Below are 144,179 nucleotides of genomic sequence, written 5' to 3'. Positions count from 1 at the left end.
CACTGGGATAGGAAAAGTAGACCTAACAGAGGGCTCTATAGTGGAATATTTTGTCTAGGCACTTTTGGCTTCTTGGGGCTACCAGAAGAAGGGTATTGGACTACCCCTTGGGTTAGCTTCACTCACTATTTGACTTGGCTTAGCATAATCAGCAGAGAAATGTGTTAAAACTAAATCAAACTCTCTTATCTACCACACCATTCTATTGTTTATATGAGAAAATATGAGAATGCTTCTCCTTTATTCCCATGGAAAGTTGTGTTTACCTACAAGTCTTCCTGCTGAAGGAATAAACTACTACAATATGAGAATTTTGTTGTTTGCGACAATGGAAAAAAATTTAAATTGAAAATAAAAAATATAAGTATTCACTGAAATTATACATTTTAATTTTTTTGTAATGTACAAATTAGCCTCATTTTAGCCTCAAAATCTCATTACATGTTGTGGACCACAATGAGTTTGATCTAAGCAACTTAAATCCAGTGGAGCACAATTCCCCTAGTTTAGCCATTATACTTGGATTGATAGAACATGCAAATTAGGATGGTTTAGCCAAAATAGTCTTTGATAGTCTGTACATACAAGGTGGGTAATTTAAACAAGTGTTTCTATGTTATCTTTTTTTTCAGCATATTGTTTGAAATATGCAGACAACTAGAACAATCATTTTCTTAGAATTACACAGATAGCCATAGCTATTTAGGTTAAATAGGACAAAATCTAGCTTTTAAATTGTTATGTAAATGATGTTGGCATTTTCCTCTATTTAGATTTAAAGACATAACTTTTTTTTAGGAAATTTATGTTATCTATATCAGAAAAAGTCTTGCTATCACGCACATCCATGTGAAGAGAGTCCACCAACAGGCTTTGTGTGAGCAACAAGGATGTTTATTTCACTTGGGTACAAGTGGGCTGAGTCCAAAAAGACAGTCAGCAAAGGGAGATGGGGGTGGGGCAGTTTTATATAATTTGGGTAGGTAGTGAAAAATTACAGTTAAAGGTAGCTATGTCTTGTGGGCAGGGGCAGGGGTCACAAGACATAGGGTGGGGAGATCGTGAGACTCATTGTTGGTGGTGGGGGGGAATGTCACAAGGTCGATTGATTAGTTGGTGTGGGGTAGGAACAAATCATAATGGTGGAATATCATCTTTTGTGTTTCTTCAGTTGCTCCAGGCCCTCTGGATGTATATGTGCAGGTCACGGGGGTTATGATGACTTAGCTCGGGCTCAGAGGCCTGACACTTGCCACTACTAAAGCAGAGATTTATTATGAAATTGGATTTATTTTTCTATTCGTTCAATCACATTTTTTTCATTCTTTAATTCAGTAAATATTTACTACCAACTATATCACAGGCATTATTCCAACAGCTGGGCATATGGTAGCAAACAACAACAAAAATAGACAAACATTTCTGAACTTTTCCAGGCAGTAAAGAGATCTGTTTGGATCCAGTGAAGTGAGACAGGAGGCAACTGGCAGAGGTGAAATCAGAGAACCAACATAGAAAAGAGGAAGGCTAAGTTCTTGAAGAAATTTGCACTGAACTTAGGATTTATTATTATTATTTTTTCTTTGAGATGAGAAGCATTGGCGAGGTTTTTTGTTTGTTCGTTCGTTTGTTTTTTGACAAGCTTTTTAAAAGATCGCTCTGGCTATTCTCTGGGGACAAAAGTGAAAGCGAAAGACTGGGTCAGAAGCTGTTTCTCCACACCAAAGATGATAGTTGTGGTTGGACCAATTGGCATTTGCTAATGGGTGGGATGTAGGGTATCAAAGAATGGATGGTACTAAGAATGTTTTAGGGAATTTTTTGTATGTTTCTCAGGGTTTTTTCTTTATATATATACACTTATCTGAGCAACTGGGACAACATGCCATTTTCTAATATGGAGAGGAATAGGTTTGGGCAATGGTGAGGAAGATTAGAAGTTGTCCTTGCGATATCAATTTTGGAATGTCTTCAGACCTCTAATATAAGAGGCTGTTGACTAGGCAGTTGATTACATGAATTTGAGGTTCAGGGGAACATTCCAGACTGTATATATCTTTGGGAATTGTAATTATTTATATGACCATAAGATTGGATGAAGTCACCAAGGGAGAGGAGTTCCAAAAGGTAGATCCCTGAGTCCTCCAACACTTTTAGATTGGAAGATAAGGAATAATGAGCAAAGGAACAGAGGAAGAGTGATTTCAATAGGCAGACAACTCAGATGTAGAGGAAAGCCAAGAAGGAATGCAGATCAACTAAATGCTGCCAACAGAGAGGTGCTCAATAGAGCAATGTGGGTGAAAGCCTCTTTGTGATGCTTCAAGAGGCTGGGTGGAGAGAACACAGAGATAAAGTGTAGGGACAGCAACTTCAAGAAATTTTGTTATGAAGGGGAGCAGAAAAAAATGAACAGCCATTGGAAGAGGGAAGTGGTATAGAGGATGAGGGTTTTTGTTAATATCATGGAAATTACAGCATATTCACTATCTGATAAAAATAATTTTGCAGAAAGGATATTTTTCTTCTGCCTTTAGAAAGCTAAGCTAAAAGATATTCCAACTGTCGCAGTACTTTTCCCTCAGAGCACCTTGAAAGTTTAAAACTGAGCTGAAAAGCACTATGAAAACTATGTAACTCCAGCGTGCCAAATCAAGCTTCTTGAATTTGCAGCCTGAGTTATTGTATGATTTGTTCATCTATTATATATTTTATTCTTGTTTGGAGACTTAGATCTTTAGTCTGGTAGATATTATTTTAACCTGTTCACTGTGACTCAGGAAACCAAAGAGTGTCTAATAGCAAAGACAGCTGCTAACATAGAAAGCAATTAATCTAAACCTGTATTGACTCTTTTTCAGTGAGATATAATGCAGAAACTCATATGCATATTACTCGATGGAGCTATTTCAACACTTCTGTTCATTTAAAAAAGTGAATGTCACGTTTGGGAAAGTACTTAGACTGACAGCTCTCAAGGTGGATGTCCTTCTTTCTTCTTCAAGGTGGAGGTACAGTAATCTAAATTCCAAACTTTCCATTCTGCCATAAGTTAGAAAGTCTGCATTCCTCATATTTTTGATTCCTAAGTAAAAATTGTATAAAATTTCTGTCCTAAGCAATTTCTCCAGAAAGGTTTTTTTCTGAAATTGTTTTTGGATTTGGGGGAGCAAGATTGTTGTAGCAGATCATTAAAGGGAAAGAATGCATTTTTTACAAATGCAAATTTGGGCAAATTTAGCCCAAATTATATACCAGTTGAAATTCTAGAAATAGATTGACCAAAGTGGTATGCACAAAGCAGAGATTCAGGTTTTATTCTTTACAAGCAGATAAATTATGAGGGAGCAAGGTCCAAAAATGTACCTTTTATAAATTTTGAGTTACTAAGAAAATTGGTGTTTTATATAAGTCCCCAAAAAGCACATTCTGTGTTCTTGCATTTATCAAGAAAACTGATACTTTAAGTCCAAGGTTTAGTTAACTCTCTTATGAGGGCTTCAGAAAATCTTATCTCTAAAGTAGCAAGAACCTTAGATTATATGTCCGGTATACTATTTTGTCTATCAATTCCTCTTCAAGGGTTAAGCCTTTAGGTAATCATCACATATAAACAAACATATTTGAGAGTATGAATGATTATCACAAATTTGAAAGACAGACTAAACTCTGGTTATACATGGAATAAAATACAAAACTTTTTAATTTTATTTAAGAATCTTTTTATAACAAGGAAATAAAAAATAAGTGAAAAAGTTGCATCCTAATTTTATGGTGAAATTATAAAATTACTAATTACTTTGGTGGTAGGTATATACACATTTTTTCTTTTCTTTTTCTATATGCATCTATATTTTTCCATGTTTTACAGGGAGGATATATAATTTTTTAAGTTGAATGTACAAAAATGATGAAACAGTTTGAATATAGTTAAATAAGCATAACTCTAAAGTGGATATTGTGATTATGTGAGAATAAACTCACCAGATTTGATGGTAGTGAATTTGGAGTATTCATTTTCAAAATTTTCTTTTTTTTTTTAAATTTATTTATTATAGAAAACACTTTGTTATAATAAAACAAAACTATGGCCACCTAATAAAGCAATACGTAGCATAATAACTAAACACACGAACATCTAATATTGTGGACCTGCAATCCTTCCTTTCCTCCATGTTTTCCCATTCTCCCACTCTTTCTGTTTTCTTCCATCACTTACTGGGAACTTTGGTATGTCAAACTTGAGATGTGTGCCTGAGAGGGTAGACAAATTTGCATAACTAACTGGAGTGTAACGGTGTTTTGACTACAAGGTTCTTTTCTCTGAACTGGTTTTTGGAAATCGTTGGGATGAATTGGCACAGTGCTAATGGAGACAACAGGGAAGGACAAAAGTACTTTTCCTAGGAGTCATTCCTCATACTAGCAGCACAAAAAAGGAGGAAGAGGAGAGAAAGAAAAGTCAAATCCTGAATTCAGAACTGAGTTTACTTGAATGGCCAAGGAGGCCTATTCAGCCTGTGCTAGTGAAGTGGCAGACACTGGGGTGTGCTGAGCAGCAGTCTTTCTGATAGTATGCTTTTGTTCTGGGGAAGTATATGCAACCTAAAAGACAGAGGGACCTTCTGCTAATCTGGGCACATCGTATGTGAGTTCTAAACCTAGAAAAGGGGCTTGAGTTATACATACATTATACCCTAAAATAGGACATCACAACCGCAAATAAAGTAAGCCAAATTAAGAGATGTTAGGGTTGTAGAGTCCAGAGTTTTCTGTCTCAGTTCCTTGGAACCCCCAAATGCACTTGTGAGAAATCTTACTGTTATGTAGAATACAATTTTAAAAATACTGATTTATATCATTGACTCAATTACACTAATGTACATAAATATAGTGTGCTTGAATAGCTACAATTGCGTAGTATTTCAAGTGGGATTGAGAGAGCCAGTGAGGGAAAAAAAAAAAATGTGATATTATGAAAGCTACAAGAAGAGTGTTTGAAGGTATGACTGGACAACTGTTTACATGTTTCTTTTTATATTTTCATTAAACAAATATTCATTGAGTGCTTTATCATGCCTCCACAAGCTGTGCTTGGACTGGGAAAAAAAATAAACACCCATTTTTATGTAGAGTTTAGTCACTTATAAGAATTTTTAATTGGACAGAACTGTCTGCTCAATTAAGCTCATTAAAGAAAAGATTTTCTACTCAGATGGTGAAGGCTTTTCTGGGGATACCGAGATTTACTGGTGGCATAAACTTGTATGAATTTGATTGGAAAATAAAAATTATTTAAAATAAATTCCATAATTTAACAACTAGAATTATTTCAATTCTTAGCTGATGAGAATTGAACATGAAATGAAGTCTTGACTTACTCATTTGTAAGCCTAAAAGTCATTCAAGTCATTAAAACCAAAGATTAGATACAATTGTTACTGTTGTTTTGGATTGTTCAAAGAGTGCTATTTAAATTTTTCTACTTTTTATTTCTGCTTAAGACTTTACATTTAACGGAAAGGAATATATAAAAGTACTACAGCGACATCTGTTCTAGCTACATGTTATGTGTGATATCACATCAAACCCACATAATATAATTAGTATAAAACTTTTTCATGATCATTGATTCCTACTACATAAGAAACTACTACAAGTTTGAAAAAGCAGAAAATGTAACTTAAGATCATATTTCCAGAAATATAATTCTAAGCAGATTAAATTTAGAGCATATAATTAGTATTAACCATATTATTATAATATCATAAAATAAATGCTGTATTATATACTACTATTTTATGAAGACCCACCATATCAATGACTCTATAACGTTATTTGTTCTGGAAAGTATCAGGTCAGCCATGGATGAATACAATAGTTTCATGTGAATTAAATCAAACATCTTTCTTATTTTAAATATTATGTTAGTGTCTGTATGTCCTATAAATGGTAGCCTGTCTTTTAAGATTTTAGAAATCACTCACTCACGTGGGCCTGTATTTGACATGTCGTAAAGTTGTGTAATAGACTCTGTCTACTCAGTCTCCAATAGGGCCTGGTGCTTTCTCCATGGTCGTTTGCTTGTCTATTTGTTTTATATTAATAATTGAAACAGTATACAAATTTCTGTATGGTGGCATTAGTTGGTGAATTATGGAGAAGAGGAGGAAACTGTTGAAAAAAATAAAATATGGACTCATTTCTCTCAGTATTACCAAATGTATATTCTGAAATTAACCTCCAAAAAAAGTACAAAAAATGCTGGGTGATATTTTATATATATATATATATGTGTGTGTGTGTGTGTGTGTGTATGTACCTACAGGGATGTTTATATATATGCATGCTTATATAGAGAGAGATCATGTATGCACTATTTATGCCATAAATTAAGGGGAATTCTCTATAGTTCTGTCTCACAAATAGAGTTAAGTTAGCAATCTATCAAAACAACCTAATTAAGGGCATTTGCTGTGATAGAGACTATTAAATATGTATTTTAGTATGTTTAGTGGTAAAATAAGTTAATAAAACTTATGGATAAAGGACAAGATATTATAAAAAATTAACAGGCAGATTTGAAAAGAACCAAGATAGACATTAAAAAATATAAATTGAGATCTAAATTTCAGTACACATTAATCAGAAGCTTAGACACAGATAAATATATGCTTTTAATAATCTATCTTAGATTGCTCACATGGGTAACCTAAAGCAGATTGAGGAAGTCAAAATTAGTCATACTCAGGTTGGAAGAAAAGTAACAACCAAAAAACTCCTGGACTTATGTAACTTTTCCACTTAAAATTTATATACATATATATGTATGTGTTTGCAAGTGTGTGTGCATGTGTGTGTAAGGGCATAGAAAAAAATTAAATCATCCTTACACTTTATTTTATTCAGAAATAAATGGTAGCAAAAAGACTAAAAAACTGAACTCTTATGGCAAATCAGGTAGACTATTTTATTTCTTTTATTTTTTTTCCCTTTTATTTTACTTTAAGTTCTGGGATACATGTGCAGAATGTACAAATTTGTTACATAGGTATACATGTGCCGTGGTGGTTTGCTGTACCTATCAACCTGTCATCTAGGTTTTTAGCCTTGCATGCATTAGATATTTGTCCTAATGCTCTCCCTCCTTTTGCTACCCAACTCCACCCCCCACCCCTACCAACAGGCCCTAGTGTGTGATGTACCCCTGCCTATGTTCATGTGTTCTCATCAACTCCCACTTATGAGTGAGAACATGCAGTGTTTGTTTTTCTGTTCTGTGTTATTTTTTTTGAATGGTTTCCAGCTTCATCCATGTCCCTGCAAAGGACATAAAATCATTCTTTTTTATGGCTGCATAGTATTCCATGGTGTATATGTGCCACATTTTCTTTATCCAGTCCATCATTGATGGGCATTTATGTTGTTTCTATATCTTTTCTATTGTAAATAGTGCTGCAATAAACATACATATTCATGTATCTTTACAGTAGAATGATTTATAATCCTTTGGGTAAACACCCAGAGGATAATGGGATTATTGGGTCAAATGATATTTCTGGTTCTAGTTCCTTGAGGAATCGCCACACTGTCTTCCACAATGGCTGAACTAATTTACACTCCCACCAACAGCGTAGAAGTGTTCCATTTCTCTGCAGCCTCAGCAGCATCTGTTGTTTCCTGACTTTTTAATAGTCACTATTGTAACTGGCATTAGATGGTATCTCATTGTGGTTTTGATTTGCATTTCTCTAATGATCAATGATGATGAGCTTTTTTTCATATGTTCGTTGGCTGCATAAATGTCTTCGTTTGAAAAGTGTCTGTTCATATGCTTCACCCACTTTTTGATGAGGTCGTTTATTTTTGTTTTTCTTGTTAATTTGTTTAAGTTCTTTGTAGATTCTGGATATTAGCCCTTTGTAATATGGGTAGATTGCAAAATTTTTCTCCCATTCTGTAGGTTGCCTATTCAATCTGATGATAGTTTCTTTTGCTGTACAGAAGCTCTTAAGTTTAATTAGATCCCATTTGTCAACTTTGGCTTTTGTTATCATTGCTTTTGGTGTTTTAGTCATGAAGTCTTTGTCCATTCCTATGTCCTGAATGGTATTGCCTAGGTTTTCTTCTAGAAATTCTATGGTTTTGGGTTTTACATTTAAGTATTTAATCCATCTTGAGTTAATTGTTGTATAAGGTATAAGGAAGGGGTCCAGTTTCAGTTTTCCTCATATGACTAGACAGTTTTTCCAGCACCATTTTTTTAAACAGGGAATCGTTTCCCCATTGCTAGTTTTTGTCATGTTGTCAAAGGTCAGGTGGTTGTAGATGTGTGGTGTTATTTCTGAGGCCTCTGTTCTGTTCCATTGGTCTATATATCTGTTTTGGTACCAGTGCCATGCTGTTTTGGTTACTGTAGGATTGTTCTTTTTTGCTTAGGATTGTCTTGACTATATGGGCTCATTTTGACTCCATATGAAATTTAAAGTAGTTTTTTCCAATTCTGCAAATAAAGTCAATGGTAGCTTGATGGGAATAGCATTGAATCTATAAACTACTTTGGGCTGTATGGCCATTTTCACAATATTGATTATTCCTATCCATGAGCATGAAATGTTTTTCCATTTGTTTATGTCTTCTCTTATTTCCTTGAGTAGTGGATTGTAGTTCTTCTTAAAGAGGTCCTTCACATCCCTTGTAAGTTGTATTCCTAGGTATTTTATTCTTTTTGTAACAATTGTGAATGTGAGTTCACTCATGATTTGGTTCTCTACTGGTTTATTGTTGGTGTATAGGAATGCTTGTGATTTTTGTGCATTGATTTTGTATCCTGAGACTTTGCTGAAGTTGCTTATTAGCTTAAGGAGTTTTGGGACTGAGGCAATGAGTTTTTCTAAACATACTATCATGTTATCTGCAAACAGAGATAATTTGACTTCTTCTCTTCCTATTTGAATATGCTTTATTTCTTTCTGTTACCTGATTGCCTTGGCCAGAACTTCCAATACTATGTTGGATAGGAGTGGTGAGAGAGGGCATCCTTGTCTTGTGCCAGTTTTCAAAGGGAATGCTTCCAGTTTTTGCCCATTCAGTATGGTATTGGCTATGGGTTTGTCATAAATAGCTCTTATTATTTTGAGATATGTTCCATGAATACCTAGTTATTGAGAGTTTTTAGCACGAAGTGATGTTGAATTTTATCAAAGGCCTTTTCTGCATCTGTTGAGATAACCATGGTTTTTTCATTGGTTTTGTTTATGTGGTGGATTACATTTATTGATTTGTGTATGTTGAACCAGCCCTGCATCCCAGGCATGAAGCTGCCTTGATTGTGGTGGATAAGATTTTTGATTGCTGCTGGATTCACTTTGCCAGTATTTTATTGAGCATTTTTGCATTGATGTTCATCAGGGATATTGGCCTGAAATTTCCTTTTTTTGTTGAGTCTCTGCCAGGCTTTGGTATCAGGATGTTGCTGGCCTCAAAATGAGGTAAGGAGGAGGCCTTCTTTTTCTGTTGTTTGGAATAGTTTCAGAAGGTATGGTATCAGCTCTTCTTTGTACCTCTGGTAGAATTTAGCTGTGAATCCATCTGTTTCTGGGCATTTTTTTTTTTTTTGGTTGGTAGGCTATTACTCTCAATTTCAGAACTTGCTATTTATCTATACAGGGATTTGACTTCTTCCTGATTTAGTCTTGGGAGGATATATGTGTCCAGGAATTTATCAGTGTCTTCTAGATTTTCCAGTTTATTTGTATAGAAGTGTTTATATTATTCTCTAAAAGTAGTTTGTATTTCTGTAGGATCAGTGGTGATTTCCCCTTTTTCATCTTTTGTTGTCTATTTGATTCTTCTCTCTTCTTTTTTATGAGTCTAGCTATGAGGTCTACATATTTTGCTAATTTTTTTTAAAAAAACACCTTCTGGATTCATTGAATTTTTTTGAAGGAGACTGTTTTAAAACAAATGTAGTACAATATTAAAGCAATAACCCTAATTGTGATTTTATAAGGGGGCATCTGATATAAATATCAATGTGTTCTGACACAGGATGTGCTAGGAACTCAGTCATAGGCTTACTTGTGGGGAAGAGGAAAAAGGTAGAAGATGTTTGAGGTAAAGCAAAAAAGAATTTACTTGGCAATAGTCTTTTCCCCAAAGGTCAGTGTCCAGAAGCCTTGGAAAGCATAGACTTGACACATGCCCATTTCATGTCAGTCAGGGTATGTGTGCCAGTACTTTATAAAGTTTTGTGATTACTTGAAAAGCTTTATAAATCTGTTGCTATCTATAGGTGCCTCCTATGTAAAATGAACCTCTTTGAATATTGGTCTTAAAACCCCTTAAGATGAGCAGTGACATTGCTCAAGATTAAATACTTGACAGGATTGTGGATTTAGATAACTGCTACAGATGAGACTAAGGGAAACAGAGGGCCAGAATCTCTGGAACTCAGTCAATCAGGTTGCTCATAAGAAAAGCGCTCTAGATCCATATGAGACTAAAGAAAAAATAAGGAAATTAAGAACAGTTGTATGGCTTAGGCCAATGTATCTGTAGTTTGAGGAAGGGTTAGAGCTCAGAGAGCAAATCACCCTGGGCTGATCACACAACTGAGGTTTCTTGATGCCCATGAGAAAGTGTGTCCTGAGGTGTTCGTTTTCCTTTTTGCTAATCAAAAAGGCATAATTAAAAGTGACCAAAACATTAGAAATAAATTCTATAATTTTTATATTGAAAAGGCCTTAAAACACATTCATTTTTAATTTCCAAGATATACGTGTGCAGAGAATTTAAGTGACATACCTCAAGGTCATACAATTAGTTCATGACAGAAGTAAGCCCATGACAGAGAGCAATTTTCATATGTGTATTATTCATGTTATGCAGAAACATTTACCAGTTTCTACGCTTTCCTAGTCTTTTATGAGATTTCCCTATAGATAAATAGCTAAGTAAAAGCCATATTTTTATGTTAATAAAACTATATGACTCAGAAATTTGGCAGTTATAGTAGAGAGTCAAAGTTTCTTTTCACTCAAAAATTGATTTAATAACTGCTTTGACTATCAACTTCTTTTTGCTTGTCTCATATGCCTTGCAAGAAAAATAGTCCTTTAACTCTCCATTTTATTCTCACTCACTTTGATTTAGCAATGAGAATTACTTATAAATCATAAACTTTAAAAATTCAATGTGCATATTCCTCAGATAATTGATTAAAAGAAAGAGTGCAGTTTTATGCACCTATTAAGGTTATATTCTACTGTAAATGATTTAGAAATTAATAGAAACAGAATGCCAGCTAAGATGCAAACTACCTTCAGTAATCTGGCTAGGTGTCCAGTCAGGGATCACTCATCACTTACTCATCATATTGCTTGGTAAAGGGAGTCTGGTCCTCCTTACTCTTCAGTAAATCTCCAAACAGAATTATTTAAAAACTGCATTTGTTTTCATTAGACATAGGGGAAGAAATGTTAGGGAGAGAGGCTTACTACACCATGCACCTATTTCAAAACATCTTACCTCTACCTTGCTGGGCTTCCACAAAAGAAGTGTGTGTGTGTGTGTGTGTGTGTGTGTGTGTGTGTGTGTGTATCTACTGTCTCCCTTTTGAGTTTTTGAGGCATTGCTGATGTGTTTGGGGTGTATAAGTGTATATGCTATTGCTTTCTTTGGACCAACAGGTTTCATTTTAGATGTAGCACCACTTGAATGATAACAATTTCAGTTTGTTTTCACATTAAGGTGTAGGTAAAAGCACATTATTGCAGGAAACAGACCATTTGTCCCCCAATCTTGGATTTATTTTATCTTTTTAAACATTGATTACTTTGCATTGTTTCCCAAAATACTCAAAAGAGAAGTCTGTCTTCCTCAGAACTGAAGATCATGGGTAGAATTCTGTTTGCTAGATGCTGTTGTATGTTACAAAACAAAACAAAACAAAAAACAAAGTTTACATTGGTTACATATATACACAGACACACACATTGTGTGTGTGTGTATATATATATATGAGACTGAACAGTATACATGCATGTTAAAATATCAAAACTATATACAGCAAGTCCCCTGTTGACATCATAAAGTCTTGGAAACCAACTTTAAGCAAAATGATGCACAGCAGGTCCTCAAAGTTGTTTTGCTCAGTGTTGTTTTCATAGAACGCTGATGAGAAGGTAAGTTTCCTTATATGTTATTTTGCTGAAAGTCGCAGTTGCCAAGAACCTATTGATGACATTAAATGAGGATTTTTTGTATATCACTGATAGATTTTAAACACACCCTAGATACTGGCTATCACAGGAGGAGGCTAAACTGATCATTCAGAAGCACAGTAAATGCTTGAATTTAAGGTCTCTGATTTGATTGATCTGAGAATTCCAGAGTATATCATAAGCTATTTAATAATGAAAATCTAAATTACCAATTCCATGATCGATATAAACATTCAGTTACTTCTAGTTGTAGTGAAATATTAGGGTGATCAACAATCCTGATTTGCCTGAGACAATGGGTTTCCCAGGATGTAAAACTCTGAGTGCCAAACCCAGAACAGTTCTGGTCAAAATGAAGAGTTGTTCTATGTTAATTTACTTAACATAGAATATTTTACCTAATATAATTAAAATGAATCAAGTTATTGCCAAAATGCAAAAAGAAAACAGTGTATTATTAGTTTTATTTGTCAAACTATGGAGTATGAATTTATCAAATAAAACTAATAGATCTGGCTTTGTCTTTTAATACTCTAAATACTTTTGAAGCAATACGAGAAAACTGTTTAAGAAGCACTGCCATAATTGTGATTGACATTTGTACTCTGGCAGCTTCAAGCCACACATTTGGGTTTTAAAGGGCCTCATAATTATTCACCAAGCACATCTATTACAGAGATAAATATTCAATATCAATAATATGCCTTCATTTTATATAAGTGGAAAAGAAACTACCTCGGAATATCTCAAATATATACCTACACATAATAGGCCCTGAACCTGAACATAAATCTGAGTCCTACATCCAATCTCTGTGAAGTATATATACCAAATAATCCTGAACACAAGACGCACAATATCCTAACTATTGTCATTGCCCTCTATCATGTGTAATTTACCTCGTGTCTGGACTCTTTCAATCTCAACATGGAAACTAATCAAATCTAACTGTTCTTTCCCATGCCTAATGATTGTAAAACTCCTTTCAGATCAGCATACCTGCCTCAGTTCAAAATTTGGTAAAGCCAGATCAAACTCAGATCAGAAATTGAATTTCTTACTGCCTTCTAAAGTAAGTCTACTCCTTAATGTTTTGATTATGTAGTTTCATCTTGTTTTCATATAAGTTTCTATCTATTTATTTATCTTACAGTACTTTTACATGCCTCTCATTGTCTCATAAATTTTGATTCTAGTTGTAACAGTATTTTATTGGTTATGCTTTATAAGTTTTAGGCTTGTCTATGCTCTTCTCTCCAGTCTAAATGTCCTAACCTCTTTATCAGTCCATGCCAAATCCTAATCATCTTTCAAGAGAAAGTACTATCATCTTCATGAAGGATTTTCTGATCACTATTACCTTAATCCCCATGTCAGTTTGAACATTTCTGTATTCTCTTACTTCTTTCTTTAAAACTCCATCAACAGAATATTCATTGCTTATGTCACCTAAAATTTCTTTATAACCCTTTTTACTTCTTAGCAGTCTGTAAAATTCATCGTTTTTCTTCTTCACTTCCATGATATCCTCCAAATAATTTAATACTGGAGATTAGTCAAAGGTACATTGCTCATTGCTTAAAAGGTGACTTATTTAGCACTATGCTTAAGAAGGGGTACAAACCAAGTGTCAGATGATTTAGTGTCCACATTTAAGTTGGGTAATCAAAGCTCTATAATATTTGGCAAATTATTCATTAATCTCTGAGACACAGATTCTGTATATGTAAAATGACAGTTACATTAATGTATGCTTTTATTTTTTGTAAGAAAAAATACACATTATCACCTTATATGTTGTAGTGATGATATATAAATGATAGCGTGATTGAAGCATGACCTTGATTTTATAATTTTGATTATTTTTGTTCAGTAAAGACACAGTATTCAGAATATTGTAACAGAGAAGAAAGGAAGACTCCAGAGATGGAGATATATAATTTGTTATGTCTGTCAAATCACACTCCACAGCTGGCTTTTACTCTTTGAAAGTAGAACAGGCTGATAAGTCAGTAAAACTGTTTCTCATTGGGGAAAAATGTCAGAAGAGCAGGAAGTAGAATATCTGCTCTGAAGTTCCTCAACATGAAAATTTTTCCCTGATGAAGCAGCTGCCTTCAAAGAAGAGTCTGTACTGCCACTCAACTTTCAACTGGAAGAAATATTTCTCCCCTCAGTGATTACCCACAGGAATTTCCTCCAGCCATGTATAGCCTGTTCACCAGGCTAGAGTCCTCCATGAATCTGCTGCTTATTATCCATTCTACCGTTAATCCTTACCAAAATCTCAATCACAGTCAAGTTCTTTCTGCTTGTCTTTAAAAATGGCAATGAAGTACTAATAAATTTAAATACGGAACTGAGAATGTACATGGCTACTCTCAGGGAATATAAATTGACAAACTAAATCCCTGAGATACTTCAAATGTGTTTTTCTGTTAGTAACTGTTGTTCCTGAGATTCAGATTCCTAGTTGAAACTTTTGCTGTATCTTAAAAGGAAAGGTCTTTACTGAGAGAATATAAAATTCCTTATAGAGTTTGGATAACCATTTGTTATTCAGCTTAAGTTAACCCATAGTGCTTCCTCCGAGTTCTAACATACGAAGAGATGAACTGAACTCGGCTTATTAGTACAAAATTGAAACATCCACGGGAAGAGTATAAGCAAACTTTTTCATTTTATAATGCCCACTAATGGCCTGTAATCAGGGCACAAACAGCTAAGTAAGAAGCTATTAGCTTGTTCGCTTGAGGTCTAAACAAAGGATAGTGTAATTGCTAGGTTTCCTTCTCTATGTAGATATTAGCCAGGTCTCTCTCTCTCTCTCTCTCTTTTTTCTTTCATCAAAGCCAATCATTGTAGACAGTCAGTCTGACCAAAGAGCATTAAGAAGATTTCTTCTAAATAATAAGGGCTTTTAAAAAATTTGCCTGCATTATATTAAATACTCTTTAAGCTCTCTTATTCAATTTGTCTGAAATAGTTCTGTAGTACTAAATCACAAGAGGACATTTCTCAAGAAACTAGAAACTCACTGAGCAATGCAAAGCTATAGATAAAAAGTATAAGACATATTTTGGAATTACGGTTCCTCTAGGCCTTTACTTAAAGTGCTGAGTCGGGTGTGTTGATGTTTTTCCGGAATGTTTATCATGAGCATTTTGCGTTATTACAGGGTTTTTTCCCTCTCCTATTACTAGTTAGTAAAATTCCATTATCCAATGCTATAAATTTTGATTTAGCAATAACTTGCTTGTTTCCTCTGTCATCTGAGCTTTCTTATAAAGAAGCAAGTAAAGATGCAGGCTTCAGTCAAATTACAAGGATTAGAAAATGGAATTGAGTTTTTATTTCATGCAAAAAATATCTAAATAGCTGTCAAAATGGCAGAAAATTACAAGCTTCACAGAGCTTATTTGATTTACACTTTGCTTATAAACATTGTAAAGGATTGATTATCAACTAAAATACATTTAGATAGAATGTCTGTTTTGGGACTTCTAGAAACAAAACATGATTAGAACTTGAAAATCTTTTCTATTATAGTACTGTTTACAGTTCATATAATTACACAATTATAAGCAAGGGAACGTGAAATAACCCCACCCATTCCTCCTCTTACTTTGATGAAAAAACTGAAGTATAGAAAAGATAGACAACTTCCTGGTAACCATAGTTAGCAGGGCCAGAAATAGAACCCATATTCCCATTTTCTATATGGACACCTCCCAGCAGACAGTAAGTTTTATCTTGTAAAGGAGTGAAAACAAATTGACAAGAATAAATATTTTAAAAATTCAAAATTTTAATACTAATTAAGAAACTTCTTCTTTCCGAGCCAGAATGAGTTAGAATGCTTATTTTATTCACTTTAAAAATAAAGTATTTGATTAATGTTATCAGTATTTGAATCATTCCAACTGTCCATGAAACCTCCCTCATGTAAACATTCTGTGACTCATATTCAAAAACCAAAATTGAACATGTAATCAGTCTGTTTTCATTTGATCTGAAATACCCATTACTTGTGATTCTATTATAGATTCAATAATAAAATGTCAATTAGAGTGCATAGTGTTTGTAAATCCGTCTTCACAGATCTAGACTCAAAGTTTACACTGTGGAGAGGTGAGAGTAGCAACAGAAAGGGTAGATTTAAAAAGATAAATTTTGTTAGGCAACAATAAATGCTGTGATAGGAAGGAGTATATAGCAGGGAAAGAGGATAAGGAATGTTGAAAGGTTAGGTACTGAAATTTTACATGGGATGGGCTGAGATGGTCTCAATGAGAAGATGACATGTTCATGAACATCTAGCAGAAGTAAGAAAGCTAGCCATTGATATATCTGAAGGAAGAGTTTCCAAAAGGAAGAAAGAGCAAGTTCACATACTCTGAGGAAGAAGCATCTTTAAATCTATGAAATAGGAGTAAAAATGCTACTTTTCTTAGAGACTTGCTTGAAACAGCATGAGAAAGCGATAAATAAACTCTACATCACTATATCCATAAGGCAGAATTTTTTATTATAATTTGGATTAATATTATGATTAGAAGGCAAAGAAAACTAAAATATGAGCATTTTTTTAGACCCAGTAACTATGTTGTAAACAGTTATGATTATTTGAAGCTATTGTCACTTTGTTCATAACTGACAGTTTTATCTCAGGGCCTTTCTCTTTAAAGAATTTGATTCACTAAGTCTGAGAGACTCAAAGCTCACATTTCTCAAATTAAAACAGCAACTAATTAAGAGGTCAGATAAGACGACAGATCTACCTTCCTCCTGTTGTTGCAGTCACAGGACCTTTCTGTTCACATACACACAGATGACAAATTGCTATGACATGTAAGATGTTTTGCAGCTGTTTTAGCATTTACTTATGTTCCTTTAACACCTTTAAACAAAAATAAACACTAGTACCTCCCTGCCCCAAAAAACGCTGTGCCACACATCTCACTTCACAAACACAATAGCTTCAGCTCCTCTTTACTTTTTATTAGCATACATCTGATAAATCACATTACAAGGTTTTTATATTTTTGTTTTTACCTTTTTTTGAAATTTTCTACCTGATAGGAAAGAAGGAAGGCTAGCTGAACATTAACATAATTTTATTTTGTTGGCTTGTTATCTATTCTTGCAATCTCTCAATCCAATTCATAACCATCAGAAATATTTCCTCCATGTTACGTGATAATATTATCTTTAAAATTCCTATACAAATCAAAATGAAAAGATGATACTCCTTTTGGCTTGGTAAAAATTGAAATAGAAGCTTTCTCTCTGGTTTCTATAAGAAGTACTAGTGATATAAAAATGTAGTTAAATGCTGCCATTACTGATTTAGTGAGTCATTTTTCGGTACAACACAGTGTGGGATCAACTGTCAGGCTTGTGGTAAGACATATCATTCAAATTATGACCATTGTTACTAGGTTATTTTCCCTCTCTCCTTACCTCACTTTCTCTCCTCCTTACCTCACTTTCTCTCCTCCTTACCTCACTTTCTCTCCTCCTTACCTCCTTCTCACGTAAAGAACTCAGATTTCAATTGCACTGCTTACCGAACATAAACGTGGACTAGTCATTAATTCTCTCTAAGCCTCAGATTCCTCTTCTCTTAGAAAAAGAATAACATATACATTGGGGAAGTGGATGTTTAACTCTTTTTCTACTCTTTTGGTTATTTTTAGTTGGGTTGTTTGCTCTTATTATTAAAATGCTTCCGTCTTTTCTATATTTTGGATACAAGTCTATTATGCCTTTTTTTTTTCCCCAGTGTATGGTTTCTCTTCCCCTTTACTCCAAAGGAAAATTTGTGAGTAATGGAAATACATATCATGTTATACACAACTCTATATATTTGCCAAAAGTCCTCAAATTATATATTTATAATTGGTGAATTGTATTATATGAAATTAAACCTTAGAACTGATTTTTAAATATAGCCATGGTAGTTAAGAGTTTAAAAATGAGGAACTGTTGCCTATATAATTGTTAGTAAGATTCAATGACATTTTAAAATTATGAGCATATAGGTACAAATTATATATAACTAAGCACTGATAAAAAATGTCCATGGTCTTGAATGAATACATCAATCCAGCAATAAATATCAACTAATAAAATATATTGTAACTTTTACTTTCCCTGTTTGTAAGAATTTTTTTTTTGCAGGGATCTATCAGAAAGAAATTATTGTGTTCTCCTAAGCAGTTTTATCCAAAAATAAAAATGCAATTACTGGTGACATTGATATATGTAATAAAATGAAGTTTTAAACAATGATCAATAATACTTCAAACATACAGTGTGAAGACAGCTTTTTCTATATAGCCACTTCAGCTAAGTTTTGTCGCTATTTAAAGACCTCAGACTTTTCTCAATATTTCTGACAGCTTATCCTAATGATTACAAACACAAGTTGGATTTGAGTCCTGGATCTAATAGTTTCTCGTTGATAACCTGTAGATATGTGCTAAGCATCCCTGTTCCTCAGTTTCCATGTCTCCTCCCTTGAAAGGTTATTCCATTTTAGATATGTTAGTGTATGTCAGGGACTCTGTGAAAGTAATATTTTAAATGCTTAATGAACACAAATTGATTTTTTTCCAAGCAGATGTCTAGAATTTACACACTAATACTCCAAAATCATATGTTAATTTTGTCATTTGCCAGCCTTTCTCTGCTGTACCACTATCACCTTGCAAGGAGGATTTTGACACTTTTAGGATTTAGGCATTACTGCCTAAATCCTAAAATTACTGTTGAATAATGATCCTAAATTACTGTTGAATAATAATTCTGAACAGATTAACTCATGTTATTGTATAAACAACTGTGAGCAGGGATCAATCCTTTGAACAGAAAAGGAGGTTTAGACATAGACAGTTGAAGAGCATTACCCAAGGTCAGTGAAATCATAGCTGCATGAGCGTGGACTCAAACTCAGGTCTCTTTATGTCAAGATAACATTTCCATTAGTCAGCACTGTTCTCTGACTTGAAGGTCAGAAACCAATACTGTTTTTATTAGCTCACTATATTTGTCTGGACTCCTTAGGGCCAAAAAAAAAAAAAAAAAAGGATAAGTCTGTACACACATACACAAAAATTGTTTAGAAATAATCGAGTAGGAGATACAACAAATAGGAATAAGTATTTTCTTGCCTGGCCACAGCATACGATTGTAGTGTCTCTTGGGATGTCTTCCGAGAGACAATATGTTCTGCTACATCTCAGAACAAGGAGAATTTTTTTTTCTGCCTCCCTTCTCTCATTTCTCACTCCCATTGCTCTTTCAACCACATCTGTCTTATGGGCCATTTATTTTCCTGAACTTTCAGCTTGCCTTGCATCCCTAGGTAGCTAAATGAAAGATCAGAGAAACTGTGAATACTCTCTGACTAGTGAGTGGGCAAAGCAGTCTCCCTTGACCAGTTAACACTCCTCATGGTGTTTGCTGCACTATAGCAACCAGTGCTTTAGCAGTAGCAAGCTAGGCCCATGAAAGCAATAATAAGACAAGCTAGTATGAGGGCTATTGTGGTCAGAAATGAAGATAAGTGGGCCAATCCGGGATGATGCACAAACAAAGTCTGACACATCTGACATCAAACTTGGCATCATGGCTGGCTTACCACCTTTCTGATGCCAAAACTGCCTCCTTCAAAAAGCTTTCTATTTTTTATTTTACTATCATCATATAACTAGATCATCTTATGGTAAAGGAAATATTTTTGTTACCCACAAATTTTCCTTTGCAGTAAAGAGCAAGAGAAACCACCCACTGGGAAAGTAGATCTACTTATATCATCATATAAGTAGATCAAAATGGAGCACGCACTCATGACATTCCAATATCTCTCTAATTATTGCAATAGATAATTTAAACTGCTTGGTATGGCATGTAAGGCCAACCACAACCTAGCCTCAACTTACCACTTTAGTCATATCTTCTTATCAGACTTCTACACTACAAAAGGTACCTCAGTTCCATGTATGCCAAACATATCACCAAATAAACAACTGAGAATCTCAGTGTTTTGCAACATGAAACACTAATTTCTTATTCATACCAGTGTGGGTTATTTATGGCTCAGCTGAATGTAGCTGGGTTCAGCTAGTTTTAGGCAAGTTCAGCTGGGCTTGGCTGGACCAGAATTAAGTCTTCTCAATGTGTCATTTCATTTTCTGATCTTAGTCACGGAACAACCACTATCTGTGATTTTTCTCATGTACAGGCATAAAACTCAAGAAGAAATGTAAAAACATATGATGTCTTTTTAAAGCTCTTTCCACTAACAGGCCCACCATCACTTGGGTACTCATGCTTCTTCCAAAGCAAGTTACGTGGCCAAACCCAAAGTCAATGGCTCAGGGAATATTCTCTATTTACATTGATGCATAACAAGAACAAGGGGAGGCTGTGAGAAAGATTACAATCTAATCAGCTCCCAAATATACAGCCTTCTTTTATGTCTATGTTTCTTTTATGTCTGGAATGTCTTTGAATAATAAATTCTGCTATGAGGTAAAGAAGTTCTCATTTAAATTCTATTTTTTAAGCACATGGCCTACATACTTATTCAATCCTTAGTTGAATATAGCCCCTGCCACTTACTAACTTGTGCAAATATTTATTTTTCTGAGTCAAGTTTATCCATATAATATAATTGTACCTGATTTGGGTTATTTTAAGGATTATTCATAGGTATTAGAGTGAGCGAATTCCTTTAACAAAACAACAACAAAATCAGGGTTAAAGCAAATCTGAATAGCTTAGCAAGATGTAAATTTATTGCTCATTCACATCAAGTCCAATGTGGACATTCCTGATCTAAAGGTTCTTTCCCAAGCAGTAACTCAGGAATCTAGGTTGCTTTTATCTTGAGATATAGCCATTTTCGTTATATCACAGCCAGGTTTTCTATGAAAGAAGAAGAGAACAAGAAAATGAACACCAGATATATAAACACTTAGGCCCAGAACTGCTATACATAGATTCTGTTCACATTCCATTGCCAAAAGTTGTCACTTTAACTGCCAAGAGGATGCAAGGGGGCTGAGGAATGTCATGCCTGAGAAGTTCTTATGGAATGAAAGTGAGAATCTGTGGTGTTGAACCATCTCTGCCACAGAATATAAAGTACGTAGCCACTTTATATTATGGTCCATATCATAATATGGTCCATATTACTCTCTCAATACACACTATACAATAAAGGTAGCCAAGTATATCATTGGAAAAAAGCATGTAAAAAAATGAATTAAATGGGAATTAATAGGAAGATTGTAGAAATAATTCATAGTCAAAATGTTAACCTAGATATTTTTTAAATTTTTGACATGTCACTGTTTAGATAAATGATATATGTTCAATCTTTTTATTTTGTAATACCATTCTATTTTTCTAAAGGTGCTCTTAATTTTTTAATTAAAATGAGCTAAAATTAGTGTTCTAGGAAATTAGCAATACATTTTCATTCCCTTCTGATCCATCTAGCCAACTTCAAGATGAAATTAGAAGAATGCTAGTTTGCAGTTAAAAACCAAGCCTGGGCCGGGTGTGGTGGCTCAAGCCTGTAATCCCAGCACTTTGGGAGGCCAAGGCGGGCGGATCACAAGGTCAGGAGATTAAGACCACGGTGAAACCCCGTCTCTACTAAAAATACAAAAAATTAGCCGGGCGCGGTGGCAGGCGCCTGTAGTCCCAGCTACTCAGGAGGCTGAGGCAGGAGAATGGCATGAACCCGGGAGGCGGAGCTTGCAGTGAGCGGATATCGCGCCACTGCACTCCAGCCTGGGGGACAGAGCGAGACTCCGTCTCAAAAATAAAAAATAAAAAAAACCAAACCAAGCCTGAAAGCCACTTGTGCCCATCATGAATTCTGTTTTCAATAACTAGAAGTTAGGATTAATAGACCCATATCTGTTGGTCTCAGAAAAAAAAAATATCATTATTGTTCCCATTGCAAAGATACAGCAACATGTTTTCCCATCATGACCTTGTTTAGACAATTTTGAATGTTTTATTTCTTCTTAATCTCCCTTCTAAATGTTTCATTTCTTCTTACTCTCACTTGTCAGAAAGGATCATTGGTACTAATAACTCTTGTCCAAATATTCACTGGTGGGTACTAATAGGTCTTAATATTACTATTACAATTTATTAACCAATTTGGCAACTTCCCTCCATGTAACTGAAACATCAAACAACAATTGTTTGAAACCATTGCTTTAGAGAATGAAAGCTTTGTGTATTTTAAGCATAGTGCAACCAGCCATGATCTAGAAATTTTCCTTTACCAAGCCCTTTCTGCAGTGACTGTTAATGTTAGGAAATACTGTGTTATGGAATAAATTACTAGCTAGGAAATCAGGATGTCTGAATTCTAGTACACATTTTGCTACTGCAAACTCACCTGCAGGGCAGCACAAAGCACAAAATATTACCAATGAAATACTGCTGCACATGTAAATGAAGTACAGACATAAAAATGGCTGAGGGCCACCGTGCTAAGTAAGCTAACAGAAGGCAGTTATATTCCAAATTGATGATGACACTGAGCTACATTTTCAAGAGACCTGATGTATACTCCAACCTTGGAAAAATTGCAATAAAGACCAATCAAGTGTGTCTGTGAGAAAAAACTTTTTGCATTGCCTCATATTCTCCTGTCTCTTTGCTATAAACTGCCATTATTGAAAATATATGGAATATACATAAATATGAAGGATTTGACAAGCAGGGGAAGGATCAGGAACTAGAAACAATGGGATTTTCTGCAGCTTATATAAAAACAGATACCCGTTTTGTGCTCATCACTGTGTAGTTTTTGTTTTCCTATGGTCTACTGAACAACTTATTAACTTCTACACACGGAGACACTTACACAATGTGCGGCAAACAAAAGTTGAATTACATAAACTCAGCATTATTAAATGGCTTACATAATTTTTACAAAATACAAAACATATATACTAAATACAAAACTTATTTTTTCTTTGTGAGAATACTATGACTAAAGGTGTGAAGATAGTGTTTCACAGAATAGATATTTTCTTAGAGGATCCATACTTAACTGTTAAGAAAAAAACATTGTGTTTTACCCATTGATAGTTTACTTAGATAAATAAACTGTGTATTCTCTGCATTGAACTCAAATTTCAACCTCCAGGGGCTAAGTAATTTGTATTATCTTCAACAAGATTCAAGGCTGACTTTAGAGCATGTGTAAAGGCTGTAGTAAAATGTGTAATACCAAAAAGAGAATAAAAATGTTTTAGTTCAATGGAGAGTGTAGCATGTTTTCTCCTCATACCTCATGTTCCACCCCATTGCTCTGTTAGACTTCAGAACGCTAGTCACAGAGCCAGAAGAAAAGGCATGTTTGACCATAAGCAAGAGATGTATTTTTGGTGCCAATTTCAAGAGCAGTCACCAAACTGTACTTCTGTTGGATTCCCTGCATAAACTTGGACCCTGGTCTAGACGGAAGATTGGCCATTTTTCAGTTGCCCTTTTGAAAACAACATAGCAGGAAACTTTAAATACTGTTTAGAAGCATCTCAAACTTTTATCTCATATGAATTTTGTTGCTCTTTTCTCACTTATTCTCACATGAATGCCTTCCTGAGTTTCAAAGTAATGCACCACTGTGTGTAAATTGTGCTTTAAAAAAAAAAAAAAAAGGCTGGTTAAAAATAATCACTTGATCTCAATTTCCCCACCAATGTTTCATATTTATTAAATTGTTTTTGGAGTTGAAGATCTAGGTTTCTGTTCAATAGAAATTATAATCCCCAGTGGGAGCTTCACAGACACACTTATGTACAATCTCTCGAAATGTTGCACTTTTTCTTTCCTTTTCTTTTCTTTTTCTTTTTCTTTCTTTATTTCCTTCTTTCGTTTTTTTTTTTTGAGATAGAGTTTTGCTCTCGTTGCCCAGGCTAGAATGCAATGGTATAATCTCGGCTCACTGCAACCTCTGACTCCTGGGTTCAGGCGATTCTCCTGTATCAGCCTCCTGAGTAGCTGGTATTACAGGTGCATGCCACCATACCTGGCTATTTTTTGTATTTTTAGTAGAGATGGGGTTTTGCCATGTTGGCCAGGTTGGTCTCGACCTCCTGACCTCAGGTGATCTCCTGCCTCGGTCTTCCAAAGTGCTGGGATTACAGGCATGAGCCACCGCGCCTGGCATGTTGCACTTTTGTTGTCGTTGTTGTTGAAACAGGGTCTCCTGCATCACCCTGAGTGCAGTGGCACATTCGTGGCTCAATGCAGCCTCGACCTCTTGGGTTTAAGCAATCCTCCCACCTCAGCCTCCTGCGTAGCTGGGACTACAAGTGCACGCCACCATTCCTGACTAATTTTTGAATTTTAAGTAGAGACTGGTTTTGCCATGTTTCCCAGGCTGGTTTCAAACTCCTGGCATCAAGCAGTCCTCCTGCCTCAGCCTCCCAAAGTTCTGGGATTACAGGCGTGAGCCACTGTACCTGGCCTAAATGTTGCACGATTACTCTCAGATTTCCCAGATGTTTTGGTCAGCTCATTGAATTGGATTCCAATTTGGTATATCTTTTCTGTCATACTTGAAGATGTTAAACATATTTTGGTTCTTAGTTAAAACAATGATAGTCCAGAACATTTCTATGCATATTTCTTAAGATAATGTTATTGAAATTAAATTAATTACAAGCAATTTTATTTTTATTTTGAAAATATTTTATAGGCTCTACTTGCTTATTTTCTTTTTGTTGAAAAGCCTTTGGGAAAGCAAGAAAATAAATCTATTTGAAGTAAGAAAAAAAGTGTGAACTCTTCCCCTTGTCACTATATGCTATTTTTTATTCTTCTGACAGAGCAATTGTTCTGGGGAACAAATGGATTTTGTCACTCTGCTGATTAAAGCCAAATCAGTGGCTACTCATCACCCAGTAGAAAGGTGTCCAAATACTCTAACATGGCACAAAAGAGCTCCTGAGATCTGTAACTTACCTTCTCTGCAGGTTTCCACTGTCAGTGCATTTCTGAATAAGCCGATGCACAACTTGTAGTTTCCTACTTGTGCCATGCTGCTGTATGCCTCATTGCTTATAACCATGCTGAACATTTGGCTTGAGAACCTCCTGTTCTTTCTAGAGCCAACTCAGCCACCATTCCTAATATAAAGCCTTTTTGAAAGCACAAAATGCATCCTACAACAGTTCCTGAGAAGCAGCACAAGGATTGCTCTTGACCTTACTGTTCGAAGTTATCTGTTAGTGACTGCCTCCTCTATCCAGCTGTGATCTCCTTGAGATTTTAATGTGTTTTTAAATTCTGTCCTTTGCACACTTCAATTTACCTGGATGGATAGACAGACTGACAGATTAATAGATAGAATTAGTCTCTGTTCTCTAGTAAAACAGAAATAGGATTTTATAGAGCTATATAAACATATACATATATATACATATTAATATATATTATGTATCTTTAAATAAAGCGATTTGTTATATATAATTGGTTCCCTTGGGTCTCGTTGTTGTGGAGGCTAAGTCCCATGATTGAGAGTTGGCAAGCCGGAGAGGTAGGAGAGACACTGGTATAGGTCCAATCCTTGTCTAAAGGCTTGAGAACCAGGAGAATCGCTGATGTAGGGTTTAGTCTGAGTCCTACTCCCAAGTCATGAGACCAATGTCCCAGCTTAAAGTCCAACAGAGAGAGATAGTGAATTATCTCATAATTTGGTCTTTTTTAAATTACCTGTTTGTTATCTTATTTTTCTTCAGATTTTAAGTTCAAGGGTACATGTGCAGGAGGTGTAGGTTTGTTACATAGGTAAATGTGTGCCATGGTGGTTTGTTGCACACATCAACCCATCACCTAGGTTAAGTGTAGAAACCATTATCTATCCTTCCTGATGTTCTCCCTACCCCTGTACCACCCCCTACAACAGGCCCCAGTGTGCGTTGTTCCCTGCCATTTGTGCATGTGTTCTCATTGTTCACCTCCCACTTATATGTGGGAACATGCAGTGTCTGGTTTTCTGATCCTGCATTAGTTTGCTGAGGGTAATGGCTTCCAGATCCATTTGTGTCCCTGCAAAGGAAATAATCTTAATCGTTTTTATGGTTGCATAATATTCCAGGGTGTATATGTAACACATTTTCTTTATCTAGTCTATCATTGATCGGCATTTGGGTTGTTAGAGATAATTTTTTAATTAAAAAAGTACAAAAAATTATATCTATCACCCATATTTAATAATTGTCAAGATTTTATCTCATCTGGGATGTTTAATGTATTTTTTTCTTACCTGAAGCATTTTAAAACAAATCCCAAACATCCTGATAACTTATTCATACATGTTTTGGTATGTGTCACTAAAACACATTAATTTTATTATATAATTTTGATGCTGTTTTTACATCTAACAAAATTAATTTTAATTTCTTAATATAATCTATTACTTAGTCTAATACAATTTTCTTGATTGCTTCATTAAATTTTTTCCCACTTTCTGGTTTGCAGAAATAAGGATCTCAAAGGTCTTCATATTAAATTCTATTGTTTAGTCTCTGAGGTGTCCTTTTTTTTTTTTGGTAAACTTTTTATTTTGATGTAATTGAAAATTTAGAGAGCACTTATAGAAAAGTTTTAAAATAGTACAAGAAACTCCAATATATCCTTTAAACAGACTCACCACCTATTCATTGCAGTTTGTACATTTTTAAAAATATTATTATTCTATCTATCCATCTGTTACTGATCTCTGTGTGTGTGTGTATATGTGTACATCTGTCTATAGATTTGTGGAGACATCCTGCTTTCTTACACCTTAATATCTTGGTGTATACTTCTTAATGAGAACATGTTATAAAACCACAGTATAATTATCAATCTGAAGAAATTTTATTTTAACACAATACTGCTATATAATCCAAAATTCAAACTTGATATTTTTTATTTTATTTATTTTTCTAACTTTTATTTTAAGTTCAGGGGTACATGTGTTGATTTGTTACATAGGTAAACTTGTGTCAAGAGGTCGTTGTGCAGATTATTTTATCAATAAAGTATTAAGCCTAGTACCCGTTGGTTAGTTTTACTGATCCTCTCCCTTCTCCCACCCTCCACCCTCAAATCAGTCCCAGTATGTATTGTTCCCTCTATGTGTCCATTTTTTCTCATCACTGAGCTCCCACTTATAAATGACAACATGCTGGCCGGGCGCGGTGGCTCAAGCCTGTAATCCCAGCACTTTGGGAGGCCGAGTCGGGCGGATCACGAGGTCAGGAGATCGAGAACATCCTGGCTAACACGGTGAAACCCCGTCTCTACTAAAAATACAAAAAACTAGCCGGGCGAGGTGGCGGGCGCCTGTAGTCCCAGCTACTCGGGAGGCTGAGGCAGGAGAATGGCATAAACCCGGGAGGTGGAGCTTGCAGTGAGCTGAGATCCGGCCACTGCACTCCAGCCTGGGCGACAGAGTGAGACTCCGTCTCAAAAAAAAAAAAAAAAAAAAAAAAAAAAAATAAATAAATAAATAAATAAATGACAACATGCTGTATTTGGTTTTCTGTTGCTGTGTTAGTTTGCTAAGGATAATGGCCTCCAGCTCCATTCATGTTCTTACAATGGACATAATCTCGTCCTTCTTTTAATGGCTACATATGGTGCCACATTTTCTTTATTCAGTCTATCACTGATGGGCATTTAGGTTGATTCCATGTCTTTACTGTTGTGAATAGTGCTGCCGTGAACATATGTGTGCATGAGTCTTTATAATAGAATGATTTATATTCCTGTGGGTATATACCTAGTAATGGGATTTCTGGGTTGAATGGTATTTCTATTTTTGGTGTTTGAGAAATCGCCACACTGTCTTCCTCAGTGGCTGAATTTATTTACACACCCACCAACAGTATATAAACATTCCTTTTTCTCTGCAACCTTACTGGCATCTGTTACTTTTTAGTTGTTTAATGCCTTCTGATTTTTTTCTAGGATAAGATCCAATTACATATTTAGTGACCATGACTCTTTAGCCTCTTTATATCTGTGATAATTCTTCAGCTTTTTTGTTTATCTTTGTAAACAAAATTGACTGTTTTGATGAATACAGACCAGATGTTTTATAGAGTGGCTCTGTTTGGTTTTGTCTGGTATTTTCTGATTGTGAAACAGGATATGCACTGGTGGCAAAAATACTACATAAGTGATGTTGTATTCTTCTTGGTGTGTCATATCAGGAGGCACATGACATCAATTACTCCATCATTTTTACCTTAGATTACTTTAAGGTAGTATCCACCCATGTATTTACTACCAAATTATTCTTTTTACACATTAATGACTAGTATGTGATAAGACACTGAAGACAATGTAAGTTTGAGCATTTATGATGTCTCTCTAATACCTTTCTTAAGAAATCTATTGTAACATAAAGCAACCCCTCTTTCTCCCTTCCAGTCCTTTATTATGACACTGACTGGCAAATATTGATTCAGTGGTCTTTTAGAATGTCCTGTCTTCTGAATTGCCTGTTTCTTTCTTTTTGTAACTTGTTTGTTTAGCCTCTGTATTTCCATTAAATAGAAGATAACTCTAGAGGCTTGATTAGATTTTGAGTTAACATTTTTGAAAAAAAAAACATTTTCATACATGGTGCTCTGTGCTTTGTGTTCTACAGTATTGAAGCATGTGCATAGGACCTAATTTTTCACTTACATTGATAGCAAGTTAATCATGATTCAGATATCCTCAACCTAATCCATCTATTATAGAGTTCTCCATCAACTTTTTGCCTGATAATTTTATCATTCTCTAATGATTGTTGACTGTGTTTAACATATAGTCTGAATTCCATAGAATGCTTTTTAAATGTTATCTTTCCTTCTGTCTTAATTAACTACGATTATGTTTAAATTTTTTTTCCTCATAAATTATTTCCTTAAACTATATTATGGTAAAGAGAAGGTAAATGTTTGATTTACTTTCCTTCCCTAATTTTAAATGAGTTAGTACCTTGTTTATTGATGAACTGTGAGGATTTTTTTAAAGTGGTGGTATACACTTACAGAGTTTTATACATTTAATATGTTTCAATAAACTGAAATTATTCTTCAGTGAGCACATTGCCCCATCTTACACCATTGAAGTACTTTCAAGGTGACTTCTATTTATTTAATTCAGTGTTACATCCTTGATTTCTTACACAAGATTTCCCAGGCATATCTTGCAGCTTTTTGGTCCAAAACTTTGAAATAACCATTTTTTTCCCTTAAGCAATCCTGATTTCTTATACTAGGAAATTATGCTTAGATACTACAATCTGGGCAATAGAGATGCTTATCAGTGGTGAGTTGTCAATCACTTCTAGACTTTTCCACTGGACATAAGTAGGAATATACAGTTTTAATAAGAAATTATACATTAATGCCATATTTTCAATTTACATTTAGTATCACATGATTTTTAACACTCTTGATTTTGTACTTACATCTCTCTTCACTGGGGAGTCTTTCCAGATACCTAAATATGGTAAGCTATTATGCACAGATTTTTCTCTCAGTTCAAAGATAAGCTAATACGTTTCACCCTTCTCTTCCAGGTTCTATATTGAATATTGTACTTGTTTCTAAATTGTCCATTGAAGTGTGTCCTAGCACTCATCTTCTTCCAACCTGCTTGAAAGATAACTAGGTGTAAAACATAGATATATGAGAGATGGATTTCTTAGTTTGAAGGACATAATATTTAATCAGAATTGTACTATATGTCATCTACTGAGACATGATGCTTAGCACATTCAAGATCTAGGGTCTCCTTAGAAAATTTTATATTCTAATTAATAGCCGTTTTCCCAGATGATGAGTTTCATTGCATCATTCTGCTTTTAGCTAACCTTAACCATCCTTAGGCAATGTCCATTAGCTTAAAAATCTGAACTGGGTAAAAAAATTCAATGAAGGGCTAATTTATTCTCTATGAAAACGTTTTAGTCATTATATGTCCCTAGCCTACTCATGGAGGAGAAACTAAGCACTGAGAATAACCCAGGCTTTTATATGTGTGTGTGTGTGTGTGTGTGTGTGTGTGTATTTGCCCTACATATATTATATATATAAAATATGCCCTACATATATATACATATGTAATATGAGGCAAGCCCTACAAATACATGTTTTATATATACATATACATATATACATATATATGCATATGCACATATACATATATACATATATATTATATATAATATGCCCTACATATATACATATATAATATGAGGCCAGCCCTACAAATACATGTTATATATATATAAATTTTACATGTATTTGTATTTATATTATATATTTATATATTATAAATTATATATGTATTTGTATTTATATTATATATATATTTTTTCTTTTTTTCTTTTTTATTATTATACTTTAAGTTCTAGGGTACATGTGCATAACGTGCAGGTTTGTTACATATGTATACTTGTCCCATGTTGCTGTGCTGCAGCCATCAACTCGTCAGCACCCATCAACTCATCATTTACATCAGGTATAACTCCCAATGCAATCCCTCCCCCCTCCCCCCTCCCCATGATAGGCCCCGGTGTGTGATGTTCCCCTTCCCGAGTCCAAGTGATCTCATTGTTCAGTTCCCACCTATGAGTGAGAACATGCGGTGTTTGGTTTTCTGTTCTTGTGATAGTTTGCTAAGAACGATGGTTTCCAGCTGCATCCATGTCCCTACAAAGCACATAAACTCATCCTTTTTTATGGCTGCATAGTATTCCATGGTATATATGTGCCACATTTTCTTAATCCAGTCTGTCACTGATGGACATTTGGGTTGATTCCAAGTCTTTGCTATTGTGAATAGTGCCGCAATAAACATACGTGTGCATGTGTCTTTATGGCAGCATGATTTATAATCCTTTGGGTATATCCCCAGTAATGGGATGGCTGGGTCATATGGTACATCTAGTTCTAGATCCTTGAGGAATCACCATACTGTTTTCCATAATGGTTGAACTAGTTTACAGTCCCACCAACAGTATTTATATTATATATTTACATATTATAAATTATATATGTATTACATATATTTGTTGTGCATATGAAAAAAACTATATTGAAGTTTTAGCAAATCATGGTCCCCGTGTATGATTCTATTAAGTTCTGTTATGACAAAGTGTATATTGCATAAATGGCTGTTCCTAGACCATAGGATCATTCTTTAAATTTCTTTTTGAAGAGAGCAGAAATCCTCAGGAGTGGAATCATATAGGCTTCAGAGCATTATTCATAAAATAATCTTATAGAAGACAACTGCAGCTCTCCTAAGTCCATTGCTCAGTCTCTTAAAAAGAAAACAATTTATCATCTATTGACTCTAGTGATTAGTAGTTCACCTTATTCAAAGTTAATAAAATCTTTCCAACATAATCATAACAAAATAGACTTTAGTGAATATATAGTATAATATGGATGAGGGAAAGATATAGGCACAAAACAAGGGATACCTGAATAGCAACTACAACCCACTCTGCTTGTGGTAGTCTGAAACCCAAAGAAACCCAGATGACTTCAAGAAGACAATGGAAAAATTTCAGAGAATCAAAATTAATTAATATTAAAATTAAAGGAAATTACACTGGAACCAAAAATATACTACATCACTTATGCAAGTGCATCTCAGGAATTCTTTATCTTTACATAAGTAAGATATATTGGAATGTGCATAAAACACTGTTTTACTTGTAAGAAATGTGCTCACATTATTCCTGAGAACTGTAAGTTTACTGTTAGAGCAATCCTAAAAAAATAAAAAGATGTCTTTCTCAGCCATTACCAGGAAAGGTTCTGGAGCCACAGACCTCCTAGCTCATCTTATCACACTCCAGGAGTTAGTCCTATATGTTCTTCAATAGCAATCTGCCTTTTGAGTATCCCCAGAAGAACTTCTACCCCCTGCTCTATAAAATTGGTAACTTGTTTTCCAAGTTTACAACCCCTCCTTGCCTTGTGGGACAAGAAGGTGCAGCTTCTGTTAGCTTAATATGGTCATGATATATTCAGTGCTCACATTCTAACCCATTCCATTTCATCAAATTCAAGATCTGTGCACTGATTAGTAAAATGAGAAAGGAAAGCAAAAGAACACGTTCATACCCAGCCCTGTTTTACTGTGTCACTATGTCACATAACACACTGGTTTTATGACATCTATTTCTACAACACCTCTTGTGCTTCAATTTAATTTGACAGACACGATGTCTCTGGAAAAAAATCACAAAATAGTCTCAGAGCAAATAAAGTCATGCTGAAAGGACTTTGCAGCTAGAAAATACAGCATACGGTTGGGCCAGTGCCCCTGACTGGGGATTGCCAATCAGGGGCACTGGCTCAACCTTATGCTGCATTTTTCTGAGCTCACAGTTTGTGTATCCTCTGTATATGACTCACTACCTGAGCACTTATGGAGTCTTTTATTCTCTTCAATTCTTACGGATTTTCTACCAAAGATTGTATTAGGACTACATTATTCTCTCTCAAAACAGATAATTTTAGTATATTTTTGATTGGAAAGTATATTTGATATTTCCAAGAACTGAAAAGTTTAAAACACTGAAATCATTTCAAATGTCTTATTAAAGTTTATGTTGTATGACAATTTAACTTTTTAAGACTTTTTTTGGTTATTGTAAGACAAATGTGCTAAGAATGTCAAAGAACTTTGTACCGTAATTCAATTCAAAATTCTATTTTTAAAATTTTATAATTCTGATAAACATAGGTTGAAAAAGTTGTAAATGAGCCCGTTCACATTTAATTCATTTGGGGAAAAATGGGTTAGAATAAAAGAATCACTGCTTTCAATAATCTAGGGCAATGCTGTCCAACAGAATTTTTGGCCATGATAGAAATGTTCTATAGCAGTAATATTCTATATGGTATACAAGTTAGCCAGACATGTGTATTAAGCAATTGGAATGTGGCTAATTTGCATAAATAGAACAAAATTTTAAAATGACATAATTACCCCACTAGATGCAAGAAAAGGCTTTTAGTAAAATTCTGCATCTCTTAAAATATAAAAACCCTCCATAAAATTAGACATCAAAGGTGCATACCTCAAAATAATAGGCATTTGTGACAGACACATAGCCAGCATCATAATGGGCACAAACTGGAAACATTGCTCTGAAAATCGGAGCAAGACAAAGATGCCCACTCTAACCATTACTATTCAACATAGTCTTGGAAGTCCAAGCCAGGGCAATCAGGCAAGAGATGGAAATAAAAGGCCTCCAAATAAGAAGAGAGGACATCAAACGATCACTCTTTGTAGGCAATGGAATTCTATGCCTGAAAAAACTCACAGTATTTGCCCAAAGGTTCCTGGAACTGATAAACAACTTCAGTAAAGTTTCAGGATACAAAAATCAATGTAAAAAATCTGTAGCATTTCTATTAACCAACACATCACATCCAACCTGAGCCAAATCAAGAATGCAATTTTTTTCACAATAGCCACAAAAAGAATAAAATAACGAGGAATACAGCTAACCAGAAAGGGGGAAAATCTCTACAATGAGAATTACAAAACACTGCTCACAGAAAACAGATGAAATAAACAAGTGGAAAAATATTCCATGCTCATGAATAGGGTGAATCAATATTGTTAAAATGGCCATACTCCCCAAAGCAATGTAAAGATTCACTGTTATTCCTATCAAAGTACTAACTTCATTTTTATAGAATGGAAAAATATTCTAAAATTTATATGAAACTAAAAAGGAGTCCAAATCACCAAAGCAACCCCAAGCAAAAAAGGACAAAGCCAGAGGCATCATACTACTTGATGACTTTATACTACAAGATGACAGTCACCAAAAGAGCATGGTACTGATACAAAAACAGACATATAGATCAATGGAACAGAACAAAGAATCCAGAAATAAAGCCATGCACCTAGAATCATCTGATCTGTAATGAAGTTAACAAAAACAAGCCATGCGGAAAGAATTTCCTGTTTAATAAATGGTGCTGGAATAACTGGCTATTCATATGCAGAAGATTGAAACTGAACACCTTCTTTTACCATGTATAAAAATCAGCTCAGGATGAATTAAAGGCTTACATGTAAGACCTAAAGCTGTAAAAACTGGAAGAAACAGTAGGAAATGGCATTGTAGACATTGACATGGGCAAAGATTTCATGATAAAGTTTCTGAAGTCAATTGCAACAAAAACAAAAACACACAAGTGAAACCCACATAGCTTCTGCACTGCAAAACAAACTACCAACAGAGTAAACAGACAACCTACTGCATGGGAGAAAATATTTGCAATTTATGTATCAAAGGTCTATTATCTAGATCTGTAAACTTCATAAGCAAAACCCAAACAAACACATTTTTTAAAAATGGGCAATAGACACAAACACCTTTCAAAAGACATTCACGCAGCCAAAAAGCATATAAAAATGCTCAACATTACTAATCATTACCAAAAATGCAAATCAAAACCACAATGACATGCCATTTTACACAGTCAGAATGGCTGTTACGGAAAAAGTCAGAAAATAACAGATGCTGACAAGTTTGCAGAGAAAAGACAACACTTGTACACTGCTGGTGGGAATGTAAATGAGTTCAGCCTCTGTGGAAAGTAATTTGGAAATTTCTCGAAGAACTTAAAACAGAATTACCATTCAACCCAGCAATCCCATCACTAGTTATATACCCAAAAGAATATAAAGTGTTCTACAAAAAGAGACATGCACTTATATTTTTATTGCAGCACTATTCATAATAATAAACATGGTAAATCAAGGTAGATGCCCATCAATAGTGGAATGGATTAAAAACGTGTTAAATATACACCATGGAATACTATGCAGCCATTAAAAAAATGAAATCATATCCTTTGCAGCACCATGGATGCAGCTGGATATCATTGTCCTAAATGCATTAATGCAGGGACATAAAGTCAAATACATTTTGTCACTTATAAGTGGGATCTGAACACTGAGTACACGTGGACACAAAAAGAGGAACTCTAGACACAGGGGCCTACTTGAGGGCAAAGGGCGGAGGATAGTGAGGGTCAAAAAACTACCTGTCAGGTGTTATGCTTGCTACCTGGGTGACAAAAATCATTTGTACACCAAATCCCATAACCCCGAACCTAAATTAAAAACTGAAAAAGGGGGAAAAATGTGGCTAATTGATTGTAGAACTAAAGTTTTAAGTGTGTTAAATTTTGATGTAATCATGTATTGGGTAGCGCACATCTAGGAACTGAGAAAATCTCGACACTACTTGCTTAAACTTTTGTGGTGATTTAGGGTATTTTATTTATCAAGTAATAATACAAGATCCTTGTATTTATAATGTCTTCTTTTTGGAAAATAAATTATCTGGCATCTGGCCTTTAAATTTATCATATAAATTCTGATTCAGTTTTGTTATTAAAGAATGTGATGTGGAACTACTGAGAGGATTTTGTATGAATTCTGACTCTTTCATTTATGAGGTACTTTTTTCCACTGTAATTTTATTCCTCCATCATAAACTCCCCCTTCTTCTATGTTGTTCTGAATTAATAGCAATATAGTTCGCAGTTTTCTCAGGTTGTAAACATTTCTTAATTGTATGAAGAGGATGTGTCAAGAAAAGTAATGACTTTTGTTTATTTGCATTCACTGTATCAGAATTAGTGAAATAAGTTACTGAATGTTTTGCTGCAAATAGTTTAAAATTACTTATTCAAATGAGATGAGATTTAGAAAGAGGTGACTCATTTCAAATCACGCAACAAAATTGATCAAAATCAGATGCCATACCGTGTCTACCAAACGCTAATCTAGTTTTTTCTTTTCCACTATGTCAAATGGATGAAATACCCATCATTTAACTATCCTGGAGTTGAGAAGAAATTAAATAGGTTTCTGCCTCTTTTTAATTACCATGACTTTTTCCCAGATGAAGGAAAAGTTCTGAGTTCATAATGTCGGAGACAATTTTTCTACTTGTGCTACAGCACCTCTGCTGAAAACACACATACAGAATTGAGACTATGGGATACTTCTATATTTAATGTGTTGAGAGTGTTGATTATGAAAGAATGTTAAATACCGCCAAATGCTTTTTGTCATTTATTGAGATGCTCATATGTTTTTGTCCTTTATTCTGTTGATGTGGTGTATTGTACTTATAGATTTGTGTAGGTTGAGCTGTCTTTGCATCCCTGTGATAAATGATTCTTTGTGCTGTTGAATTTGGTTTGCTAGTATTTAGTTGAAGATTTTGCATCTATGTTCATAAAGAATATTGATCTTTATTTTCTTGTAGTGTCCTTATCTGGCTTTAATATTAGCATAATACTGGTTTTGTAAAATAAGTTTGGAAGTATCCCCTCGATTTTTAAATATTTTTGGGACAAAATTTGAGTAGCATTGGTATTAGTTCTTTAGACGACTGGGAGATTCAGTAGTAAAGTCATAAAGGGCTGGGCTTTTTTTGATGGGAGATATATTATCACCAATTCAATCTTTTTACTCATTATTGATTTGTTCATATATTCTATTCATTAATGATTCACTCTTTGTTTGTTTTGTTTATTCATAAATTCTAGATTATTCTGTTAGTTGGTATACAATTGTTCATGTTAGTCTTTTGTGAGACTTTACATTTCTAAGATGTCAGTTATAACATCTCATTCTTATTTTCAGTCATTGGAGTCTTTTTCTCTTCGTGAAGTAACATTTTGTCACTTTTGCTCATCTATTAAAAAGTCAACATTAACTTATATTTAATTTTTTTTCTGTTCATTTTATGTATTTCTGCTTGGATATTTATTATTTTCTTCCTTTTACTCACTTTGGTCTTATTTTATTTTTTTTTCTAGTCCCTTGAAGTGTAAAATTACGTTGTTTCTTTGAGATCATTCTTCTTTTTTGATACTTATTGTTTATGTTTATTGCTATAAACTTCCCTTTTATAATGGCTTTTGCTGCATCCTCTGTTTTGGTATGTCATATTTCAATTTTTATTTTTCTCAAGATACATTAAATTTTATTTTTAATTTCATTGACACACTAGTTCAGGAGCGTGTTTTTTAATTACTATGTATTTGTGAATTTTTAAAAATTTGATTTCTAGCTTAATACTCTTTTGTTTGGAAAAGATACTTTATGTGATTTCAATCTTCATAAATTTGCTAAAATTTGTTTAGTGGCCCAACACATCTATCCTAGGGAATCTTCTATGTGTACTTGAGAAAAATGTGTATCCTGCTTCTGTTGCTTGAAGTGTTCTGTACATGGCTTTTAGGCCCATTTGTCTAAAATGTAGTTTAAGTCCAATGTTTTATTAATGACTGTCAGAATGATCCGTACATTGCTGAAGGTGGAGTATTGAAGTTTCTTACTATTATGTTATAGTCTATATATTCTTTTAGCTCTATTAATATTGGCTTTACATATTGAGGTGCTCAAATTTGGGGTACATATATATTTACAATTGTTCTATCTTCTTGATTATTTGACCCTTTTATTATTATAATGATTTAAAGAGACATTCTTTCTTTCTTTTTATGGTTTATGACTTAAAGTCTATTTTATCTGATACAGGTGTAGCTACCCCGATTTCTTTTGGTTTTCATTTGCATGACACATCTTTTTCTATCCCTTTACTTTCCAATTTTGTGTGTCCTTAACATGAAATGAGTTTCTTGTAGGAAGTGTACAGTTGAGTCTTTTTGTTTGTTTGTTTTATCTATTCAACTATGCTATTTCTTTTGATTGGAACATTTAACCTATTTATATTCAGAGTAATTATTGATAGGTAAGGCCTTATTACTACCATTTTGTTAATTGCTGTTTGACTGTGTTATAGGTCCTTCATTCTTGTTTTACTCTCTTTCTGTCTTCCTTTGTAGTTGGATGATTTTCTACAGTGTTGTCTTTTGATTCCTTTTTATCTATTGGATATCTAATACTGAATTTTGCTTTGTGGTAACCATAAGGCATACATAAAACATCTCACAGCTGCAACAGGATATTTTTAAACTATAGCTTAACTTCGATCACCTAAAATAACTGTGCATCTACTCACCCACCACAAATATTTTGTTTTTTGATGTCACAATTTACATCTTTGTATATTGTATATTCCTTGACAAATTATTGTAACTATTATTTTAATAGTTTTGTCTTTTGACCATCTTTCTAAAGATATAACCGATTTATACACCACCATTACATTATTAGAGTATTTTAAACTTCACTATGTACTTACTCTCACAAGTGAGTTTTATGCTTTATTATATTTTTGTTTTATGATTAGCATCCTTTTCTTTCAGCTTGAAGAACCCCCTTTAGCATTTCTTGTAAAATAGGTCTGTTGGTAATGAAGTCCCTTAGCTTTCATTTGTCTGGGAGCCTTTAGTGTTCCTTCATTTATACAGAACAGCTTTGATGATTACAGTGTCATTGGTTGGAAGTGTTTCAGCTTTAGCACTTTGAATATATCATCTCGTTCTTCCCTTGCCTATAATGTTTCTGCTAAGAAACTTGCTTGTAGCCTGATTGAATCTTCCTTGTGATTTGCTTCTTTCCTCTTTCTACTTTCAGCATCTTCTTTTGTCTTTGAATTTTGGCAGTTTTATTGTGTCTTGGTGTAGTCTTGTTTAGATTAAATATAATTGGAGACCTTTGGCATTGCTGTACCTGGATATTTATATATTTTCCCAGATTTCAAAAGTCCTTTGCTATCATTTCTTTAAGCAAGCTTTCTACTGCTTTGTCTCTCTTAAACTCCTGTAACCCCAGTGTTTTCTCTTTAATGTTGTTTTATAAATCTCATAATATTTCTTCATTGTTTCTCCTCTGAATGTAAATTTTTAATAACTTGTCTTTGACTTCACATATTCTCTCATCTATTTGAACTGTCCTGTTGATATTTCTTTTGCATTTTTATATCATTCATTGTATTTTTCAGCTTCTGAATTTGTTTTTGTATAATTTTAATTTCTCATTAAATTTCTAGTTTTGTGTATTTTCTTGATTTCATTAAATTGTTTTTCTGTATTTTATTGAAGTTCACTGAGCTTCCTTAAAATAATTCCTTATAAACTTTGTCAGGAAGTTTATAAATCTTCATTTCTTTTCAGTGTCAGTTTCTGGTGATGTAATTAGTTCCTTTGGTAGTATCATGTCTTTCTCATTGTTATTGTTCCCAAATAAAGACTTATTCTAGTTGTTTCAGAATGACTTTTTCTGAAAAAGCCCATCACCAATCAGCTCTTCTAGTGATACTGGGCAGGTCACCTGTTGTGATTAATTACCATGCTTGTGGCTGGAGTACTCAGACAGGAGTCCTAGTACCTGGGTGGGTAAGCCTGGCACCTGGGTCATCAGGGTAGGACCAGAAACCTGAATCTACCAGAGTAGACCCTTTCTTTTTATCCACAGGTGTGGTCCTGGAGCCTAAGTCCCCAAGGGTGCGCCTCGAGAATGCATCTGTTGGATCTGGCTTTAAGCCTTGGTGCATAGGGGCTGACCTGGCACTGGGATGGAACTTGACCCTGATTCTGCAGGAATTGGCCATGTGCTGGGATAAGCTTGGTTTCTGGATCCACTGGGATAGTCCTAGAGTCTGAGTTTACAGTGGCTGTCCTGGAGCTGGTCTGCAGGGGATGGTCCTGGAACCTCAGTACAGGGGCTGGTTTGGTGCTAGGTCTTCTAGGTTGGGGCTAAATCCTGGCTCTGCTGAAGGAGGCCTTGACCTGGTTCTACTGGAGCCTTGTTTCATGGGGACCAACCTGGTGCTAGGGTAGTCATGGAACCCTGGGTGCACAGAATTCAATCTGTAGCCTAGGATTGTAGGAGCTAGTCTGGTGCCTGAAGACTAGGTCTGTGGAGACCAGCCTGTAATCTGTGTTCCAGAGGCTGCATGTACTGGTACTGGCCTGGAAGTTACATGGGGGCTGGCCTGGGACCTCAGTATTCAGGGGTGGTTCTGCAGCCTAGGTCTGCAGGGGTTCCCCCACCACACCACTGGAGTCTACTGGCATGGATCTGAACCATGGGTCTGCCGGAGATTGGGGCCACAGGGGCTGGTGTGGCATTGGGTAGGCCTGGAACCAGCCTGGTGTCTCAGGCAAGGGTTTCTGACCTTGTACTGGGACAGGTTTGAAGCCTGGGGCTTTGTGGACTGACCTTGCTCTGGGCTGGTCTGGAACCAGGGGTAGCCCTGAGGTCTCAGGAACTGTGCTGGTGTTGGGTGGACCTGGAAGCTCTATTTATAAGGGTTGGCTTGGAAGCTGAATCCACAGGTGCCAGTCTGTTATTGGGATGGGCCCAAAGCCTGGGGCTCTGTGGGCCAGCCTGGTGCTGGGGGTGGTCTAGAAACTAGGACCACCAGGACTAGCCTGACCTGGGTACTGGAGTAGGCCTGGAGGCTCAGTCTGCTGATATTAGATTTTACTGGGACAGGCCTAGTATTGGGGCCCAAGCAAAGTCTGGTGCTCCACTTTGCTCTCCACTCCCAAGTGGTGGTTATCTCCCTCTTTGCTGTGTGCCGCCTGAGACTGGGGGAGGGGTAACACAGGTGACATGGTTTGGCTGTGTCCCCACCCAAACCTCATCTTGAATTGTAGCTCTCATAATTCCCACATGTTGTGGGAGGGACCTAGTGGGAGATAATTGAATCTTTGGGGTGGTTTCCCTCATACTATTCTCATGATAGTAAATACGTCTCATGAGAACTGGTGGTTTTATAAGAAGAAAACCCTTTTGCTTGGTTCTCTCATTCTCTCTTGCCACTGCCCTGTAAGAAGTGCCTTTCACCTTTTCAATGATTGTGAGGCCTCTCCTGCCACATGGAACTATGAGTCCATTAAACTTATTTTTTTTTTAAATTATTCAATTTTGGGTATGTCTTTATGAGCAGCATGAAAATGGACTAATGGTAATGTAAAACTATGGTTTCTACCCATTTCAATGAATCTTGTTCAGACTCCACCCTTTTCTTGTTCCATCGTCATCTCCTTCCTGCAACCTGGGGTTTATTTCCTATGAAGTAGCAAGAGTGATTCAAACCCTGAAATGACTTCCCATCTCACTCAAAGTAAAAGCCAAGTTCTATATTATAACCTATAAGGTCCTAAATTATGACAACCAGTTTACTCATTGGTTTCATTTTCTTCTCTCTCCAATTCTACAACAGTGCCACAGAGGCATGGGTCAGTATCATGGGAATTTCAAAACTAAGATGACTCTTTAGCGTTCTTGCAAGTTGAAACAAAGGGGCTGGACTTTTACACCTACCTAAAATTTAAATGAGACTGTGTTGATAGTAGAATGGTTCCCTTCTCAAGAGCAGGATGTCTATAGATGCAGAGGCTATAGTGTTAGGAAGAGGGGTACCAATTCCCCATGTGCCTCACTTGAAGGATGATAAATGGGACATTCATATTTCACAGTCTTACTTCTAATCCCATGTATGTTATTTATGACAAAAACAACTACATAATGGTTATTGACTTCAGGGTATAATAAATCCTTGAGAATGATACTCTTATTGTAGAGCTGCTGCTGTAGCTGCATATTAAAAATTCCATTTCGTTATTATGATACCAGAAGAGTCCAAGTGGTGTCATATAGGATAGGAGTAGTGGATTATATCATAGCTTGACCAGTGATGCACTTCATTTTCTATAAAGTGATTGCATGAAGAGATGCCATTGTCTTCAGCCTGCTTCAAAACAGGATTTTTTTTTCCCCAGATGCTAGGAGTATTGTCCACAGGCAATGTTAAAATATCAGTCCCTTTTAGAGATAGCCTCCATTACAGAAAGCTTCATATTCAAGGTTGAACACTTGCTGGGACAGTATACACCTACAGTACGCAGTACTGATTGAGGCAGAAGAATAAAGGATTGTGTGTTGGGCTGAACAATTCCCCACACATATATCAGGTTATAATACCTGAAACCAGTAAATGCTACCTAATTTGGAAAAAGCTGAAGATGTTTTATGAAAAATATAGGTCTAATAAGCCACAGAAGACTACTTAAAAAGATGTTATTAGTTTGGTACACTATTCTATTTTTCTCTCTGGCTTGTCTTATGGTTGTTGTTGCAGTCGTGCTACTCACATTGCACAAGGAAGGTCATAAGAGGGAGGATATTTTTCAGACAGGGGTCATGCTATATCAGTTAGATGTGGTTTACAGATTAAAAGCTTTATTTGTGAACACTCAAGCTCTAGTCTAACTAGTTCTGGCATTTTAAGCAGAATATTTCCCTAATTTGCTAGTCTTCCTAAGACAATAACCTGTGTGGGTTGAAAGCAAATTATTTTTGCTCATTTTCCACAATTAGGTTTTTTTTTTTTTTTTTTTTGTCTTAGAAGAAACGTAAGGGCACATTATTAAAATTTTTATTCTACCACACAACAGATGTAACAATGGATGACACCACCCACAGAGGACAACACAATAATAATTAAAACAGAAAGTAATAAATATCTAATGGCTTTGTATTTGAAAGGATGAAAACATTTTCATGAACGTTCAGATTTTTCTCTTTTGAGAAAATATTTAAAAATATTTATATGTCCAGAGACTCATATATTTACATCTTCTAATGTGAGACAAAATATCTCCATTTTGAAGAAAAGAAACATCATTAAGCAGTCTTGTTTTAAAATGAATGTTTGTTCACTCTCCTGTCACCCAGATCCATGTATTCAATGACTGTTAGAAACGAACTTTATTAGGAAAGTGACAAGAACATTTTAAATGGCTATACACATTCACTTTGCTAGGAGTTCTCAGTGCCTACATCTATGGATATCTACTCTGATAACTATAACAGGGACCAGATGTCTGGCTAAAGCTTAGACTTACACCAATTTAACCCTTCATCTTCTAGAGAGTAAAGAGTAGTAAGTTGCTAAGAAAATTGTTTTTGAATCAGGACTGGCGGGCTAGTATCAAAATTGTGACCTTTAAGAACTAGGAATATTTGTTGTTGTTGTTGTTGTTGTTGTTGTTAACTTCTCCCTGTCAGGCTGCCAGGTGTCCAGGTAGTCAAACAGAATAAGGAATCAAACTGAACATAATCATCAAGCCTGTTCTTACTGTGGCCATGTAAGCAAGGTACAAAATATGATGTCACTTCCCTTGTGTTTCATTTCTCTGAAAGAGACACTACTTCCTTGGTCTGAGGGCAGGGAAAGGTGGAGAGTCTGAGTAGAGAGAGGTACTGAGTAAGAATGGAGAAAAGTGTTTAGATAATGGGGTCTTCACAGAGGCACCTGAAAAGTGCCTGAGCTGAAGCATCCCTTTCCCGATAAAGAATCCCTAAATTGAAGTGCCTGAGCTAGTAATGCAAACATGCCTATCTATGACTATGGATGGCTAAGAGGAACTGAGTCTTGAGTATAACTCTTCAGAAAACTGTAAGGCACCACCACATATGCTGTGGGGAGGGTAGCTTTCCCTCATGAGACTTGGGAGGCAAAATCTTTGCAACTGCCTATAGTCAATCAAATATTTTACATAAGATTTTGCCTGGAGCTGGACCCCTCACAGTCATAATAGATATTACACATATTCTCAAAAATTCCACAGCCTAACATTATTAACTTTTATTTCTCTTTCATGTTGATCAGGCAGCACTTTTTTAAATGATAGCATAAGAATCCAGGGTTTTTTTCACATAATAACATTGCCAGGACAGTAATGTGACCTTTGAGGTCACTGTGGAAGGAGAAGAGGAAAAATACAAAATAGCACCCTCTCAAGAACTAATGGCCTGACTTAAAAATGGCATCTATCATCCTTGGGGGAACCGTGTTGACAGAACCCAGTCATATGCCTACAAAGACATTTTGGGTGATATAGTTTATTTTTTCCTGTATTAGAAATAAAAGAAAAAGAAAAGAAAAAAATAGTATTGTCTCTACAATATACTCTGAGATTGTTTTCTCATCTTTAAAGAAAGATCTATGGTAATACTTCGTCATATTGTGCAATGATTTAGTAAAAAATTGCTATGAAAGTGTTGGCATAAATCAGGTATATAATAAGCTGTCAATAAATACTAGGGACAATTATTATTACCTAAGGACATTTTAGATGTCCTTAGCAAATACCTATTCTTTGACAAACAAGAGGAAAAAGAAGCTCTGATTATTAAAAATGTCGTCAGTTGCTCTGAAACTCCACTGAGTTGGGGGAACGGTAAGTGGGAAAAAAATGAGAGAACAAAGCAGAGTAATAAAAGTACAAGCACAACTGTTTAAAAAAGAAATTAATAAACATCCAATGAATGGAAAATTAGACATAGTGGCACAAGAAAAAAGTGAGGAAAAAAACATGCAAGTGTAATAGATGGAAATTAAAAAAAAAAATTGAAAAAATAAACCACCTCATGTTTAGTAACAGGCTTCATGAGAGCCCCTGCTTGCAAAAAAAAGAAAAAGAAAAGAAAATGAAAGATTAGCATGAGTATTATTAAGAATTGATTTTGACAACCCACAGAATGGAAAAAAAAATTGCAAACCATGCATTTGACAAAGGGGATCTATGAGGAACTTAAATTAACAAGCAAAAATCAAACCCACTAAAAAGTGGGCAAGGACATGAACAAACACTTCACTAAAGAAGATATACATGCAGCCAACAAGTATATGAAAAAAATTGTTCAACATCAGTAATCATTAGAGAAATACAAATTGAAAACACAGTGAAATACCATCTCACACGAGTCAGAATAGCTATTTTATTATGAAGTCAAAAAATTACAGATGCTGATGAGGTTGCAGAGAAAGGAAAATGCTTATACACTTCTAGTGGGAATGTAAATTAGTTAATCACTACAAAAAGTAGTTTGGAGATTTCTCAAATAACTTAGAACTACCATTCAACCCATTAATCTCATTATTGGATATATACCCAAAGGAATATAAATAATTCTACCATAATGATAAGTGGACTTTTATGTTCATCACAGCATTATTCACAATAACAAAGACATGGAATCAACCTAAATGCCCATCAATGGTAGAATGAATAAAGAAAATGTGCTGCATATACACCATGGAATATTATACGTCCATAAAAAAGCATGAGATCATGTCCTTGGCAGCAACATGGATGGAGCTGGAGGTTATTATCCTAAGCAAATTAATGCAAGAACAGAACACTAAATACCTCATGTCCTCACATGCAAGCGTGGGTTAACCATTGAGTACATACACACAGAAGGGAACAATAGATACTGGATCTGGAGCAGTGTGGGAAGAGGGTGAGGATTGAAAAGCTACCAATCAGGTACTATGCTTATTACCTGAATGACAAAATAATCTGTACACCAAATCCCCTCGACATGCAAGTTACCTATATAACAAACTTGCATATGTACCCCTGGAATTAAAAGAAAACAACAAGAATAGAGTTAGGGTTGAGTCCAAATATTAATCCAGCTGGAGAGTAAAGGCAAAGTATCACATTCCTGTCTTTTTTTAGGATAAAGACATTTTTCAGCATGATGGATCAGAGGTTTCATTTATGACTAGCATGTGGATCACAGGTTTTGACAAAAATGCCCAAATACAAAGGGTAATGTTTGGGTAAATTAAGATGAAGATGAAGGCCGGGCATGGTGGCTCACGCCTGTAATCCCAGCACTTTGGGAGGCCAAGGTGGGCAGATCACGAGGTCAGGAGTTCGAGACCAGCCTGGGCAACACAGTGAAACCCCATCTCTATTAAAAATATAAAAAAATAGCCAGGTGTGGTAGCATGTGCCTGTAGTCTCAGCTACTCAGGAGGCTGAGGCAAGAGAGTTGCTTGTACCCGGGAGGCGGAGGTTGCAGTTAGTCAAAATTCTGCCACTGCACTCCAGCCTGGGCGACAGAGCAAGACAAAAAATAAAACAAAAAATAAAAATAAAAAAATTAAAAAATGAAGATTAAAATTAGTAGAAAAATGAAAATAGGTGAGATATTGAAACTATAGAAAACTGCCTGTCTTAAAAAATGTATTTTTGAAGAGTTATGTATCATTGTAATTAGTAAATATTTTTCCATATTTATGAGCCATGGTAGAGCTACATTACTTGGCAATCATTATAGAACACAGTTTCATAATATCAATTAACTATATTCATCTACAAGATAAATTATAACTTACTTTATTAAATATCAACATATGAAGTATTTTTTTTTTCTTTTTTTTTTTTTTTTTTTTTTTGAGACGGAGTCTTGCTCTGTTGCCCAGGCTGTGGTGCTGCAGTGGCTGGATCTCGGTTCACTGCAAGCTCCACCTCCCGGGTTTACACCATTCTCCTGCCTCAGCCTCCCGAGTAGCTGGGACTACACATATGAAGTATTTTACTATATTTAAAAATGCTATAAGGACTGGTGTGGTAGCTCATGCCTGTAATCTCAACACTTTGAGAGGCTGGGGTGGGTACATCACCGAGCCTAGGAGTTTGAGACCAGCCCGGGCAACATGGCAAAACCCCGTCTTTACAAAAAATAGGCATGGTGGTGTGCGTCTATAGTCCCTGCTATTCCAGAGGCTGAGGTGTGAGGATTGTTTGAACCCTGAAAGTTGAGGCCACAGTCAGCATGCTACTGCACTCCAGTCTGGGCACAGAGCAAGACCATGTCTCAAAAATGAAAAAAAAAAATAGCCTATCAAGTGTACATATTTTTAAAGTAAAGATTGATGAAAGTAATTATGGTGTTGATGTTGACAATAATGACAATGAACAGTAGAATATGCCCACCTTTACTTCAGTAACTATCTGATGATTTCCATTCTGTTTAAATAATAATGAAAACAGGTGATAGTGATCATACCGAATAGCAAAGAAGTGTTTGCTGGAGCAGATTTTTTTCTGTGTTTTCTCCGTCTTTCCAATTTCCAGGAACTCTGTCTGAAGGCACAGACATCCATGACAAACTTCTAAATTACCTCTAAAACATGAAGTTCTCATCTTAACTTTTGATCTCTTCCTTTTCCTTGAGAATTTTTGGATATTATTACCTCTTTATGTCTGAGATAAAATGAAGGTAACATATTTCATTATGGGTCAATTAAATAAGGAGAGGTGTTTGAACCAGTATCACTTAGAGGGGACTATTGCCTGCATCAGTTGTACACTGCCGCCCATTGGTGTATAAAGCAGTCTTTGTGCATATCCTCTCTTCTCTTGCAGCTGCATGTCAAGTAGTCTCTAAGAACTGGCCTCTTCAAAACAGTGCTGTAGTGAGTTTTTGGACCAACATGTATTTTAATTTGAGTTATATTTTCACCATCTATTCTCACAGGAAACATGACGACCACTGATAATAAAAGAAAACACATGAATAAGGCATATGAACATGAAGATAATTCACTAAGATCAGTTTTGCCAGGTCTGACAAGTATATTTACCTAATCAAAAATTTTATGTAGAACATGAAGATGTCTGTAGCACTTTAAAAATCCAATACGAAGTAGAAAATATAGTAATTACTGCAAGTTAGACTTTTGATTTACTAAGTTATATTTTCATCCACGGTTTATAAGAAATAGAAATAGCAAATGGAAACATTTTCTCTTATTAACTGAAAGTAAAGCATGAAAATTATAAAAACAAACCAGGCCAGGCATGGTGGATGACAACTGTAATCCCAGCACATTGGAAGGCAGAGGTGGATGGATCACTTGAGCTTAAGAGTTTGAGACCAGCCAGGGTATCATGGCATAATCCCATCTCTACAAAAATTACCAAAATTAGCTGGGCATGGTGACATGCCTTGTGGTCCCAGCTACTCGGGAAGCCTAGGTGGGAGGATCACTTGATCCCAGGAGGCAGAGGTTGCAGTGAGGTGAGATTACACCACTGCACTCCAGCCTGGACAACAGAGCCAGATCCTGTCTCAAAACATAACAAAAAAAACTTTTTAGGAGTACAGTATATCATGTTATGAAAACCATGCTTAAATCTGTTTTTGGTATAGTACCATATAAAGTTGCATCTTTGTTTGAGTGTTTGATCACCAAACTGAACATGATATATTCTTTCTGATTCCAACATTATAATCTTTGCCGATGTAGTACTTAAAATGATATAATAGGTTAAAAGTAACATACAAATGTATACATTTGCTTTAACATTATTATAGGTCGGAAGTTTTCATGTGGGGTTGAAGTGCTTTACATTTGAAATTACTAAGCACTAAGAATTTTTATATTTTTCAACATTTATTAATTCTGTTGTTTTCATTCCTGCCAGTATACTGGAGTTTCCATTTGGTATCAAATACCTTTTATTATGTTCTGTAGCATACACCTTCTGACAACAAAAACTCTCAGATTTATGCTTCTGAAAATATCTATCCTTTAGCCTCCTTTTTGAAGTCTACCTTCACTGGAAATAGAAATCAGGAATTTTTTTTTTTAATTTAACACTATAAAGATATCATTTATTTTGTGCTGTCATTGTTTTTGATGATAAATCAGTATAATTAATATCTATGTCTCCTGTTCATAATATGTCTTTTAACTCTGGGTCTTTCTGAAGTTTTTCTTTAACTTTACTGTTTAGGAATTGTACTATGACATGTTTGGGTTTAACTCTCATTGTATTTATTCAGATAAGTGTTGACTGCAGTTCTTTCATCTGTAATTTGAAATGTTAATCAAAAGCCAAAAGTTTTTGGCCGACCCTCCATCCCTTTTTCTTCCTCCATTTTCCTTCCTTCTTTTCCTCTTCCGCCTTCTCCTTCTCCTTCTCCTCCTCCTTTCTTTTTTTCGTCTCATTCTGGGATTCTTATTGTTAAATAAGGATCATTAAGTCTTCCAGAGGGGAAAAAAAAATAGAGCTTGATTTTCTTAAAACAATAACAAAAACCAATTTGTGGATTAGGTGGGTGCAGCCCCTGGTGTAAACAAAAGTGTGTTCTGGAGAACAAATAGGGGGTCTGGCTTAAATAGGGAAAGTTCCCACATCAGTCCTCAGTGACGTCTGTATATGCAAATAAATAATTCAAACTCATTCAATCCATTTAGCTTAAAACAGCTGAGTCCCAATTGGGTAATTTCCAAACCCCAAACCATAAGTCTCTATTGAAGTCCCTTTGAAGCAGATGGTGGAAAGAATTTTCCAGCCAGAGAATCTCAGCTCCACTTCATTTACAGAAACTATCTTAGCTCAGAGGTGCAAACGGGATATTTGTCCGGAGCATCCTGCTCCAAGAACCAAGTGGGCGGGACCAACTTTCTTTCATTCATCATGACCACTGGGTTAGTTTCACTTCATAGCATAATTAAGTATATCACACACTTTTAAAAATACCCCAAAGATCTCTGAGACTCTATATATTTTTCCTATTTTTTTTCATTTTTCCAGGTTGGATATTTTGTTTTAAACTGTCTTCAAATTTCCTGACTTCCTATCTGCTGTTAAACCCCTTAAATTGTTATTAAATTGTTAAAGATAACTATATGGGAAAACATAAAATCCAGTGTTTTTGATTTTTTATTTGTAGCTCTACTTTTTAATTTCCTACACAGATTTAAACAAAAATACACAAAGTAATAATTCTAAATTTATTGAGCAAACAATGTGAAAAGGTCATTTGTGACAAAAACAATATAAAAGGGAAGATGTGGCTTTACTGGATGAAGTTTTATATGCTATGGAATCAAATTTGATACCAAACTACACTGTAATATAAATGTACATATAAGAAAATGAGAAGGGAACCAATATGGGTCATTATAAAAAAATACACCAAATACAAAGGAAAGCAGTAACAACAGGGAAAATGGCTAAAAAGCTATAAAATATAGATAAAACAAATAGCAAAATGGCAGAAGTAATTTTTTCCTCATTAGTAATCACTTGAAATAATAGTAGATTAAACTCTTTAATCAAAAGGCAAAGCTTAGAACAGAGAACATCATCCAGTGGTATACTGTAAGAGACTCACCTTAGATCAAAAGACAAATATTGGTTACAAGTGAAAGTACAGAAAAAGATAACCTATGCAAATAGTAACCAAGAGAGGTAGGGTGACTATACTATTACCACAAACACAGATGTTTAGTCAAAAAGTGTCATAAGAGACAAAGGATATTTCATATTAAATGGATCAAATCAAGAAGCTATAACAGTTATGGTCATACATACACCAAACATAGCCACAAAATACATGACGCAAACACTGACAGAATTGAAGACAGAAAAGTCAGCTCTATGATAATAGAGACTTCAACACTTTGCATGATGGACAGATCATCTGGACAGAAAATCAGTAAGGAAAGAGAGGACTTAAACAATACTATAAATCAAGTAGGCCTAACAGACATAAAACACTCCAGCCAACAACAGCAGAATACACTTTCTCCTCAAGGCACGTGGAACATTCCCTAGGAAAGATAATATGCTATAAATATGAGCCAGCAATTCAACTCCTAGCCTATATATATAACCAAAATAACAGAAAGCAGAGATTCAAACATTTACCTGTGTGCTGGTGTTCACTACAGCATTACTCATAACAGCCCAAAGGTGGAAGCAACTTGTGTCCATCAACAGATGAATGGATAAACAAAATGAGATATATATACACAATGGAATAATATTCAATCACACAGATAAATGAAATTCTGATGCATACTATAACATGGATGCATCTTGAAAACATTCTGCATAAAATAAGGCAGACACAAAAGAATATTGTATGATAATACTTTTGTGAAATATCTAGAATAGACAAATTCATACTAAGAGTAGATTAGAGTTTATCAGCAGCTAGGGGAAGAAGAGTGGGGAGTTATTGTTTAATTGATACAGAGTTTCTGTTTGGGGTATTGATAAATATTTAATAAGATAGTGGTGGTCATTGCAAAATATCGTGAGTATAACTGATGCTATAGACTTGTACACTAAAAATGGTTAAAATGGCAATTTTAAATGTGTAAATACATAAAAACATAATAAGATAAAATAATGGATACTTAAAATATTACAATACCTACTACTAAGAAATGGACACATTTTTAGTGAGATTCTAGATTATAGAGGGAACATGTAATTCCTATGTATGTGCTGCTTTGATTGATTAAATAGTAGGGTTGCAAGTTTTAAATGATGCCATGAGCCAGATAAAGATCTACAGCTGTTCTAGTTTGTAGGAGCAAGCTGTTTCGCTACTTGGTATTTATGACCCAACTGATTAAATAGTGTCCTAAATATTTGGGGCATATCAGATGCTCTAGGGACTTTTAGGCAAGCCCCTGTCAGATTCACAATGCTTGCTCTTTGCCCAGTGTGAAGCAAAGCCATGCCTTCTTCTAAAAACATGTATTTTTTTGTGTGTAGATAAATGATAGTTTTATTCAACCATCTTCACACTAGGATGGGACTGACAAACCATGAAAGTAGAATCTGCAGAAGGAAATAAGTTTACTACATAAGAAATGGCCTATACAAATATAAGCTTATGCTATTTAAGGAGTATAGAATTAGCTGTGCTTTCTTTTGTTTGCATTTGTAAACATGTGCAGACCAAAGACTAGCTAGGATTAGAAAGGTTGTTTCTAGAGCCTTGACTTTGTAAGAGAAAAGGCTCCGGGTCATTGTCCTACCTTTTTATTCATGTTTAAGATCTTTTTAAAAATCTCGTAAATTACAATTCTAAAGAACTTAAGTAATTCATGAAAGAATGTCACTTGGTAGAACTGTATTATCTATATACAGTTTTAAAATGTGTTATCTAAAATAGCTTAAAGAACAGAACATTCTGAGTGAACATTCTGGTTAAAATGGAGTTGCGATGCAAGTCTATATAGACTGAATTTTCAAAGGATTAGACTATAAAAAGTAACATTTATATTAACCATGGTCGGTTATTGAAATCACATAGACAATATATCGACATTCTGGATTTATATACCACTTTTATACATTATGAGCCTGGACAAAGTTAAGTTCATTTGTGAATGGCTTCATTCTCTAAGTTGACAAAATTTGAGACTAAATAGCTCAAGTTCAGACACTGATGACTTCTTCAATTTTCTATTTGTGAAACGTGTCCTGCTTTGCTACTGGGGCATAACAGGGAATGAAAGTTGACCATAAAATGCAAGTGACCATGTAACTTGAGCTACCAAAATGAAATAGATAATATCTAACCCACCAAACCATAAAGTTGTTTTGCAGTACTCCATCCGTAATTGGAAGTTGTATATATGTGAGATTCAAAATGTCCCAGAAGTGACAATAATTTATGAGCAGGTGTTTTAGACTAAATGGTGTCTTTTCCTGCTATGTTCACTCACTTTTCTGTCAATCCATTCATATAGTTTCATGAAACTATTTCTATGCCTAGCTGTTTGAATAACAGAAGTTCAGTTCACACACACTGGCAGCAACTGGAAGGGTACTAGTGTAACATTATAGTCCCATTCAGGAGTAAGGAGTATGGTTTGACCACTGGGAAATATATTTTATCAGGGGGCAAACATTTAAATCACTTATTTTCCCATTTAATTCAGAAGGAAAGTAATCAGAATATAGGTCTTAAAATTATTAAAGTAGTAATAGCTTGGATTGATGCACAGAGTCAACAAAAGTAAAATATTTGATGACACATCTGTGGAAGTAGTACACAGACAGAACTGAGAATAAACAGATTTATTTAAGTATCATAGGACACAAATATAGAAGATTTATTTAAGTATCATAGGACACAAATATAGAAGATCCTCATTAATAAGATGAACAAGAGATCCTGGCATATGGATATCATTCCATTCTTTTTCTAGTTAAACAGATCTTATTCAATAGACTTAAGAAAAAAATGATCACTGTTGCAGAAATAATGAGCATTGACTTGTCAACATGGACTTCCTCTCATTAAGGCAGATCTGGTTATTGTGGCTGCTGAGTACCAACATGGCAGCATCAGAGATCAATGCTTAATCCAATATGGCAACATTCAGCAGGATTTTTTTTAAGTCTTCTAGTGGCAAGTCAATTACATTATTCCCCTTCTGTGATGATGATGACAACAGTTTTGTCACTAGAACTGGCAATTATCCTGGATATGAATTTGGTTTCCTTGACTATCAGATACCGTTTTTCTAAACACCAAAATCTAACAAAGTGCTTTACTCACTATCATGGTTTAAATTATATCTTTGATTGTGATTAAGAATGTATTTTACCACCAAATATTGAAACAATATGCATACACCAATAAAGCTGACATATATTACTACATTTCAAATCACTGAGAAATGGTGAGAATGGTGGAATACTGATGTCTTGCTGACAGACCAGCAGGGAGACAACTTGAAAGTTTGCAATGCTATGCTTCAAGACATGCAGCATTTTGAACAGTAATCAATATATGATATTGTACAGGTCCAGGAATTAGTGAAGTTTGATCGCTTACATTGCTACCCAGTAACACAATTGCAAACATTTTTCCTCCCATCCTTGACTGTTGACTTGTGCATTCCTGTTGCCAGCAGAGGATTGCTTTCATCATTCTGCAAAATAGAATCATTGTTTCTACTGAATTGGAATTTGAGACCAATAACTAGTTGATTTGGTATCTCCGGGCCATTGAAACAATTGGCGAGACACTGTGTCCTTTGGGGCAGGGATCCCCAACCCCCAGGCCGTGGACCCGTATCTGTCTGTGGCCTGTTAGGAACCAGGTCATACAGCAGGAAGTGAGCAGCTACTAGTGAGCATTACTACCTGAGCTCCTTCTCCTGTCACATCAGTGGAGGCATTAGATTCTCATAGGAGTCGGAACCCTGATGTGAACTGTGCATGAGAGAGATCTAAGTTGCATGCTTTTTTGAGAATCTAATTCTAATGCCTGATGATCTGAAGTGGATCAGTTTCATCCCGAAATCATCCACACCCATCCCCCCACAACCCCCTCTGTGGAAATATTGTCTTCCATGAAACAGATCCCTGGTGCCCAAAAGGTTGGGGACTACTGCTTTAGGGTATTAAAGTAGGGGCAGTGCTTCATAATGAGGACGAGGAAAATGTATGGAATCCAGGGAGAGCACCTTTTCATTTTCTCATAGTCAGTAGTAATGGAAGTAATGGAGGTAGTAGTTAATGAATATTAGGAATCCAGGCCTTAATAAATCAGATCCTTGAAACATTAGGTTTGGGATCATTTCTTAAAATAACAAATTAGCTGAGGACTGTAGGCAGAAGCAATTTTTTTTGTTTTGTTTTGTTTTGTTTTTTGAGGTGGAGTCTTACTCAGTTGCCCAGGCTGGAGTGCAGTGGCACAATCTCTGCTCACTGCAACCTCTGCCTCCCGGGTGCAAACAATTCTCCTGCCTCAGCTTCCCAAGTAGCTGGGATTACAGGCCTGCACTACCACCATGTCCAGCTAATTTTTGTATTTTGTGGAGAAGGGGTTTCACCATGTTGGCCAGGCTGGTCTCAAGCTCCTGACCTCAAGTGATCCATCCACCTCAGCCTCCCAAAGTGCTGGGATTAGAGGTGTGAGCCACTGTTCCTGACTGAGAAAAGCAATTTTAGTAACAATCATGGCTGCATTAACAACTTCAAACAAGGTCTGTAGTAACTGAGCATATTTTCTTCTGTGTTTTTAGGAATACATTTCTATGGTATTATCCATTTTCTTTCTTTCCCCTGCTATTTTCTATAAGCTGTGTTAGTGGTACTTACAAATAATGTCTTCTAGTAAATCAAAGGAGGATTCTGACTGAAAAGGAGGCAAAATAAACAACATACTAAGATGAAAACAGTGATCATGCTACGGTCTCTCCTTTTTCAGAGAATGCATCTTAGTTTGCGTAAGGCATAATTTCACCTGCCTATAAAGAACACCACTCCAATTGACACTGTTCTTTTAAATTGAACATTGACAACAAACTGGGGATGGATGCTTGATAGTGAATGAGGTAGCAGCCCAAATTGTGTCTTTGGTGGGGGTGTCCTATCATAGGGCAGGGATATTAGGAAACTACACACTTTACAAACCCTGCTAGCGGAATTTCAAATTGAAAATTGCCAAGGAAAGCCATTCTTTACAAGATTTGAAAGATACAAAACAAGTCTGATGTGGCATTGGCAGGCATGTGAAGGCTTCAGCAGACATCATGAAAGAATTATTTTGCAAATAGCTTTGAGTATCCTCTGGCAAATCATCCGCTTTGGTGCTATAGACAGTTGAGTTCATCAGAAGTGGTTTCTACCGTTTCTAAATTTCTGAATGCTAGATGTTATTTGCTTTACCTTTGTTACTTTTTTATCTTCACACCCTCTGTCCTTCTAAAAGTTGTATGAGCCTCTAACTTTCTGATTTAAATACCCTTCTACTTAGAAAACTAGTCTCAATCCCTTTCTACATAGAAAACCAGACTGTATTCATAACGGATCCTAAAGTGTGTACTTCACAGACTATTTTAAAAGATAATTACTTCTCCTTTCAATAAAGTATAGGACCATAGTTACCTTCATTCCAAGTACCCTCATAATTAACATGTAGGTGAAAACATGGTAAGTAAAAAATAGTGTAAGTACACTAAATGAGGTTTTTGGTATTGTTTTATTAAAATTAGATCAAGCCTTGCAAGTTTGATCATTTACCTGGTTATAATAGCTCCTGGCCTAGAACAAAGAACACTTGGCATGTGTTCTAACCAGGTTACCTTAGGTGAGGTATGGTGAAGCCAGATGTAGATCAAGAAAAATTAGAGATGTACAGTTTTTATGCACACACTGCCCTGGAAAGAATGTAGCATACCACACAGGGCCACTCAGGGTAAGCACAGCAACCAGTGTCTAGGCAAAGTGAGGGAGCGCAACTATGGGCAAGCTCATTTATTGTGTGTTTCCCAGGAAGGAAAAAGGGAGGCAGGGCAAGCAGGGTTAGAATTGGCTAATTTAAATAATTTCAGCAAGCTCTGGGGAATGGAGAATATACTTAGTTTTATGGTACCTGGCCCGGGGGGAATAAAGCAAGTGTATAGTGGCCTGGAGTGTGAAAGCCTCAAAGGGAAATGGGCAGGAATATGGACTTAATTGGCTGTTTAAGAAGAAAAACTGATCAGCCTCAAGGCAGAGCCTCAATACTATATTAAGACTTTTTAAAAATTATATTACAGCAAGTCATACTGGACCTTAAAAATAATATTTACCCCATAGGTGTGTGTGCACACACATGCATAGAGGAAATGTATAGCTGTGTCATGTTTATACATTTATACATTTAAATGTATATGCCCAAGTATTCAAGTAATTATTTTTGAAGTGGGTCTTCAACTTTTAAAATCTTCATGGGTTTTTACATTTTATTATGAGAAGCACCAACCACAATTAGTGTGCAAAGTGCTTTGGGGTTTAAGGACCACTGAGATTTTGTAATTATAAATTTTCATAATATACAGAAAGCAGTTGGTGGAGTGGTACATCCTAATTTCTTCCTGGTACTTTCTGGATATCCACAATCTATAGAACATGCCCAGTTTTCTAAAGGTAAAAATAACAGTACTTTGAAATAAAGTTATACGGTATAGGATACACAGATTAGGCACTGTAGCAATCCAATGGAAATGGTAAACAAAAAAATCACTCCAAAGGATATCTTAATCAAATTTTAGAAAACTATGATAATAGAAATTATTAAAAGCAGACAAGTAATTTTTTAAAGTAACACTACCCATAGGATAACAGAGAAAAAGATCAGACAAAACTAGAGACAAAGGCACAACAAAAAAAAAGTGTTATTCATTGGAAGTTCAAACTTAACCGGACATCCTATATTTTGTATGGCATCCCTCACAATAACCAAAAAGATACACCGTGTATATTTAAAATAAGAGATTTTTTACCTTGGATAGTAAGCTTTGAGCAATGATTGGATGAACTGGGAATGAGAATAAAGATCAGCTCAAGTGGAGAACTGAAATTATTCATGCTCGGATAGCACAGTCTTAAGAACTTTTGTGTTTCGTTGTTGTTTTCACATCTTTATTCATTGTCTTCTGTTAATTTTATTGAATGCTGTATTGTAAGGGTTATAGCATAGACCCTGGAATTTCTAAAGTATTTCTTTACCATAACCTGACTATTCCATTTTCTTAACACTCTGCCTTTATTTTTTCTTTATTCAGTGTGTCCTACCCTCTTTTGGGTCAAGTCTGTTTCTGCTTTTTTCTCCTATTTACATCTGAAGGCCCCCTCGAATGTATTTTCTTCCCTTAAATGTATATTCTTCCACATTATTTTTATTAGGCCCATAACCACATAACCATAAAGAGAGAAAAACTTAGAAATTACCTAATGGTAGCAGTCTTTGCATACTTATAGCGATTGTTGTCTTACAATTTCTCCCCAAATAGACTGAATTCCTTAATCACAGGGACAATATAGTAATGATATTATTAATGACTGCTTTCAAAGGACCAAGGTTGTTCATTGACTGGCATATAGATGCTCGAAATGTGGGTTCAGTAAAACTAAATTTGTAGGAATAATAATGTTTAAATTCTATGGTGGACCCATAGTGTACTGCCATAGTGATTAACACAGATAAAAAGCAAATTATGCTATACTTTTTGGCCAGCTGCCTCATACAAAAAGATATCACAAATATTTGAAGGAATTGCTACTGTGGATCTTGGGGAATTTATTAGTAGGTTTAGCAAATGTGCTTGTACAGATCAATGGGCTGTTATGTTGACCTTTCACTGGTTGTTTGCTCTGATTCAGACATTTACAATAAACTACGCTCTTAGCATTTCAACTCTGCTCTTTACTTCCTTTTGAAAATGTTACAGCATCTTTGTCAGTAGGCATTGCTCAAAAAACCAAGTTGATGTTTTTGTTTTTATGTTTTTGATTTCTCCTTAGTGATGAAAAAGTGTATCTGTCTCAAAAGATCCAGAAATGTCCTTATAGAATATTATTTTTGCTTAGAGAAATATTTGTGTGGTAAGCAAATATAATTGGGGTTATATGAAATATTGAAACTTCAGGGTGACATAGAATTTCATGACAAAAGTAGAAAGCCAGCAAGTATAATTATAGGAAATATTTGTGCAAAATGATATTTCAACTTCTTAGAATTTAACATTATTTATATATATGTCCATAGAACACTCCAAAACAAGATAAATAGTTCAGTATTAACAAGGTTGTTAACACACCCACAGCTTTGTTAATACTGAACTATTTATATCTTGTTTTCCAGTGTTCTATGGGCATATATTTATACACACACGTACACCCATATAATTTCATCCTTTGTGATTAACCAAACACACAATTTAGTATAATGTCACATTAGGTGTCAATTTTGTGTCAGTAAAGATGCCCACCTAACATCAGGAGCTGTGATTACAATAACTGAAGTGACATTTAATAAGAGTCAATGCCAATATATTTTGAGGTGTTTGTATATACTTATTATTCTTTCTTAAATTGTTTTCATGCATGTCCTCATTTAATCTTATAAAGAAGGAAATTGAAACCTGAAACAGTTAAATAACCTTCCTAATATGATTGGGCTGTGTTCCCACCCAAATCTCATCTTGAATTCCCACATATTGTGGGAGGGACCCAGTGGGAGGTAACTGAACCATGAGGACAGGTCTTTCCTGTGCTGTTCTCGTGATAGTGAATAAGTCTCATGAGGTCTGATGGCTTTATAAGGTGGAGTTTCCTTGTACAAGTTCTCTCTCTTTGCCTGCTGCCATCTATGTAAGACGTGACGTGCTTCTCCTTGTTTTCCACCGTGATCATGAGGCTTCTCCAGCCATGTGAAATTGTTAAGTGCAATTGAACCTCTTTCTTTTGTAGTTTTCCCAGTCCTGGGTTATCTTCAGCAGCAGCATAAAAATGGACTAACATACTTCCCATTATTAAAAACTATTGTAGTATAACTAGGATTGGAACACCATTTTTCAACCTCTTAGACCATGGGAAACTTCAGCCATGTTATAATGTCTTATGTAACATCACCCAAAAAGCAGAGATTATTGGAAGAAAAATGTATAAGCATTGCATATAAGAAACTTAAACTGTAACAAATGATGAGGGATCAGTTCAGTGACTGATTCAAGAGGAGACCAATGAGGTTACTTACGGGAGGGTTTTCAGATGAGGCAATTAGAGTTGTGTCATGGCAGATAATAGAAAGGAATGGATTTATTCATTTCTTTAGCAACTGTTTGTTTAATACTGTATGCTAGATACTATTCTGGCTGCTTGGGATACAGTGTTAAATGTCATAGATAAAAACTTTATTCTTATTCTGTTAAAACAGAGCTGAACTTGAATAATAACAATGAAACCAGTTTGGAGAATGGCCAAGGGAAAAATCTTTCCAGAAAAAGATAATATGGTTGGCAGTATTCCTGAGATGAAAAACACTTTGTCACATTTGAGATAAAGAAGTTAAGGCTCATAAGCCACAGCCATCCTCATTATTGAGGATGGCCAGTTATATAATTAGTAGGTCCTAATATCAAGTGAAAATGGGGGACCACTTGTTTAAAAATCACACGGGATTTCAAGACAGCAACAGTGACTGGGTGTGGTAGTACACACCAATAGTCCCAGATACTGGGGAGGCAGAGGAGGGAGAATTGCTTGAGGCCAGGGATTTGAATCCAGCCTGGGCAGCATAGAGAGACCCCATGTTAATAAAAGTAATTTTTTTTTTTTTAAATAACAGAAGAAGGTTAAATCAAACATGGGACCCTTCTGAGCACAGGGCCCTATGCAGAACCAATCCTGAAAATGATAGAGAAGGGAATCAAAATAGGATTGAAGAGAAAGAAGCTTGATTGTACTTGGCCCTGGAAGCCATGGGAAGATTCTGGATATTATTCTAAGTGTAATAAGAAGACAATGGAAAACTTTAAACAGGAAGTTAGGAGAATTTATTTATAATTATAAAGGCACAGTCTAGCTCTTGTGCAGAATGGAACATATGGGCAATGAGGAGAAACAAAGGTCACAGTTACTAGGCTGTGGCAGTAGGTCTGGAATTTGTAGAAAGACTATGCAGGGCTGTCCAGTATCAACAAGAATGTAAGAGTCAAGTAGTGAGAAGAAGCAGCTATCAATTAGGGCTATAGATATAGGGATATACATGGGAGGAAGGGACTGGGGAAAAGAAAGAAGTGGACAATTAAAGGAAACAACTTTACTGTATTTATATAAAAGTGTTTAGTGCAGTGAGGGCAGTAGTACATTTGTAAAAATTTGCCAACTAGATCTCCAAAAGACAGTATTTGTATATATACACATGTGTACATTTATTATAAATTAAGCAAATATAAATGTGTAGTATAAAACTTTTATATAATAACATACATAAGATCTTTTATTGGACATTGAATAAAGCCTATTATGACATAATGCTTTTGTTGATTTTTGCCAAAATCATATCATCCATTGACAACCCATGGCTGCAAATGCTGATCAGGTACACTTACAACGTGAATGTTGATCAGTATTTTCTTTGACATTAATTAGTAGGATAACTGTGAAACAACAAATGTGTATTTTGTAATTTCATTCATCAGTGACTTAAGTGACTTGTATTCTGAATCAGATTTTTATTAGTCAGACTTTTTAAAATCAGGTGTTCATCACTCACTGAAGTGATCCTTTTTGGTTCACGCATGTTATGTTCTATTCTTTCTTTTAATCACAATTCATGCTTCCTTGGTGGTGGTGTAAAACATTAGGAAGGGCGGGATGTGATGGCTCATTCCTGTAATCCCAGCACTTTGGGAGGGCGAGGCGGGCAGATCACCTGAAGTCAGGAGTTTGAGACCAGCCTGGCCAACATGGTGAAACCTTGTCTCTACTAAACATACAAAAATTAGCTGGGCATAGTGGGACACGCCTGTAATCCCAGCTACTCAGGAGACTAAGGCAGGAGAATTGCTTGAACCCAGGAGGTGGAGGTTGCAGTGAGCCGAGATCACACCACTGCACTCCAGTCTGGGCAAAAAAGAGTGAAACTTGTTCGGGGGGGAAAAAAAAAACAAACATTATGAAGAGGTTACAAAGAAATTCAATGTGGCTTAAGAAGAATAAGGATTGGAATTCAAATCCTGGCTACATTTACTCATAGCCCATGTGACAATAAACATGTTATGTTACTTAATTGCCACAGGTCTCAGTTTCCTTATCTGTAATACTTATAGTGTTGCCTTGGCTATTTGGGCTCTTGTTTGTTTCCACATGAATTTTAAACGTAGTTTTTACTACTCCTATGAAGAATCTCAATGGTAGTTTTATAGGAATAGCATTAAATCTATTAATTACTTTGGGCAGTATGGCCAGTTTTACAATACAGATTCTTCCTATCCATGAGCATGAGATGCTTTTCCATTTGTTTGTGTCATCTCTGATTTCTTTGAGCATTGTAGAGGTCTTTCACCTCCATAGTTACCTGTTTTTGTAGGTTTTTAATTCTTTTTGTGGCAATTGTGAATGGGATTGCATTTCTAATTTGGCTCTCGGCTTGACTGTTGTTTGTGTATAAGAATGTTAGTAATTTTGGCACATTGGTTTAGTATCCTTAGACTTTGCTGAATTTGTTTATCAGCTTCAAGAGCTTTTGGGCCAAGACTATGGAGTTTTCTAGATATAGGATCATGTTGTCTCCAGAGAGAGTTTGATTTCCTCTCTTCCTCCTTGGATGCACTTTCTTTCTTTCTCTTGCTTGATTTGCCCTGGCCAGGGCATCCAATACTATACTGAATAGGAGTAGTGAGAGAGGGCATCCCTGTCTCATGCCAATTTTCAAAGAGAATGCTTCAGCTTTTGCCCATTCTGTATGATGTTGGCTATGGATTTGTTATAGATGTATTCCTTCAATACCTACTTTATTGAAAGTTTTTAACATAAGGCAGTGTTGAATTTTATGAAGGCCTTTTCTGCATCTATTGAGATGATTTTTTTTTTTTTTTTTTACTTTAGTGCAATTAATCACATTTATTGATCTGCATATGTTGAAGAAACCTTGTATCCCAGGGAGAAAGCCTACTTGATCATGGTGGATAAGCTTTTGGCTGTGCTGCTGGATGTGGTTTGCCAGTATGTTTTTGAGGATTTCTGTATTCATGGGTCATCAAAGATATTGGCCTTTAGGTTTTGCTGCTGTTGTATCTCGGACAGGTTTTGGCATCAGGATGATGCTGGTATCATATAATGAGTTAGGGAGGAGTCCCTCTACCTCAGTATTTTTAGAATAGTTTCAGCAGGAATGGTACCAGCTTTTTGTATGTCTAGTAGAATTCGGTTGTGAATCTGTCTGGTCCTGGGTGTTTTTATTTATTTATTTTTATTCATTTTTTTGGTTGTTAGGCTTTTTATTACTGACTCAATGTCAGAAGTCATTGCTGGTCTGTTCAAGGATTCAGTTTCTTCCTGTTTCACTCTTTGGAGGGTGTATATGTTCAGAAATTATTCATTTCTTCTAGATTTTCTACTTTATATGCATAGAGGTTTATATAATATCCTCTGATGGTTGTTTTTCTGGGAGATCACTGGTAATAAGCCAAAAAGAACAAAGCTGGAGGCATCACACTATCCACCTTCAAACTATACTACAGGGCTACAGTAACCAAAACAGCATGGTACTGGTACACAAACAGAGGCACAGATCAGTGGAACAGAATAGAGGATATAGAAATAAAGTGGCACACCTACAGCTATCTAATCTTTGACAAACCTGACAAAAAACAAGAAATGGGAAAAGGATTCCATAATCAATAGATGGTGCTGGGACAACTGGCTAGCCATATGCAGATTAAAACTGGATTCTATCCTTACACCATATAAAACAATTAACTCACGATGGATTAAAGACTTAAATATAAAACCCAAAATTATAAATAACCTGGAAGACAAACTAGGCACTACCATGCTGGACATAGGAACTGGCAAAAATTTCATGACAAAGACACCAAAAGAAATTGCAACAAAAGCAACAATTGAGAAGTGAGATCTAATTAAACTAAAGAGCTTCTGCACAGCAAAAGACACTATCATCAGATTGAACAGACTACCTACAGAATGGGAGAAATTTTTTGCAGACTATGTATCTGACAAAGGTCTTGTATCCAGCATCTATCAGGAACTTAAATTTACAAGAAAAAACAACCCCATTAGAATTAGGCAAAGGATATGAACAGATACTTTACAAAAGAAGACATACATGCAGCCAACATGCATATGAGAATAAGTTCATCTGGCTGGGCACAGTGGCTCACGCCTATAATCCCAGCATTTTGGGAGGCCGAGGCAGGTGGATCATCTGAGGTCAGGAGTGCAAGACACCCCTGGCTAACACGGTAAAACGCTGTCTCTACTGAAAATACAAAAAATTATCTGGGCTTGCTGGTGTGAGCATGTAGTCCCAGCTACATGGGAGGCTAAGGCAGGAGAATTGCTTGAACATGGGAGTTGGAGGTTGCGGTGAGCCGAGATCATGCCACTGCACTCCAGCCTGGGTGACAGAGTGAGACTGTCTCAAAAAAAAAAAAAAAAAAAGATAGAAAGAAACTAAGCTCATCATCCCTGATCCCCTGACCATTAGAGAAATGCAAATCAAAATTCCAATCAGATACCATCTCACACCAGTCAGAATAGCGATTATTAAAAAGATTAAAAAAAATAAATGCTGGCAAGATTGTAGAGAAAAAGGAATGCTTATACACTGTTGGTGGGAGTGTAAATTAGTTTAGTCATGGTGGAAGACCAATTTCCCAAAGACCTAAAAACAGAAATACCATTCTATACAGGATTCCCATTACTGGGTGTATACCCAAAGTAATAGAAATCATTCTATTATAAAGATAATTCACACATATGTTCATTGCAATACTATTCACAATAACAAAGACATGGAATCAACCTAAATGCCCCTCAGTAGTAGACTGGATAAAGAAAATGTGGTACATATACACCATGGAATATTATACATACATAAAACAGAATGCAATCATGTCTTTTGCAGGGACATAGATGGAGGTGGAGGCCATTATCCTCAGCAAATTAATGCAGGAACAGAAAACTAAATATTGCATGTTCTCATTTATATGTGGAAGCTAAATGAGAACACACTGACATGTAGAGAAGAACAGCACATACTGGGGCCTGTTGGAGGCTGGAAGGTGGGATGAGGGAGAGGATCAGGAAGAATTAGTAATGGGTGCTAGGCTTAATAACTGGGTGACAAAGTCTGTAAAATGAAGCCCCATGATACAAGTTTCCCTTTATAACAAACCTGCACATGTATCCCTGAATTTAAAATAGAAGTTAAATTTAAAAAACCTCACAGTGGTATATAGATTAAATGAGAAATACTGATAGTTTACAAACAGTCCTCATTTTTGTGCCATTCCCAATGATGTTGCAACAGATAGGTTTAATTCGAATTATTAATATTTTCTTAAACTTACAAAGTCAACGAAGCAATAAATAGAGCCCTAGTAGAAGATAGCAAATTCTATGGTGTAAATACTTCAACTATATTTAATTTTAACAAAGCACTGAACAGAGTTACGAAAAGATGCACAGTGACAGATTTATGCATTATTTTTATCAGAAATGAAATAGACATAAATAACCTCAAGAGCAAAGTTAACAATAAAATAAATATGAAGTGATGTGTTTTAAGTATGTATTACCTTTGTTTTTGATATGACAATTTTAAATAATGGCTATTTATAACAAATAGCTTGAGAATTTCTGAATATTTAAGAGCTAATACAAGCTGGCATCCACTGTCTCTAACACATCACTGGGTGAGGGACTTAGCTTTATGGATTTCCATTATTTTTTCAGGTAAGGTGTCACCTGTGATTATATTTTCTGAGATTTTTTTACTGCTTAACATGTGTTGGTTCACTTAGAGTCTGCTCCCTTAGATCACGTAGTCTTAGTATCAATCATCATGCCGATCTCAAAATATTCCAAAGTCTGCCCAGTAGGAACACAGAGACTCACAGTTCCCAATGCTTTTCCATAATAATGTTGCTGTACAGCTCACTATTCTTCTCTGGAATGACTAAATTTGTCAATTTAAATTTAGAGTATTTTTAAGTAATATTTTTATTGTATTTTAATTGTTTTCTATGAAATATTTCCTTTATATACTATTTTAACAAGAAACATCATGACATCTGGAATACAGAACAAACTTTCTGATTACTGGTTTTGAACTTATCTTAAAAAGGCAGAATGTTCCACTGCATTGTCACAGTGTTTAAGACAAGATTTCCTCTCACCTTACATGTATAACAAAAAGTAGATAGACTTTCACAACCCAAAATGGCCATTTTTCTCTTGCTGTCTATATAACTAAGTATATGTGTTTTTCTAACATTCCCAACCTAAAATTCTTCTCACACTTTAGGTGTTTCTAATTATTCATTTCTGTCTTTTTTTACAGTAAATACACATGCATGCATATATTTATATACATATATATGTACATATCTCATAAATAAAAACTGGATCTCTTAATTTTTCCACTGTTTCTGAAGGGTTTTTACTTTAGAACAACTTTACTGAGATACAGTTAACATCCATAACATGACATAATTTATGTACCATGAATCCATCCATTTAAAGTGTACAATTCAATGGTTTTTAGTCTATTCACAAAATTATGAAACCATCAACACAATTTTAAATTTTAAAACATTTCCTCCAAATAAATCCCATTCTCTTTAGCAATGACTGCCAGTATTACCCCAAACCTATAGCACCAGCCCTAGGCCACCACTATTCTGTAATACTTTCTGTCCATAAATTTGGCTACCCTAGATATTTGATATATAGAGAATCATATAATATGTGACCTTTTGTGATTGCTTTTTTATACCTAATATGTTTTCAGTGTCCATATGTGTCACAGCATAAGTCAGTACTTCTTTTTTTTTTATTGCAGAATGATTTTCCCTTGTATGAATATACCACATTTTACTCTTCATCAGTTTGTAGATACTTGAGTTAGTTCTACTTTGTGACTATTATTCATAATGCTGCTATATACACTCATGAATGAGTTTTTGTTTGGAAATGTGTTTTTAATTATCTTGGGGATATTTTTAGAACTAGAATTACTGTCATATATAGTAACTATGTTTAACATGGTGAGGAACTGCCACACTGTTTATCAGAGTAGCTGTGCCATTCAATAAGAATTCCCACTAGCAGTGTATGAGGGTTTCAATTTTCCCACATGCTTACCAACTTTTATTATTACCCATCTTCTTAAAAAATTATAACCATTCTGGTATATGTGCAATGATAGCTCATTGAAGTTTTGTGTTTCACTATTGATTAATGGTACTGAGCATTTTTTTCATGTGCTTACTGGCCATTTATTTTCTTTGGAAAAGTATCCATTCAAATAATTTGTCCATTTGAAAAATTGGGTTCTTTCTTTATTGTTGAGTTGCAAGGATTTTCTATATATTGTTTAATCTAGTCCTTTATCAGATATGATTTAAAAATAGTTTCTTTCATTTTGTGGCTTTACTATTCACTTTAATAGTGTCTTTTGAAGCATAAAGTGTTTAATTTTGATGAAGCCCAATTTATGTATCCTATGTAGCTTATGTTTTTGGTGTTACATCTAAAAAAAATCATTGCCTAATCTTAGGCCACAAATGTTTATGCCTATTTTTCTTCTAAGATTTTTACAAGTTTTAGCTTTTTTATTTAAATATTTGAATTATTGTCACACAATCCCTATATGTGGTATAATTAGAAGTTCAACTTCATTCTTTCGCATGTGTATATTACATTGTTGCAGCACTACTGGTAAAAAGAATTTTGGAAAGTCGACTGACCATGTACGTAAGGCTTTATTTCTGGACTCTCGATTATGTTTCATTGATCTATGTGTCTGTCTTTATGCTAGTACCACACAATGTTGACGACTGTGGTTTTGTAGTAAGTTCTGAAATTAACAAGTTTTGGTTCTCTAACTTGGTTCGTCTTTTCAGGATTGTTTTGGTTATTCTGGTTCTCTTGAATTTTTAAATGAACTTTGGGATTGATTTCAACAAAAAAAAGACAGCAGTGGTTTTGATAAAACTATTGAATCTATAGATCGATTTGGGGAGACTGACATGTTAACAATATTAAATCTTTCAATCCATGAGCATGGGAGGTCTTTTTATGTAGGTTTTTAAAAATTTCAATAATATTTTATAGCTTTTGTCATACATGTGTGGCACAACTTTATTTTTTAAATAATTTAAATGGATTTTTAAAAATTTTAGATTATTTGTTTTTAATGTACAGAAATGCCAGTTATTTTTGTATATCATGAATTGCATGTTTTGTGGTATGAGATACCACGAGCCTTGTAAATACTATCTTATAACCTATTTTAACCTGCTACTAATACTATTTGCATAAACAAGCAAGCAAGAAAACTAATCAAAACTTGCCTTAATTTTGTGCACCTGCCTTTAAACTTCGTGTTTTTTTTTCTATTTTATTGTACTATGTCTTGAAAAGTAGTCCTAGTCATTATTTTTGATCTGTTTAGTCCTTCTACTTAGGATATGACAAGTTTACACACCACAGTTACGGTGTTATAATTTTCTGTGTCTTTCTGTGTACTTATTGTTATCTGTAAGTTTTATACTTTCAGATGATTATTGCTCATTAGTTTCCTTTTCTTATTGAAATACTCCATTTGGCATTTATTGTGGAACAGGTCAAGTATAGATAAACCCTCAGTTTTTGTTTGTCTGGCAAAGTCTGTATTTCATGTTTGAACCATATTTTTGCCAGATATACTATTCTAGGGTAAAATAGTCTTTGTTTTTTAATTCCTTCAACACTTTAAATATGTAATGACACTCTCTCCTTGTCTTGTAAAGTTTCCACTGAAAAGTTTGCTGTTGGATATATTGGTGCTCCTTATTTGTTTCTTTTCTCTTGCAGGCTTTAGTATTCTTTCTTCATTTTTGACCTTTCAGAGTGTGATTACTGAAGGCTTAGAGGTAGTCTTCTTTGGGTTAAATCTGTTTGGTGGTCATAACCTTCTTGTACTTATTGATATCTTTCTCTCTGTTTTGAAGTTATCTGTTTTTATCCTTAGAATAAACTTTCTACCCTTCCTCTTTCTTTACCTCCCCTTTGAGGCCAGTAACTCTTAGATGTGCATTTTTGAGGCTACTTTCTAGATCTTTTAGTAATGCTATTTTCTGGATCCTATAGGGGTGCTTCATTGCTTTTCCTCTTTTACATGTGTTTGTGTAAGTGGTGGTATTGAAATTTTTAAGTTTAGGAGTACGTAGAAAAGTTTGTTATATGGGTAAACTTGTGTCATGGAGGTTAATTGTACAGACTGTTTTGACACTCAGCTATTAAGCCTAGTATCCTTTAATTATTTTTTTGATTATCTCCCTCCACCCACCCTCCATTTCCTGGTAACTGCCAGTGTGTGTTGTTCCCTCTATGTGTCCAAGGGTTCCCATCGTTTAGCTTCTACTGATAAGTGAGAACATATAGTATTTGATTTTCTGTTTCTGTGTTAGTTTGCTAAGGATAATGGCCTCTAATTCCATCCATGTCCCTGCAAAAGACATGATTGCATTCTATTTGATAGTTGCATGATATTACATGGTGTATATGTACCACATTTTATCAATTCTACCATTTATGGGCATTTAGGTTGATTCACTGTCTTTCCTGGTGTGAACAGTGCTGCAATGAACATATGCATGCATGAGTCTTTATAATAGAAAAATTTATATTGGGGGGGTTATATACCTAGTCATGGGATGGGTGGGCCAAATGGTATTTCTGGTTTTAATTCTTTGAGGAATACCCACACCATCTTCCACAATGGTTGAACTAATTTATACTCCCACCAACAGAGAAGTATAAGCATTCCTTCTTCTCTGCAACCATGCCAGCATGTTATTTTTTTACTTTTTAATAATTGCCATTCTGACTGGTATGAGATATTTCTTTGTAGTTTTCATTTGCATTTCTCTAATAATTGACAATGTTGAGCTTTTTCCATATGCTCGTTGGCTGCATGTATGTCTTTTGAAAAATGTACATGTTCTTTGCCCACTTTTTAATGGCATTGCATTTTTCTTGTAAATTTAAGTTCCACACCAATGATGAATATTAGACCTTTGTCATATGCATAGTTTGCAAAATTTTCTCCCATTCTGTAGGTTGTCTGTTAACTTTGTTAATAGTTTCCTTTGCTGTGCAGAAGCTCTTTAATTATATTTTGGCTTTTGTTGCAATTGCTTTTGATGTCTTTGTCATGAAATCCTTGCCCAATTTATATGTCCAGAATGGTAGTGCCTAGGTTGTCTCCCAGGGTTTTTATAACTTTGGGTTTTACATTTAAGTTTTCAATCCATCTTGAGTTTATTTTGTATATGGTGTAAGGATGGGGTCCAGTTTCAGTCTTCTGGCCAGTTACCTCAGCACCACTTATTGAATAGGGAATTCTTCCTCCATTGTTTGTTTTTGTCAGATTTGTCACAGATCAGATAATTGTATGTGTGCAGCCTTATTTCTGAGATCTCTATTCTGTTCCATTGGTCTATATGTCTGTTTTTGTACTAGTACCATACTGTTTTGGCTATTATGCCCCTGCAGTGTAGTTTGAAGTCAGGTAGCAAAATGCTTCCAGCCTTGTTCTTTTTGCTTAAGCTTGCCTTTGCTATTTGGGATTCTTTTGGTTCCATGTGAATTTTAAAATAGTTTTTTTTCCAGTTCTGAAGTATCTCAATAGTAGGTTAACAGGAATAGCATTGAATCTGTACATTTCTTTGGGCAGTATAGCCATTTTAATGATACAGATTCTTCCTATCCATAAGCATGGAATTTTTTTAAATGTGTTTGTGTCATCTCTGACTTCTTTGAGCAGTGTTCTTGAATTCTCATTGTAGAGCTCTTTTACCTCCATAGTTACCTGTATTCCTAGGAATTTTCTTCTCTTTTGTGGCAATCGTGAATGGGATTGCATTTCTGATTTGGCTCGTGGCTTAACTATTGTTTGTGTATAGGAATGTTAGTAATTTTGGCACATTGACTTTGTATACTGAGACTCTGCTAAAGTTGTTTATTAGCTTTGGGAGCTTTTACACCAAAACCATGGAGTCTCCTAGATATAAGACTATGTCATCTGCAAACAGATAGTATGATTCCTCTCTTTCCATGTGGATGGTCTTTATCTCTTTCACTTTCCTCATTGCCCTGGCCAGGACCTCCAATACTGTGTTAAATCGGAGTGGTGAGAGAGGGCATTCTTGGGTTGTGCCAATTTTCAAGGAGAATGCTCCCAGCTTTTGCCTATTCTGTATGATGATAGGTGTGTGTTTGTCATAAATGGCTGGTATGTTGAGGTATGTTTCTTCAATACCTAGTTTATTGATAGTTTTAAACATAAAGACACATTTAATTTTATCAAGTCTTTTCTGCATCTGTTAAAGTGGTCTTGTCTTTAGTTTTGTTAATGTGATGAATCAAACTTATTGATTTGTATATGTTGAACCAACCTTGCATCCCAGAAGTAAAGCCTATTTGATTATGATACATAAATTCTTTGAATTGCTGTGAGATTTATTCTGCCCGTATTGGATTGAGGATTTTTGCATCAGTGTTCATAAAGGATACTGGCCTTGTCTTTTTTTTGCTGTATCGCTGCCAGGTGATACGAATCCACTGTGCTGTGGGGATGAGGTGTGGCAGCTGCAGAAGAGTGCTAGTGGGTGCTGAGGTGCCTGCCTTTCTGTGGGTGTTTCACTATGAGGATGATGGTTACTTGATAGAAAGAATTAGAGAGGAGTCTCCTTATTTTTAAAAAATAGTTTTAGCAGGAATGGTACCTGCACTTCTTTCTGCATGTGGTAGAATTCAACTGTGAATCCATAAGCTCCTGGGCTTTTTTGTGTTTAGGCTATTTATTACTGGCTCAATTTCAAAGCTCATTATTGATGTCTTCAGGGTTTCAACTTCTTCCTGGTTCATTCTTGGGAGGGTGTAGTTGTCCAGGAACTTATTCATTTTCTCCACCTCTTTGAGTTTATGTGTGTCATTGTATGTGAGATGGGCCTGTTGAAGACAGCATACCAATGGGTCTTGATTCTTTATCCAGCTCACCACTCTGTGTCTTTGAATTGGGACATTTAGCCTATTTACTTGTAAGGTTTGTACTGATGTGTATATTTGACCCTGGAATCATGATGTTAGCTGTTTATTTTGCATACTTATGTGGTTGCTTTATAGTGACACTGGTCTGTGTACTTCAGTGTGCTTTTGTAGTGGCTAGTAATGGTCTTTCCTTTCCATGTTTAGTGCTTTCTTCATGACCTCTTGTAAGGCAGGTCTAGTGGTAATGAATTCTCTCAGCATTTGCTTGTATGAAAGGGATCTTATTTCTCCTTCACTTATGAAGCTTAGTTTGGCCAGATATAAAATTCTGGGTTGGAGTTTCTTTTCTTCAAGGATGATGAATATTGGCCCCCAATCTCCTCTGATTTTTAGGGTTTCAGCTGAGAGTTCCACTGTAAGTCTGATGGGCTTACCATTGAAGGTGACCTGGCTTTTCTCTCTAGCAGCCTTTAACTTTTTTTTTTTTTTTTTTTTTTTTTTGAGACGGAGTCTTGCTCTGCCGCCCAGGCTGGGGTGCAGTGGCCGGATCTCAGCTCACTGCAAGCTCCGCCTCCCAGGTTTACGCCATTCTCCTGCCTCAGCCTCCCGAGTAGCTGGGACTACAGGCGCCCGCCACCTCACCTGGCTACTTTTTTGTATTTTTTTTAATAGAGACGGGGTTTCACCGTGTTAGCCAGGATGGTCTCGATCTCCTGACCTCGTGATCCGCCCATCTCGGCCTCCCAAAGTGCTGGGATTACAGGCTTGAGCCACCGCGCCTGGCCAACATTTTTTTTATACCTTACATAATTGATGATTATGCCTCTTGAGGATAATCTTCTTGTGGAGTATCTTACTGAGATTCTCTGCATTTCCTCCATTTGAATGCTGGCCTCTCTAGCTAGGTTGAGGAAGTTCTCAGGAATGATATCCTGAAATATGTTTTCTGATATTTTTCCCTTCTCCTTATCTCTTACAGGGACACCAATCAGTCACAGAGTTGGTCTCTTTACATAATCTCGTATTTCTTAGAGGTTTCTTAATTCCATTTTGTTCCTTCTTCTGTTATTGGCTGTGTTATTTCAGAAAGCTAGTTGTTAAGCTCTGAGATTATTCCCTCTGCTTTGTCTATTCTGTTAGTAGTACTTGTAGTTGACTGCATAATGAATTTATTGTAGTGTGTTTTACAGCTGTCTCAGGTTAGTTATGTTCTTTTCTATACTGGCTATTTCGTCAGTTTCTTCATTTTTTATCATAATCTTTATCTTCTTTGTATTAGATTTCAATGTACTTCTATAGCTCCATGATCTTCATTCATATCCATATTCTGAATTCCATTTGTGTCATTTCAGCCATCTTAGCCTGGTTCAGACTTCTTGCTGGAGAAGTGATGCAGTCATTTCATTGCTTTTGGACTTTTCAGGGTTCTTGTGTGGGTTCTCATTTTTGTGAGTTTACCTTTAGTCTTTAAGGTTGCTGACCTTTGGATTTTTTATCCTATTTCATAACCTGGAGAATTTGATTGTGGTATAAGGTGGATTCAACTGTCTGGCTTTGTTTTGGGGAGATTTTATGGGGCCGACGCTCAGCTCCCAACTTCTGGACTGTGTGCTCTGGCTCTGGGACACTTGTATTAGTCCCTGACATTGTTCTCTGGATCCTTGAGGTTAGGAATCCACTCTGCTGAGGGGATGAGATGTGGTAGCAGCAGAAGAGTGCCAGTGGGTGCTGAGGTGCCTGCCTTTCTGTGGGTGTTCACCCCAGTGGTGGAAGCAACACAGTTAGGGGCAAGATAGAGGTGCCCTGCTGGAAACTGTGTATGGACACACTGGAGGTGGTGTTGGCTTGAGGGCAATGTGCTGGCAGGTGCACTTCTGGGTGCCTTTGTTGTGCCTCACAAACAGGAGTGATCTCTCAGACTTGGGGAGAATCTACTGTTCTCTGTGCATTGTTAGCACAGTGGTGGGGTGCTGGTAGGTATCGGGCTGGATGGCTGGCTCTGTGCCTGCCAAGACTTCATCTGCAGAGGTAGATGGGGCAAGGAAATCAAAACCTGCCCATGCAGACACACACCAGCAATGCAATGTTGGGAGCTGCCCCACTGGAGCTCTGTCAGTCGGGCATGGTCTACCAGTGCAGAAATTATGGTGCAGCGCCCCCACCCCAGCCACCGCCCGAGGGAAAGCAAGCAGGCATGGCTATGCTGGGGCTCTGGGAGAAACCAGCAGAATGAAGTGTGTGTAGGTCCAGCCAGCCCTGTCTCATGGGCAAAACTGCCCTGTAGAAATCAGGTCTGACAGTTCCTCTAGGACAAAAGTATTCTATGGGAGAAAGTCAAGCACAGGGCCATGGCCATTTCTGGATGAGCTTGACTATAGACATTCCTGTACCAAATACTCTGGGCTTTATGTCAGCTGGCTTGCTGCCCCTACTGCTCCTCTAAGCATCTCTTCCTGCCAACTTGAGTGTCTGTGGGTGATCGAGGGGCCTCTTCCTGTGAAGGTTCCAGAGACCTGTGGTGAGAGTCAGCTGCTCCTTCACAGTTCAACTCACTCATTCTCCTGGAGCCAGGAACAAGTCCTTATATGTGGTAGCCCCATGCATGGTTTCCAGCTTTCTCCACATTCAGCCCAGCTTCTGTGTCTTCCTTCTGTCTACTCTCTGCCTAACAGTCATGTTAGGGATGTGCCTGTTGTCTCAGTCCCTGTGTGGGAGCTGTTCCACTTGGTTGTGTCTAGTCAGTCATCTTGCCCCTTAATGTTTCACTGTTTTTTTTTTCTTCCTCTGACTGTATTTTCAAATAGCCTAATACCTATTTTTTTTTCTGCTTGATCAATTCTGCTATTAAAGAACTCTGATGCATTCTTCAGTATGCCAATTGCATTTTTCAGCTCCAGAATTTCTGCTTGATTCTTTTTAATTATTTCAATCTCCATTAAATTTATCTGATGAAATTATGAATTCCTTCTTTGTGTTACCTTGAATTTGTGTTTCTTCAATGCAGCTATTTTGAATTTTCTGTTGAAAGGCTCTATATCATTGTTACTGCAGGATTTGTCCCTGGTGCCTTATTTTTTGAAGTCATGTTTTCCTGAATGGTGTTGATGCTAGTAGATATTCTTTTGGTGTCTGGGCATTGAAGAGTTAGGTATTTATTGTAGTCTTCACTGTCTGGGTTTATTTGTAGTCATCATTATTGGGAAAGCTTTCTGGCTATTTGTCTGGACTTGGGTGTCATGATCTAATCTTGAGATGCTTCAGGGAACACCCCAAGCTCAATAATGCTGTGGTTCTTGCAGACTCAGAGGTACCACCTTGATGGTCTTGGACAATATCTGGGAGAATTCTTGGGATGACCACATAGAGACTTTTAATTCCCTTACTCCCAAACATTGTGCCTCTCTGTTCTGAGTCACCTCACGCTTGGGATAGAGTGACAGCAGCACACCCCTACTATGACTTCACTGGGTCTCACCCAAGGCCTGCTTTGCCTACTCCCTGGCCAACACCTATGTTCACTGAAGGCCCTGGGGTTCTATAGTCAGCAGGTGGCAAAGGACACCAGCCTGTGTCCTTTACTTTGGAGCAGTGAACTTCCCTCCAGCCTCAGGTGTGTCCAGAAGGGCCATGTGGGAATCAGCAACTGAAGTCAAACATTTTAGAACTCTACCTGATATTCTATTGTACTGTGTGCAGGTGTCAGCTGACTTTGATCCCCCCAACCTTTTTTGGATCCAAGGCGAATGAGCTTCACCCGGTAGCCACCACCATCCCTGGCCATGAAGAGTACTACCAGACTACCACCAGTGTTTACCTAATGCCCAAGGTCTTTTAAGTCAGCTTGTGGTGAATACTTTTTGGTCTGGAACTCACCCTTCAGGGCAGCAGGCTCCCATCTGGCCCAGGGAAGATCCAGAAAGGTCATCCGAGAGTCAGGTTCTGAAATCGAGAACCCCAAGAGCCTGCTTGGTGCTCTGCCCTTCTGTGGTGGTGTTCATACCTAAGGTGCAACACAAGGTCCCCTTTACTTTCTCTCTGCTTTTCTTAAGCAAGGGGAGTATTGCCCCATAGTCACCATGGCTGGTCATATGCTGAGTCCTACCTGAAGTCAGAAAGTCTTAACGCTAACCAAGGCCCTTGATGTAGTAGTACCTGGGTCTTGCTGCTGGTTGTTTAGGCTCCATGGGCTGTTTGGTTAGCAAGTGATGAGTGTTTGCAGGATTGATTTCTTTTCTTCAAAGCAGAGGGTTGCCTTCTGGCCCAGGGTGTGTCTAGAAATGGCTTGGATCTATTGCCTGGAATGGGGGCCTCATGATTTTGACCAGGACCCTATCCTGCTGTGGCTGAGTTAACATCCAAGATGCAAGACAAAGTCCTCCCCATTCTTCCCTCTCCTGTCCTCAAGAGGAAGGAAGGGGTCTCTTTTGGAGCCATGAGCTGTGCAGCCTGGGGAAAGGGGAGAGGTGATGCCAGCCACTCCCTTGGCTATCCCAGCTGGTGTCTCAGTATGTCACCTGCCCTCCCACTGTCTCTGGGCCTAGTTCAGCCCTAGGACTTGCATAAGAGTTGTAGTCCTTGTGACCCACAGAGCCTTTCAAGCTTAGAGACCTAGAGCACTTTGGCCCTCTGATGATGAAGTTTATGGATACTCAAGTTCAGAACCCTGGGATCTGCAATTCCCCCTCTAGCTAGGGCTGGTTTATAATGCTCCCTCCATGTGCAGGTATCAGCTGAGTTTGATCCCCCAACCTTTTTTTTTTCCTTCTGATCCAACAGGACAGTACTGAGTTCAATGCTTCACAAATTGCTATGTTCTCCTTCTGCCAGCACCCACAGATGCTCTTAGCATCATGGGGTTGAGGAGGGGAGAACAGAGCAATTGAGAGGCAATTGCATTACAGATTTAGGACTGCTTTTTCTCTTCAGTGACTCTTTCAGTGATATCAATTTAAAACCAGGTACTGTGAATAGTCACTTGATGTTTGGTTCTTATGAAGGTGTTTTTTTCTGTGTAGATAGTTAACTTGGTGTCCTCACAGTGTGGGGGTTAGCGGGGGTGGTAATTGGTGAAGCTTTCTATTCTGCCATCTTATTTCATCTCCCCCACCTTTTGTTTCAAGATAGGGTCTTACTCTGTCACCCAAGCTGGAATACATTGGCAGGATCATGGCTCACTACAGCCTCGACCTCCTCAGCTCAGGTGATCCTTTCACCTCAACCTCCTGAGTATCTGGGACTGCAGGAATGCACCACCATGCTTGGTTAATGTGTTGATATTTTTGTAGAGATGAGATTTTGTCCTGTTGCTCAAGCTGGTCTGGAACTCATGGGCTCAAGCAATCCTGCCAAAGTGCTGAGATGACAGATATGAGCCACCTTTCTAGATGTCATTCCTAGTTTTATTAACTTGAGATTTCTTTCTATCTTGATCAGTCTAGCTATTGTTTTGTTAATTTTGTTAATCCTTTCAAAGATAAATTATTTGCTTTTGTTGATGTTCTCTATTGTTTTTCTGTGTTCTATATCTTTATTTGTGCTTCTGTTCTTTAATAATTTTCCTCCTCTTGATTAGTTTTGGGTTGAATTTGCTCTTCATTTTCCAGTGTGTTAAGGTGATAGGTTACGTTGTTAAGATATTTGTTGTGAGTATAGACTTTTATAGTTATAAATGTATCCCTAAGCACTGCTTTAGCTGTTTCCCATTAGTTTTGTCATATTGTTTGTTTTCATTCATTTCAGTGTATTTTCTAATTGCCCATTTAATTATGAGTATATTGTTCAATTTCCACATATTTGTAAATTTCCTTTTTTTTTTTTTGATTTCAAATTCCATTTCCTTGAGACTGGTATATATACCCTATGATTTCAACCTTTTAAAGTTTATTTTTGCACGTTTTATCCCAGACATATATTCTATCCTGGAGATTGTTTTATATGTACTTATATGCATTATCTTGTTTTGAGTGGGGTATTTATAGATGTCTGTTCGATCCATTTCTTAGAAATAATTATTAAGGTTCATAATTAAGCTGAAGTATTTATCTCTTTAATTCACATATTTTGGGACTCTGGTTAGGAACTTATGTAATTGTATATATTTCTGAAGAATTAACACTTTTTTGATTATAAATTTTTCTTCTTAGTAGAGTTTGATTCTTGTAAATAATCTTATGAGATTGTATAATAAAAGAAAACATAATATCTGAGTTTGATTAGGGTATTAACCCTTTTATAAGTGGCTTTTAGGTGTTATAGCTTTCATTTTGCTCTTAGTTTTTTATACATCTTGTATCTTTTAAAAAATTTCTTCATTAATACCTTCTCTGGAGTCTAGCATTATATTATACTTTTCTTGCTGTTTCTTTTACAGTATTTTTTAGTTATTTTCTTAGTTGTTGCCCTGAATTATAAGTAACATCTTAATGTTAAGCCATTTAATTCAGATTAGTAACATGTTAATTCTAATAATATACAAAAACTTTCATTCAATATAGCTTTGTTCCCTTCATTTATACTTTTCCAGTGATAAAAAATATATATCTTAATGCATCATAGGTTCATTAATGATTTTAATGCCTTTAAGATAGATTGTATTTATTGTGTGTCACATTTTTAAAATAAGTATACATTGAATAGTGAGATTGAGCTAATTAATAATGCATTAAGGTACTTTTTTGTGATAACACTTGAAATCCCCTCTTTAGGCAATTTTTAAAAACACAACTATCCATCTATTTGTTAATAACTATCATTGCCAAGCTCTCTTGAACTTATTCCCCCATCTGAAATTTTGTGTACTAAAAGTTAATCTCTCCAACTGCCTCCCTAACCCTGGCAACCAGCATTCTACTCTCTGCCTAACTTTTTAATTAATACATTCCACATAGAAGTAAGATCCTGTAGTATTTTTTGTGCCTGGTTTACTTCACACAGTGTCTTCCATGTTTATCCATGTTGTCCCAAATTGCAAAATTTTCTTAGTTTTTAAGGCTGAATATTTTATTGTGTATATATACCACATTTTCTTTATTCAGCTGTTCATGGACACTTACAATTGTTTTCATATGCTGGCTATTGTAAAGAGTGCTGCAATAACCATGGGAGTGCAGATATCAGTTTAACATATTGATTTCATTTTATGTACCCAGTAGTTAGATTGCTGAATCATACAGAAGTTTCATTTTTAATATAACTGTTGCTCATTTGTTGTCTCTTCAAATTCTTGGTTGATTTTTAATTATTTTATTTCTGTTGAGTTCTTTCTTTGTATATTTTAGATATTAACCCCATGTCTGTTCACTCTGTTGATTGATTGTGCAGAAGCTTTTTGATTTAATCCCATTTGTCTATGTTTGTTTTTATTCCCATAGTTTCAGCTTTTTGTTTCCTCTTTAATTCTTTCGAGTTGATTTTTTAATATGATGCGAGAGATGGTACAATTTCAGTTTTCACCATGTGGATATCCATTTCTGTTGACACAATTCACTGAAGAGACTCTCTTATCTCCATTGCCTAGTCCTGGAATCATCACATGACCGTAAATATGTAGTTTTATTTCCAGGTTCTCTATTCTACTGGTGCCTGTTTCTATAACATCACCATGATGTTTTGATTACTATGGCTTTGTAGTATACTTGAAGTCAAATAATGTGTGCGATGCCTCTGGTTTGTTCTTTTGCTGAAAATTGTTGTGAGAGTTCGGATACTTTATGGTTCCATATGACTTTTTTTCTGTGAAAAGTGTCATTCGGTATGGCCTCGTGCTGGGGCCATCCTGGAGGCTCCACCTGTGGGTAACAGCTTAAGGTCTGGGATTGTCTTGGTGTGTGAGTCTAAGGCAAAGTCCTGAGCTCATTTCTCTCTCCTTGGGGAATGAAGGGTATCTGTTTTCAAATTGTGCTGCTGGTCAGGGGAGGTGTAACAGGGACAGTGTAAAAATTCTTCTTTCTCTCCTGTTCAGTGCGTTTTTTTTTTTTTCTTATTTCTGTTCTACATCTAGATGTTGTGATCTCTCTGATTCATTTAGCTCTTATGAAAGTGTATTTTACATGTAGGCAGTGATTCAAGTTGCTATTACTGTAGGGGGATTCAAGGTATAAAGTCTATAAAGTCTTAGTCTGCCATCTTGCAATATCTATCCCCAATCCCAAATTTTAATGTCTGTTGTTTTATGTAATTGTTTCTAAAAATCAGGTAGAAAAAAATTTCTAGAAAAAACACTATCTTTCATATTCACCTATGTAGTTATTTCTGGCATTGCTCTGCATTCATGGCAATTATTCTACCTTCCTTTTACTTTGGCCTGATAAACTTCAATACTTCTTGTAAAGTCTGGTATTGCCAAATTCTCTCACGTTTTTCTTGTTGTTTTGTTATTCTTTTATATTGGAAGTATCTATTTTGCCTACTTTTGAGCCTTTTTTCTGTTAGCACTTTGAATATGTCATTCCACTGTGTTCTGGGTTCCATAGTTTTTCTCAAAGTTGGCTATTAATCTATTAAAGCCACTGTTATGTGATGACTCACTTCTCTCTTTCTGATTTGAAGAGTCTATTTCTGTTTTGTTTTTCAAAGTTTGACTATGACTGTGATTTGTCTAAGTTTGCATCTCTTGGAGTTTATCCAAGTTAGTTGTCTGAGCTCTGATGTGTTAATTCTTCCAGATTTTGGAAGTTTGTGGTCGTTTTTTCTTCAAATATTCTTAGGCTTCTTATTCTAGTTTAACTCCAGAATTTCTATTCTGTTTTTAAATAATCTTTATTGATGTGTTCTATTTTTGATAGACATCATCTCAATCTTTCCATAGTTATTCAAGTAAATGACTAGTAATTTTAATACTTGCCTTCCTTGGGATCAGTTTCTACTGATTGCTTTTTATTTTTGTGTAAGTGCCATAATTTCCTGGTTCTCTCATGTGTGTTTCTTTCTCCTAAAGAAACCAGCTACTCCAAGATTTGTTTAATGATTTTCCTGGGTTATTCTCTTTCATATTTAGTCATAGGAGTCACTCATAAGCTTAGCAATAAACTAGTGATTGGTCAGAGATCTCCTTAAATGCCCTGAACATGCCAGGGGCCTTCTGTATTACCAGAAATATATGGGAAGTTTTCAAAGCCCCATTAACACCTAATTTGCTAATTTATCCTTCTCACTTTTTTTTTTTTCCTTTGTAGTCTGGTGGTCCTAAACTTAGGTAGCTGCAGTTGTAAACATTTGCCACTAATTGTTTTCTAACTATGCCCTGGGGTTAGATAAAGAGTATCAAAAAGAATGGACTTTTCCCGAGTAGCTGTCAGACTGGCCAAATGGTGACAGTCCTTTAAGAGATCAAGCCCTAAAGGTGTGAATTAAACCGATAAAGGTAAGTATTTAGAGGTAGATTGTGCTCTGGAGCCCGCTAGGACAAAAACACTTTAGGAAGAGCATTGGTATATTTTACAAAACCTATTCTAATCCCTCTACTGACTGCTAGAAGGCTGGTGTTCATAGCTACTAGGGAGGTATGCCTGTCGATTGTCAATGTTACTGCAGAGCTGGGGAGAGAGCATGGGTAGAGGGTAAGTTAAAATGCCACAAAGCTCACTGTTCTTACCAAGATTCAGCCACTTTCTTGAGTAAAATCCTTCAGATTGTTGCACATCTTGGGGTAGTTACCCCAGTTCTAAATAAAGTTGATTTTTGACAACTTACTTATGAAGAAAAAGATTTTCAGAGGTCTTCTTTCCAAAAGTGCTTTTCCTGCAGTGTATTCCTAAGTATGCAAATAAAGTAGAAAAAAAGTATATGTGGTTTTGATCATATCAGTTACATGAATATCCTCAGTAATATGCATAATATAATGAAATGAAAAAAAATTCAACAATTTGCATCCTTACCATAACTACCCAAGGATGAAAAGGTTTTTCATTTAGCATTACCTGAAATCCTCAAAATTGTGAACTTTGCCTATGAGAACTATACAATTTTATCTCAGATGTCTACCATTTAAATATTACTGTGCTACCCCAACTCCCCAAAACTAACTAATAAATTATTATCTAGTATTTTGTGAGCAATTACTTTGTGCCAGACACAATTTTAAAATCGTATGTATAATTTTCCCAGCAACTCTGGGATAATTACTCGCATTATATAGATGGTATCAGTACATTCAGCAACTTGGCAGGTATGTCAGAGTTTCTGAGGGTTAAAGCCCATAAAGGTAAGTAGCTACAGATAGACTGTGGCAACAGCCATCCCCAATAAAAATATATCTAGGAGAAAAAAAACTTTAGGTAGGAAAGGCACTGGTGTATTTTACACATAAGTAACTAATCAGAGCATTGCTTTCTCAGCCATGTAATGTAATTGGTATTATGATCTTAATAGAAGCAGGCTTGACAAATGCCAACAGTATGTGTGTTAAATTATCATCTGATTATATTATAGTCACAGAGACCCCACAATAAGTGTCAAAGGAAACTCAGGTTTATCAACAAATGTTTAAGATCAGTGTTCTGTGTCTCTTGTGCAGTCAAATCATAGGAGAGCAATTACAGCTATACCTGAAAAGGAGAAGTATACTGTTCACACACTGCTGGGTTGAAGTTTCCCACATGCTGCGTTCCAAGGGAATACAACCTGTCTGAATGCAAAGTCTTCAGGACACATTGTCTATGCGGTCATTTCTAAATTTTGCATTAGAGGAATCACATTTGCTTGTCTAAGACAACCTCTCTCCAAAGTCTGACTCATAAATGTACTACATATTTTTCTAAAACAAGCTGCAATGTGATTCATACACCCAAGGGCAAGATTGGGTATTAAATCATCAGGCTGTGATTTTTTTCCTCAGGTTTAGTTCTGTGATAGAACTACTGAGCTTGAAAATATTTTTGTACTTTGGAGAGTAACTTTGTAACACCTAAAGGAGGTCAAGGATGGAAGCATTTCATATTGCACTTGTATGTGTGTAACTATATGTAAACATATTATGTGTCTCTGTATACAGAGTGAGGAAGACATTAAGAAAATCTGCATTAATCATATCTGTCTGCTATTAATTTTCTATTATAGGCACTCTACTGTTGCAGTATATATATATGTGTGTGTATATATATATATATATATATATATATATATATATACACACACACAAATAACATTTTAAATAAAGGAATGACTGTCTCTTATTTGTTCTTTTGTGTCCAACAAATAGTATACTGCCTAGAACATAATATATACTCCACCAATATTATGAACAAAATAACACGATTTAAAATTTAGCTTCATAATAGCCACGAATCAAGTATTCCTGGTTTATAGATGAGTTAATGGAGTCTCTTGCTATAAAGAAAGTTACTGTTGTTAACTGTTCATACTGCTAGTATATGTAGATCTATCACACAATGGGCTCTCCTCTATTAAATGAAATAATAAGCACCCAATCTATTTTTCAGGAAGCTAATAAGATAGCGAATCTGATCTTTCAGTCCATGGTTAATCATTTATTTTATAACTCATAGATCCTTTCTTAAACATACCACTGATTCTCTGGTTTAAACAGATGATACCCTTTTTGAAGTTCCAAGTAGTACCTAGCCCAGATTAGGTAATCCATCAGTTTCACATTGCTAACACCCTATTACATACACATGAAATATACTTAGCTTTTATGTTACAATCCCACCTGTGTCCTGAGGTCCAATTTGGAGTAAGTATATTCATTTGTAACAAATTCTAAGTACTGTTTCTCTTTTGTCTGTGTTCATAACCTTTAGTATTACATTGTAATCACAATTTTAGTGAATTGCTTAATATGTGCTTTAACCATTTGTGCATCACAGTCTTGCTTCCTGGGGTGATTTTTATTTTTCAACTTGGTGAGGCCACAGTACCTAAATATTTGGAGTAACAAAATGCTAGATGTTTCCATGATGGTATTTTTACATGAGATTAACATTTAAATCAGTAGACCTTGAGTAAAGCAGATTTTCCTCCATGATGTGAGTGGGCCTCATTCAATCACTTAAAGGTATTAATGGATAAAAGACTGAGTTCCCCAGAAGAAAATGAAATTCTGCCAGCAAACTGCATTGGCCACTTTTTCCTGGATCTCCAGCATTTCAGCCTACCTTGCAGATGTTATGCTAGAGAGTCTCTACAATCACATGAGCCAGTTCCTGAAATAAATCTGGGTGTATGTATGTGTACAACATATACACACCCTTTTTTCTCAGAAGAACCCTGACTACAACTTTTTTATGCTTTTTATGGAAAACTCTTGAGTGTTACATTTTTGTGTATTCTTCAGGACCCATTCTTCCATCCTGCTTCAAATATTTATAAAGCATATACTATGGACTCTCAAATAGAGGACATCTATGTAGTCACTTAGTACATGTATTTTCTGAGTGAATGTTAATTTTAAATTCACTCCATTAAATATCTGACATACCTAACAACCACTTTGATTACCCAATTGCTGGTCATGGCCCTGGAATATGTAATTCTAAAGAGTAACTTAGGTACTAGGAAAATAAGACTTAACACATAAGAATGAGTTTTGTGCTCATTCCTATCTATTATTATGCCATTATTAAATATACATAACTGATTTAAAATAATCTCATTTAAGTTGAAATAAATTTTAGTTCTGATTGATATGTTAAAAATTATTTTAGAAATTCTTGTGAAAGAACCTCTATTATATTAAGTGCTGTTGGTGTTCTTAAGAAAAATGAAGTTGTATAGTGGCAGTACATTGGAATATAATAAAAATGCATATATAAATTCGGCTCCCGTATTTCTTTCAAAGGAAGCATATTCTAATTATAAATACAAACAGAAATTCAGAAGGCCTGATGAATTAGAAACAAATTGTACTTTTACTGAGGTATTAGGCAGTCTAAATTATACCTCAGAGTCTGAAGAAATTGCTAGATACACAAAGTAAAAAAGATTGTCAAATACAATGTAAGTAGCAAATATTGTTAACAGTGACTCCCTAATGCTTTCAGATGTCAATTAGCTGATCTCAGAAATCGTAGATTGAAAGCAGGAAATCTTTCTGCTACTGGATATCATTGCTCTGTTTGGCTGTATTCTCTATTTCATAATATAATGTAAAAGAATTCACCTTGTCAGAAATAATGGATCATTTTCAAAGAGAAAAGATTACTTCTTCAAATGTTCTTACTGTATACCAATATATCCAGTGCGATTTTATTAACCATGATATGCCCTTAATGGGCATAGTGAGTGCTGTGCCCTGTGGCATACTGGTAAATGTTTGACAGCTGGATCTCAAAACAAAACAAGTCCTAATCTGTAGTACCCCTACTTCCTTAGTGAAATACTGATTCTAGCCAATTTTAAGCTACCAGTATGAGGTCACTGAATTTGGACTTGGAAAAACAGGAGCACAATTAGCTGTCAAGAGCCGGTACAAACTGGCGCCAGCATGAATTGGCATCAGCATGCAACTGCTTGTGCCCAGTGCTCCTCAGTCTTAAATTATGTGAATAGTAGGACTGCACCAAGCTGTTTTGCTCAATTATTCACAAGCATACCATTTTGACAGCCCAATCTACTTCTTTCATTTAGGCTTGAATTTGCAAATTGTACAGTTGGACACATGCTAATATTCTCAATTCTGATCAGTCCTTTTAGAAGATTTAAGCATCTACATATAATAATAGCAACAACATGGCAGTATAATTGCATACTATTTTATACTTTTTGAAGCCACAGATATAGATTATCTCATTTAAATTTCATAATTTCCATTAAGTAATGTATTATTATTCCCATATTGTAGCTAGGAAGAATCAGACTTAAAACGTTCAAAAGACTCGGACCTAAGCACAAAATGCGGAAGGACAGATCATGGAAGCAAAAGAGCTGAATTATAAAAATAGAAGTATCCAAGAACACTGTGGATGAGCAGGCTTAAGTCTCCATAGCTAGATTTAAAATAGTACCAGACTAGCAAAAGGTTGTACATTCCTTGGTAAATACAACAAGGTTTGACACTGGCAATTTCTGCAAGAGTTATTTTCAACAAGCATTTTCAACCATAGCATTTTAGATATTCAGGGAAAAAGGCACTGGCTAATGCCAGGAATTATATTTGTTTCCTTACATAAAAAAGCGTATTTAATTTCTACAACACTATAAGTTTCACATTATTTTCTGCATTTGCTATACAGGGAGACAAAAGTCAAAGAGGATGAGTAATCTGCTCAAAGATACATGCCTAGCAATAACTGAAATAGAAACCACATCTAAATATGTTTAGCTCTACATTCCACAAATCCCTTTTTCCTCCTATTTTTATCATCAATTTATACGTCAGCAAGTAAGAGGTATTCTTTCCATCTTCGAGCAAAAATTACCCTTGGCCCACATACCTGCAGTCAATGTACAGGAGGAGATGCCAAGAACTCTGTATTAATAAACTGAATTCCTCTACTTTAAATTACATCTTCAAGCCCAAATTTCCCAATTCTTTAGACAGAATTTTTGGGTGTGTGTGTGTGTGTGTGTGTGTGTGTGTTTTACACTATAACATTAAGCAAATTGGCCAAGCATCACTAAAGAAGAAACTTAAATGCTGTATTGTTAACTTACTTTGATAAAGAGTGTATTTTGTCCACTCTGCATTCATTTTAAATGTCATAGTATTTACAAAGCAGAACATGGTAGACTGCACAGTTTTTGGAACATTTTTAAAAAAATCAGCATTCAGCACACAAACCAGAATACACTGTACCAAAGAGGTATCAAAAAAAGACAACCAGATTACCCACAGAGTAGACACACCCAAAATGAGAGTCTATGGGCTGATTCAGGGGCTGAACAAGCCAAAGGATGGAGGACCAGAAACAATGTCAGAAGGGCTATGCACATTAACCTTGTCCTGTCACAACTCAGGTAGAAAAGGAGGAACTGATATACAATATCAGGTATCTCAGAATACTTTAAAGTTAATTAAAGCTTATAAGATTCATCTTACCAATGTTGTAATGTTCACAAGGATTTCTAGAACTATTTGACCTGCAATAGATGAGAATATGTGTATTTTTATTGCAAAACCATCTAAATGAGCTAAGCAAATCATACAATCTGTCAGTTACAGTTTGCTGGGAATGATGTTGGGATGACAGCACTTTTTATTCAGAAATATTGTCAGCATTAAGAATAATAATCCAAACTTTTTAGGCAACTATTTTTGCTTATTCTATACATGACTTAAATAAGATAATGTAGACTTAGTGTGAGCATACAAACCAAATAGATTATAATACAAAATGGTACTTTAAAAATCTTCGTTTCAAAATAAGGAGATTTTTCAGGACTTGGCATCCAGATTCCTTGAAAAAGTTACTGTATTCTGCAAATGTCCTTTTGACTAATGAATTGCAAGCCACAATTTCTTATAAATATCTAAGTATTATGTTTTATATGTCAAATTGGGTATTGTTACTCAAGCCTAATGGGAAAACTTTTTCATATTTTTACTTTTTAGCATATTTAAACTTACAAAAGTGATCAATATACATTGAAGAAAACTTTAAAAATTCAAGGAAAAAGAAGTATTAAAATAATCAATAATCCTGCACCATAGAAGTTAAACATTCGTATCTATGTTTGAAACTTTGTATCTCTCAATCTATGTAAACGTGTAATTTTAAACCAGACCATAGTGTCCGAAATCTGCTTTTTCCCTCAGCAATATATTGTGATACATTTCTTAATCGTAAGTATCAATTACTGCATACTGACCCATCGTGTAGACAGAGTAATGTATTTAAACATACTTTTTTGATATTTCAGTCATTTTTAACATTTTTGTGAGCACGCATGTCAGTTATCTCTCTGTACATCTTTGTGTACTTGTGCAATCTTTTTTGTATAGTATTTTAGAATTGATAAAGAAAATAAACATTTAAAAATTTTTTGATGTGTCTTCTCAAATTGTCTCCTCAAAAGTTTGTACCGACCAAGTCTTAGCCAGTCAGGCCAAATGAGAGAAACATTAAATATGGGCTGGGTTTCTTTAACATTTGTTCTGTTCATGTGTTTTTCACAAAGGTGCCCTTGGCCCTTCCTGACTGCCTTATGCAAAAGTCAAGTACCATCCAAGTAACTGACACAACGAACCTGAAAGAAATAAAACTACTGGGAAGATTATTGAGCTCCTCCTCCAACGCCCATTAAATACAGAGGGTGAACATGCCATGTATGACTGATTAAACCACATTTAATGAACCCCTAGGGTCCTCAGTTGCAGCCTCTGCATTCTCCTCACTTTATCCTCCCTTTTACTTCCTCAAGGAGCTGCCAATTTATTTTGAATCCTAAACATAGTGCATGTTTTTTCCATCCATTCCTCCCACTAACTTGACTTTGTTACACCTTAATTTGAAAGGAAAGAAAAGCCTCCTTAACAATATCCACCCTTTCCCTTCACTTGTTTCTTCTTCTCGGTTTTATTTTTGAGCAAACTCATGGTGAATAAATACACACATGGATTCTGGGTGCAGAAATCCTGGATTCAGGTAAAATCTCTGTGTTTGACTATGTGCTCACAGGCAAGCCTTAGTTTTTTCCTTTGTAATTAATAATGTCTTCCCAGACAGGATTTTATAAGATTTAAGATATATAAATTAAAACACTTCTTAACTGCTCTGACAGTAACTTTTCTCAGTTCTCTGCCCTTCTAGCCCTTCAATATATCCTTGCAGACAAAAATAAAGTAACTGATTCTTTCTGATCCACAGATACTAAACTATGAAGAATGATCTATGTTTAGAATCTTCTGTTGTCTCGGTAAATTGTGTCAAACATCACCCTTTGTTTAAAGCCATTTAAAATAGCTATTGTTGATTGATTGAAACACCTTGGTTATTTTCTTTTCAGAATTTCTAAGCTATGGATAATATTGGCTGTTATTTGAAAGTTGTTTGCCATTCATACAATCAATACATTCGTAATATAATTTCAATGTTTATTTTCTGGATAGCAAATAGTTTCAGAACTCCAAACCACCTATAGCTGTATATTATTTTTTTATTGGGGTGTATAATCTGTTTCTCCCACCCATGATGAAAGGGTATCAACAATAACAGGAAGAAATGAAAAGATTTAGCGTTAAATAATAGTCTTCCAGACAATCATATGACATGTGAATAAAATTTAAAGAAGGATATCTATTACCTTTTCATACCAGTCACCCTTCTGTCAGCTTAACATTTTGAATCTAAAGCATTTCAACAATGAGCAGTTGAATAATATAAAAAGGAATGTGTCTCAAGACTTTTTCTCTAATGCTCAGAACTTAGAAAAGGTATTTTAGTTGAAAATATTTGAATCTTTTGCTGTTAAAAAATCACAACTTAGTGAAAAGTATATTGACTAGAGTTATTTTATTAACAAAGTATGAGATTTAAAACTGGTTGTATGCTTGTTTTTCTTTATATGCCTAATATATCTAATATACTTGATATCAACATATTTTAAAAGTATTTTAAATAAAAATTATCTAGACTCCTTAGGTTAACCCCTTATTTTGTCTACACATTATGGTGGAAGTAAAATGATACAGAACTCAGTGGCTTATGAGATTATGAAAGCACAGTTAAGAACTACCTGCCAACTTACTCAATTTAAGTTTCAGAATAAATCCTCTCTTTGACTTGAATAGTTTTCTCACGTCAACAAAAAAAAGTAAATGGAAACATTGAGAGAATGTGCCTTTACGTAGATCAGTTTAAAAAACAACCCTTCATATCTGCCCTTTGTTAACAAGCATGTGAAAAAATATATATAAGTATTAGAAACATGTTTTTCATTTGTGAACATATACAAAAGCAATGAGATCATGACTGCAATGCTGAAAACAAAAGTATTGAAATAGATATCTGATTTCATTGGGGTAACAGATGCTTGACTAATTCAAGATATCAACAAGGATGTGAAAACAGTAGGCTATAAAGTCACCCCATGATGCAGCAAAGCTTGGAATTTGTAAAAGATGCAGTTCACTGAATTGCTAGCTTAATTGTGTGAACTGCTGTTGCTATTAAAACTTGATTTTTAAAACTGTATTTGATTTCTTTATTGCATCACCACCCACAGCTTAAAGCATACTAATTATAGTTATAATTTAAAAACACTAGGCACTGTAACAATTCTGATACATTTTAAAAATCTGTAAATTATAGGAAAAATTATGATATTCTCTCTGAACTACTCTTTTTTTTGAAGGTGAGGAGGGGAAGTTCTCGTTTCTTTTTTCTAGATTGATTCTCATTGCTTTCATGTTTCAGGCAATGCCAAGGCTGGTTTCATAAATATGTTAATCTAGGTAATTGTCTCAGACTAATCTGATCTCAATTAAGTTACTTAGCAGGAATGTACCACATGGAGTGTCCTGTCAGTAGGCTTAAAACCATAGATTATCAGCAAAAATAACTTTCTGTAATAGAGGTCAAAGGGACTGGATTGAGAACTGCAGGAAAGGAGAATCTGCAATATCCAATATTATTCATCCAAAAATTATTCACTATTTGTTTATGTACTAGCAGACAAACTGAGTGCTAGCACAAAAATTAATTATGAAAAATCAAAAATTAACCCTCCCCAGGAAAATAGCATTTATGTACAAGTCTTTTCGTGGTGCCAATGATCTCTCTCTTTGCCTCTGTCTCCTCTTTTCCCCCTCAGTTCCTTATCACACTAGGTTAATTGTATTCCTTTTAGCTAGCAGCTTTCAGATCCACTGGGTGGCTAGATGTGCCCTTTGTGTTAACAGGTAACACAAGCCAGATCTGCTTCTATTCTTCTGTCTGGCTACGCTCAAACCAAATGCAGGGGATTTTAAACATGGAGTTCTACCCTTTTTGTTTAAAAAAAAAAAAGTGAAAAAATATATAAAATAAATAAATGAAAATATCCTGGACAAGTTTAGATTATGATTTTAGTTGTCAATTTGAGAAAGATACATGGAAATGGCCAACCACTTTTCTTGGTGCTTCACGTTTCTGGTTTATTGGCCTGTTCTCTATTTTGGAATCTCCGTTTTGAGCCTTTGGTGTTTTTGTTTTTTTGTTTTGTTTTGTTTTTTGTTTTTTTTAAATCTTTTGGATTCTTCTTCTCTATTTTCTTTTTAAGAACTCTCCTGAGTGCAGCCCAGAGGACCTGAGCTTTCCATTTTGGGATGTGTCCTATGTTGGCAAACCAAGGGCATAGGAATGAGATGAGTAGGAGGAGGGAGAGATGGGGAAGGCTGATTTTACTTGGTTATGCTAAAGGAGTTTGACTAGTTCAAACTCAACTCTCCAAGACATGAAATTTGGAGCTAAAGCACAAATAGTAATAGAGTATTTATTTGCTACATATGGCAGATGTGTTCTCTGAACTTATTGTCTTCAGAATTCCGTGGTGGGTGGCAGAAGTTTTGATCATGACTCGGTAATCATCAAATGTGTTCTCTCTCTCCTCCCCACCCAACCCCACATACTCCACAGGGAATTTTAACTATTTGGTATCAGAGACAAATATTTAGATCACAACTAGGGTTACTAGGGTTTTGTCTGCATATTTTGTTAGTAGTTTGGACCGTTCAAAATTATTCCAGCTATTTCTTATTCTAGGTAACAAGTTAATGAGGGCACAATTTGTCACACTATTTTCTGTCTACCCAGATTGCAGCAATGTTCATGGCTGCTCTTTCAACCTAGGCTCCAATGTGAGGAAAACAGCCATGCACAAAAGAGCCACCAGCCAACCCGTGATACACACACGCACGCACACACACACACTGTGAACAAGAAATAACCTCTTCTGTTTTAGGCAACTGAAATTTTGACTTTGTTACCATTAGCATAACCTAGCCTATCCAGACAGCTATATGAAAAAAGTATGAAGAAATTATGTTTTGGCCTTAAATACAAACGTCAATAGCTGAAAATACGTACTTAATCTAGATTTGTGTGCCAGATTTGTGTATTAGTAGAAATAGAATCGTTTGATATGTATTAGTGAAGTTTGATAAGTAATATAAATGCTAGGTTCATATAGTATGTCTATATTTTGTTAAGCATTAATGTATAAACTGGGAATAGATGGTATTTTTCATGCAACAGATAAAAATGTTTCACAACATTCCCAAGTTAAATCACCAAGAAATATGATGAGCAAAAACATCAGGTTCTTATACAAAGGGAGATAATAACAAAGCACATGAGTGAAACCAAAATAACTTAGAAACAACATACTGTATGATACATCAAAGCATTGAATTTTAAGTGCCTCGTGAAAACACTTTCTTCAAATTTCTCTCAAAATAAGCTCCCTTGCGTCCTATGTGTGAACATGCATTTAACAAATTCCTTTTCCCCCTTGAAAATGCAAATGCTACTACTCATTTCCACCTACTTGGCTAAACATTTTCTATGGCAACAACTATTGGGACAATTTCATCAGTCCTATATTGCAAAAGTTGTGCAATAGAATTTGAAAGCATGAGTAAGATTTGTTAACCTGACTGGTGCTTGAATTTTTTTTCCCCCCTTTCAAAAACTATTCCTGTACATGATGGGAAAACCTATTTAACATAGAAAATAACATTGATTTTATTTTTGATGGGCACAAGGATGACAGCCTACCACAAAATATAACACAGTGGCATTTGAGGAAGCAACAGAAGCAAGCCCTCAAATCAAGAAAAAATTCCCCGCACTTCTCCCCTAAAGCAGGCCATAAAACCTAGGTAACCTTCCCCTAAAAATAAGTTGTAAGCCCAGCCCTATATCTAGGGAAAAGGAGTGAAACACAGAGATACCAAGAAGTATCTGAAGAATATGGACAGGCCTTGCTAAACCTCCCTTCCCACCTGAGATTTCTAGATCATACACCCTTTTGTCCAATCATTTTTCTGCACAGCTGTCCATTTCTTCTCATTTAGCATAAAATGTACACAATTTTTCCTGTTTATTTGACTCTTCATTTCTGAAGGCTCCCATGTCACATACATTAAATTTGTAGGCTTTTCTCTTGTTAACCTGTCTTTTGTTATAGCAATCACAACCACAGAATAGCAATGGGTGAGGAAAGAAACTACTTTTTCTATTCTACAAAGAAACATGTCGTAACTTAGAACATGAAGAGGTTTGAATTATTCTCCACAAAATTTCAAGTAAAAAAATAAAACTTAAAACACTTCAGCAAATTATTATTTTTTCTTTTATGTTGAGAGGTACATGTGCGGATTTGTTACATAGGTAACCTGTGTCATGGGGATTTGTTGTACAGATTATTTCATCACCCAGGTACAAAACCTAGTACCCATTAGTTATTTTTTCTCATTTCTCCCTCCTCCCACCTTCCAGCCTCCAATAAGCCCTAGTGTGTGTTGTTCCCCTATATATCTGTATATTCTCATAATTTAGTTCCCACATATATAAGTGAGAATATGTGGCATTTGGTTTTCTATTCCTGTTTTAGTTGGCTAGAGATAATGGCCTCCAGCTCCATCCATGTCCCTGCAAAGGACGTGATCTTATTCTTCTCTATGGCTGCATAGTATTTCATGGTGTCTATGTATTACATTTTCTTTATCTAGTCTATCACTGATGGACATTTAGATTGATTCCATATCTTTGCTACTGTGAATCATGCTGCAATGAACACATGAGTGTATGTGCTTTATAATAGAACAATTTATATTCCACTGGGTATATACCCAGTAATAGAATTGTTGGGGCAAATGGTATTTCTCTTCTTAGGTCTTTGAGGAATCGCCAGACTGCCTTTCACAATGGTTGAACTAATTTACACTCCCATTAACAGTGTACAAATGTTCCTTTTTCTCCAGAACCTTGCCAGCATCTGTTATTTTATGACTTTCTAATGACAGCCATTCTAACTGGTATGAGATGGTATCACATTGTGGTTTTGATTCATATTTCTCTAATGATCGGTGATGTTGAGCTTTTTTTACATGATTCTTGGCCAAATGTATGTATTATTTTTGAAAAGTGAATTTTAAGTGATTAGTGAAAATGCTATTCAGTGCTATTCCTATTAAACTAACATTGAGATTCTTCACAACTGGAAAAAAAATTAAATTTATATGGAATTAAATAAGAGCCCAAAGAGGCAAGGCAATCCTAAGCAAAAAGAAGAAAGCTGGAGGCATCACGCTACCCTACTTCAAACTATACAATAGTGATACAATAACCAAAACACCATGGTGCTGGTACAAAAACAGACACATAGAGCAACGGAACAGAATAAAGAACCCAGAAATAAGACCGCACAGCTACAACTATCTAATCTTTGAAACACCTGACAAAAACAAGCAATGGGGAAGGTAGTCCCTATTCAACAAATGGTGCTAAAATAACTGTCTAGCTATATGTAGAAGACTGAAATTGGATCCCTTCCTTATACCATATACAAAATTAAATCAAATGGATTAAAGACTTAAATGTAAAACCCAAATCTATTAAAAACCTGCAAGACAACCTAAGCAATACCATTCAGGACACAGGCACAGGCAAAGATTTCTTGATGAAGACACCAAAAGCAACGGAACAAATGCAAAAATTGACAAATGGCATCTGATTAAAGAGCTTCTGCATTGCAAAAGAAACAATCAACAGAGTCAGCAGACAACATACAGAATGGAAGAAAATTTTTTAAACTATGCATCTTGGAAAGGTCTAACATATCCAGCTTCTATAAGGAACTTAAGAGATTATTATTCTTTATTTAAAAATTGGCAACATATTCTATGGACATTTAAAATACATAATTTGACTACAGGAGAATTCTGGATAAGCATTGATGAGCTATGAATGGAACTCCACTCCTTAGGCTTGGGAACATTCTTCTCTAAATGCAGAAATGCATATTTGGCATGCAGCAAAAACACTCAAATTTTAAAAAAGAAAGCCTGAATCATGCTGCTGCTTTCTTTAGAGTGCATCTGGCCATCAGGATAGTTGAAGGTTTTTGGATTTGCTTTCTCCCATAGTTAGGGTAAAGAACATAATGAAACGTCAAATTATTTAACAACGTATTGTTCTAGCAAATGATACGGAACTTAAGAAAGTCTTATTTGAAAGAACCCTCTACAGAACTCCTTGAGATTTTTTTTTCTACAAAATAAATAAGGGAGATATCACATAATTTCCAAGTGACTGAAGCTCTTTTTATTGGAAACCTCTATTACCTTTTTAAATAGCTCAGTTACACTGCAGAGTTTAAATGTTTCTTGTATTCAAACACTCAGATGAGTAGAAATAGTGTCATTTAGTGGGGATAATACTAGAATTGGGATCAGAAGTATTCTAGTTTGTGGCTTAATGAGTGAAAATTGACCAGACGAAAAGAAAAAATACCTTTCTTTACTCCGTATTACTCACAGGAGAACAATATACTTCCTTTTCTTTTCTTCCTTAACAAATAGGTATGAGTTTTTCAGCTGTAAATAAGAGAAGAACCAAAAAAAAAAAAAAAAAAAAAGGAATTGATTTGCCCCTTTTTGTTTTCTGCATTGTTATCACTTCCTTAATTTGAGGGACAATCATCTGGATTTCCACTGATGAAAGTAGCAGCAAAATTGAAATTGTTTACAGAGGCCAGCCTCAGACTTTCTCAGTAATAGACCTTAAACTGAAACCCAAGGAAAGAGTGTAGCCCTACAGAGTTCATTATGCTTTTCTTCCTTCAGCCAATATTTTCTCCCAGAAGTTTTCCAGTGGGAGTAATGGTGGCTAAGCCTATGGGGGAGTTGACATGGCAGTTGTATTTCATGGATGCAACAGCCATTTGCTTTTAGCAAGGGGTCTCTTATTTTAGATATAACTGCATGAGCCCTTAGTAGTTGATGAGTCCTGAAAGAATGCAGCTCTGCTTCACTTTAATTTCATTCCTGTTAGTTCCTTTTTGTGTGTATGCTACCTGTGTGTATACACGATTTAAGGTGATTACAGTAGATTATTAATTTTTTAAATGTTAGCAAGACACTGTATTTAACCCAACATATCCAAGAAATTGTTTCAGTATATAGTCATAGAAACTTTATTACTGGGATATTTTAAATACTTTTTTCCATAGTCTTTAAAATCCAGCAGAATTTTAAAATTACATCTCATCTCATTGTAGAGTACCCATGTTTCAAGTTTTCAACAGCTTCATGTAGCTAGTGGCTACTGTATTAGACAGTGCAACTCTACAGTCTACCTATGTTTATATTTTAATTTATATACATGGTGGCTCAAAAATAAAATTATGTTATAACATGAGCTAACTAACACACTCTGTTATATTAAATGACAGTCTCTATTTGCCTATTTAACTATTTGAAAGTTCTTTATTGTTTTATACATCAAATGAATAGCTTTTCCAATCAATAATTGCAAAATTTTATTTTACAAAAAAATGTATATACATCTGTACTGCAACCAATTAGTTTAATTGACAAAATAATTGTATGTATTTTGGGGGTTTCATAGTGATGTTTTGGTGCATATATATGTGTGTGTGTGTATATATCTATGTACACACACAGTGATTTGATTGGGGAAATTAGCTTATCTGTCATCTCAAATATTTATCATTTCTTTGTGTTGGTAATGTTCAGGATCCTCCTTTCAGCTATTTGAAACTGTATGTTATCGTTAACTATAGTCATCCTACAGTGCAATAGATAGAACACTGGAACTTACTCCTCCTATTTAGCTGTTATTGCAAATCCTTTAACAAATCTCTTCTTATCCTTCCCTTCTCTCTGCCCTTCCCAGCCTCAAGTATCTGTTCTTCTTACTCCTATGAAATCAACTTAATTTTAGTTTCCACATACGAGAACATGAGATGTTTAATTTTATATTCCTCATTTATTTCACTTAATGTCTTGCAGCTTTTTCCATGTTACTGCCAATGACAGGATTTCACTCTTTTATAGTTGAATATAATTCCCTGGTGTATGTATACCAATTTTTTATTCATTCATCTGTTGTTGGACACCTAGACTTATTCCATATCTTGGATGTTGTGGATACTGCTGCAATAGACATCGGGATGCAGATGCCTCTTTCATATAATGGTTTATTTTCCCACTTGTGGGATTGCTGGATCATATGGTGGTTTTATTTATAGTTTGAGGAAACTTCATACTTTTCTCCATAGTGGCTTGGCTAATTTACATTCCCACCAACAGAGTATAAAAGTTCCCTATTCTCTGCATCTGCCCCAGCACTGTGTTTTGTATTCTTGATAATAGCCATCCTAACTGGAGTGAGATGATACCTCATTATAGCTTTGATTGCATTCCCCTGATGATTAGTGATGTTGAACATGTTTTCATATATTTGTTGGTCATTTGTATTTCTTCTTTCGAGAACTGTCTGTTGTGATCATTTGCCCATTTTTAATCAGGTTGGTTCTTTTTTGCTCTTGAGATATTTTAGTTCCTTACATATTCTGGATATTAATCTCCTGCCAAATGAGTCATTTGCAGATATTTTATTCCATTATATACTTGGTGTTTTCACTCTGTTGATTAAAAAGACTCTGCACAGCAAAATAAATAATTTGATGTAATTCCACCGGTTTTGTTGTTGTTGCTGTTTTTGAGGTCTTATTCATAAAATCTTTTCACAGACCAATGTCCTGAAGCGCACCTCCCATATGTTTTCTTCTAGTAGTTTTATCCTTTTGGGTCTCACATTTAGGTATTTTATCCATTTTGAGCTTATTTTTGTATAGGGTGAGAGTTGGGGCATCCAGTTTCATGCTTCTGTAAGTGGATATCCAGTTTTCTCACCACCAGCTATTAAAGAGATTTTTCTTTCCCCAAGATGTATCCTTAACACCTTCATCAAAAAATCAGTTATCTGAATCTATGTGGACTAATATCTGGGTTCTCCAATCTGTTCCATTGGTCTATGTATCTGTTTTCATGCCAGTATCACACCGTTTTGGTCACTGTAGCTATGTAGTGTATTTTGAGGTCTGGTAGTGTGATACCTCCAGCTTTGTCCTTTTTGCTCAGGATTGTTTGGGCTATTTGAGTTCTTTGAGCTCCTTCCTACATCTATTGTTTAAAGTATGTTCATTATATTTACTTCCATGTCTTGCAGTATAATTAGAAATCCTACTGTGTTTGAATGCATGAGCATTGCTGTATTGCATACTTACCACTCAACTTTTTATCTTCCTTTGACTTTATTTTGATTTTGGAATAATCTCTCCTAGACTGAAATGTAGAAAATTTTCACAGACACACAGGAAAAATCAGAACAGATGCAGCTTGTTATAAGATCATCATTGTACCTGCACTGTTTGTGTCAATGTAACAAAATCTGTTGCTATAACTTAAAACAAAAGGAAATGCCTCAGTATTGTGGAGACCATAGAAACACATCCTTTGATTCACTGAGTATGCCATCCATTAGGCAAAACTTTGTGTGCTTTGGAAGCACAGGAAACTAAAACAACCTTTCCAGTCATTTATCAAACATTATGAATCTATCATTTCAAGAAGAGTGAAACAATAAACACCAAGTTGGAGAAGTGACCCAATATACAGCATTTTTCTTCCGTTTATTCAACTTGTCCTACATTCTTCTCAGGAAGAAAGAAAAATATATTGAGACTGAGCCTGTTTGATACTGAGAAGGGACAGCACACAAATAACAGTGTGTAGTCAATACATGGAGAACAAAGTATTACATTGTTTCCTATTAATTCGATAACTGGAATAACTGGAAAAAGTCACTTTTTCGTATTTTATTGAATTTGGCTTCATAAGGGATAATAGAAAATTTATCCACCAATCAGTAAATATGATAGTAATCATAAAAATGGTATCATAGGTGTATGAATTTATCTAATAAACATATACAAATGTCTCAGACTGATGGTGACAATATCTACCATGCTTTGAGATTTAAAAAATAAATTCTTATTTTTCACGTGTTTTTTGAATATACTCTGTGATGATTTTTCACATAGGATGTTAAAACCCAAGATACTGCATGAAAATATCTTTTTTTGCTCTTTCTTTGCTTTAAATCTGTTTTAATATTTTAATTATATACATTTAATTTGCTAATCGTATCCTATTATTTCCATATCTCTATCTCCCCAAATTAATACCTGTATCTTGTCAATCATTGTTCAATCTTCTTGCTACGCAATATCAATGGCATGCAAATTTTTGTGATTTACAACCCTTATCTTATTCCATTAATATTTGCATCTTCAATTTCAGTTCCTGGCTGCCTCCCAACTCTCTCTAACTAAATTGTTTTAAGATGACTATCGGATATCTAGGTACTCATTATTTCTGGAAGCTGTCTCCTACCTTTCAACCTTTACATGATATATACAGCTGTCAAAAACCTGGACATAATCCCAGGCACTGAGATTTCTACTAAGAAACATATTAAGGCTGTCAGTGGAATAGTTCTTGAGAATAGACCTAGGAGATTCTGAATAGTGGTCACAAACTTAGTGTCTCTAAATTTTGTTACATTCATAAATAACAAAGAAGAATGTCATGTGAAAACTCTTAGGTCAGTGATAAGGTTTTTTTGTGACCTATTAACAGATATACTGCAGAAATTGTCATGAATGTATCTAGAATAAAATTTTTGTATCTCCATTGAGCATGAAGAACTAAAAATTATGAAGGGATTTTCAATCCTTTAAAAATGTAAAAACATGCCTAAAGTAAGTGTCAGGTTCACATATGTTCTTGAAGATTTTTTTTTTTTTTTAGTTTGGTAAAGTCAGTCACAGCCATATAAACATAAAATGGCACGTTTTTGGTCTGTCCATTTTTGCTAAAAAAAAAAAAAGTCAAGGTTTAATTCTGTGTTCAACTATAATAGCTCTTATTTCAGACTTCTAGTAACACCTAATTCTCTTTTAAAGTAATTTTTATTTGATTTTTTAGTCACCTCATTTTAACATTTAATATTTCAAGTTGTTGAAAATCATATGGCAATTAACTCCAGCCAGCTACTGAACATTCATTCACATTTTTATCTATTTTATCAATTGAAGATATTTTTTTAATCAAAAAATAGTATGACATGAAAATCCAGAAAACCTAAACTATGTTTTGCATATTTTAGAAAGTTCTAATGCTATTTTAAAAAGGTTTGAATAATTTGCTCAAATAATTAAAATAAGTTACACAAAACACTAACAATAACATGAAGTTCTCAGCTAGCAACATTGTAGCCATATTAATACATGGTGTTTCTCCAACCCTGTTGTAACACTTGTGCAAAATTTCACCCCTGAGCATTTCACTTGTCATTTCCTCAAATGCTTCTCGGTTTGAAAATGCCATTCATAGAAATGTTAGTGCAATTCAACAGAGATCACAGCACTATGAAGCTAAAGGGACCTGACAGACCTTGCAGCTCAGTCCCCTAAATCACAAATGAGAAAACTGATTCCTATCAATGTGTTTTTCTTAATATTCCCAGAGCCAATTCAGATAAAAACCAGAGCTAGGACCCAAGTATGCTTACTTTTTCATTTCAGTGCTCTTCTTATAACTACACCAAGTACAAGTGCTAAAAAGTACTATCCAGTTTTTACATACTTGAACCCTCATGTGTAACAAAAGGTGTGCATATTTGTTCATCTTTATTTTATACAGCTATATATAGCTGTATACATATATAGCTATATTACATAGAATTTTAAAACATGTATATTTATAAATGTATGCTTTGTATAATTTTATAGTTAGTGAAACAATTTGCTATCACACATATTTGAATAAAGTCATGATTGGTACACAAAAGTAGGGTTGTTATCAGTTACATCTTGTCTTCCTACAATAATTGGTTTCTTCAAAAAATTATTGATACTGTTATTTTGTTATTTTTTCTCAATAAGGCATAGAAGCATTTCTAGAATTGATTCTGTATAATACATACCAAGCAGTGAATAATTGGATCAAATGGAGCAATATAAAAGTCTTATCTACCTTTTTTTAATCCATTCTTTCAATCAACACTTGTAGGTATACAATTACCTGTCATTATTGCTCGATCACATAGAAACAGTAGAAAGCAACACTGATATTAAGAATTCTAGCAGGAGAGTTACATATGAATCAAGTCACTGGTGAAATAAATACGTTTAAACTGTGACAATTCAATGAGAATTAAGTATAATGTACTAAAAGACTATCACAGATCTGACCTTGAGGCTTAGAAAAGCTTATTCTGAGAGAGTGGTGCTCAAGCTCCATCTGAAGGATGGGTATAAAAGGTACATTTTCATCAGAAGTGGGGAGCCACAGTGGCAGGAGGAGCAGGATAGTGAGTTCCAGGCAAGTGAGACTGAAAAGAGCACAGAAGACAAAAAGGGGGAGCATGGTGCAGTCTAACCTGTGTGAGGGAGAGAAAAACCTCAAGATGAATGGGCAACGCAGGCAGGGAACAGATACTGCAGAGCTGCATAGGCAGTTTAAGGACTTTAATTGTTTTGTCCTTTCTCCCAAGAGATGAGACAAGGTGGTGAAGAGGTTATCAGTTGGAAATGTAAAGACAGCATTTCTGTTGTAAGAGGCAACCTCAGTTGTAACGTAGACAGCAGAATGGAGGAGGCACATGGATGTAAACACGTTAATTGAGGAGTTATTATAACAGTAAATGGGAGAAATGTTGGTAGCTTTGACTTAGTGTCAGAGAAGATGTGAAGCAGACTGAGCTGAGAGATTTACAAGAAAATATCATGGATGTAATGGACAAGATTTGTGATGGGTTAGACACTGAGTGAATCAAAAGTGAGGCCTTAAGGATTACATGTGTTTTTACCTGCTAAATGAAATGATGTATGGTATCCTTTATTGGGATAAGACCAGAGAACAGCCACAGAGGTGGAGGAGAGTTCGTATCATGAGTTTGCTTTTGGATATGTACAAATAAGGAAAAAGAATATTTTTTCTTTTTTTTCCATTGGCCAAAGGCAGCTTTTATTATTTGTATCTCACCTTTGAAGGTGCAAAGGCTTAGGAATCATAACCTGTTGCTTTAAAAAGTTCTTTCTCTACTAAGAAGTAGTAAGACGTTTAGTAAACCACTTAGTCTCACTTACTTCTTAGTCTCATTTACCTTCATTTTTCTCGTTGATAAAATGGGGAAAATAATCATATTACTTATATCACAGTGTTGTTAAAAGGCCAAAGAGATATGAATATACAAGACCCTCATAAATTGTAATCTTAGCCTGGGCTCAGTGACACTCATCTGTGGTCTCAGCAACTTGGAAGGCTGAAGTGGGAAGATTGCTTGAACCCAGGAGTTCAAGAACAGTCTGGTCAACATAGTGAGAACCCATCTCTAATAAAATAAAATCATAATCTTTATAATAATGCATATTTTTATATTTCTGGGTATCTTTAAAAAGTGTGAGGTATTCTATCTCCGAAAGGCAAGCCAGACACATTTCTAAATGTTGGTTAATATAAATTTACAAAATCAAAAGTCCATATTACAATGTTCCCAACATGAAAAGTACATAAAACATTTTTTGAATCCAAGATATTTATCCTCAGATTCTTAAAGATCCTCAGAAAGACAATACCTAAAAGACCTCCTTAGAGCACCCTACATGAAAAGATATTTCCTACATTCCCCACTTACTAGTTTTGCTAATATTTTTGGGGGTGCTTTTGGTGCAGCAGGCACTATTTTAACCAAGTTTGTATCTATTGATCCATTTAATCCTCAAAATAACTGTATGAAAGATTTATAATTTTTATTCCCAATTTCCCGGGGCACACAGAAGTTATACAACAGGCTTAAAGGTTGAAAAGCCAATAAGTTAGAATTTGAACCCAGTCAATTATTTCAGGAATTACATTCATATATTTATGCTAAATTCTGACCTACATTTCACCTCATCACTTCAGAGTAATAGGTGCTACAGTATTTTATGTATCTGAAGCCAATCAAACCCAGTGTGACTTTATTAACTTGTGAGAGTAGATTAAGATTTTCAACTACCTTAGCACAATGTCCACCACAACCATTAGTAAATGGGTTATCCCCATTTGTGGAAAAACTAACAAAGGAGAGATTGAATATTCTACGAAATTAAGGATATACTATTTTAACAACGTTAAGGTATCAGAAACAATTTTTTTCATGTCTATCACTGTTTTCTTAGGAATATTATTTATGGTGAATTTAAATACTAAAACATCTATTATTAGTTTACTAAACTGCTATTTAATATAATAAATAAGATAGGCTTGTTCTTCTATCTCACAACTCTATTAACATTGCTCTGTGGATCATGCCTACATACATAGAAAAAGAAAGAAGGGATTATATGAAGTATCAACTGCTGTTGCTCAGAGAAATCTTCAACTATGACATGAGATAATCTCATGAAGTATCCAATTGACATATAATTATACACAATTTATAAATGTATCGTTTTGACCAATAACTCTTTACTCTGTCCTAAGTGCACTTCTATTTGTAACTACTAGAAGGGATGACTGTTGAACTTCTCAAAAGAAAAGTTATTCTTAGCAAGGTAGTGCTTTGAAAGAACCAAAGTTGACATTCATGCACTTCTTGGTTAAATAAAAATACCCCAAAGAAATTCATCCAATCAAAATCACTATATTTTCTTTCTTTCCATTTTCATCTTCATTACATGAAAGGTTTAAGAAGGTCAAACGAGGGAGGGTACTGGCAGACAAAGTATGTTAGAGTCCCTTGAGAAAGAATCACCGACACCTTTATAAAGGTCAGGCTAGCTATAATATTTTCACTTAGTTTTGATTTAGAAGTAAAATAAGAATCGAATAACAAAGTCAAAGGCCAATGTAGAAATAAAGAAATAGCTAGCAGTGTGGAAAAGAGAAAGAGTGAGAAATGAAGGAAAAAATGAAATTACTATCTAATGTGTGCATACATTCTGGTTGCCCTAAAAAAGTGCATTTATGGAACAATTTTAAACACTGTAAAAATACTAGAATATGGCCGGGCGCTGTGGCCCACACCTGTAATCCCAGGCGTGAGAGGGGAGGCAAGCGGATCACCAGGTCAGGAGATTGAGACCATCCTGGCTAACACAGTGAAACCCCACCTCTACTAAAAAAATAGAAAAAATTAGCCAGGCGTGGTGGCAGGTGCCTGTAGTCCCAGCTACTCAGGAGGCTGAGGCAGGAGAATGGCGTGAACCTGGGAGGCGAAGCCTGCAGAGAGCTGAGATCACGCCACTGCACTCCAGCCTGGGCGAGAGCTAGACTCTGTATCAAAAGAGAAAAAAAAAATTGAGTATTTAACAGTATGCTCTGGAAAATACACAAACTCAGAATTACATTAAGCAAGTCAGACATAATTCCAGTCTTACTGCTACGTCATAGAAACTTTTCATAATATCTCTCAACACATTCAAAGCTGTCATAGGACTCACTGGGTCACTCTTCAGTTATATGTTGCTATGTTTTGGGTTGTTATTTACTGCCCAGATGGTACTTTTTAAATAATTTCGAGGTAAATTTCTCACTTATTTGAGCTAACATCTAATATAATTTGGGGTTAAGCTTACTTTTAGGCATGCTTCACATTGAGCTGCTTGACCTACTCTACTGAACATTCCAATTGTGAATCTTATTGCATTGTATGACTTCTCAGTTACAGAGAAAAAAAATGCTGTATGTTATTAAATTTTAGTAATGAATTTATGAAATATTCTCAGTATATTCACAGTTTTCGTTCTTGAAATGTTCAAGAATCAATATGGATCCTGAAAATAAAATGTATCTCATTTAATTCAACAACCCATTGAGGAATTATCACTATTTTTATAGATAGCAGATCTAAGTTTTCAGAAAGCTAAATAAAAATCTGACATCTCGGGAGATAGTGTGAATTATATGGAAACAAGAAGTAAAAAGTTAGGTTTGATTGTGGTTTTTTCCCTCCATAAAGACATTAGTAAAACAAATTAGATTAATAAGGATATACACACAATCTGCAGAGATTCAGAGGCGGCAACACACACACACACACACACATACACAAAACCAAATCAGACAGAGGGCAAATATATAATTTTTCCTTTAGGAAACATTTCAAAGATTTTTGCAGGAGAGGGAAATGCTTTTGTGCCTTCTCTTGATTTATAGAAAATAACAGATTTAATCTCAATTTGAAACTTACTTTTCTACAATATACCAAGATATAGTTTAATAATTTCCAAGCACGATATGGAAGTCATCTTCTCTGTTGAAATATGAACACATAACTACTGTCCCCTTGCATTACTAATAAAGTAGTTGGTCTCATATGGCTATCCCAGGGAGCATAAAATGAAATACATATTCATATATCCTCTATTTACTAATTTATAAGGCAGGCATTGAATATTTAATATCTGTATGAATTAATAGAAAAGTTATAATGCCAACAAAATGGATAGACTATGCTTGAACTACTCTTCATTCACTTATCTCACAGCTGTCTATCTGCAAGAGATGTAATAGATAAGGGCAGGGATTTTAAAAGGACTTACATTTTTTTCATCTCAAGAGCCTCTAATAAAAAGCATTTGTCCTACATCCAAGATTTTCATGACATAGCATTATCTACTATGTTGAATTACTTGAAAGAGAATCAGTGAAAAGAGGTGATACCATATCTTAAAGTCAAATACCATCTGATTTCAAACTAAAAGAAATTCTAATATAAAGTTCAAATACCTCTCACAAATTTAATTAGACCACCTATTCATTAAATCTCTAGTTTATCCTGTTGGATTGACAAATACTATGTGCACATTAATGAAAACTCTGGCATGAAGAGAGTAGGAAACAACCTTGGTTAAAGCGGTACAGGATAACAAGCAGAGAAAAGAAACCATATCCTTGATATACATTTTCTGTAAATATCCAAAGATTTAAACCAAAATGGGAAGACTGCAGCTGAATATTTCACTTCTTGCCTCAGAGTGTGGCATCTGTGTGCCTAAGGCTTTCCACTCCAGAACACAGATTTATTTGCCATGTTTGAATCTCTTAAGATTCCTCTCTGTGATTCATTTTTCTCTCAACCACTCTGCAGAAAACTAAATTCTCTTGCACTCGCCACAGAAAGTTTTTTATCAACAATAACACCACAGTACAGAGATTATTGCTTTCAGCTGCATGGGCAGATGTAGGCATACTCATGTCTAACTTGCTAATTGAATAGATCTATAAATTATCTATGAGTCACAAATAGACATCCTGCAAAAGAAGTAAATGGCATGCTTGAATTAGCTTTCCTATTTTCCTCAATCTCTTACATTTTTAAACTTTTCTTCACATCCTAGCGGCACATTTTATGTTGCTGTTACTCTTTTTTTTCCTTCAGTTGCTTTTTTAAATAATTCATTTCCCTTGGTTTTGGAATTTTATTTTTAAAGTTGAAACTGGTTTGTTTTCTGTTTACTTAAAAATCACTGCTATAGAAAATACTTACTGAAAATGTGTGTGAAAGTTGATTGAGAACCCTGACTACTAAAATGTGCTATCTTTCAATTCTGTGATGGTCATCCCATTATTGCTCATAGTTTTCTTTAAATATTCTGTGAAGTAAAAACCTTACCATCATGGAAACTCAATTTGCATTTTTACAGCACGGTCATTTCTCCTCATTTCTTGATGTTTAAGGCTTGTTTTTTAGAGAGGGTCTTACCTTTCAACCAGGCTGCAGTACACTGGCCTGATCTTGGCTCACTGCAACCTCTGCCTCCTGGACTCAAGCTACCCTCCTGTGAGATCCTTTCTTAAATAAATACTAGTCTTGTTTGAAATTCAGGAAGCCATATTTAATTGACTTCTTTCTTTCTTTCTTTCTTTCTTTTTTTTGAGATGGAGTTTTGCTCTTGTTGCCCAGGCTGGAGTGCAGTGGCATGATCTCGACTCACTGCAACCTCCGACTCCCATGTTCAAGGAATGCTCTTGTCTCAACCTCCCAAGTAGCTGGGATTACAAGCACATGCCACCATGTCCCGTTTATTTTTGTATTTTTAGTAGATGTGGGGTTTCATCATACTAGTCAGGCTGGTCTCGAACTCCTGACGTCAGGTGATCTGCCTGCCTCGGCCTCCCAAAGTGCTGGGATTACAGGCATGAGCCACTGTGCCCAGCCATATTTAATTGATTTCTATGGGAAAATTGATATATAGTGATTGGCTTGGGCTAAAGTCTGAAATTTGTGTATGGTTAGATAAAATTCATACACTAAGCATATGAATTTGCTTCAATGAGCCCATGTTGGGATCTATTGCCTACCACACATTTCAGGCGAAGTTGATTGTTTCACTTGTTATCCCGGCCCGCGGGATAGTCAGAGCAGGCCCTGGAGGAGGGGGTGGGAATTTGGGGAACAAGAGACACGAGAAATGGAGACAAGACAGTGCTCTGATCAAGTCTCGTTTAATGGCGGTAATGCACTGCCTTATATACACTTGGAAGGGAAGGGGTTGGGCTAAGGCGGAAATGATCTCATTGCCGAGGGCGTGGCCAGGTTAGTTTCGGTTTCTCCGGTCGGACGTCATGTTGCGCTTGCGCTATTAAGTAACAATTTTCCCAGGCGCCGGAAAAGTGAGTGAAGAAGCAGCAGGAAGAGCGCCATCTTTAATGAGGTATTAGTACAGGGGAAAAAAGGCAAAGATAGGGAGAAGGTGTGGGGTGGAAATGAATATAGCTCAGGCGTTTAATCCTCAATTATTATTCGCTATGGCCGGGGCGTGCAGCTCCGGACAACTTGTCTACTACAAAACTTCAATCTTGAACCCTTGTAATAAGAAATTTTATCACCTGAAATCAAATGTCTTTAAAATGCTACTATTATATCTTAATTAGGAGAAATAGTTTATACAGAAAAGCAAGATCATTGGTCATAAAGTCAAGAAATACATGTATATTATAGGGATAAGCATAGAAAAAATACACATTTTAGCTAGAAAGTTATAATTTTACTCAAGAAAGAGTTTCAAGTTTAAATCTAGACAAGTGATATTAAGTGTAGAGGATAAAAGTGAGGAGAAGTCACACATGGGAAGATAAACAGTGAGATTAAACGTCATGTAGGTAAGTAAGTTTGTCTCAGTCAAAAGTTCAGGAATGAACATGAGTGCCTAAAGCATGACTAGTGTGGTAGCCTTTGTAAAGCTTATAGAAATTATGCTGGACCTGATGACAGTTACAAAATCTCTCTTGAGCCCTGTACTAAAGCTTCCTAGGGATGAGTGAGGAGATGCTTGGAAAATTTTATTTTGATATCCAGTATGCCCCGAGTGATAGTGATACCTCCAGCCAATTCACCTGGTAATAAACAGATCAAACTTTGGAGTCATTGAGGAAGTCTAAGGTATTCCACACACTATCGTCTTAATGTAGGACATTAACTGTTGTCACTCATTATTTTATGGATGCTGGGAAAGTTCAGATCAAGGCTAAGCAGGTAGCATATTAGGTTTAGTGGCATCCCCAGAAGGAAGATGCCAGCATGGAGTTAGAAAGACAAGGGATATCTATAATAATGCCTTTAAAGATAAAAAAAAGAATGGGAAAAGGAGTAGGCACGGTAAACCTGCAGACTGCAATGCTGGTCTCACATATGTGAATAGAAAGGGGTTCTGGAAGCAGGCTTGAATTGAAAGTGACTCACTGCGTAGTATGACTCTCAGAAAGTCCTCTCCACTTCAACAGGGAGCTCAGGGGCAAATATTGCCTATGAGTTGGGGAGGGGTCTCCAGTGGGCAGAAATGACCAGTCCCTAGGACTCTACCAAGTTCAGTCATTAACTAGAGCTGTTGAGGAAGAGCCTGGCCTCAGCTGACATGCTGCTGTGGGTCTCAAAGCTGCTGCAGCTGGAACTTATCAATTAGATGTACTCTTTGAAGCTGATTGGTAGTTTCTCTCTTCAAAGAGGAGCCAAGTGGCACATTTCCATGACTGTCATACATGCCTGCAATGTTCTGTGGTACTGGATCAAGTTGTGAGCGCTACATTTTACACAAAGTGTAAGCAAATGAGACTGGCTACATATATCAGTAATCCAAAAAAACAAAAAAGAAGAAGAAACAAAGGATGTTTGATATAGTTGCATATTTGTCCCCATCCAAATCTCATGTTGAAATGTAATCCCTAATCTTGGAGGTGGAGCACATCTCTCATGAATGATTTGGGCTACCCCTTTGCTGATAAGTGAGCTCTCACTCTGGGTTAACAGGAGATCTGGTTACTCAAACGTGTATGGGACCTCCCTTCTCTCTCTTACTCAGTCTCCATCATATGAAACTCCTGTTTTCCCTTCGCTTTCCACCATGATTATAAACTTCCTGAGGCCTCCAAGGAGCAGATACCAGCACCATATATCCTGTAAAGCCTGCAGAATCATGAGCCAATTAAACTTCTTTTCTTTATAAATTACCCAGTCTCAGATATTTATAGCAATGCAAGAATGGCCTAATACAATGTTTAATCAGGATAATCAAAGAATTAAGAAATAGTGCCCTGAAATAAAGAAAGGATGAGGACCGGGGGAAGGGCTGGTAGGGACACAGAACATCTTTATCACAGACTACAGGCAAAATTCCAGTTCCAAAGACTGAAGTTTATAGCTATGAGTGTTTCCCAACAATGACAGTGTTAGAAGGCAGTAAAGTCTTCATCCCTAGAAATACTCAATCAGAGGTTAATTAACTATCTGCCAGAGATGTTGTAGCTGGGATAGTTGCATCACAAATGTCTGGTCTAGGGCCCTTTAACTCTTAACATCCAATCTTGTTATATAAGTTTTCTAGACTTAGCTATTGCAGTTTGGAGAGAGCCTCTTCATCTTCCCCACACTAATATTCCCTGTATGAGAAATGAAGGACTACAGAGTAGAGAAAGCTTTTTATAAGTTGTCACTGAATACCTGAAACTGCAATGTAATGCCACATTATAATGTGGTGAACTGCATCTCATGAGATTAATAGGAAGGAATAATCGATGTAATACTTTGTGCTCCAAGTCGCTTTATGCATGTGATCTCATTAGTCCTCAGAGTATTTCTGCAAGGTAAGTTGGAGGGCAGGTATTCTTCCTTATCCTCATTATGAAGACAGCAAAATGAGTAGGGAAGGAGAGTGACTAGTTCAGAGCTCATTTGTAATTCAGAGGTATGGCTGAAAATAGAAATCAAGATTTCTGTCTCAAGGTATTCAAAGTGGACAATTCTAAAGCCCTTCTTCAACATCTGTAACTTAAAACACAAACACACACAATTCTAGAAAGGTATCAGAAAGAAGCAGTACTGGCTCTCTAGGCCCCAACCCACTCTCAGGATGAACTTCCATTAGCCTCTTTATGAAGTGTAACTACATGGAGGCTGATGTTGTGCTGTGACTCTAGGGTTATAATAGAAATGCTAAGTTCCAAAAGTAAAGCAATAAAATCAATCTCTTCTAAGTCTGATGGTAGAATAAATGAAATGGTGAGCCAGATAAATAGCTTGTCATACAACTCCATCACACCAACACGGTTGCCATTATTATCACTAATTAATACGTGATTGCCCACCATGTATTAGGTTTCTTTCTACAGCTAAATAGAAAAGAATAGAACTGAACAGATCACAGAAAAAAAGGTCTTAGTAGGTAGAAGAAAAACGAAGACAAGAAAAAGAAAACAGGAAAAACAAATAAAACACTTCACTAGAAATGGCAAGACATGGGTTTTCATTGTGGCTTTGCTACCAACATTCTCTGCGACCTCAAGCAGTTTATTTAAAATATTCTGCATCTCAGTTTCCCAATGTGTAACATAAAGTGTGAACTAATGATTCGGAGGCCATCTAATTGTAAGATTCCATTAATAACGACCCATGTTCTTATGTTTCATAAAGATTCATATCCTGAACTACTTCACCTCACCTGACAGGCTCCTGAGGATGTCATTGATGATATCACTCTTACTTAAGTTCCTTCTATAGGACAGCAATCCTGCATTTTAGTAAAGATAGAGCATCCTTTAATCTTAGAGTAGAGACAAAGATTATTTTATGCTAAGGTACACTCTGGTCTCAATTGTTCTTATTTTACAGATGTTATTGTAAGTGATAAAACTATATGAAAAGACTAATGAAGTGCTAGGCATCAAGCAGTAATGGAGCCAGGTACAACACTTTGAAATGGGAAGATGAACTCCTTTCTCTTTCAGAGTTATGTCTCAGAACCTGAAAGTCAGAATCATAGCCAAATTCTGGGTGTATGTCAAAGAAATGTAAGTAATGACTAAACAACAACAATTTCAGAAAAAAAAATATTTAGTAGAGAAGCATGTGTTGGGTTCTCTGCCTTTTACAAGTACCAACAACTTCTGGTTTCCTATCTTGGAAGTAGTCAATCACATCCAAGAAGCATCTCTTCTTCTATCTGTCAGAGAATTGAGGTCACAGGGCTAAGCCACAACCCCTAAGACAAGAGAGAGTTAAACACAGAGAATCACAAATTGGTGCTTAGGAGGAGAAATCTGTGGCTGGAATTACATCTTGGTTAGAGAAAAAAGGAGAGAAGAAATAGGAATACGTGAACTGTAATTGACAAGTTGCTGGAGCTTAGTCTAGACTAGCTTGGGAGTTAAAAACCCCACTCCGATGATGAATATATTTTTGTTAAAAGACAGTGACTTTTCCAAGGTCACGCATTAAGTGTCAAAACCATGATTCTCGCTCATGCTTACCTAATAGTTGCATACCATGAATGTTTTCCGCATATGAATATTGACAAAATACAGATCATACGGAGAATACTGACTAGGACACTCAGGTTACTTGAAAGCATATTATGAAGAAAAGTTGAAATCGCCAGGACTAACACCATTGCATAAAAATTATAGAGTACATTGGCCACATGCGGTGGCTCACTCCTGTAATCTTAACACTTTGGGAGGCTGAGGCAGGTGAATCACGAGGTCAAGAAATCAAGACCATCCTGCCTAACATGGTGAAACGCTGTCTCTACTAAAAATACAAAAAAAAAAAAAAAAAAAAAAAAAAAAAAAACCAGGCGTGGTGGCAGGCGCCTGTAGTCTCAGCTACTTGGGAGGCTGAGGCAGGAGAACGGCGTGAACCTGGGAGGTGGAGCTTGCAGTGAGCTGAGATCATGCCACTGCACTCCAGTCTGCGCAACAGAGCGAGACTCCGTCTCAAAAAAAAAAAAAAAAAAAAATATATATATAGATTACATTTTGCCTCCATAGAAAGAACTTTATAATTATTATTGCCTGCCAAAATGGAAAGGTTTGCTCTGTGATATCTTAAACCCCGTATGAGATATCTGTGCCGGAGACAAGTGTGTGCTCATTGATCCTGCTCACCTTTCTGATGGGCACACAGCAACATTGTGTTTCCCATTCATTGGAGGCAGGTGCATGCAGGTCCCAGTCACTCCAGTGCCACTTGGGAAAGTAATACACCAAACACCCAGGTCTGGCACATAAAACCTCCAATGCATGACCTTCCAACTTTTTTTTCCCTTCTTTCTGACAATTAATGAAATAATACTCTAAAGACTTAGAAGGTGGTGTCATAAGATGGAGCAACCCTGTGCCTCTGCTGAATTAAAACCCATGATTAGCCTCCACTGAGTGATAAACTTCACATTTGTCAAACCACTCAAATTTGGGACTTGTGTATTACGGATTCATGCTCTGCTCTTTCTGGCAGATGACTAACTCTAGAAAGGTTTATTTGGCTTTTCTCTGCCCCCACAGGTAACTATGCCAACTGTTTTCACCAACGGAAGCTACTGGCAGGAGATTGAAGTGTGAGAATAAGAGAGAAGTGCAAAAAGTTCTTGCCTTCTCCCAATCCCCACTTTTAGCAAATATCTAGCAGAGGCTACTTTAATTGTTGAGCTCCTGCAAATAGGATTTACTATGGCTGCAGTTTCTTCGACATAGCCCTGGCTCCTAGGCAATGGTAGCATGGCCTCCTCCCCCTGGCCACTCCAGCCCTGGGATTGAGAACAACTTCTTGCTTTGCTAATCTGAGTTATTGCATACCTCCTGATTGCTCTTACAACCCTAACAGTTTCATAATTTATTTTCTGTTTTAAATTTCTTCTGTTTAGTTACCTCGTGTGGGTTTTGTTCTTCTTGCTAGATACTAAAATGTTATGCTTCAGTTGCTAGCAATGATATATGTGACATTAAAATATAGGATAAACCTCTGGATTCTATTATATCCAAGGCCGCTATAATTTTGTTAAACATCTCATCATGAAGTTAAAGTAATAACCTACATTTCAAAGAGTAGACAAGTTAAAAGAAATGTATTATTCAGGATACTTTCAGTTGTAACAGAAAACTGAACTCAAAATGGTAAATAATCAAATATTTTTGTAACTGAAAATATAGAAATGGAGGGGTATTAGGGGTACCAGGTTAAGTAATACTGGGGTCGCAGGTTCATTCCTCTATGTTTCTGGTCTCTTCTCCTTCACACAGTTTTCATCTGAAGTTTGCATCTGAAGCCTGGTTTTGGTCATTATTGTAACTTGATGGTCAGTGGCAGCAAAGTTAATGTTTCTTTGTTTATACTCCTAAACACTTCTGTCAGCATCACCAATCAAAAGTCCTTAAGGTTGCACCACTTGTACAAACACTAAACAAATACCTATATGGAATTCCATAATTTTATTGGCTTAGTGCTGTATCATCAGCCCCAGTTTCTGCAAAAGTGGGTATTTATTTGCTTATATCAATCAGGGCTCAGTCTGAAGCTCGACATGAGGTATAGGTATATCATACACAACTCATATCTGTAACACTTCTAAGAAGTAATGCCTTCCTAAAGCAATAGAATGTAATTAAAATGAGAAGAACAATGGATGCCATGAAAATATTCAACATGTCTACTCTATTACAGTGAATATTTACAATATTAATGTTTTCTTTTTAAGTAGAAATTTCTCCCCTTTATATCACTCTGAGGTTTATACAGATCTGAAATTAAGTTAGCCTGAATGGAATAAATCTGATTGTCATCTGCCATGTCTTAGGGTGCTAATTAAATCTTCAGGAAGGCAGTTTTCACAGAGATAATGGGTAAAATGCAATGGAGAGCTGGATCAGTGTTATGATATTATATCTTTTTGTAAAAGTCATTACTAAAACACACTGTGAATTAGGTGCAATTCTTAAATTATTTTAAATTGTACATAACCAATTAGGGAACCCATCTATAGATAGTTTCCTATGGAAACCAGAGTTATATATTATTTTGGGAATAATAGACACATTAAGGACAACAGAATATTATAGCAAAGATATGTGTGCTTTCCAGAGACACACTTTTCAAACACTCGTGACCTATTACTTGTTAGCTGAGATTAAGCAATTACTCTTTCACTAGGGTGCTATTTGATGTTCATGTTAATAGTAATCATGTCTATATTTGAGTGCTTTGTCTAACCAGAATATTGTGCTAAGCATCTCTCATTTAATTCCCACAATAGCCATATTAATTTGACACTATTATCTCCATTTACAAATCAGGAAGCTGAAATGTAGAGAGTTGAAATAAATATCAAGAAGCAAAAAGGGACTTTTATAAACTGCTCATATACAACCCATAATGGTGTGACCATAGTCAAACCTTGCAATTTTCTTGATCTCAGTTTATACTTTTTTTTATATATAGGTGGAGTCTTGATATTTTGTACAGGCTGGTCACAAACTCCAGGACTCAGGAGATCCTCTCACTTCAGTCTCTTAAATAGCTGAGTCCTGGGATGACAAGCATGTGCCCCACACCAGGCTGATTTTTCACTATTGCAGGCTGATTCTTGCTAAGGAAACAACTGGAAACAAAGTTGAAGCAGCATCTTTTTAAAATTTTTTACATCAGGGAATAGTAGCAACAACAATATAATCCAGTTTAAAAGTTCTTAATGAGCAAAATCAGAAAAGAATGAGTCCACAACAAAAGAGCTAAGAGAAAGCCCATGAGCTACTCCTACTGCTTCTTCTCTAGCCCTACACTGACAAAATTTAAGACTTAGCCACAAAAAAAAGAAGGGGAGCAGACTGGGGCAAACACCGGCAAGCCAGGGATATGAGCCCTCTTTCCCCCAGTTTCCACACTGGCAGTAGTGATGAAGAAGTCGTCTCAGAATTCTACATTTTTCTGGCAGAAAATGTAGCCTTATTTCTTCTCCATACATACAGGGGGCACTTCTATTCTTCATGTGTCTTTTCACCTCATACTACAAGAATCAATATTTCCTGTATCAGGAAAAAATTTATACATCCTTTTTTTTTTTTTTTTTTTTTTTGAGATGGAGTCTCACTTTTTCACCCAGGCTGCAGTGCAGTGGCATGATCTCAGCTCACTGCAAGCTCAGCCTCCTGAGTAGCTGGGACTACAGGCGCCTGCCACCATGCCCAGCTAATTTTTTGTATTTTTTAGTAGAGACGGGGTTTCACCGTGTTGGCCAAGATGGTCTTGATCTTCTGACTTCATGATCTGCCTGCCTCGGCCTCCCAAAGTGCTGGGATTACAGGTGTGAGCCACTGTGCCCGGCCTATACATCCCAATTTTTACCCCATCTCCCAATTATCCCCTACTCCTAAAACTTTCTTCTATACCTATAGAACTCACAGGCACAAATCAGCATAGCCACCTAGAGTCCCAACACCTCCTCAAAATGTTCCCTTCTTCTTGGTCTAACAGAAAATTAATCTTTCTTTGAAGATACTATTTCTGCAGTCTACTCAAATAGTGAATGTTTTCTCTATCATATACCCTGAAAATAGAATGGGTACCCTTCTGAGTGTTGATTCTTCCAATCACTTTCATTTTCTTACTCCCGAAAAGCTCTACCATTGTAAAGATTTTCTATGACTCTTACTTGTTGAAATCATCTGTAAAACCAAAACACCCCTTTATCTTTTAAAAATTAGTTCCTGATTTTTTTTATTACTATCTCCAACAGTCCTGTCATATTTTTGGGTTACTTCTCTACTTGTGCAGATCATAGAACTACGGTTGACTTCTCAAATTCTTTACATCTTCATCCCCATTTATGTGGACTTTACTGAGACAATCATTCCCAACACATACCCTAGATCCAGTTATTACCAACAACTGCAGCCTCATCATAATCTCAATTTCAAGAATCCCACTAATGCATCTTATATATCCATGTCATGCCCTCTAGAACACCAGCAGCATCAGAAATCCATGTACATTATCAAATTTTCATTAACTCTCAATCCCATAATATCTTCTCTTTTCTCCTTAACCTAGATAAGTGTCATCATCCAATCAAAGAAATCTCTTTTATCTTAAAGTTTCTTTTTCCCATTTTCATTTAATGTTTTTAACTTGGAACTTTTAAAATTTAACCTCTTGCCTATTCTGATTTGTACTTGTGTAATTGAAGAGGGCTGGAAACATATACACATTCCATGCATTGTATCATGAAAAATTTGTGACATCAAACATCAAGTGTGCCTGTAGAGCTGAACAGAATCATGCCATCTTTTTACTATGCCAGTTGCTCAGTCTTCTGGATAATTACTTCCCACCTTCTCATTTTTCCTGTAAATCCCAATGCCTTCTGGTTCATTTTCATTCTAACATTACTCATTGAGAATAATGCAAACATTTAAAATGTCAACCCCACATTTACATATCTACCTACCTTTTTTCCCATCTCATTATTACTGGGATGCTTTCTTCATTTGCAAGGTCTTTCTACTCTGAACTAAATCTTATTGCCATTTGTCCACTCAATAACTTTGACTGCAGCAATTATACTCCCTCTTCTGCTTCATGCAAGCTTATCTAAATCCCTAATATCACCATATATTGTTATACTGATATATATACATGTAGTTTATACTTATTATTTCTCCTATTAATAGTTAAATGTTAAATGACTGCCATTCTCTTATCTGTTACTCATTTTTATTTTCCACTTTGGGGGAAAATTCTTTGAAAAATTTGTTCAAAATAGTTGCCTAAGTTTCTCCCTCTATACTTAAATCCAGCTTCTAAACTTTTGCCCATAAACTTCTATTCCAATTATTCAAAGAATTCTAATAGTTATTTCATTTTTCAGCTCACATATTGCTTAACGTATCAGTAGGCATTTGGCATGGCTCTACATCTCTCCTTTTTTTTTAACCATGTTCTAAATTTAGCTTTCAAGACCACACAGTGTCTTGGTATTAATTCTAACCCCTCCAGTTGATTTATCATCATGATAAGCAGAATAGTTATCCTCTATAGTTGCACATGATCTAATTCCTAGAACTTGTGAACATATTTGCCTTGCAGGGCAAAAGGCAGATAGGATTAAGTTAAGGATCTTGGGATGGGGATATTATCCTGTATTAGTCATGTAGACCCAGTGAAATCACAAGTTTCTTTATAAGAGGAAGATGAGAGTCAGAATCAGAGAAGATGATGTCACGGCAAAAACAGTGGTCAGAGGGATGGGATTTCTGGCTTTCCATAAGGAAGAAAAGGTTGGGGGGTGACCAAGATGGCCAACTAGTAGCAGCTAGTATGTGTGTGGCTTTCATGGAGAGAAACAGATGGAGCAGGTAAATACAACACTTTCAACTAAAATGTTCAGGTACACGCACTGGGACTAACCAAGGAAACAACTCAACCCATGGGAAATGAAGAAAAGCAGGGCGGGACAATGGCCCACCCAGGAGCAACACAGAGCCAAGGGAACCTCCCCCACCTAGGAAAGCAGTGAGTAAATGCGTAACCCTAGGAACCCATGCTTCTCCCATGAATCTTTGTTACCCTTAGGTCAGTAGATCGCCTCATAATCCACCCCAGGGCCTTCAATCTGACACACAGAGCTATGTGAAGTCTCAGCAGAGCAGCCACTCAGGCTTCCCAGGCTTCTCGGAAAAAGCAACTGCAACTACAGCAAACTGGAAGTTAGACGTCCTGTACACACCCCTAGAAGAGAGGCTGAAACCAGGAGGTTGAGCAGCAATAGCCTGCAGACTACACTTCCATAGCACCTCACAGGATAAGACCCACTGGCTCTGAATTCTAACCAGCCACTGGTAGCATCATTATACCTCCCTGAGGAGATATAATGAAATCATCTATAAAACCTACATCACCCCTTTATCTTTTAAAAATTAGAGCTCCCAGGGAGAGGGGTGGGCCACCATCTTTGCTGTTTCAGTGACTTAGCTGTTCCAGCCTTCAGGTTTTGGAGAGTCCAAGCCAACCAAGGATGAAAGGGATCACCCAGCACAGCACAGCTACTCTATGGCAATATGGCCAGACTGCTTCTTTAAGTGGGTCTCTGATCTCATTACTCCTCCATGGGCAGGACCTTCCAACCAGGGTCTCCAGCCAGCCCTGCCATTGTTCTCTTGCCAACAGAGCTTTCAAACCTCCCTGGGATGGAGCTCCCAGAGGAAGGGGCAGGCTGCCATCTTTGCTATTTTGCAGCCTTCACTGGTGATACCTCCAGGTACTGGAATCCAAGGCAACTAGGAACTGGAGCAGACCCCCAGCATACCACAGCAGCCCTATGGAAAAGCATCCAGAATGTAATTTGGGTGCCTGTTCTAATATCTCCTCACCAGGCAGATACTCCAGGCCTGGGCCTCTAGCCACCCACTGCCAGAGCTATGATGCCAGTAGCAAGTTGGCAACTCCCTGGACAGAGCCTCCAGGGGCAACTGAAAACCTTTCTGCTACTGCCTCTACACTGTAACTGTCCTTGGTAACAAAGGAGCAAAGATCCTAAGTGCCTTATCCACACCTCCAACAAGCTGCGGTTGACCCAAGAAGATGTGACCAGTCCACCCCTAATAGGTCCCACACAACTCCAATTGCTGCTCACCAGACAGGAAGCTCCTGCCTTGGGCACAGCACATATCCTTCAACCCGGGCTGATTACACTGAATGATTGATGACCCACATCTCTCTGGGGTAGAGCCCGCAGGAGACAAACAAAGTAGTGGAGCAGCAAACCACCACCCATTTTAAATGGGTGGAGCCCAGAAGGTTTGGTATGGGAGTGTCTGTAGCAGAACATGGCCAGGAATGGCTATCCCTTCAAGTTTCACTTGCTCCCAATAAGAGACTTTAGCCCTAGGGGAACTGTCAGACTAGAGCTTTGCAGGGCAGTCTCTCACATCAGATGGGGCTGGTGGGCACAGAGCCAGAAAGCCCCACCCTCAATCAGTACCCTGTCTTGCACTAACTCTGCACAGAGAACAGGGGATCCTCCCACAACCTGAGCAATCACTCCTGCTTGTGAGACACAGAGAAGGCACTGAGACCAGTACCATTGCAGCACCCTGCTCCAAGCCAACACCAGCTCCAGTGCAACAGTACACACAGCCTCCAGCAGGGGCCTCCGTTTTTCCCCCCATCCCTGCACCCCATTGGCTACTTTGCTTCTGCCACTGTAGTAAATGCACCCAGGCAATCAGGCACCCTTGCATCCACTAGCACCCTGCTGCAGCTGCTGTACCTTACCCGCCACCCCTAGCACAGTGGACTCCAAGACTTAAGGAGCCAGAGAACAAATTTGGGGTCCAATACAAATCCTTCAGAGTTAGAGCACAAGTCCACAAGTTGAGAGCTGAGTGTTGGTCTTCTAAAATCTCCCAGAAACAAAGCCAGTCAGCCGAATCTATCTTATACCATAATCAAATCCTCAAGGTCATCAAAAAGGATAAAAGAAAAAAGAACCCATCCAAATGTCAACAACCTCAAATATTGAAGATAGATAAGCTCACAGAGATGAGAAAGAATCAGTGCAAGAATGTTGAAAACTCAAAAAGCCAGAATGTCTTCTTTCCTCCAAATTACTGCATCACGTCTCCAGAACCAGACTAAGGCTGAAATGGCTGAAATAAAAGAAGCAGAATTCAGAACATGAATAGGAGCAAAGTTCATTGAGCTATAGGAGTACATTGTAACTCAATGCAAGGAAGCTAAAAATCATTATAAAACATTGAGGGAGATGACAGACAAAATAACCAGTACAGAGAAGAACGTAACCACCCTGACACGGCTGAATAACACACTGCAAGAATTTCACAGTGCAATCAAAAGCACAAGAAGCAGAATAGACCAAGCAAAGGAAAAAATCTTGGAAGTTGAATACTGGCCTTCTGAAAGAAGACAGGCAGACAAGAACAGAGAAAAAAGAAAGAAAAGTAATGAACAAACACTCTGAGAAATATGGGGTTTTATAAAGAAACCAAATCTATGACTGATTGGTGTACTTGAAAGAGATGGGGAGAATGGAACCAACTTGGAAAACATAGTTCTGGATATGATCCATGAGAGCATTCCCAACCTAGCTAGGGAGGCCAACATTCAAATTCAAGAAGTGAAAAATCCAGCAAGATACTCCACAAGAATATCATCTCCAAAACACATAATCATCAAATTCTCTAAGGTCAAAATGAAAAAAGAAATATTAAGGGCAACTAGAGAGAAAGGCCAGGTCACCTAAACGGAAAGCCCCTAAGACTAACAGTGGACCTCTCAGCTAAAACCCTAAAAATCAGAGGAGATTGGGGGTCAATATTCAACATCCTTGAAGAAAATAAATTCCAACCCAGAATTTTATATCCAGCCAAATTAAGCTTCATAAGTGAAGGAGAAATAATATCATACAAGCAAATTCTGAGAGAATTTGTTACCGCCCGACCTGCCTTACAAGAGTTCCTGAAAGAAACACTAAACATGGAAAGGAAAGACCATTACCAGCCACTACAAAAGCACACTGAAGTACACAGACCAGTGACACTATAAAGTAACCACATAACTAAGTCTATAAAATAACCAGCTAACATCATGATGACAGAATCAAATCCCTACTTATCAATAATAACCTTGAATGCAAATGGGCTAAATGTCCCAATTAAAAGACACAGAGTGGCAAGATGGGTAAAGAATCAAGATCCATTGGTGTGTTGTCTTCAAGAGACTCATTCCACATGCAATGACACACAGAGGCTCAAAATAAAAGAATGGAGAAAAATCTACCAAACAAATGGAAAACTGAAAAAAGCAGGGGTTTCAATCCTAGTGTCTGACAAAACAGATTTAAAGCAACAAATATTTAAAAACTTGGGTATTACATAATGGTAAAGGGTTCAAATCAATAAGAAGATCTAACTATCCTAAATATATACATATGCAACACATGAGCACCCAGATTCATAAAGCACATTTTTAGACTCTCAAAGAGACCTAGCCTCCCACAATCACAATGGGAGACTTCATCACCCCACTGGCAATATTAGACAGATCATTGAGACAGAAAATTAATAAAGATAGTCAGCACCTGAACTCAGCACTGGATCAAATGAACCTGATAGATACAGAGCTCTCCATACACACACACAGACAAAAAGAGAATATACATCCTTCTCATTGCCACATCAATTTTAGATGTGACCTAAAATTGATCACATAATTGGAAATAAAACAGTCCCTCACAAATGCAAAATAACTGAAATCATAAAAAAAATTCTCTTGGACCACAGTGCAATGAAATTAGAAACCAAGATCATACAATTACATGTAAATAGAATAACCTGCTCCCAAATGACTTTTGGGTAAATAATGAAATTAAGGAAGAAATCAATAAGTTTTTTTAAACTAATGAGAACAAAGATACAACATACCAGAATCTATGGGACACAGCTATGACAGTGTTAAAAGGGAAATTTATAGCACTCAATGCCCATATCAAAAAGTTAGAAAAATCAAATTAACAACCTAACATTACAACTAAAACAACTAGAGAACCAAGAGCATAAAAATCCCAAATCTAGGAGAAGATAACTGTATAAATTAGTCAGGGTTCTCCAGAGAAAGGAGCTAATAGGAGACTACATACACATATATACACACACATATATACGTATATGTATCTCATATATATGTATATATGAGATATATGTATATGAGATTAAGTATATATGTGAGATTATTAAGTATTAAGTTACACAATCACAAGGTCCCACAATAGGCTGTCTACAAGCTGAGGATCAAAGAGAGCCATTCTGAGTACCAAAACTGAAGAACTTGGAGTCCAGTGTTGGAGGGCAGGAAGCATCCAGCATAGGAGAAAGATGTAGCTTCGAAGACTAGGCCAGTCTCTCTTTCTCATGTTTTTCTGCCTGCTTTATATTTGCTGGCAACTGATTAGATTGTGTCCACCACATTAAGGGTGAATCTGCCTCCCCCAGCCCACTGACTCAAACGTTAACCTCTTTTGGCAACACCATCATAGACATATCCAGGATGAATACTTTGTATCTTTCAATCCTATCAAGTTGACACTCAGTATTAACCATCACAAGTCCACCCCATGTCAGCTTGAACCCATACACATCTCCTGAAATCATATATAATATTCAAATAAAGACAATAATAAGGTCATAATTACTCCTAACATAATACATCTATCCCTCCTACAACTGGAAATGCACCAATACTAAACTCAAATACTATTACATAAAGTTAACAATACTTAAATGCTGATATGAAGTCAATAAATCTTATGTCACATAGTAAAGGAAAAGGAAATAAAGTTTTTTTTTTTTTCTTTTGTACAAGTGTATGCAGGCACAAACATGTTTTTAGCAAAAAGAGGAGGAAATACTTATGACAATTACAGTCCCCATTTCTGCAGCTGGTCATGTGGTCGTGCTGGTATTGATGACTACCTTCCTTTACTACCCATTCCGTATTCCTTTTGCCTTCAGCAAGCACCTCAGCAGGTCATGGTATTTTCCTGGAGGAGTGACACAAACCTTCATTCCTGAGGGGTCTTGGCCATTTGGAGTCCTGCCTGGATTGGACTGTTGTAGTTTCCCATTGAGCTTAATCACAGAGCATGGTAATACTAAGAATATGTATTCCATACATATTATTCCTTACCTCTGTTGTGGACTAATGGACTGAATTCATCTTGAAAGTCTGGGTCAATCATCCCAGCCAACACTGTAACTCCCTTCTTGGCCTGGTGACTTAAAAGTAGTAGGAGCCCAAAGTACCCAGGTGGCAATTGTAACTTCCAGTTTAATAAAATCATTGTTGTGTGTCCTGGTGGCAGCATTCCTCCCTCTCAAACTAGGAACTCTAGTCCAGCAGAACATAATGTCATGGGAACAGGGAGCAAAAATTTTGTTCGTGCATCACTAGGGATAATCTTGAGTGGTGCCACTTCCACTTCCGCTCCTTGATTCCTGGACCCATGAATCTTGGCAATAGGAGAAACAGTAACATATATTGAACACTGATTCAGAGCATACGCGGCCTTCTGGAGAACTTTATCCCAGCCCTGCAAAGTATTGGCACCTAGTTGGCTTTGTAATTGTGGCTACAAAAGGCCATTCCCCTGTTCTATCATACAGCTGTTTCAGGATGATGGGGAACATGGTAAAACCAGTGAATTCCATGAGCACAAACCCACTGCCAGATTCTTTAGCTGTAAAGTAAGTGCATTGGTTAGAGGTAATGCTGCGTGCAATACCATGATGGTGGATAAGGCATTCCATGAGTCCATGGATGGTAGTCTTGGCAAAAGCACTGCATGCAGGATAGGCAAATCCGTATCCAGAGTTAAGTGTTTATTTCAGTGAAGACAAATCTCTGCCCTTTCCATGATGGAAGAGGTCCAATATAATCAACCTGCCACCAGGTAGCTGGCTGATCATTCTGAGGAATGATGCCATTTTGAGGGCTTAGTGTTGGTCTCTGCTGCTGGCAAATTGGGCACTCAGCAGTGGCTGTAGCCAGGTGAGCCTTGGTGAGTAGAAGTCCATGTTGCTGATCCCATGTGTAACCACCATCCTGGCCAACATGGCCACTTTGTTCATGGGCATATTGGATGATGACAGGGTGGCTGGGAAAAGAGGCTGAGTGGTGCCCACAAAACTGGCCATCCTATCCACTTGATCATTAAAATCTTCATCTGCTGAGGTCACCCATTAGTGAGCACTCACATGGCGTACAAGTATCTTCATGGTTTTTAACCACTCAGAGAGGTTCATCCACATACCTCTTCCCCAGATTTGTCACCAATTTTCCAATTATGTTTCTTCCAAATCCCTGACCATCCAGCTAAATCATTGGCTACGTCCCATGAATCAGTATATAATCACGCATCTGACCATGTCCGCTTCCATGCAAAGCGCACAACCAGGTGCACTGCTCGAAGTTCTGCCCACTGGAAAGATTTTTCTTCACCACTGTCTTTTAGGGATGTCCTAGAAAGGGACTGTAGTGCTGCAGCTGTCCACTTTTGGGTGGTGCCTGCATATCATGCCAAACTATCTGTGAACCAGGCCCTAGTCTTCTCTTCCTCTGTCAACTGATCATAGGAAACTCCCCATGAGGCCATCAGTGCAGATTGGGGGAGACAAGGCAGGGAGGCAGGAGTGGAGACAATGGGTACTTGAGCTACTTCTTCATGTGACTTATTTGTGCTTTTAGGACCTGCTCAAGTCTGATCACATATACTACTTCCATTTGATAATGGAATGCTGCTGTGCATGACCCACTTTAGGTTAGATGGGTCAGAAAGCACCCAGTTCATGATAGGCAGTTCAGGTAACATGGTGACTTGATGACCCATATTCACATGTTCAGTTTCCACCAAAGCCCAGTAACAGGCCAAGAGCTGTCTCTCAAAAGGAGAGTAGTTATCTGCAGAAAATGGCAGAGCCTTACTCCAAAGTCCTAGAGAGGTCTCCACTGTGATTTACCTATGGGGACCTGCAAAAGGCTCCAAACAACTTCCACATCTGCCACTGACACCTCAAGCACCATTGGATATACTGGTTCATATGGTCCAAGTGGCAGAGCAGCTTGCACAGTGGCCTGGACCTGATGTAAAGTCTTCTATTCTGGACCCTACTAAAAACTGGAAGCCTTTCAGGTCGCTCAATAAATAAGCCAGAGTAACACACCCAAATAACAAATGTGTTGGCTCCAAAATTCAAATAGGCCCAATAGGTGTTGTGTCGCTTTCTTGGTTGTAGGAGGGGCCAAATGCAGCAACTTATCCTTTACCTTAGAAGGAATATCTCGACAGGCCCCACAGCACTGGACCCTAAAACATTTTAATAAGGTCCCTGAATTTTAGTCAGACTTATTTCCCATCCTCTGGCACGGAAATGTCTCCCCAATAAGTCCAGTGTGTTTGCAACTTCTTGCTCACTGGATCCAATCAGGATAATGCAATCAATGTAATGGATGAGTGTGATATCTTACAGAAGTGAGAAGCAATCAAGGTCTCTCTGAATAAGATTATGACACAAAGCTGGAGAGTTGATATACCCCTGAGGTAGGACAGTAAAGGTATATTGCTGGTCTTGCCAGCTGAAGGCCAATTTCTTCTAGTGGACCTTATCAACAGGAATGGAAAAAAAGGCATTTGCCAAGTCAATGGTTGTATACCAGGTATGAGGAGATGTGTTAATTTGCTCAGGCAGTGAAACCACACCTGGTACAGCACCTGCAATCAGAGTCACCATTTGGTTAAGGCTACCAAAATCCACTGTCATACTCCATGATCTATCTGTCTCCTGCACAGGCCAAACCGGAGAGTTGAACGGGATGTAGAGGAAATCCCCACCCCTGCATGCTGGCACTGGGAAAATGACCACAGGAGGAGTCCAGAGACCCAGGGGACCCGCTGTAAGTGGGACATAAGCTAAAACTCCATTAATTACCTGTCCTCCATAAGTCCCTACTTTAACTGGAAGACCACAATGAGGTTTTAGGCCTGCTGGAATCAACGTCAGCTCAGAGCCAGTGTCCAGTAGTCCCTGAAATATCTGATCATTTCCCTTTCCCCAGTGCAGTTACCCTGGTAAAAGGTTGACAGTCCCCTTGGGGAAGGATGAGAGAAAGATTCACTGTATAAATTGTCAGTAATGTAGTGGGGTCCTTTGTCAAGGGGACCCAAACTCCCCTTCATTCAAACCGTTTTGGGTCTGTAAACTGGCTCAAGTCTGGAAATCTATTAAGGAGGCGTGATTCTCTGTTTTTATAATTCAAATTTGTCTTTTGTCCATTCGGCCTAGAAGTTTTCTGCTTGTATAATTTAAGTAGGAATGAAGTAGGCTTCCTTTCAATTTTATTTATAGAAATACCATGATTACCCAATGCCAGAGGTCTAATGAGTCAGACTATTCTGATTTCCATTTTGCCTCTGTTGTCCATCACATAGCTACACCCACCTTGCCTTTGATGGTTGAGTGCCACCACTTAACCCCTGCCACCAGAGAATCCAATTATTCTCATTGTATTTAAATTTTCTAGTTGAGTGACTGCTGTTCCCACCATTAGATCTGACATACTGAGAAGAATGATTACAGGGCTCTTCAAAGACGCAGGTGCTGCCCTCACAAATCTATTTCACAAGGCATTGGTCAAGGGTATATCTTCTGTACCCTCCCAGCTGGTCTAAAGTGACAAATCCAGTCCACCATCCCAGTCTCCCTAAGCCCTTGCATCCCTTCCTCTACATTAAACCAAGAGAGACCAGGCATTTTCAGCTCACTCACAGTGAGCCATCTTTTAATCCATATTTCAGCTAACCAAGCAAATAAACTATAAGAACCTTTTTTTTTTTACTCCTCCGTCTGCAACATTAAATGCAGAGTCCCTACTTAATGGGCCCAAATCAATAAATTCAGCCTGATCTAACTCTATGTTTCTTGCACCCTTATCCCATACCCTTAATATCCATTCCTATGCCTGTTCTTCAGATTGCTGTTAATATAAATTAGAGAACTCAGTTCTTTTCAAATGTATCATACCCCTCAGGGGTCACACTCTCAATCTCACCTCTAGGGGCCCACTGGGACTTTCGTTATAGGTCTAGAAGAAAGCAGAAGTGTTAGGAGTGGCTCCTGAAGAGAATCAACATTATCTTTCCTGGCAAGTGCTTCAGGGGAGGCCATCACTGTTGCCTTAGGCAGTGCATGGTTTATATCCTCAGACAAAGGTGGCAAGACTGATGGCAGCATGGGCCAGGGAGGGGATGTTGCCACTACTAGGAATGGGGAAATTCTTCCTTCTGGCAAAAAAGTTCATCAGAGTTTGATAAACTCAGTGCCCCCAGCTTCATCAGTGTCCTCCCACATGTCATCATTCCAAGTTTTAGGGTCCCATTCTGTTCTAATCAATGCCCTCACTTTAACAGTAGACATATGGTGAGTTTGTGCATGCATCTTTCATTGCAGGTCAGCTACTCTCATGATAAGGGCTTGTGTCTGTTTTTCCACAATTTCAGCTCTTTCTCTACAGGAGACAAAAGTATCAGGACAATCTTAGAAGATTTGAGGCTAAGTATCTGCTTCTGAAGTCAGAGACAGAACTGCTGAGTTCATCATTTTCTTTCATCACTTTGTCCACTGATCTTAGAAGTAACCAACCAGCTTCATTATGTTCCTTGGTTCTCCACATATGGTCAAAGGTATCATGTAGAGAGTCAGTAAACTCCTTGCATCTCACAAGCGGTGAATCAGGAGTGTCAAATGCATTTATTTTGCATAACTCTCTAAACCATTCATGCCAAGTACTATCAGTGTTCTCCATATTATTAGAAGTAGAGTCCTTAGCATTTTGGGGTCTAATCATATTAAGCAGCCAACTCCAGAAACCCCCAAATCAATGAAAGAATGCCATCCTTAATATCCTGTTTCTCTAGAACCACTCCTGGTACCAAAATCTGTATTAGTCAGGGTTCTCTGGAGGAACAGAATAGGCGATACATACACACACACACACACACACACACACACACACACATATATATATATATATATGTGGATTTATTAAATATTAACTTACATGATCACAAGGTCCCACAATAGGCTGTCTACAAGCTGAGGATCAAGGACAGCCAGTCCAAGTCCCCAAACTGAGAAACTTGGAGTCCAGTGTTGGAGGGCAGGAAGCATTCAGCATAGGACAAAGATGTAGGCTGGGAGGCTGGGCCAGTCTCTCTTTCTCATGTTTTTCTGCCTGCTTTATATTTGCTGGTAGCTGATTAGATTGTGTCTACCATATTAGGGGTGGATCTGCCTTCCCCAGCCCACTGACTCAAATGTTAATCTCTTTGGCAACATCCTCATAGACACATCCAGGATCAATACTTTGTATCTTTCAATCCAAGTTGACACTCAGTATTAACCATAATAATAATTAACCAAAAATTAGAGCCAAACTGAAGGAGATACAGGCATGAACAACCGTTCAACAGATCAACAAATCCAGGATCTGGTTTTTGAAAAAATTAATAAAATAGATAAACCACTACCTATACTAATAAAGAAGAAAAGAAAGTGATTCAAATAAACACTGTCAGAAATGACAAGGGGGATATTACCACTGACCCGCAGAAATACAAACCATCAGAGAATACTATAAACACCTCTATGCAAATAAATTGGAAAATCTAGAAGAAATGGATACATTCCTGGGCACATACACCTTCCCAAGACTGAACCAGGAAGAAATTGAATCCCTGAACAGACCAGTAATGAGCTCTGAAATTGAGGCAGTATTAAGTAGGCTACCAACCAAAAAAAGACCAGGACCAGATGCAATCACCGCTTAATTCTACCCAATGTATGAAGAAGAAATGGTAGCATTTCTACTGAAACTATTCCAAAAAATTTGAAAATGAGAGACTTCTTACTTACTCATTCTTTGAGGCAAGCCTAATCCTGATACTGAAAACTGACAGACAACAAAAAAGAAAACTTCAGGCCAATATTCTTGATCAAAATGCATGCAAAAATCATCAACACAATACTGGCAAACTGAATCCAACAGCACAACAAAAAACTTACCCACTACAATTAAATAGACTTAATCCCTGTCATGCAAGTGTGGTTCAACATTTGCAAATCAATAAAAGTGACTCATCATATAAACAGAACTAAAGACAAATACCACGATTATCTCAATAGATGAATTTTATCAAAAGATTTTTCTGCAACTTTCATATTAAAAACTCTCAATAAGCTAGGTATTGAAGGAACGTACCTCCAAATAATAAGAGCCACATATGACAGATCCACAGTCAACATCATACTGAATGGGCAAAAGCTGGAAGCACTTCTATTGAAAACTGGCACAACACAAGGATGTCCTCTCTCACTACTCCTATTCAACATAGTATTGGAAGTCCTGGCCAGGACAATCAGTCATGAGAAAGAAATAAAGCACATCCAAATAGTATGAATAGAAGTAAAATTATCCCCTTTTGCAGACAACATGATCCTATATATACAAAACCCCATAGTCTCAGCCCAAAAACTTTTTAAGCTGATGAGCACCTTCAGGAAAGTCTCAAGACACAAAATCAATGTGCCAAAATCACTTACATTGCTATACACCAACAAAAGTCTAGCCAAGAGCCACATCAGAAATGAACTCCCATTCACGATTGCCACAAAAAGAATAAAAACCTAGGATTAGAGATAACTAGGAAGGTGAAATATTTCTACAAGGAGAACTACAAGCTACTGGTCCAAGAAATCAAAGATGACACAAATAGAAAAACATTCCATGCTCATAGAATCAATATTGTTAAAATGGCCATTCTGCCCAGAACAGTTTACAGATTAATGCTATTACTCTTAAACTACCATTGAAATTCTACACAGAACTAGAAGATACTATTTTAAAATTCATATGTAACCAAAAAAGAGCCCAAATACCCAAGGCAATACTAAGCGAAAAGAACAAAGCTGGAGGCATCATGCTACCCATCTTCAAACTATACTACAGGGCTACAGTAACCAAAACAGCATGGTACTTGTACAAAAGCAGACACATTAGACCAATGAAGCAGACACATTAGACCAATGAAACAGAATGAGGAACCCAGAAATAAGACTACTCACTGATCTTTGACAAACCTAACCAAAACAAGCACTGGGGAAACAATTCCCTTTTCAATCAATGATATTGCAATAACTGACTTGCCATATGTACAAAACTGAAATTTTACCCCTTCTTTACACCAGAAACAAAGATCAAATCAAGATGAATTAGACTCAAATGTAAAACCCCAAACTATAAAAGTTCTGGAAGACAATCTAGGCAGTAACATTCAGGACATAGGCACAGAAAAAGATTTCATGATGAAGACACTAAAAGGAATTGCAACAAAAGTAAAAAATGACAAACAGGATCTAATTAAACTAAAGAGCTTTTGCACACAGCAAGAAAAAAAAACTATAAATGGAATAGACAGACAAACTACTAAATGGGAGAAAATTTTTGCAAACTATAGTTCTGACAAATATCTAATATCCAGCATCTACAAGGAACTTAAATTTATGAGAAAAAAAACGAAAAACAAAAAATGGACAATGGACATGAACATTTTCCAATGGGGAAGATTGATGGGGCCATCAATCATATGAAAAAAAGCTAAATATCACTGAATATTAGAGAAATGCAAATCAAAACCACAATGGGATACCATCTCACAACAGTCAGAATGGCTACTATTAAAAAGTTTAAAAAAAATGTTAGCGAGGTTGAAGAGATAAAGGATCACTTGTACACCATTGTTTGGAGTGTAAATTAGTTCAGTCATTGGGGAAGACAGTGTGGCAATTCCTTGAAGAGCGAAAGACAGAAATAATATTTGACTCAGCAATCCCGTTCCTGGGTATATACCCAAAGGCGTAAAAATCATTCCGTTATAAGGACACATGCACACATATGTTCATTGCAGCACTGTTTACAATAGCAAAGACATGGAATCAGCCTAAATGCTCATCAATAATAAACTGGATAAAGAAAATTTGGTACATATACATCATGGAATACTATGCAACCATAAAAAAGAACAAGATCATGCCCTTTGGAGGGACATGGAAGGAGCTGGAGGCCATTATCCTTAGCAAATTAATGCCAGAACAGAAGACTAAATACATGTTTTCACATATAAGTGGGAGCTAAATAATAAGAACACATGGGTACATAGAGGGAAACAACACATACCGGGGTCTATTGGATAGTGGAGGGTAGAAGGGTGAGAGGAGAGAGATCAGGAAAAATAACAGGTCTAGGCTTAATACCTGGGTGATGAAATAATCTGTACAGCAGTCCTCCATGATACAAGTTTATCTATGTAACAAACCTGCACATGTAACCCCAAACTTAAAAGATTTTAAAAAAAATAGGAGAAAAGGGTCACACACCAAAAAATGCAGGTAGCCTCTAGAAGCTGGAAAAGGCAAGGAACTACATTCCCCACAGGTGCTCCAGAAGTGCAGTCCTGTTGGTTTTAGTCCAGTGAAGGCCATTTTCAATTTCTGGCTTTCAGAATTCTAAGAAAGACTGTGCTATAGTAAGCCACTAAGTTTGTAGTATTTTGTTACAACACAATAGAAAATAATACAATATAGCCTCCTTTTCTGGTCTCTCTTAATATTGGAACATTTTAATAATCTATTAATTTTGCTTCCCTTCTCTTCCTTTTTCTCTCCTCTCTTCTATCCTCCCCTTCCTTGCCCTCCTCTCCTTCATTTTCATTCACTCTCTTGATGATCTCTTTCAGGAGCATGGCTGTGGGAAGTATCTAAATGTCAATGACTTCTAAATCTCTATTCTCTGGCAGAATGCCACTCCTGCTCTTCAAATTTATATCTCCACCTGGTTGTAATACTCATCATAAAAATCAGAAATTTTAAAAATATTTAACCTCTTCCCATACACAGTCTTCCGTGTGTCCATTAATGGTATCTTTATTCTTCTAGTTCCTCAATCCAAAAACTCTGTAGTCATCTATGAGCCTTTTCCTTTCTTACATCCCACATGCAACCTGTCAATAAATCCTGTTGGTTCTACCCTCAAAATACTTCTAAAATCACACTGTTCTCAACCAACATTGAAGCAATTTTCCCCCTACTATCAGATTTCCTGGATTTTTGCAAAAGTCTTCTACACTGATCTTCATGGCAATTCCTTTTTAATCTGAAGTTTAATTTCAACATTGTTGCCAGAGTGATTACTAAAACAAGCCTCCAAATGGCATTCTCTTGCTTTCTATAAAGGCCCATACTGACATGATGATGTACACACATCTATGTATCTACCTCCCCATCGTTTCTCAGATGTCATCTTCTTTTATTTTCATATTTGCTTTTATTAATTACAGGAAAAGGAACCCTGTTGCTTTTCCATGCTTTCTGGAGCAATGGTGCTAGAAAAGAACACTCTGCTGAGATTGCCCTTCTGTCAAGCATCTATGGGACTTCTCCCTGACCTCCATTAAGTCTTTTTTCCAAAGACCAGCTCTTTCAGTGAGGCTCTTCCATACCTTCACAGTATAAATCATAATGTTCTCAACCAGTCACTTCCTATCTACTTTTTCTACTTTATTTTCCTTGATAGCTGTTATCCTCATGTCATATTTTCTATAGTTTATGTGTGTGTTTGCTTCTTGTCTACTGCCATCCACTAGGATGCAACCTTCATTAGGCTTTAGATTTATCTGTTTAATTTCCTGCTATTTATTCAATGTCAAGAACAGTGTCTGGCACATAGTAGGGGCTTGATAAGTAATATTTGCTCATATTTAAATAAATACACTTTCTCTGTATAGCCTTCCAAGCACAAATATACTGAGAATAAGATGAAGCAGTATGTCTTCTTATAGATCAAGTTTCTATATCTTTTAGTAATAGATACATATTCTTTCATACATTTTTCATTCAAAAATCATTTATTCAATATTCATTGTCATCAGGTTCCTCTGACAGGTATCATGAGAAACGCAACAAAGAGTAAGGCTCAATTTGAATTTTGAAAGATTATTCTCAAGTAGAGAGTTAAGAAAATCACAAAATGATGACAATACAGGGAAGACTGTGGTAAGAACCACAATAGATGCAAAAATGTGAGGAACTTTTTAGGTTGCGAATAATTTATTGAAAACACTTTAATCATAAAAATTATTCAAAAAATTAACATTGAACTCCTGTCTGAGTTACTGTAGAATCGGTCTCTAAATTAAGGGTTATATTTACTCTCCACTTCTTTCCAAGGACAGTCTCATGGATAATATATTAGTTACTATTAGCTCCAGGAAAATTAGATTGCTCATGACCTTAAACATACACAAGGCATGACAATTTATTTATATTTAACCATGATATAGATTAATCTTATTCCCTATAGGAAGGCAAGATGTGTCAAACACTGTACAACATAATTATATTGTTATGTGGGTCTAAAAGCGCTTTTTTTCTCCCAACAGATTAAATCACTTTCACATAATATTTTCTGTTGTTCCCCTTAGATAGATAGAGGCTGCTCACATCATAGATTTATCTTAGACTCATCAGGGCCAAAAATAATACTGCTTACTTAGACATCCCTCTTGTAAATATTCATCATCATGCCACAAGTTAAATCCAGGGACAGAGAGTACATGGACCGGGACAAATCCATCACTTTTACTCAAAGCAGCATACATCCTGTGTACTGCAAGTAGCAGCATTTTGTTTAGATATGAAGGTTGGCATTAGTATTATTGAAGCTCTCAGGATTATTGGAAGCATAATTTAATGTGGTTTATGTAGATTTCTTTTATAGTTTTTATGCCCCAAACTTCTAAATATCACATAAAATATATGGGTAATAGAAAAACATGCATTAAGTTAATAGTGAGAGTCTATAATTGCCAGTAAAAGCAAATAAGTTACATTAAATGGTTACAATATAGTCATACAGAAAATTAATTCCAATAGTGATAATCATTATTATCTGAAATTCATCATCAGTGGAGAGGCATGTTGGAATATTAACAAAAATTCTGCATATGTTCAAACTCAGTCTTCCCTATTTTCACCCCTATTACCCGAGTCCACCCTTAATGTGCTTCATCTTGCAGAGTGACAGAGGTAATTGTCATAATTCCCATTAGTTAAGTGCACAAAGTAGGAAAATATTATCTTCTCTTAAGCAGTATAGTAGAAACCACATTGGGTTAGGAATATGACTCAGGTGTTTGTCCCATTTCTGTCATTTACTAGCTGTAAGATCTCTGGCAAATCATTAAAGTTGATAGAGATTTTATTTCCTTGAACAGAAAATAATAAATATATCTTTCCTGTCCACCTTAAAAGATTGCAAAAATTCAATGAAATCGGATATTTAAAATTTGTTTTTACAGTCATAAAACTATTGAAATGTGAAGCATCTTTTATTACATCATTCTAAAATTTACTATTACCTGCCATTACTTTCCATATTAATGCAGTGTAGCTTAAAGACTGCTACCAAAACCAGCTTAGCAAATAGGTCTGATTCAGGGTCACATCTGAACACCCTCAATGAAATGCTGGTAGCCTAATAGCACAGTTACTTCTTCCTCATATTGACCCTTCATTAAAAATGACACCTTAATTTTGACTTTTAATACTTGAATTTCTGTTGTACTTTCTCTAATCCTCTTCTTGGGGATTTCATGTATGTCTGTATCTTCCACTATCAAATCTTATAAGGCAGCATTATAATCACCAATGTTTGACCCATGCAAAGCCAAATCATTATTTTCCACTAATTTTGCCATTTCTTTTTTTGCTCAACATTACGAAATAAATTTGGCATTTCTTTCTCTATCACCTCTTCTACTTCACCAATCTCGTACACCCCTCATCGTATCCAGGTCTTACTCCCACAGTGGTACACTCTGGAAAGCACACTGGGATTACCTCCATCAATAAAATATATTGTCCAATTATAAATATGTGGCTTTACTTGCCTGTCTATTGGACTCTTCTTAACTAAAGAGAACTTTGTTTCTCCTGATGTTAGCACAAGGCTTGGTACAAGGTATCTACCCAGATGCCTGTTGAATTAGTGCACAAATGACTTGTTTCCTTCTAGTTTCTTTTTTTATAACTCATACATTTATCCATCTTTGTTGTTTTTTCTGTTTTGATTAAATCTTAGTTTTGCAGCCAAACTTTAGTTTAAATCTAGAGCAAGTGACAAATTCATTTTCCCCCTCAACCTTACACTTTCTTTTTTCTTCTAGAAATACAACATCATGGATTATTTTTCACAATCTCTTTTCCTCAGAGCTGGATAGAGTGTGCTTTGTTTGTGTTGGGGGAAAGCAGAAAGTATGTATGTTAGATGATTTTTTCAATGTTAGAGAGTCAACTGTGAATCAAATCCAGGTCTTCTGAAACACACTCTAAAGTTCCATTCATTTGTCCACATACTCTATGTTTATTTTTAAATAAAATTTTTTAAGGTATGGTTTACACAAAATGAAATGCACACAACTTAGGTAAACAGTTTTATGAGCTTTGACACTTTTGTACAACCATGTAATCACCCTGATTCAATATATAGAACATTTTTATTACCCCATAGTTTCTTTCACCACTTTGCAGTCAGTTCTACCCCCATTTTTGCCCCCAAGTAACCTGTGATCTATAGACAGACCCTTACCTTCTACTCAGGTGCAAGTGGGAAATTTCAAGAACCCTAGGTTCTTAGTGTTTTACCAGCACTCTCTACTGAGAAAACTTGACATTGTACACACTTTAAAGGAAAAATCTTTAACAGTATCCAATTGTTTATCATAGAACATACATTGAAGGGTGCATTCAGAGCTGAGAAGTAATACATTGAATAAATGGCATATATGATATGTCTTTATAAGAAGCTGACAAATTATATGAGAGATCAAGTTTCAAACACATTCCATTCAACACTTAGTATGACAATTACTACAATTCTAGCCATTCTTATGTCTCTGTAGTGGTATCTCATTGTGTTTATAATCTGGATTTCTCTGATGTCTAATGCTAAATGTCTTTACATATTTCTGTGACCATTTGTCTATCTTATTTTGTTAAATGCCTTCTCAAGTATTTTACTCCATTTTTAATCAGCTGTTTGTCTTATGCTTGAGTTTTAAGAATTATTTAGATATTCTGGATATACCAAAAGTATTAGGTATAAATGTGCTTACTGAGTTTCAAAATCATTAAGGTTTTATCAACCACTTCTCAGAGAAAAAATTATATGTGTGTATTTTATATATTTGTGTATATATAAGTATATAAACATACATACACACACACAAACCCATATATTTTGCCCAAGATGCAGAACCTGATTAATATGTATTTGCAGGAAATAAGAATGCATGTGCCAAAGTGGATGTTGATGTGCTGGACTGGGCTGAAGGAATGACTGAGACATACAGGACTGGTGTGAGGAAATTTTAATCACATGGAGCACTCATGTGTTACATAGGATTAAATATATTTGCAACAACACTTGCAGCCAGACCTAAAAGTCAACTGGGATCACTACTGGAAATCTGAAAATAAAAATTACTTAAAGCAAAAGAAATGGAAAAGTTTTTGATATAGTGCTGAAGAAGGGATCAGAAAACTCAGAAAAGTGGGACTACTGAGATGGATTTTTTTTTCTTTGTAAGCACTAAGAATGCACCACCTGAACATGTTGCTCAGCAAGACCTTTCACTAGGCCAGTAAGAAATTAACTGATGAAGACAAAAGAATCTTTGAGAAGTTTGATGGTAGCTATCCTTTGCAGGACAAGGTTTACAGTAGGAGATGCTTCTGTGGAACCAGGCTCCTTAATATAAACTGGAGATGAGGAGATCCCAGAATGCTGGAAGCTAGATGTCAACACTTAATCCATATATGCAGGTAGATGTGATCATCATAAAAGGCAGCAAGTTTAGAGTGATAATAAAGATGCCTCACCACACAGGCATATATTGAAGAGCTATTAATGCTCCTCAGGAAGACAGACATATAAGATGTTGCTCATCTTGCAATAAAAGAAATCAATTTTCAGAAATCAGAAAACTATCATCAAAAGCTACAATAAAAATTGTTCTCCCTCACTGAGTTTCAAGACCTGACTCTACTGACTCAGAATTCCTTGAGAAGGGAACTGTCCTGCTAATGTAACATGTTTAAAAAAAATGCCTACAATTTTCCCCTGTATTTTGACTTGAACCAATTTCCACGGCACCTGTGCCCTAGAGAATGGGAAATATTTTGACTTTTCAAAGACAGGACATATAAGGTCTGAACCAAGATTAATACTATGGAATGCAATATTCCATCATTTCTGATTAGACTGGGGCTAATACGTCAGATGATAAATGATTTGTTTGGCCAAAATGTATAACACAGCATTTCCAGTGGATCCATAGACCTAGCCTGCAGTGAGTTTTGTCTGTTCTCCAGATATATAATGTGCAGATATACTTGGTAACTTGGAAAATCCTTATTTACGTTTCATGACCTGTGAAGTAAGATGCAACATTCTAAGAAGGACCAAGTATAAGTACCCCTTGGTTCTGGAATAATTTTACCTGTTCTGCAACGGAACACTAGTCAATGTTTGAAACTCTGACAACAAATTACATTGTGACTAAAGCTGCTCATCATGAGGTGGCTATAATCAGTTCCCCCAAACAGGAAAATAGGCACAACTAAAACCATTTTATTTGAATGGCGCATTTAAGTTACCAACAGAGCAGGTTCAAAAGGCATGAATTAAAAGGTGACCCAAATGGCCATGATACCTATACGTCTCACCAAAACCTCTTCCTCGACTCATACCTGTGGTCTCATGTAATGATCTGTTCAACAGTCTTAATGAAAAAGAAATAATTTGAACTCAGTTCACAAACATGACGGTGCTATCTATAACAAGACTGCATTCATTACTGTACCATTCCATTGTATACATACCTGGGCAAAAATGACATTAGTGTAAAGAAATATGGTAAGCAGAGCATGAAGCAATATATCCATTCAGTTCATATAGAGGGAGAAGTACCTCATGTACAAATGTGCATGGACTTCTGAGTAGTGAAAACCACCTTGTCTGGCTGGTAAGGAGCTAGACATAAACTGATCTAGAGGATAAAAGACAAGGATGTGTGGGTAAGAATTATGTGGCTGGAATAATGAAATTGAACAGAAGTCATACAAATAGTCTAGCATTAATGTCCTCAGAGAGCATCCACTACAGAGGGAATTCTCCAAAGCTGGATGGATAGAATCGCTGGTTCTGTGGATGCCAGTTAGCCTCTCTTCTTGGCCATACAAGTGTTGGCTCAATAGGGCAATGAACGTATATGTCATTGTAGCAGAAGGGAAGTTACACATTCGTTTAACAGCCTGAGTTCCATCTTATCAAGGCTGATCTAGCTATTGCCGCTGCCAGCAGTTGAAACAAAGATTGAGCCCTGGATGTGGCATAATTTGAGAAGACTTGTTATTTACCTGAAGATGTGACTCATCAGATCCCTTCCAACCTGGAGGGTGTACGAATTCACTCTCACTCTGAAGTGCTACTTACTGCAAAATGAGTTTTCCTTCCACCAGCAGAACTAACATGTGGCTTTTTATAATAATTCATCTGTTGACATGTTATCCCATGTAATGTTGCCTCAGCCCAAAGGACAATTTCACAGCAAAGAAAATATTTCAATAGTTCCAAGTATTTGATTGTATACCTTAAAGAAACAGGACGAATGATATGCCACAATGGTCTGTTAAAGTTTACTTAGGGTGTCAGCTTGAGGAAAGCAATGTTTCAGAGTCGGGGTTTTATTCTTCAAGATGTGTTAAATATGCTGAAATACTAGCTAATGTGTGGTACTATGTCCTCAGTAGCCAGGATTCATAGGTTTTTAAATTAAGAGGTAAAAGTTAGAGTGGCCTTCTCTAGTAGTTGCTGTTGGTATATGTAATGAAGAGACTGAATTCATTTTTTAATGTTTCATTCTTGTTAAAAGTTGTTTTGTCCAGAAATGCCTGGAAGGCTATGCTCTGTTCTTGAACTGTCCCCTCACCAATGACTGAATGAAATGGGGTTCAGAAGTCCAGCCTCATTTCTTCCAAGTGAGACAATGTTGTGGTACCATAGAGTTCCTAATGGAGTCAGGCTAAGGCTAGACTTAAGCTAAACACACATCTTTTCCTAGCTTCTTTCTTTGACATACTCTCACTCCTTTATAGATTCTACATTAAGAGTATACATTCCAGAAATCTATCGCATGATCATCTCATCTCAGGCTCTGCTTATTCAGGCTCTGAACTAAAACAGTTAATAACACAAAGGATCTTAAGAAACAGACTCCAAGAAGAGGATCCTAGAGTTGATTCACTCTCTGGCCATGTAACAATGAGGACCCCATTACTGGTGAAAGGTAAAATATTGATGATCCCTGGCATGACAAAGTACAGTTGCTAAAATGTTCACATTTAGGAACTGGAAGGGGATGCACAGTTTGATGCTGTAGCTCAGGCACTTGAGAAGTCGAGGAGAAAGAACAATTAGAGAGGCTATGCCTGCTGCTGAGCATCATAAATGCTTTCCATAGAGAAAATACCTGACTCATATCAACTGTTGTGCTATATAATGTTCTTTGATAAAATTTGAAGAGATTCTTATTTCCTGGAGCCAGATGGCAGGATGAGCTGAATTTGGGGTGCATAATTAATTTGCAAGAATGGCTGAATTAAGAGGAGGTTAGGTTTTCAGCCAACGTTCACCCTGATATTACAAATGATTTAAATGAGTAGTCTCAAGAACACTGAAAGCTCTGATTACACTGAATTTCCTGGGTTTTCAGAAGGTTCCTACTCTCTTTGTTAGATGATAGTAGCCCCTGTTTTGATTGAAGACTAGACAGGTACCTTACAGACAATACTTTTCTCCCTTATAATTGACATCTCTCTTTTCTATTGGCCACTATCAAGCTGGCTAACAGTGCACTGGTTACTAACTTATCTGATATCAGTGACACAGAACATCTATTCATGCAGTAAGTTATATAAACTGGATGTATTATTTATACATAGGCAACAAGCAACAATGGAAGCATACGGTTCTTATGAACTGGTCCCCCAGGCTCAGGTAAACTGCCCAGGCTGTCCCTACTTTGTATACTCTACTTGCACCACTACTGAGGAATTCCAAAATGCATCCCACCCAGGTCATTTACCTCAGAGGAAACAAGACATGCTGTGTGAATGTATTGAAGGACGTGCTGTTTCTAAGAGAGCAGAAAACAGCCCTGAGCTATTCTGACTAGTCCCTCCCCAATCTCAGGATGGCGTATTCCCAGCACAGTCAAGTTATTCTTGAAAACTGCGAGCAAGAAACAGGAGAGAATTGTGTCAGTTCAAGTATTAAGCCACCTGGAGAACTGTCCTGTAGCCACTAAACAAACAAATTGAGTCAAATCCAATCAAGTCCCAAGAAGGAAGCACCAAAGTTGCTAAGAGAGGAGAATAATTATATTCCGCAAGTCATGCCAGGTTGTGGTTAACAACTACTGGGGAAAAAAAAAATGGGAGTTTGCCGACAAATAGATCCTGAGGGTGCTACAGAAGGGAGGTTTTTTAGTGTGGGAGAACTCTCCCTTGCCACAAGATTTAACATCATTTTAAGGGCTCTGGGAGATAGTTCTAATGCCCTTCTCATATGACTGATGGAAGCTTGGAAAATGGCTAGTACTCTCATTAGATTAGATGCTAAAATTCTCATGGTAAACCACAAAAGATGAGACTAAGGGCTCAGAGAAGTGGGTACACTAAAATGGATTTATTATGAAAGAACAAGATATCAGAAGCTGACAGTATTCTTCAGGAGGGCTGGGAGGTTTTTTTGTTTACCAAGTGATAAGGTGCTGATATAGGCAGAACCAACTATGTTGAAAAATCTAGCGGCCGCTGTCGTCTATAGCAAATTGAATGCAATTTCTGCCTTTTTAAAATTTCCATAGCATTTGATTACACATTGTTCATATGAACCTAGCTAAATCAAACATGTTTTATTTGTGTTCTTGTCTTCCTTATTCTCCCATTCTCACCTGTTTGATGCTGAGTACCTAGCACTATCGCTGTTACACAGTAACTATTAAACCCATCTTGGTCAAACTTTTAAACACAAAGTCAAATTACATCACCTGAAGCACTTAGCATATCATCATAAAAATGGTAGGTACTTTATAAATAATTGTGAGACTAGACTGAGGTTACATTACCAAATTAATCTTCCTATAATACATTATAACATGAGTATCCTACACAAATGTCTAAAACAGTTTTCTATTAAGTTAGAGAATAAAATTAAACTCTTGGGTTATAATCAGAGCCTTACAACATCTGTTCCTAACTTCTACATCTGCTACCAAACATTATATCTAGTCTCACTGTTTAATTCTACTCTACATTAACTTTGTACTTGAACCAATGAAACCTTTTTTACTCTCTCCCCACTCGTTCCCTGCCCTTTTCCCTTTCTTCAATTTTGTGCATATTTCTATTTTATTTTCATAACCAGTATCTAGTCTTGAAAAACAGTCAAGCAGGGAAATATTAGTAAAATGCTTATTTTGTGCCACATACACAGTAAATTATCTCATGTGGCTCTATTGTGTGAGTGCATGTGTGTGTGTATGTTCCAAGGAGTTGGGAGGTAGGAAGAAGGAGCTGACAATTCCTACAGCATTTCATGGCTATAATCTTTCTCTTTATTCTCATTCCTACTTGATCTCTTGAGACTGTTCTAATGAAATGCCTCTCTGTCTCACTGCTGTGTCATTGGGTGAAAAATTCCAGAGGCACTGTAAGAACATATTCCATTCTCCATCTTCACTAACTATGCTTCTGTTTCACTATACACTGGCAATTTTTATCTGAGTTATATTAGGCTATGCATTTCTAATGTTCTACATGGATATGGTTAATTATTCAATTTATAATATAAAAATAAAAATATAAAAAATTTGAAATACACATTCAAAATATGTGTCATTCTTGCAACAATAATTAGACAAGAATTTCTCCTAGACATCCTTCTAATAAAGATACCACATGATGTAAGTAAAATGTCCACGAACATTATTCTTTAAAAATAAGCAGTGAGTTACCTCGAGTTGATAATTTAAATAAATGTCAACATATCAGACTAATAATATTGCACCAAAGTATAGTTTAGAATATGTAGCTCTTTTGGGGCCCAATGGAATGCATTCCAATTACCAGCTTTCTGTTCATCTAATTACACTTGGTACTCATACCTTTGTTGTTTATCCCTTAACCTCCTCCTGTGGTATTACTGAAGTATCTATTACTGCCCATCTACTTGATATATTTAATTTCCAATAACATTTTTAGTTGAGTTTGGTAACTGCTTTTACAATGACTTTTCTTCAGGATCAACTCGAATCGTCCATCATGATTCAGCCTAAATCTAATTTCTTTGGCAACTTTTCTTCTTCCAGGTATATTAATATATTTTTTTTAATTGTAATTAGGTCTGGCGCGGTGGCTCACACCTGTAATCCCAGCACTTTTGAGGCCGAGGCAGGCAGATCACGAGCTCAGGAGATCGAGACCATCGTGGCTAACACTGTGAAATCCCATCTCTACTAAAAATACAAAAAATTAGCCGGGCATGGTGGCAGGCGCCTGTAGTCCCAGCTACTTGGGAGACTGAGGCTGGAGAATGGCATGAGCTCGGGAGGCCGAGCTTGCAGTGAGCCGAGATCACGCCACTGTACTCGAGCCTGGGTGACAGAGTGAGACTCCATCTCAAAAAAAAAAAAAAAAAAATTTAATTAGTATATACTATCTTAAGTCCTGAAAATTTGAAGTAGCATTTATTGTCTTCTGAATTTCATTTTTTCAGTACCTTTTTCTCATTAAAATATTTTTATGCATGTCTGTATAACCCCATCTGTTTTTGAAAGTATATTTTAAGCCTTTACAGAGATAAATATTAATAACATTATTTTGATTGATTAGGGAAAGGTATGCATTTCCTCAAAAAGCAGCATATCACTAGGGAAATCTTCTTCCAACTAGTATGCCTTTGGTGTTTTCAAACATTTTTATAAAAGTTTTTAAGACTTTACTTCTACTGCTAGTATTACCAGTAGTAGTAACAATACAGCATTAATAACATCTGCATTTAATACCTGCAAAGCGTCAGCACTATACTAAGAACTTTACATACATTATTTCATTTAATGTTTCAATAACTATTAGTCTGCTAATCTGATTTAATGCACCATTTTATAACTATGCCATATATAATATAAAAATAGAATTATTCAAAATATATATCATTCTTGGAATAATTAGACAAAAATTTCTCCTAGACATCCTTGTAATAAAGGATGCTTAATGCTCACTCATAGAAGCCCCATAACAAACAGATGAGGTATCATCTCTCTTTTCCAGATGGGGACAACTAAGTCACAGAGAGGCTAAGTAACTTGCCTGACATCACATTTCTAAATATGAAATTAGACATATATATTATATATGGCATAGTTATAAAATGGTGCATTCTATATTATAGGCATTATTATCTATAATATATAGACATGAATATATATGAACACCAAAATCTATTACTCCAGTTAAATATATATATATAGTCCAGTTGAGTATATATTTTCTATTTGAATAACATAGAGCTGAAATATACTACAGATTTACCTACTTTAATGTATTTTTTCTTAATTTTGGCTGTAATGAACACCATAGGAATTCACTCTCTTTTTTCTTTCTCTTTTTCCTTGTTTCATACTTCTCTTCCTTTTCTTCTCTCTTGCTTTTGGGGAAAAACTCACACCATCTCATTACTCAGAAAATAACCTACTGGAGTAAATTCTAAAAACTGTATACTACATCAGGATCATTTTTAATCACGGTTAAGGCACCTTTTTCTATTATATTTGGCATAATTATATTTGCACACTTTTTAATTTTTAAACTAATTATGTAACAAAAATCCCATTAAATTTTATATTATTCTTTTTCAGATGCCACCTCCAAAAAAAATTCCCTACTTGCTTGGCAAGTTAGTTTGTACATATCCAATTTTAGATGTTGAGCATCAGCCAGTTTAATATGAGAGGAGACAGATATTTACATGCATTAAAAATATTTTTCCAGATGTGCCCTGATTGACCAAAAAAGTAACATTTCATTTGGAGAAAATGTGACAGACTGTGTTCAAACTGTTGGAATCCTTACCCATACTTCAATGGTTGCTACTTATTATTTAACGTGGAAGGGTAGAGTTATAAAATTATTGCCTACAATTGACAAATTGAATATATAGTTATAGAACATGGAGAATTTTATCTATATGTTAAGACACATTTACATTCATAGAAAATTATCTGACAATAGTAATAGAAGTCAGTCTTAGATTCAGGCCATATTGATATAAAAGTTTATTTAACAGCAAACAAATAAAGATAAGGAACTTTCCTAAAAAGAAAACCATAATAGCCAATCTCAATTTTTTGCTTCCTACAATTTATTCTACTTAAACCTTTAAAATTAAAAGATAAATAATTCAGCACAATACGAATCAGTGATTTCATCAAGTTCATTAACTGCCAGACAGAATCTGAGAAAACATATGGATCAAAAGGCAGATCAAACATTAAATGAAATTTTCTTACTCTTTTATTTAATACAATTAGTGAAGTAAGTGTAAGATAATAAAAAACACACCTTGGATCTAAGCTTATAGTCAGCACTTTGCCCCTCTCAGGCTGGTTTATCTATAATCTAGTCACAAACCTCCAACATTCAACTACTCCAAATATTAAGTGGGGAATTTCTTGCCACATA

Source organism: Macaca nemestrina, chromosome 12 (genome assembly GCF_043159975.1).
Source record: "Macaca nemestrina isolate mMacNem1 chromosome 12, mMacNem.hap1, whole genome shotgun sequence".
Classification (NCBI taxonomy): domain Eukaryota; kingdom Metazoa; phylum Chordata; class Mammalia; order Primates; family Cercopithecidae; genus Macaca; species Macaca nemestrina.
Note: the sequence above shows the minus strand (reverse complement) of the source record.